The sequence below is a fragment of the Lissotriton vulgaris genome, chromosome 1_1 (assembly GCF_964263255.1).
Source record: "Lissotriton vulgaris chromosome 1_1, aLisVul1.2, whole genome shotgun sequence".
In the NCBI taxonomy this organism is placed as follows: domain Eukaryota; kingdom Metazoa; phylum Chordata; class Amphibia; order Caudata; family Salamandridae; genus Lissotriton; species Lissotriton vulgaris.
In genome coordinates this window covers 2005592409-2005736587 of record NC_141685.1, presented here as the reverse complement: position 1 = coordinate 2005736587, position 144179 = coordinate 2005592409, and positions in this window count along the sequence as shown.

Here is a 144179-nt window from a genome sequence, read left to right as displayed (position 1 = left end):
AGATAAATCAAACAAAAACTGAAACCGTAAGTTGGAATGAAAACTTCGTATCCCCCTTTACTAAAGATAAAATAAGATATCTGGGTATTGATCTGGTAAAGGAGATTGATAAAATTACCCAAATAAATTTACATAGGGTAGAGGTTGAAGTAAAAAAGTTACTGAAAGTCTGGAAAGCCCTGCCATTAACATTCCTGGGGAAATCAAACATTATAAAAATGGCAATTCTACCAAAATTCACCTTCATCTTCAACGCTATCCCTCTCGAGTTCAATAGAGATAAGATAAAAAAAATCCAGGGAGACTTATCCAGTTTCATATGGTCATCTAAAAAACCAAGAATTGCATGGCGTAAACTAAGAAGATCTAAAGAGCAGGGAGGAATAGCAAGCCCAGATTTATTAGAATACTGCAGGGCCTTCCAATTCAAAAGTAGTAGGGTGCTGTTGGGTCCATATGTAAACTACCCACTATTCTTACGTGTTTTAACAAGCAATACCAGCCATTTTCTATACAAATTTGGGCATCCAAAGTTCTTTAAAAAAATTAAACTAAAGGTCCTGAAATCTGCCGCTAGAGTATGGTATTGTATCAGATCTACATTGGATATCCCCTTCTACAGTGATAAGGCCCCGATCTGGGATTCTCAGACCACACCAGACTGTCTTAAGGATAGCTTAGCAACATCGCTAAGATCAGCAGGAATAACGGACTGGGGTCAACTCCTGTTTCAAAACAAACTGCTTGATTGGGATATTTTGTCTCGTTGCACAAACTATACTCTTTCGAAATTCAAATACTACCAATTATTGAGTTGGAGTAAGTCTCTTAAAGAAATTAGAAAAGGGAATACCACCCTGGAGATAAAGATGCAGACGGATAAACCATTTCGGAAAGAAACTTCTTTCTGGTACTGGGCCTTAATTTCGGCTGGAGAGGAAGAGTTTCGAATTCCAGAAGGTATCTGGGGAAAAGATCTGCCGACGCTGGATATAAGTAACATATGGCAAGTATCTATGAGCATTTGCTGGTCAATTGTAACTTCTGCTGCTCTTAAAAGAAACCATTTGCTCACTGTACACAGAGCCTACTGGACACCGAAAAGGTTATCCAAATTTAACGGGGCCACAGTGAAGAACTGCCCAAAGTGCAATTTACAGCTGGTTGATGATCTACACATGTTTTGGCGCTGTCCCAGCCTGGATGCCTTTTGGAAGGAAGTGGGTACTACCTTAGAGGGGGTATTCGGAAGACAACTCTCTGTAAGTATGGACCTAGTTATTTTTGGGATATCAAGAACAAATGTAGAAAGACCACTTACTAAAAATCAAGAAAATTTACTTTTTATCTTGATTCTTTTGGCAAGGAGGGAGATTTGTGTAAAATGGATAACTCCGGTTCCCCCTACTCATAATGAATGGTTGGCTTCAATCCTGAATGTGTTTAATTTAGATAAAAATAAGAAGCATGCCTCTAAAAAATATAGATTCTGGGATTTGTGGGAAGAATACCATAAGAGGTGAATTAATGTGTGTGGTTTATATAATATGTGTATGTAATAGGAAGCTAACATTCCTGGTTTCCCTAACACCTCCTCCGTCCACTGTCCACTGTCCAATGATTACGCTATCGCAACAATGATGAGAATGGCATGTAAGAGTAGCAATAATGGCTAGCTCAACCTACTACGTATAACCAGCCTTCTCACTATAAGTATGTGGACGTAAGGGGTTTCCTTCTCTTTTTCTAAGGGCGCCAAGAAGCTGAGAAAGGTCCCTGAAAACTCCTGACTTTTAACTGTTGCGTAATGAGGATTTAGAAAAAAAAAAAAAAAAAAAAAAAAAATAAAGTATCACGGAAAAAATTGCAATATTGTAGACCGAAGGTTACCTATTTAGGTTACCTTCTGTCTAAGGAGGGCCGTGCACTGACACCAGATCGTATTCAAGCAATTTTAAACACACCAGTACCTTTCATACAGAAAGATGTCTGTGCATTTATTGGTCTGACTTCGTTTTGTAGGCAATGGATATTGGGTTTTTCGCACATTGTTAAACCCCTGCTACCGCTTTTGACTAAAAGCACTCCGATTCCCCTTCCATGGACAGATGAATACCAAAATGCTTTTTGGCAGTTAAGACAAGCTCTTTGCTCTGCACCAGTGTTAGCCACACCAGATTACACAAAGGCTTTTACACTCTACACGAGAAAGATGGGTGTGCATTGTCAGTTTTAGTACAGACACACGGTGATAAGCAGCGCCCCTGTGCATATTTTTCTGCAGTTCTTGATCCTGTTGCTCGTGCATTGCCTGTGTGCTTCCGTTCAGTTGCGGCGACAGCTGGGTCCATAAGTCAGAGTGAAGGGATAGTTTTGTCACGCAGACTGTTGGTGCCCATGCAGTAGATGCCCTTTTGAATCAGACTAAGACACAACACTTAACTAGTGCTCGCCTGACAGGATATGAATTGACATTGTTAGCACCTCATATTACCTTGAAAAGGTGTGCGACACTCAATCCAGCTACTTTGTTGCCATATCCTGTGACTGAATCTCAATCAAAAGAGCCTCATGATTGTATATTCCTTACTGAGGAACAGACAAAGGGTTGCGTCGATTTGCAAGATACGCCCCTTTGAGATGTAGATGGGGAACTGTGGGTTGAGGGTCCTGTTTGAAGTTACCAGATGGCATGACCTCAGCTACATATGCAATCATGACACTTGAGACAGTAGTGGAAACAGCTCGCATACCACAGAAGTCGGCTCATGCAGCTGAACTAATAGCTTTGACACGAGCGTGTGAACTTAGCACTGACTTGTGTGTGAACATCTACACGGATAGCCGCTATGCTTTTGGAGTGGTTCATGATTTTGGCCTACTCTGGAAGGAAAGAGGCTTTCTTACATCCCACGGGATGCAGATAATGCACAGAGAATTAGTGAATAATCTCTTGACTGCACTTACATACCCAAAGAGAGTTGCTATTCAATCAGTGACACTTATAGAGCGCGCTACATACCCGTAGGGTCTCGAGGCGCTGGGGGGGGGGGTGTGCCGCTACTGCTCGAACAGCCAGGTCTTCAGCTTCTTCCTGAAGGAGAGGTGGTCTTGGGTCAGGCGCAGGTCGGGAGGGAGGGAGTTCCAGGTCTTGGCGGCCAGGTAGGAGAAGGACCTTCCTCCTGTAGTCGCTCTTCGGATGCGGGGGACGGCGGCGAGGGCGTGGTTGGCTGATCAGAGGTGGCGTTTGGGAGCGTAGAAGTTGATCCGGCTGTTGAGGTAGCTCGGGCCTTGGTCGTGTAGGGCTTTGTGTGCGTGGGTGAGGAGGCGGAAGGTGATTCTTTTGTTGACGGGGAGCCAGTGAAGGTCTCTCAGATGTTCGGTGATGTGGCTGGTTCGTGGGATGTCGAGGATGAGTCTGGCTGAGGCGTTCTGGATCCGCTGGAGTCTCTTCTGGAGCTTGGCGGTGGTACCGGCGTAGAGGGCGTTGCCGTAGTCCAGTCGGCTGGTGACGAGGGCCTGGGTGACGGTCTTCCTGGTCTCAGTGGGGATCCACCAGAAGATCTTCCGTAGCATGCGTAGGATGTTGAAGCACGCCGAGGAGACGTTGTTGACTTGCCTGGTCATGGAGAGGGAGGAGTCCAGGATGAAGCCCAGGTTGCGTGCATGGTCTGTCGGTTTGGGTGCGGTGCCCAGGGCGGGAGGCCACCAGGAGTCGTCCCAGGCGGAGGGTGAAGAGCCCAGGATGAGGACCTCCGTCTTGTATGAAGTGTATCGCACACAAGAAAATCATTGACAAAATAGGACAAGGCAATGCCCTTGCAGACCCCGTACCCCATGAGACTGTGATGCAGAAAAGCACTACATCCATGTACGTAGTGAAATTAGAAGCTGAGCGTTGGCATGATGCTAGAGAGGAAGTATTGGATATACAGAGATCTGCCTCTGTGAAAGAACTTGAGCAATGGTCTGAAGAAGGAATATTGGACGATGAGGGTTGTTGGTGCAACAAAGACATGGATAAATGAAAATTTCCTGCAGCCTATTTACAACCTATGGTTTAAATGGCACATGGGCTGGCACATGTTGGAGCTCTAGCAATACCTAAATTGCTTATGCAATTTTGGTAGCATCCTGAAATTGCCAGCACAGCTAAAAGAGTAGTACAGTCCTGTTTGATCTGTTGGCAGTATAATTCTAGAAAAGGGGCAGGGACTCCTACAGGAGGGTTTGCTACACCAACCGCACCTTTTGAAGTTTTGCAAATGGATTACATCTAACATGAAAACTGCCATAATCTGAAATATGTCCTAGTGGTGGTATGTGCCTTCAGTAAATGGATAGAGGCATACCCTACAAAGGATAATACTGCTCTCACCATAGCGAAGGTGCTTCTAAAGGAGTTTTTACCTAGATATGGTGTTTGTAAGCTTTTATGGAGTGACAACGTACCTCATTGTATTGGTATTGGGCAAGTTGTTGAGCATGTTCTGAAAGGATTAGGGATCAAGCAGAAATTCCATGCAGTCTTTCACCCGCAATCAGCAGGATTAGTGGAAAGATACAATGCTACTTTGAAATTGAAGTTGGCGAAAATACTGGCTTCCATGTCTTTGAAGTGGCCAGATGCATTACTCTTGGCATTGCTATCCATAAGATCGGTGCCACATTCACGGCCTGGCCCTACCCGTATGAAATTGTATTTGGAAGACCAATGAACATTTGGGGAGTTCCTAAGCCACGCTCCATACATGATGTTCCTTGTGTTCTGATGAATGATTATTTGGCACAGTTAACTGACAGTTTGATCTTTTTCATCAACAGGTTCGAGAAGCGCTTCCTGACAGATCTACAGGTGAGGCCCATGAACTCCATCCTGGCGACCATGTGATGGTCAAGGTCTTCGATTGGGGTCGAACAGCTTGGAGCCGAGGTGGTGAGGACCGGAGCACGTGCTCCTGGCAACATGGACAGCAGATCGAGTGACAAACAAGAAGAACTGGGTCCATGGCACACATTGCAAACGTGTGCTGCCTTCCTTAATGAAACCTGCTGTATTGACCGACCATCGAGAGAATCTGGAGACGGAGAAAGGTCAAACTATCTCACCTGACGAATCTGCGGAAGTCTTCCCGGACCACACGATTCCTGGAGCATCGCAATACAACTTGAGACCGAGGAAAGAATCTGCAGTGTTGAAAAAGACTGGTTGAGCTACCGCCCTGGGTTAGTGAAAAGGAACGCCAATGTGGCAAGGTGGGGATCAGTCCTGCGTAGTGTAGTGACACCCGTCTTGGTCCGTGGTGAAGAAATCAACGGCTGCCAAGGGATAAGAGCTCCAACGTTTGTTTCAACGCGTTTGTAGAAAGATCAATTATCGCTGTTGCTAAAATGCATAACAAAAGAATCATTTGTGCTGTAGGGTTTGTTGTTGCTCTGGTGGTATTGGCAATATTCACCTGGTTTGTTGAGAAAGTGGCTCCTGCTTGACAGCGTTTTATTGCCACTACTCCAGTTCCAGTGGAACATCACTACTTCGCGCTTCCCTATCATGAACAGAAGCATCGACAATCCTACCTAAATAGCACATTCATCCAGAGGTTGCATCATACACAGAATGCCACGATCACTACCAACTGTTGGGTGTGTGGGATGATACCTGCGCACCAAAAGAAAGGAAGAACACCTTTTATTCCTCTACCGTTTTCCCATAATGGTTCGTGTTAAGCTTGGTATGCACTTTTGTTTGCTTCTGGAAAGCCTTCAGTAGGTGGAATTAACTTTCATCTGAATAAAGTATGCTATCAAGATAAAGATGGTTATCCACAAGCTAAAGGGACTAAATGGGAAAGGGAAGAGTATCAATCTGATAATATTTCGACACCATATGTCTTCGCGAATATGAAAAACATTAAAAACATTAGACCTTTTGTAATTTCTGTGACAAGAGCTAAAGCAGATTTATGTATTAGTTGTGTTGGGAGAATTTCAGTAGGAAGGAGTGAGTGTACTTTTATTCTAACCATTGAAGGTGCTAATAACAGCAGTTTTACGTCTTCACATAATACCTATTTTGTGTGCGGTAATAAAGGATAATATCAATTACCTGTTGGGTGGTCTAGGGTATGTTACATATCATTTTTGTTACCACCTGTGTTCTTAGCCACTCCATCATATCACCGGGATTTAAAATTGTACGACATTTCCAAGAACAGATACAAACAAACAATAAGTACAGATGAGGTTGATCACATTGATACCACTTTGCAACAATATGTTGATTTCAATTTGGGTTTGTTCTTCTTTGTGGGTGCTGCATTGAATTGCAGAAAGATCAGGTGATTGACTCTTGTTGTGGAAGCTGTCACCAATCAAACAGCTATGGCACTTGGGAACATTACAGAGGAGCTGCAAGTTGTGAGGATTGTAGCACTCCAGAATCGCATGGTATTAGATGTGATTCTGGCTGATCGAGGTGGTGATCATTGGCAGCAGCTGTTGTGTCTTCATTCCGGATTACTTGCCTTCAGTATATGATGCAATCTCTAAACTGCATAAGATTGCTGCAGAAATTCACCCAGAGACAGGTACATGGACATTTTCGAACTGGATATGGACACTCTTTATTACTTGGGGCTGGAAGCTACTAACTATTCTATGTATACTACTGGTGATACTATTCACATGCTGTACGTATATACATTGTGGTCCTATGCTTTGCTCCATGTTCATCACTGCTTGCACACCTGCCAAAAGAAATATTACAGAAATGAAAGCACAACAAATGTTAAATAAAGAGATCACTGAGATTATGAGCATCAATGTACAGGATGCATATCTCGATTACCCCAGATAAACAAATGTCTTCAGCAAATACTAAAAGGGTTGTCTGTTGTAATTTGGCAGCGATTCGGTTAGCATTAGCGGAAGCCATCCTGCATTTAGAGACTCTCTTGTCCGTTTTGTGGAATCCATTTTGTATTTCTGTCAGCCATTTTGTTTGCCATGTGCTACCATGTGCTCCCCATGTGCTCTGTCCTACCTTTATGTTAATTGCTGTTAAAATCTGCCTAGAGACAAACTATATTTACCATCTTCCACCTTCGCACATGCTCAGTTGAGCTTGCAGCTGTCCATGCAGCTGCTGTTAGTCTGTATGTGTCAGGATGTGTTCACCAGAATTAGCCACTGTTAGCTCCACCCACTTGTTGACTGTGCATTTTCTGTATGACCTTATATGTACCTAAAACCAGCATTTTGTACTTGTACCGCCTTCATTTGAGCCCCTGTGTGGGTATAAAAAGACCAAGCTCCTTCCATTCAGTGTGCTACTTCATACAATACCGAAGGGTGTTGTGTGAATGTAGTTCCACCTTATGAGGTTTAATAAATCTTGTATTTTCTATTCCAGTTTCTGTGCCAACTTCGTCCTATTGGTCTGAGGACTCTGTGCAGAGAAGAGCAAATCTCTTGCACTGGTAGGCCTTACTGAGGCTCACTACCACATCCCGTGCTCTCTATGCCACTGGAATCAAGCTATCCTGGCTGACGGGAGGTGAAACTCCGAAACCGGTCCTAGGAAGCTTGTTTTCAGTCCAGGGAGGACCTGGCTTGACAGTTCAGGCTGGCCTGTTCCCATGAGGCACAGGGTCAAGACTGATTTGCATATGGCTGGGTACAAACTGGAATGGCATGGTGAGCAAAAAACTGAGGATTTAGGCCCAGATCTCTGTACTGGGTTGAATGTATGACATTGTTCTGCATTCTGTCCATTAACTGTTATTTTTGCATTTGTCACCACGAGTGGGACGGTTATGCCCAGACGTGGGTTCCGTGCGCTCCATGCCACTAGAATCAAGCTATCCTGGCTGATGAGGGGTGAAATCCTGAAACCGTTCCTAGGATGCATGTTTCCAGTCCAGGGAGGACCTGGCTTGGCAGTTCGGGTTGGACTGTTCCCATGAGGCACAGGGTCAAGACTGATTTGCATGTGGCTGGGTTCAAACTGGAATGGCATGGTGAGCAAAAAAACGATGGATTTAGGTCCAGATCTCTGTACTGGGGTGAATGTATGACATTGTTCTGCATTCTGTCCGTCAACTGTTGTTTTTGCATTGTCACCCCGAGTGGGACGGGTATGCCCAGACGTGGGTCCTGTGGTCTCCATGCCACTGGAATTAAGCTATCCTGGCTGAAGAAAGGTGAAACCCTGAAACCTATCCTAGGATGCTTGTTTCCATTCCAGGGAAGACCTGGCTTGGCAGTTCAGGCTGGCCTGTTTCCATGAGGCACAGGGTCAAGACTGATTTGCATATGGCCGGGTACAAACTGGAATGGCACGGTGAGCAGAAAAATGAAGGATTTAGGCCCAGATCGCTGTACTGGGGTGAATGTATGACATTGTTCTGCATTCTGTCCATCAACTGTTTTTTTTGCAATTGTCATCACGAGTGGGATGGGTATGCCTAGACGTTGTTCCTGTGCTCTCCGTGCCACTGGAATCAAGCTATCCTGGCTGAAGAGGGCTAAAAGCCCAAAACGGGTCCTACGATGCTTGTTTCCATCCCAGGGAGGACCTGGCTTGGCAGTTCGAGCTGGACTGTTCCCATGAGGCAGAGGTCAAGACTGACTTGCATATGGCTGGGTGCAAACTGGAATGAAATGGTGAGCAAAAAAACGATGGATTTAGGCCCATATCTCTGTAATGGGGTGAATGTATGACATTGTTCTGCATTCTGTCCATCAACTGTTATTTTTGCATTTGTCACCCCGAGTGGGACGGGTATGCCGAGATGTGGGTCCTGTGCTCTCCATGCCACTGGAATCAAGGTATCCTGGCTGAAGAGGGGTGAAACCCCAAAACCGGTCCTAGCATGCTTGCTTCCAGTCCAGGGAGGACCTGGCTTGGCAGTTTAGGCTGGACTGTTCCCATGAGGCATAGGGTCAGGACTGATTTGCATATGGCTGGGTTCAAACTGGAATGGTATGGTGAGCAAAAAAATGATAGATTTCGGGCCGGATCTCTGTACTAGGGTGAATGTATGACATTGTTCTGCATTCTGTCCATCAACTGTTGTTTTTGCATACAAATAAACAGCAATGATTCTGCAGTATGGAAGGGTCCACCGCTCCACGTCCAAGAACACTATGCCTTTAATTTTTCTTATCAAGTTTTGGGTGACAGATGCTTCTAGGGGGAAGTGTCTGGTGGCGAAAATTTGCTGGGTTTGTTCTGATATTATGGGAGTTATTGTTTGCTTGTTCTTACTGTATACCTCATACACAATCCATCACACTGACACCTGAGCTTTGACCAATATGCAACCAAAGTGATGAAGAGAGCTTCACCTCAACCTGTGCACTCTCTATGCGCTTGAAGCACTGCACTAATGTATCATCTGAGGCCATGGCAGCGCTTCTGGTTATGTCATGGAACACTAAATGTCTGTTGGGCTATATTAAGTGATCTGTGGTGCTGAGATAGGCCCACCGCTTCAACCCCTCATGTCTTAAGTTGCAGGAAACCACTTGCTGGGGAACTACTGCGCATTCTGGCCCAGGAGGGGCTTTATACAGGCTACCACGCTGGCTATGCCCAAGGTGCCCAGTGTTCCCCACGGTGGTCACACAGACTTAGCAGGATCCCCAGGGGAGATACCTAGCACTCACTGGGACACTGGAGGGGAGACTGTTGAATTTTCTTTGTCTCTATGCTCCACCTACAGCACAGGACCTGTTCCTAGGGGATCTCGCACATACACTGGCTAAACTTCCAAGCGGGCTAACATATGTAGGGGGTGATTTTAATGCAGTTGGACGCCCAGCTGCTGACTACACAAGTGTGATGACGAAGCATCGACACAGCGGTGCTTGGCACTTATTTGGTTGGCTCAGCGCAACGGGTCTATACTATACATGGAGGCTGCTGAACCCACGAGAACGGCAATACACACATACTTCAGCTACTCACCGCGCACAAGCTGACTTGACATCATCTTTATTTATTTTCTGTATATTCTTTTTATTTGATTTTCATTGCACACAAGCATTAGACAACTTCATTAATTATTAAAGTTGACATGAGAGTTTGTACATGCATTTTAGTACATTATCATTTCAGCTGTAGGCATCTTCATTGTTTATCACTGTACTGTTACACTTTATGTTCAGTTCGTATCCCAATAAAGGATCTAACTTCATTGTGGACATCATAGCAGTATTTATCACCTAACATTGGTACGAGTAGAGGCGTAACATTGCGCCGCAATGGGAGATGTAACCTAAAACTGCGGTGAGTTCAACTGGGATATACTGTAAAGGAGGATATACATATGTCTCTGAGTGTAGGTGAGCCTGGTAGTGAGTTTGGTGTCTAGCCACTTGGGCCACGTCTCTGGAGGGAATGCCTTAGCTGGGCATGAGGTCTAGTGTTTGGGTTTGTCCCATATCCATACCCCGCGGGCTAGATGCCACAAGGAGGTTGTCCTGTGTGCTGCATGAGTAAGATCCTTCTAGGGGGGTCAGAGAGGGGGTGGAGTTATCTGTGGAGATGGTGCAAGTGGCATAGCATGCTTGAAGGTGTGGAATAGTGTCACCCACTGCATGGAATTGGGATGTTTCCGAGCTCCTCTGACTTCATCAAGCCTTAGCGCATCCTTTTCTGTTGCTCCCCATTTAATAACTGCTCCCCTCCAAGCTGCCAGTGGTGGCCCCGCTGGGTTCCTCCAGTGCACTGCTATACTTTGTTTGTCTAGTAGGAGGACTAGGGACGCAAATCGCGTCTCTACTTTGTGGTTTTTCGGACACTTACATATACTTAACGCAATAGCCATCCATGTGGTCATGTCTGCAAGCCCTGTGACCTCGTGTAGTGTGGTGTGTATTGTTTTCCAGTAGGATTATAGCGTCAGACAGCTCCAGAACATATAATGAAAATTTGCCCTGGGTTCTTGGCACCTAGGGCATGCAAATTAGGTGTTCGGGTTGTAACGCTGGAGGGTTTCTTGTGTTAGGTATGCACGATGTAATATAAAGTATTGCATGTTTTTGAATCAGTGATTGCAGGATAAATTTTTGGGGAATTACAGTGCTTGTTTCCATTCGTTGTCATTGAGAGACCTCTGAAACTCTGCCTCCCATTCTTCTCGAAGGGGGCTCAGTGTGACCGTGCCAAGCGCTCGAATTGCTTTGTATAACCATGTCACTATGGGATGTCCGGGAGCCATCTGTAATAGCGCAGGGAGGACTGGGTGCGTGGATGGCTCTGTATCTATCATGAGCCAGGTGTGGTAGCAGTCTGCCACCAGTTGCCCATGTGTGAGAAACTGTCTCCTTGGGAGATCTGTGCCGGCCACAAATGCTGTGAATGAAAGCAACTGCCCGTTTGCAAACAGGGAGCTTGCTTCTGTGATTGAGTATTCTGTCCATATGTGCAGGATTCATGCTGTGTAATGGCTATGACCTCTGGGAAGGCCCACCAACGGTCAGTTGCGTGTGACATACGATGTGTATTTTTCATACAAGTGTACACTACTGTCATTTGTAACTGCCAATTTAGCGTAGGTTTAGCCCCCGGCATTAGCATACGTCAGATCACTGGGACAGCGATTGGCCCTGTGCTTGCGTGGGTCTCTCCCAGCGTGCATCCCGCTGTACATCACGACATCCATTGTAATTGAGCTCTAGTCCTCCCTGGTCCATTGGTAATTGTAATTTGGTCAGGGCTACCCTTCTATGACCCGACCCTATATGAGAGTGTGAAGGAGAGTGTCCAGTTCCTGGAAGAAGAAACGGGGAAACCACTGGGAGATTGGGGAAGTAATAGAGCAGTTGTGGGACTAGGATCATTTTGGGCACTGCAATTTTCCACTTGGGGGCTAAAGGGAGAGTTTTCCAGAAGTTGATCAAGGAGCGAATGCTTTGAGTACTTTTCGGTAGTTAGCCAAAAAAATGTACTGTGGGGTGTGGTACAGGAGCACCCCTAGGTAACACGTTGCTTGAGCCCTCCACGCTAAATCAATGCTCCCAGCTTGCACCAGTTGGGGAGGAAGATCGACTAATAATGGGAATATTGTGGACTTTGCCCAGTTACCTTTAAGGCCTGCTATGGCCTCAAAGTCTGCCAATGTGGAATAAATCGTGGTGAGGTCCGAGGTACTGTCTTGGACATAAATGAGCAAATTGTGCGGGTACAGTGATACACTATGCATAGGCCCCACTATTGGGATTCCCCACTGCTCGAACCTCCCTTCGAAGCCCGATTGCTAATAGCTTCATTGCTATGCAATTAGCAGCAGGAGAGTGGGCAGCCCTGCCTTGTACCTCTCAATATTGGGAAGGAGGGCGACACGTGGCGTCCCAAGTTTTACTCTGGAGGCCGGTCTAGTGTATATGAGTTTAGTGTAGGCCAATAAGCGGGTTCCCACTCCCATCCGCTGGAGAACCTTAAAGAGGTATGGCCACATTAATGTATCAAGGGCCTTCTTCAGTTCCAGGACAAGACACGCAGTACGGGGGAATCGACCCTGGACCTGATCCTGTACATGGAACAGCCGCCGGATGTTTTTGGAAGTGTTTCTCCCCGGTACAAACCCACATTGGTCCGGGTGTATTAACGTTGGGAGAATTGAGGAGTACCTGTCTGCTCAGATTTTGCCATAACTTTTATAGTCTGGAGGCAACAGGGCTATGGGTCGGTATGAGCCTAAGTGACAGGGGTCTTGGTCTGGCTTTAGGAATGAGACTATTACTGATTCGCGCATAGCTGGCCCTCCATCAGAGCTCCTTTATATAATTCTATCAATCGGGGAACTAACTGGGCTGAAGTGCGGAGGAACTCCAGTGGCAAGCACAGTGCCTTATGTATAGCCAGGTCTTGCATCGCTTGTGTCACTTCTGTTGCAGTGATGTACTCTCTAGGGTACTTTGGTCGGTTTGTGTTATACAGGGTAGAGGATGCGCATCCAGGAATCTGAGCAGTGTCTCTCGGGCTGCTGGGCTAGGAGCTTTATGCAGGACCGAGTAGTATTCCTGAAACGCCTGTGTTATGTCTGCTTGGGAGTGGGCTAAGGTCCTGCCATGGTACGCACTACAGTGATTGACTGCGGGGCAGTGTCTTGTTTCACTAGCCAAGCTAGCAATGCCCCAGCTCTGTTTGCCTCCTGTGTACCCTGGCTGCATGTTATCTAAAGTTATATCTGCGGAGGTCTGTGAGTACCTCAATATATATCCCTCTTTAGCCTCCGCTACTTGTGCCAGTGTGGCTTCATTTCTATCTGCCGCCTGTGTCGCTGAGGCCAATTTTTGTTCTTTTACCACTATACGCTGATCTAATGTTTTACACACTACAGAGATGTGTTGGATGCACCGGCCCCTTATTACTACTTTAAATGTGTCACACTCCACTGCCCTGGTTTTTCCAGTGTTAGCGTTTTCCCGAAAATAGTTTTGAATGTGTGCTGTTTGTGTCTGTTTAAATACTGGGTTTTCTAGAAATTAGCATAGCAGATGCCTGGTAGGAACTGGCGGAGTGGGTGGTCGCATGCTAGAGTAAGCATATGGGCGTCATGATCTCATAGGACTCGGCCCACGTACTCCGAGTCCTGAACCATAGGAATTATGGACAGGGAGCATAAGCAGAGATCTAGGCAGACTCTGAGATCATGGTGTATAGAATGAAATTAGTACAATCATGCATCAGGGTGTTTGGTACGCCATGTGTCTGCCAATATCCAGTGTTCTATTCATGTATTAAAGTGCTTTGTTTGTGTTATTGCTGGGAAGGATGGATGCGGTGGGCAGGATCGATCTAGGAGGATATTTTGTACCAGTTGTAGTCCACCCCTAGTATCCAAGGTGTCTGGGTGTATTGGACTAATGAGTGGGAGGGAGAGTCCCAGAATTTCCCCTGTTCTGTGTTCGGCACATAGATACTTCCCAGAAAGACTGATTGGCCATCTAGGAGCACCGGCAATAAAGCATAACGTCCCTCTGCATCTATTGTTCTGGACAGTTCCCGAATTTGTACGCAGTTGTAGTCCTCTTCTAGTATTCAAGGCGTCTGGGTGTATTGGGCTAGGAGAGTCCCAGAATTTCCCCCGTTCTGTGTTCGGCACATAGATACTTCCCGGGAAGACTGATTGGCCAACTAGGAGTCCCTGCATTAAAGCATAACACCCCTCCGCGTCTATTGTTCTGGACAGTTCCCAAAACAGAACTCCTGGACCATAACCATGTAAGTGTGCCCTGTACATAAGCGGATTACATTGAGGCACAAAACGTTACACACCAGCGCCTACGCAGCTTATCAAGTTCTTCTGCCACTAGGTGCGTTTCCTGCAGTAGTGCGATCTGTGCGTTTTGTCGCTTTATGTAGGAGTACACTGCATATCTCTTACATGTGTGCCCCGTACATTGAGTGTAAGAATAGTAATATCAACTTTATGCACCATAGGGTACAAGGGGGGTCTGAGATCGATTAGCCCGATGGCGCGTGGGACAGTGTTGCAGCATATGTATCTCTCTGAGCTTGAGTTTGTTGCCACATTTTAGTTTAAATGCCTCATCTACCTAGGAGCAGCTCTTCAGTGTATTGGTGGTTAACCAAGTAGGAGGCATATATGTTACAAACACTCTAATGTATTGTGGGGGTGTTGGGTTGTGTTGCTGAGGCGGCTCTGCAAAGGGGCACGTAAATGATTTTCATGTGCAGGGGAGCTAGTCAGTGGTCTATCGTGGGTTGTGTGTAGCATTGTAACTTGTGCGATATAACGACATTTTGGTATGGGCTAAACCCCTGTGAAGTTTGTGGTATCTGTGGCCAGTGAGCTATATCAACATGTCGGCTGTCTGTGGCGTGACCAGTGGTGGGGTTATCGAGCCCGCTTGCAATATTGTCTCTTTGCTGCGTTCTTTCTCTTCTGATGTGAAGATGTATGGGCCTTTGTCTGTATATGTTTCTGGTGAGGGTGGCCACAACTCCCTCGCTGGCTGTGAAGCTTTCTTTCACTCCATAATGATTTGCTCCAGGTCTGGAGACCCTGTGGACTGGGTGTAAGGTTCAGGGTTAGGGTGCTTGCCTTTCCTTTTGGGGCAGTGTCTTTTGCTTCGCTCTGTCAGAGGGCGCTTAGTGTACTGAAAGTCCAAGCTGTTTTTTGCAGTTATGGTCCGCCCAGTCCTGGGCTGCCTCTGGATCTGTGAAGAAGACAGTGGCTCCACCTTGCATTATTTTGAGGCGCACTGGAAATAGCAGTGAGTATTGGACTCCATCTTGCCAAAGTCATCGCTTTACCTCTAAAAACGAAGATCGCTGGCGTTGCACCGCTCTAAAGTGGTCCCGAAATAGCACTATTTGTTTATTCTCCACTTGGATGGGCCATGTTGCTTGGCCGCTCGGGGCACGGCATCCCTGTCTCTATAGTGCAGGAACTTCGCAAGCATCGGACAAGGTGGGGATCTTGGTGGAGGCCTACGAGCTGGCACTCTGTGGGTCCATTCTATGGAGAAGAACGCGGTGAGGTCTGTGTTTAGCGTGAACGACTTGGTCCAATTTTTCATGTATTCAATGGAGTTGGTTCCTTCAACGCCCTGCAGAAAGCCCAGGACTCGAACATTACATTGTTTCGATCACCCTTCCAGGTCATCTTTGTGTTCCTCCATAGTTCTCATCCGGCCTAGTAAAGTCTGCAATGTTTCTTGGTGTGTCTTGACTGATGGCTGCATAGTAGCTATTGTTTTCTCTCCGTCCTCTACCCTGTCTGCAAATTTATAGTGATCGTCTCGAAGCGGGCTAATGTCTGTAACTAGGGTGTCAAACCGCTCCTCAATTGACACTTTAGAGAGCTAAATAGCTTCTAGGATCTTGTCCAATTTCTCGGACATAGTCAGTTCAAGAAGATCCGCTGTGCCTTTCCGTGGGGCCTTAGTACTCGTGGGGTCATCTTGCGTTGCAGCTGGCACCATGGAGCTTGTGTGGGCGCGTGGTTTCCCCATTCTGTCCACAATTAGTTGCGTCTTGCAGCTGAAACGTCCATGCACCAGTTCGGAATGGGGGTTCGGTTGTTCGCCAGATAGATGGTCGGGGCCCACAGAGCCGATGGGTGAGGGGGTGTGTGCTCTTGTTTCTTTTTACTGTCCTGCTCTGTGATTTACGCAATCCAAGGGTATTCCTCGACACAGGAATTGCATGACTTGCTGCTTTGGGTTAGTCCCAGCATGCAGTGCTTTGGGGATGTGTACATTTCTTTTACTGATTCTCACTTTTTCAAACTGCCTCTGCATATAATTTAGGGGGGAGTGTGCTTCGTTGGATTGGTTGTTTCATTGGGTGCTCCCCCGCTCACCTACAGATGTCTTCTGTCTGCATGGCTGTCTCCACTGGCCGCCCTTCTTATGTCTCCGTTCCCGCCAACTTCCGGGTCCGCGATTACGTTGCTGCCTTCATTGGGTGCAGTGGCAGGAATCCGGCGGATACGTCCGTAGCTATTTGGTCCGATTTTCTTTTGTGGAGGCCGCCATGTTAGAGCCGAGTCTGCATCGACAGGGGCTCTGCAATCCACCAACCCGCGACACCCAGATGAGTGTAAGACCTGTGTGTGCTTCCACAGGTGTTCAGGTAGCCATAGGTTCCCTCATGGTATTTCCCGACTCTGTGAATCTGGCAGGATTCATGCCAATGTCAGAGCCTCAACTAGGCACGCCCGCCATCGTAGCCTGCTTGGCCACGCCCCAACTTGACATGATCTTTATGCCAGTGCTGATTGTCGGAACATCTCACAGGTGCAAATCTTAGCATGTGGGATTTCAGATCACTCCCCGATAAATCTAGTGATAAAGGCCAAGGCTCCTGATCGATGTCCGGTGTTGAGTCTTACGCATCAAATACACATACGCAGTGGAAGAAGAAATCACAACATGTTTTCAGATTAATGAAGGGTCAGCAAAGTCCTTGGGCACCCTGTGCGCATTCTGCAAGGTCACAGTCTGGAGTCATGCCAAAGCATTGGTGAGGCGTTGGGAACAGGCCACACACCACTGTGTCACACGGCTTGAAGCAGAAGCCCTCCGGCTGGAGACTAGACCTCCCCCTACACCCAGTGGAGATACTTACCACCGTCCAGAGTTGATCCAAGTAGAAATATGTACTGTGTACCTCGAGGCAGCAAAAGAAATCTGGCAAGCGACAACGGCCCTAGTAAATGGGTGGGATGTCAAAGACAGCAATCTCCTGTACTGGTTCGCATCACGGACACTGGCGAGTAGTGTCATCTCCAAAATCGTAGATAGTGAAGATAAAACCCATCAAACCTCTCCGACTATAACCAGACATTTGCCAGGTTCTATACGCAATTACACGTGGCAGTGCCACTACCCTCAGTTTAGGTGGCCTCTCCACTGCTGGCCGAAATATCCCTTCCACAACTTACGCCAGAGGAACAGGAAGAACTAGATGAGCCCGGCACACACTTAAAGAAATAACATGCCCATTGCAAAGATGACATCCGGGAAAACTGCTTGCTCGGGTAGTTACCCCACAGAATTTTATGGCAAATGCAAAGAAATAGTGGCTCTGTATCTATTCGAATTATACGCAGAGGCATTGGAAACTAGCTCCTTCCCCGACACCAAGCCACTATAGTGGTGATTCCTGAGACCCAACACCCCTCGGTTTCCTGCGCAGAGTATCTTAACATTACGCTTTTCAACGGAGAACTCAAAATCCTAGGTTACCTTTTGCCCATGTGATTGAAACAAGTCCTGCAGACCCTTGTCCACACATGCCACAGAGGAGTCCTCGCCATTGCCTGCGGAGGATAAATGTGGCCCTGACACGTCGACATTTGCTGTCCCCCCTACTAGCATTGCGTCTCATGGATTTTGAGAAAGCTTTTGATACTGTGGACTGGGGTTACCTCGCCCAGGTTATGAGAAGAGCAGGGATCAGATCCCAGTATCTAAAACTAGTCCGAATACTCTACTCCAACCCAATAGCGCGGGTCCAGGTAAATAGGGAGCTTTCTGACATTTTTTGCATAAGGAGGGGGACCATACAGGGCTGCCCCCGCTTTTTCTGTGTTGCTAGCAATCGGTCAGGTAGCTCGTCTTATCAGATGCGATGCTCAGATTCGCTGTTAGACATGGGACACGAACCATGAAAATCGAATAGCTCTTTACATGGACGATGTCTTCTAATACCTTTCTGATCCTGCACAGAGTGGCCCCCATTGCCTTCAAATTCTCCAGCTTTTGCTAAGGCTTGAATGTTAACCCAGTCAAGTCCATCATGGTGCCGTTGTAAACCACTCAGGACACTGTGAGTTGTCAAGCTACCATCCCTATACGGAGGCTGTTTCTGATATTTAAGTATATAAGTGGCAATCAATTTGGCCCTCACAGGGACCCTCAACATGACATCTTTGACCCGGGGATTCAAAACTGACCAAGAAAATGGCAATTCCTTCCCCTGAATGTCATGTGCAGTATAGCCCTCTACAAAATGATGGTCTTTCTGCATTTTGTATATCTTTTCCAAAATGTCCACACATGATACATCAATACTAGTTCTGGGAGATGGATTCCCTTGCCACACAGAAGTGGAGAAGTGTGGCTCACTGGTTAGAGGAGGCATACCCTGAATCTGAGGTCAGACCCGGGACCAGGGTTCGATTCCCAACGCAGCAGGGTCCTGAACCCAATTGTCCACGGACTCAATAATTCTCGCTTCGGTGCCCACTCTAAGCACGAGTTCACACTATGCAGCTCTGGGCAACAAGCTTGCTTAATCTCCACAACGGCCCCCTGCGGGATGCCTGGCTTTCACCTTGGGGATGCCCAGCACGGGTGATCTCACAGGGGAAAAAACCAGGATGGTTCCCAAGGCAAGCGCCGAGATGCCCAAGGGTAAAATCGAGCGCTATATAAGAACACACACATACATACATACATACATATATACACAGTTTTTATGGCAAAACAAAATACCCAAATTGGCCTTATATCGAATGTCAGCATGGTACGTTTGATTGGGGTCTTGGCAGTACAAACCTATACTTTTATTATTTAGTAACCCAGCTAATTGTTATAAATGACTGGTTGTTGGGGGCACAATAACAGCCGACATATAGGGTGGAACTCGCTCCTATGGGCTTTCCATCCTTGATGGCTATGGTATATGGGGCTGTGATCCCCATCACTACGCCGTAAGTGACATGTATGGTGTTCCTTGGGTGGATGGCGGTGCTGACTTACACGGGCTGGGCTTCTACATTGACACAACAACCCCCGCTGCGGCACAGTAGATGGCGGCTGACGCAATAGGTATTACCTTGCTGGGAGATGCATGGTGTGGATCACATATGCGCTCCTTCCAAGACCTTCAGGCAACATGAAAGCTGTTCCCAACCCAATTTCACATATACCTCCAATTGCACCACATTCTATTTACCCATATAAAACCGGGTACCACCCTACCGGAATTCAACCCCTTTGAGGGGAAGCTCATGCTGAGCACCATTAGGAGAGGGGGTATCTAACAGATCTACCAAACACTTTTTATTACTGCCCCAGACTTGTTTGGATTGCTCCAGGGGAGGTGGGACGAGTGGGTGGGTCAACTGGAAGACGCTGATTGGAGGGATGCCATGATCACTAAGTATGGGCGAATTTTGCGAATTCGCGATTCGCGAATTTGCATATTCACGAATTTGCAATCCGCAAAATTCGCGAACTTTCGCGAATTTGTGGATTTTTTCTTTTTTTTGTGTTCGCAAGGGTTTCTGCCAGTTTGCGAGGGTTTTGTACCAGTTCGCAAATGCGAACTTACTTCTCGGGTCGCAACGGTCGCGACCATGTTGTTTCTACGTCTGGTTCATCACAGCACCCTCTGTTTCACCACTGCCACCCTCTAGTTCACCCATGCCACCCTCTGGTACATCACTGCCACCCTCTGGTTCATCACTGTAGATTACGGGGGAAAAGCACACCTGCCCTGCTTCAACTGACATGAATTAATTTGGGGCTTATTAATGTGTCACTGAATTTGAGCTGGCACGTGCTTCCTTAGCTGTAAGTGCTTCCTGAATAATGATGAGCTTGAACTTTTGCACCTGCTAAGTGCTTTCAGTTTTGCAAAATTCGTTAGCACACCTGCCCTGCCTCAACTGACATGAATGAATTAGGGGTTGATTAATGTGTCACTGAATTTGAACTTCCAGTCTGGCACCTGCTTTCTTATCTGTAATTGCTTTCTGTTGCAGTGTAATTTTTTTTAACAGGACCTTTGTGGCATACTTGTAGCTATTCTCTGAGCCTGCTGTGAGGGTCAGAGCAGGGTCCAAGAATAGTTGAAAGTAGGCAACTGAACTCTGCAGGGGGCCCTCAGGAAGCACTACAGGGAATGGTTACTAATGATGAGCTTGAACCTTTGCACCTGCTGAGTGCTTTCAGTTTTGCAAAAATCGTTTTTCTGCAATTTCGTGGCATTCGCGTGGCGCAATTTTGCATGGGATCGAATTTGGAAGCCGCAAATTCGTGCGAATATGCGATTTTTATTTTGTGGCGTGTTAGTTCGCGTGGTTTTGTGCGTTTTTAGCGAGCCGCAACGGCGCGAAGTTACCCTAGCGGTTGTACATGGGCGCAGCCATCTTGACGTATTTCTGTTTCCGGGTGCTATGTGTAATCTCAAAAAGTGTGCGGCTCGCTAGTACAAGTTTGCGTGTGATCGCGAGGAAAATCTCGCGCGAACTTACCCATGCGGTCATGAACGGGCGTGACCATCTTGTTTTTCATTTATTGCTATGGTTCTGGGCATGCTTTCTGTATCCTCTTTCAATCTCTGCCATTTTTTAATCTATTTTACTTATTATCTATCCCTCTATTTTTTTAGCTCTATATCTTTGTGTTTTCTGCTACTTTTGGTTAATTTCAAACTACTTTTTTAAACTCTTTTCTTTTCTTCTTCCCTATTCTATTTCTTATTTCTTATTTACCTTCCTTTCTGCCCAGACCATGGTAAAGGGAGCTGGGAAGCAGCCCGAGAAGGCGAAGGGTCCCGGACCCCGTGCCCGGCTCCCGTGCGGGCGTTTGAGGGGGGAGCTAGTGATGCCACGGGAGATCTTTAGCGCGGAGGAGGTGGCCGCACTAGTGTTTTATGTCCAGCGCCGCCTCCCCAGGACCATCATGGCAGGCGGCAAGATCGCTAGCGGCTACGGGCTCCGGAAGCGGTGGGAGAAGGTGTGCCGGGCCATGTATCAACACTCTCGGGTCCGGCGCACCTACAACCAGGCCACCCACCGTTGGACGGATCTCCTGGACCAGGAACACGACTTGCTCGACCTGCTCGGCATCGAGATCCCCGGGCTTGGTGAGTAGTAGTAGTTATTTCATCACTACTCTGTTTTCTCCTGCTCTGTGTGTTATTATATTGCACATGTTTGTTTTTTACAAAGAGCAATAAGGCTGCCGATTACATTGTAGGGAAATTATATTTCAAAATCTTCTGTGCATTTCAGGTGCACTGCTCTCCTTCTCAGTAGCGTTGCTACTTATGCTTATTTGTTTACGATTTTGTGTTCATTTCATTGGCCTGAGAAATTATGTATGAGTGTAGTTTAAAGAACTGCGTAATGCTAGACACTAAGGGGCAGATTTGCAATTACCGGCGCATCCCTGCAAAGTAGCTGCCTGCCAGCCCTAGGCGAACCTTTTTAGTAGTTTGTTTAGTGAGTTACATAACTTTCCAAGTTGACGGTCCGCAAATCAAGCAATACTAATATCGTAGTAGACCACATGAGATAGGTCAATATATCCCATGGAATAGTCTATTTGCTATTTCTCCAAAATATTTTGTTATTGTTCTTTTGAAATGTTTGATTTGGTTGACAACAATCATCCATGTTTTCGGGTCTTTCTTTCTTTCATGTTGTACATCAGCTCCCCCTAGGGGCAAGAGGGCATTGGAGGAGGCTGCTGCTGCTGCTGAACAAGGCCAGGATCGGTCAGGCGAGGGCTCCTTTGGTGGCCCCGGAAAGTTTTAATTTTAATATAGAGTACCTATTTTTTCCTAGCGTTCCTCATTCGATTTTTTCTAAATCGTCTTTGATCTTCTTGTAGACTGTATCTAAATTCTTATCCTGCCTCTACTATGACTCCCTGTGGTATTACTAGATTATTCTTATTAGTCTGTCTGTGTAGCTAACTAAGATTGCACATTTGGCAAAAGGTGTTAAACGAAACTCCCATTCTAGTCAGCAATAGCTCTGTGCACTGAGTGCAGTCCTCTGGGATTGTCCATAATGTCTTTTCAAGTCTTCTAAATGTTTATGCTTTGACAATTACCAACAATAAAAAGGTGAATGACCACCAAGAAAGAATAAGATACTACTTTACTTTTGGTTTGGATAGGAGGACAATCCATACTACTAGTGTTGCAGGGACAAATCTGCACAAACAGAACTATAGACACTAAATAGTGCATTGTTTATCAATTATAATAGGCGCAGTTAGACTTTCCACATACCTCAGTGATATCAGACTTTGAAGAACCCCCAATCTCCTTACTGACTAGATAGTGTGGCAGAGTCATTTAGCTCCCGAATTCATCGATGATTGATCCCCAATGATGATTATCCAACTCAGGACAAGAGTACGGAGTCAGAGTCCAGAAGTGTCAGAGGCACGGACTCATGCTTGCAAATTGCAAAACCTTTTGCTCATTCACTCTTGACCAAAAACCACAGAGTCTATTTAAGTTTTAAAGCTTTATTAAAAGTAAAAATATTTATTAAAATCAAGCTTGTCATAAAACATAAACGGTTGATTAAAAATTGAAAAGTGCTTAGTGATTTCTTTCACACATTTATTGTGGGCGAGCAGAGCCCTCACCTGGTTTGAACTTTAATTTTTCTTTTTGGTGCTGAATCGTTGGTCACTCCGTCCTAGTGATGATGATTTGTTCTTAGAAGTGAAGCTTCTGTCTGTTATGAGAAAAATGGTGCGTGTTAAAAAGCAAGCATTCATCAGTTGTGCCAAAAACTGCAGCAAGACAACACCCTTCCCTGGAAAAAGGGAGATTTTTACTTTAGAGTAGACAGTCACAAATTATTAGATTGGTTTCTGTATTCACATTTATTCATTCCTAGACAAAATACTAGTGAGTGGTGTCTGTCTATGACATCTAACATTCTTAAATGTACTTTGTAGGTGGAACATCTGGTGCTGGGCCCAGCGCGGAGGTGGAGGAGGACACTTCTGGGGAGGAGGCGGTGCAAGTGCTGGACCAGACTGCTGTACGGGTTGCCACGGTAGTGGCGGGCAGTGGTAAGCTCTTATATTCCTTACTTATTGACATTGCAGACTGCATAGTCTGCTCTCTGCACGGGTGTAGTATATATGTTCTACAGTTAAGTTACTATACTGTTAAGCAGACTTTCAAATTTAGAACAAAGTTTTTATCAACCTGGTAGTAGCCTCCGTTAAAATTTACTTCAACTCAGCGGTGATTTTTTTTTCGAGAATCCAAATCAGATCTGAGATGAACTTGTTGGATGGGATGAACGAAAAGCGAAAGAAGGGTGTTAGTAAGTGTGGAAGGACGAGCAAGTTAAAAGTAATGATGACTGACAAAGAAGAATGATACATGTTTGATTGGTGCCCGAGGTGGCTGGGAAGGAATATGATGCATGGCTGGGTGAAGGATGAAGCAAGGATGGGTGGAAGGAGAACAGCCTGGGTGGGTGAAACAGAAACTGTATGCGTGCGCAATATATGCTTTGGTTGAAATTCAAATGCAAGTCAAGCACGGATGTATGGCTTGCGGTTTCCCAAATAAAATGAAAAGGTTGTTTTCCGGTGAGAAAACGTAAGGTTTGTGCAGATGAGAGACATGAAGAAGAATGATTGACATATAGCTTGAATGGATGGATGCCTGGATCATGGTACTATCTGACTCTTAGATAGCATATGTGTATCTAGAGAGAGTAGACGGTCACTGGATGAACTAAGTGTTACTTTGAAGAGCATGTAACACCGCACCCGCATGTCCGTCCCAGTGTAGGAAGGGCAAGGAAAGGAAGTTGTAATTTTGTCCGAATACTACCATGAATAGTAGCAGTAGTTTGTATTGCAAGCACAGCATATATCCGGCTATTACGATGGCCACTCACTACCTCTGTTAATAAGTTTAGTGGAACTCGGTCATTCATGTGTGAACGTATCACTGTTCACTCAAAAAAAAGCAAAGCACCTAAAGTCATCACATATGTAAGCCAATACATACCATGTGCAGTGATAGATAATCAGATTATTTCTCTTCTTCATTTTCCTTTTCTAGTTTTCATTGGCACTGTAGGGTGAAAGTTAAATTAATTAAGCAGTAGCCCTTGTAACAGAGTATTCTCAGTCCCACCCATAATAGAAAAGTAAGAGCAGCCCCACAGGCATGTACTAGACTGGTACAGTAACGCAAGTCTGTCTCACTCATCATGGTGGGCGTCTGTTTTTCTTGGGTGCAAGTTGACTGCGCTGGCATTATGCCGGCTTGCAGAAGTTAACATACCAATTTTGCTAAACAAGAGAGAAGAAGAAGAATATGACTGGTGTACTGTCATAGTCAACTCTAATGGAGTGAGTCCATAGTGCTCGTAGAATTGATTCCTTAAACTCCCACTAATGTTAGAGCAAGGATGAAGAAGTGGGAGGTTAGATAGATACTGGCCACAATAGTTATGTACTGCTCTTACAAGTTGCTAGTTCTACTGTGACACAACTATCTGCTGAATCATTTTGTGTTAATCTTAAAGAGCATTGGTTACAGACTATGTCTTTCTTTCTTCATATAGATGCTCCTTCCAAACCAACACGGAAGGAGCTGGCTAAAAGGGCCCGGCAACGGAGGCTGGAGGCCACTGTCGCCGAATATTGGCGGCTGGTGGCCCAGGAGGAGGAGGACACGCAGAGTATGTCGACAACATCCACGGCGACACCTGCATCCTCCTCCGCGCTCCCTGGGTCAGCCAGTCAGCGCAGCAGGTCTCCAGCGGTACGGAGCCGGGGTACCGCAGCCACACGCCACCGCCGAGCAGCAAAGAAATCAGCTGCCCCCCACAGCAGGTGCAAGGCACGCGTGCACCGCCTTTCACTTAGGGTGTCCTACCTCGAGCAGGAGCTCCTCAACACCAAAACTCTGCTCGAAACCCTCCGCAAGGAGCATGCCGACCTGGCCCGAAAAGTCAACAGCAGCCAGCAGTAGGAGGAGACTGTCCCTTGCCCCTTTTTGAAAGACTTCTGGGGGTGGGAATTGGGAGCTGGGTTTTCTACTTTTTTGGACTTAGTTTTCACCGACATTCGTTGGGGTTCGGGAGGGGGGCTGGGTTGGGTCTTGCGGGAGATTATTTATGTTAGGGATATATAAATATACTTTAAACTTTATCTTAGCATACGTGTTTTTTACTGCTTTTGAGGCTGGTGGGTGGGGGTTTAACAGTAAGCTTGTTTTTCTGAAACTTAAGTGGCATCTTGATTCAAGTGGTGTACTAATTGCCCAAATGTTTTCAAAACTAAGGGGCATATTATCAAGAAAGGTTGTTACATTATCGCCGCTTTTATCGGCAGGAAACTGCTGATAAAGCGGCGATAATGGGCTTGATAATATGCTCTATGTAATTCCAATCGATGCCCATGTTAGATGTCTTCACATCTAACATGGGCTTCAATTGGAATTCATAGAGCATATTATCAAGCACATTATCGCCGCTTTATCGGCAGTTTCCTGCCGATAAAAGCGGCGATAATGTAACAACCTTTCTTGATAATATGCCCCTAAGTGCCTCTCACAGAGTAAGTGAATTCAATAGTCCTAGGACCGTCAGTCTCTCGTCTCTCCTAATACTCCATTATACTACCTCCCCCCAAACGCTTATCTTACCTGTAATTTGTGTTTAGAAATAGGGCTAGGCACAGGGCTGGCTGCACGGGAAATGGCGATTAAGGTTGGCAATCCTGGGCGGATGAAATGTCATCATTGCGGTGGTACTTGTGGTGTTACGCAGTGGCAGTTGCAGCATCTGAAAAAAAGAAAATGAAACCTTGTTTGTCCTTACCGTAGCATTAGAACGGTACGATAGAGAATATAGCAGGTGACAGTACACTAGAACAGTGCCACAATGTGGCCTAACAAATGGTAAAGTATTGAAAGTATAACTAGTACTTGCGTTGAATTTCTTTGACATTGGCTACTACTACAAGAAATAGTACTGAAGGTGAAGGACATAGCAGCGTAATAATTTGCCACGTCTAGGAGGAGGATGTTCTTGGTGACCAATCAAGTTGATGGCGCACATGAAAATCTGCTTTCATTTGCCAATAGTGACTCAGTGTCAAGCTGAGTAAGAATATATCCTCGAATTCCTTCACCAGCCTGTTGCTATGACCTTATCCTCCCCAGCAAGTGTGTGGAATTATTGCTGTCATTTAGTCACACATCAATCAAAACCACACAGCCCGGGGGAAGAAGGTTAGGGTTTGGAAAATGGATAGGAATTGTTTTTTTTGGGAAAGTTTTGTTGAGAGAAGAAAAAAATAGCACAGCATGGACAAACAATAATTGAAGATAAACAAATCTTTGGGTACAAAGCCATCCATAAATCTTTTAAGTGGCATAAAGGAAGTGCATGCACTACTGCATGCATGGTTACTGAAAAGTAAGTAGTACTTTCGACAACCGTGAATGAAAGAATGCGACAGTACAGGGCTGCAGTAATAATTATGCGTTTTCACTTGCGTATCTCTGCACTCAGAGAAACACTTTGTACATTACATTAGGTTTGAAAAATAGCAGAAGTAAAACCTATACAATGGCTGTAGGGATGCATTTAGAAGCAGAGATCAAAGAAATGCAGTCACATTCATAGAAGTTCACAGCAATAACATTACTTAAAAGATAATTAGAAAAGAACGGATACTGTATCTGTATGTTGTTGTAGTTGTCCTGTTGAATTTGGTAAGTTGCATGCATCCAACCAATCCTCTTATGAGCAGGACTCCTCCATTCCATCTGACGCTCCGTCCATCAATATTGGTGACCAGAAGACACCCTGGATGCTGAATTGTGGCTCGCTAATGTGAAGCCTGACTTCATCCTTTTTTTCCCATTGCACAGGCTGAAACCGGGCCTGTAATTATTGATGGAAAAACATGAAGTGATATTAGAACACCACGGACAAATAAATATAAGGTATGTACGCTGTGTAGTGCAAAAAGTCACACTTCGAGTTTCCTAATAGACAGTACAATATTTTTTAAAGTGCGTACTCTGTCTGAGTCTCCTTTTGAAGGATAAATAAGTATGGGTGAATTTATTTAGCGTATCTTTCCCCTCAAGCTAGGTGTACTGTAAACTGTGTTTTAGAACAAAATTAGACCTTCCCAGCAGTGCTCCCAGACCCTTACTAAAGCCAGTCGCAAAAATGTAGAAGACCCCCAATCAGATCTCCAAAAACGAGGCCTAGTAGAAATTGGTGACAAAACAGACTTTGAAAGTAAAGTAGGCCCAAATCCCCCCTTACCCACCAGGGATTGTATTCAAACCACTTGCAAGCAAGCAAAAGTATCCATACCCAGCATGGCTCCAAGACTCGCAAACCCCCCCACAAACACCAGGAACCCCCACAAACAACCCCCCGAAAACGGTGGAGTGAGCGAAATCTTAGAAAATGCTAAAACTTTTTCCCCAGGGATTGTCTCCAAAACACTTTCTTTCGGGTATTTGACCTTCCCAGCAATGGCCCCAGAACTGTCAACCCGGGAGAAAACAAGTTTAACCCCCCCCCAACAAGCCAAAAGGCAAAACCCGGGAAAAGCCACACTTCAAAAACTTTGGGCCTACCTGGAATTCAGTCCAAATACGCTGTGCAGCTAGGCCCTAACTCCCCTTTTCCACCATGGATTTCCTGAAAAACAAATGCAATCAACATTAGACTGTGCCAGCAGTGCTCCCAGACCACAAAACCCACCCAAAAAAGCCCGGAACCACCCCAAACAGCACCTCAAAGACAAGAAAGTCAGCAAAAACGCAAAAAAGTGTTCACCTCCGATTTTGTCCAAACCACTTTTATCCGGTATTAGACATTCCCATCAATGGCCCCAGACCCGTCAACCCAGGCGGAAAGAAGTAGAAGACCCCCAAACAGCCAAAAAGCAAAACTACAAAAATGATGACAGACATTTTCAGGCAAATTTCCAAAATCACTCCAAGCGTGCTCTGCAGCTAGGCCATAACTCCCCTTTGCCACCATGAATTTGCTTCAAGCCTCTTGCAATCAAAAGTATCCATACCCAGCAGTGTTCCCAGACCACAAAACGCACCCACAAACACCCAGAACCCCCCCAAACAGCACCTCAAAGACGAGCAAGTCAGCAAATACGCAAATATAATTTCGCCTCCGATTTTGTGCAAACCACTTTTATCCAGTAATAGACATTCCCAGCAATAGCCCCAGACCCCTGCAAACACCTGCAAAAAAGCAGAACACCCCCAAACTGGCAAAACCCAAAAATGGACCTACTACCTGGAATTCAGTCCAAATACCCTGTGCAGCTAGGCCCTAACTCCCCTTTTCGACCATGGATTTCCTGAAAAACAAATGCAATCAACATTCGACTGTGCCAGCAGTGCTCCCAGACCCCCAAACCCACCCACAAACACCCAGAACCCCCCCAAACAGCACCTCAAAGACAAGCAAGTCAGCAAAAACGCAAACAAAATGTCACCTCCGATTTTGTCCAAACCACTTTTATCCGGTATTAGACATTCCCAGCAATGGCCCCAGACCCGTCAACCCAGGCGGAAAGAAGTAGAAGACCCCCAAACAGCCAAAAAGCAAAACTACAAAAATGAGGACTTCGAAATTTCCAGGCAAATTTCCAAAATCACTCCACGCGCGCTTTGCAGCTAGGCCTTAACTCCCCTTTGCCACCATGGATTTGCTTCAAACCTCTTGCAATCAAAATTATCCATACCCAGCAGTGCTCCCAGACCCCAAAACCCACCCAAAAACACCCGGAACCCCCCCAAACAGCACCTCAAAGACAAGCAAGTCAGCAAAAACGCAAAAAACATTTCACCTCCGATTTTGTCCAAACCACTTTTATCCAGTATTAGACATTCCCAGCAATGGCCCCAGACCCCTGCAGCCACCCGCAAAAAAGCAGAACACCCCCAAACTGGCAAAAAGCAAAAATGGGCCTACTACCTGGAATTCAGTCCAAATAGGCTGTGCAGCTAGGCCCTAACTCCCCTTTTCCACCATGGATTTCCTGAAAAACAAATGCAATCAACATTAGACTGTGCCAGCAGTGCTCCCAGACCCCAAAAACCCACCCACAAACACCAGGAACTCCCCCAAACAGCAGTTCAAAGACAAGCAAGTCAGCAAAAACGCAAAAAATATTTCACCTCCGATTTTGTCCAAACCACTTTTATCCGGTATTAGACATTCCCAGCAATGGCCCCAGACCCGTCAACCCAGGCGGAAAGAAGTAGAAGACCCCCAAACAGCCAAAAAGCAAAACTACAAAAATGAGGACTTCGAAATTTCCAGGCAAATTTCCAAAATCACTCCACGCGCGCTTTGCAGCTAGGCCTTAACTCCCCTTTGCCACCATGGATTTGCTTCAAACCTCTTGCAATCAAAATTATCCATACCCAGCAGTGCTCCCAGACCCCAAAACCCACCCAAAAACACCCGGAACCCCCCCAAACAGCACCTCAAAGACAAGCAAGTCAGCAAAAACGCAAACAAAATGTCACCTCCGATTTTGTCCAAACCACTTTTATCCGGTATTAGACATTCCCAGCAATGGCCCCAGACCCGTCAACCCAGGCGGAAAGAAGTAGAAGACCCCCAAACAGCCAAAAAGCAAAACTACAAAAATGAGGACTTCGAAATTTCCAGGCAAATTTCCAAAATCACTCCACGCGCGCTTTGCAGCTAGGCCTTAACTCCCCTTTGCCACCATGGATTTGCTTCAAACCTCTTGCAATCAAAATTATCCATACCCAGCAGTGCTCCCAGACCCCAAAACCCACCCAAAAACACCCGGAACCCCCCCAAACAGCACCTCAAAGACAAGCAAGTCAGCAAAAACGCAAAAAACATTTCACCTCCGATTTTGTCCAAACTACTTTTATCCAGTATTAGACATTCCCAGCAAAGGCCCCAGACCCCTGCAGCCACCCGCAAAAAAGCAGAACACCCCCAAACTGGCAAAAAGCAAAAATGGGCCTACTACCTGGAATTCAGTCCAAATAGGCTGTGCAGCTAGGCCCTAACTCCCCTTTTCCACCATGGATTTCCTGAAAAACAAATGCAATCAACATTAGACTGTGCCAGCAGTGCTCCCAGACCCCAAAAACCCACCCACAAACACCAGGAACTCTCCCAAACAGCAGTTCAAAGACAAGCAAGTCAGCAAAAACGCAAAAAATATTTCACCTCCGATTTTGTCCAAACCACTTTTATCCGGTATTAGACATTCCCAGGAATGAAGTAGTGTGGCTCACTGGCTAGAGGCGGCAGACCCGAGAGCAGAGGACGGCCCGGGACCAGGGTTCGATTCCCGGCGTGGCAGGTTTCGGGACCAGGGTCAGCGGACTCGATAATTCTCTCGCCTCGGTGCCCACTCTGATCAGCGATCACACTCGGCAACTCTGGGCATTAGCTTGCCTCATCTTCACTAACGGCCCCACCAGACCGCCGGGGATGCCTGGTCTCACCCTGGAGATACCCATTAAGGGACCATCTCTCAGGGAAGCCAGGAAGGGTTTCGCAGCGGTCGAAGCGCCTTGGGACCCTCCGGGTAAGTAGTGCGCTATATAAATGCCTATACATACATACATACATTACAGCAATGGCCCCAGACCCGTCAACTCACCGGCAAAGAAGTAGAACACCCCCACAAGTGCAGAGTCTTTCTTCATTGGGCGTAATCCAGCCATCTGCTTTGAGGGTAATAGGAGTCTGGAGGAGGAGGATAGAGGAGCATGTTCTTGTGAACTTGTGAACCTGAGGAATGCAGACTGCGGCACCTTCAAATCAATAAGCAAATACGTGAAGACAGTTCTGCTGATGGGCTTGTTTTTGTGATTAGGTGATTAAAGTTTTTTATATAGATTTTGCAAAACAAAGAAAGACAGACACACAGGAATAAAAGTGAATAAGGACGAAAAAGAAAGTTAGTGATTCATTGACTCATTTTCAGGGCTCGGTGTCAGGGAAGAAGAGCTCGTCCTCAAACTCTGCGAATTCAGGCGGGAGTAGGTCACCTAACAGAAAAGAACTTCCCTCATCTAAGTTGGTGTCCTCCTCGTCTTTTTCCTGCGTGCATTCTTGTATTTTGTAATCTGGTGGTATGAGGTGCTGATTCATCTTGATCATTGTTAACCTCTCAACATTTTTGGGCGAGAGGCGTGTCCTTTTGCAAGTTACAATGCCACAAGCAGCACTGAAAACACGTTCGGAAGACACGCTTGCGAGTGGGCAAGACAAGTAATTTATAGCCAGGTTGGTGATCTCTGGCCACAATTCTCTTTTCCCATTCCAATACACCAATGGGTGATCATGAACATAGACCTCTGTTGAGTCATTCAGATAGTTCTGCACCATCGACTCAAAGTTCTCCAGGGTTCCTCCACTTTGCTTACTTTTTGCTGGGACCTTTTGAGAAGCAAACCCAAGCTGAGTTAGCCAATCCTCTTCTTCACACAATGTTACTGTTGTGTCTGGTGCAGATGATACGGTTGCTGGTGTCTTTAACGGCTGAAAGGGAAAATCACTCACTTCTGCCACAGCCACAGATGCAGAAGTTGATTTTTTTGACTCCGGATGGCCTGCTGATGCTGATGTACTGCCTTTTCCTTCAATTTCCTGCCGTTCTCTTTCAAACCGAATGGCTGCCACAGCTAGCCAATGTTTGTACTTTGTAACATCTGCGTCATCAAAAGGAAAGAATACTCTGCCTGCCAATGCCTTTTTGTACCGTGGATCCAGAATAGTAGCACAAATGTAATGCTGTTCTGTGTGGATCTTTTGAAGACGTTCATCTCAAAGTAGGCGCTGTAATAACTTCTCCGCCAACTCAAATGCTTGTTCCTTTTTTTCCTCTTTTTGAAATGTAGAAGACACCACCTTCAGTTGGTTCTCTAGCATGCGCAACAATGGGATAGCTTTACCCATATTACAGTCCTCTCTGCTGACTGCACACGTGAAGACCTCAAAAGGACGAAGCATGTCTGTCAGGCTTTTGACTAGCTTCCATTGCTCCACCTGTATCCTCAGGTCCTTCATAGCTGTACCCTGTGTAAAGAAATACTGATCGACTACCGCATACTGCTCAAACAGACGCTCAAGCATGTAGAAGGTTGAGTTCCAACGTGTTACCACCTCCTGGATGAGTGCTTTCACTGGCAGTTTACGTTCATGTTGCAGGCACCTCAGCTCCTTCTGGGCCTTAAAAGAATGGTTGAAATGTGTGCACATTCTTCGGCAGGTGGTTAGTAACTCGCACACACTGGACTTTCTTCACTCAAGAATTTTTTAACAACCAGGTTTATATAGTGCGCCAAACACGGCACTCTGAAATAGTTACCCTTATCCATGGCTTAACTACATTGGCGCCATTATCCGTGGAAACATAACCAATCATGCATTTTCTTGGGGACAGCCATTGAAAGAACTTTGTGTTAAACTCATGCAAAATATTTTCTCCTGTATGACCTTTCTCCATGGCAGAATGAACTCGTAAAGGAAGGGGCCACATTCAGCCCCATAAAACCACTCGCACAGCTTCATGCCGCCCCTGGCGTGCATGCGTAGTCGAAGGTTATTTAACCATTTATCAGTAATAATCCATATTTTTGATATATAGTCTATCTGTTTACACCAACAATTTCATCACACATTTTTTGAACACACAGGCACCGATTATTTCGCCAATTTCCAATTTTTTAATATTCTAATTGTGCCGATCCGGGCTTCTTAAAAAGAATATGAATGATGCGTCGTTCATCACAAGCAGTCTTTATTTCAGTTTAAAAACCCAATGCATTTCGGGCCATTGCAGGCCCTTCTTCGGGGGTCACTGCAATTAATCATAACACAACAATATTAGCATTCATTATTTTTCAGTGTATACATATTTGCATTTCATATTAATCGGTACTGCACTTTTTTCACAAGATTGGTCACAGATTGCATAGAGTCCTTTATCCTGTATACCTCACATGTCATTTCTTTCATCTTAGCTGATTAACAACTCTCCTGACAACATTTCCCGTCATGATACTCCTACTTTCCTTTCCCTAACTATCCCGATCTCTTTATCTCCCTTGAAACTGTAGTTGTCACGACCCTTCAGTTTACGTGCAGAAATTCCCTCCCACGACAGAGTTTATTTTCAAAGATTACCGATGTTCTGAAAATATATGAAAGCGTGTTTTAAGCCTCCAACTGTGCATATCCCACATTTATCTCAACATTGCTCCTTTGCAAGTTTTAAAGAACCAAGCTACCATTTGTTTCCCCTGTTGGTAATCCTCGAGTCAAACAGCGTTTCCCACTCCCCGCTTCCCTCCGTACCTGCTGTGGTTATTTTTAAAGAACTGCAGTCCTCGCCATTTCTCACCAAACTGTTGATCCGTTACTTCCTTCAATACCCTCCCTAAATCGTATCTCCCACGCGTTCTCCCTCCCAATCAGCTACGTGTTACAAACCTCCCACACCTGCGTACGTGCCAATCTTTAAAACTGCGATTCCCAACATGCATTATCGGAAATTCGAAAGCGCGTGTAGTCTTTTGAATAAGATTTTCTGAACAGCTTTGCTGCAACGTTGCATTCCATGTTATGTTAGATAAGTGGGAGAGGAAGGGAGAGGAACAAGGAAATGTGAAGAAACAGGATAAACTAGGTGTGCATCCCTTTAACAAAAATTGGACATTCATACTATAACCCCACCCAGGGACTGCACCCGCTGGAAAAGAAGAGACAAAAGAAAAGATAATGTAAATGAATACTAACACACGGAAATCGATGGAAGACCCCAGTTCAAAACTTGCAAAGGAGCAATGTTGATATAAATGTGGGATATGCACAGTTGGAGGCTTAAAACACGCTTTCATATATTTTCAGAACATCGGTAATCTTTGAAAATAAACTCTGTCGTGGGAGGGAATTTCTGCACGTAAACTGAAGGGTTGTGACAACTACAGTTTCAAGGGAGATAAAGAGATCGGGATAGTTAGGGAAAGGAAAGTAGGAGTATCATGACAGGAAATGTTGTCAGGAGGGTTGTTAATCAGCTAAGATGAAAGAAATGACATGTGAGGTATACAGGATAAAGGACTCTATGCAATCTGTGACTAATCTTGTGAAAAAAGTGCAGTACCGATTAATATGAAATGCAAATATGTATACACTGAAAAATAATGAATGCTAATATTGTTGTGTTATGATTAATTGCAGTGACCCCCGAAGAAGGGCCTGCAATGGCCCGAAATGCATTGGGTTTTTAAACTGAAATAAAGACTGCTTGTGATGAACGACGCATCATTCATATTCTTTTTAAGAAGCCCGGATCGGCACAATTAGAATATTAAAAAATTGGAAATTGGCGAAATAATCGGTGCCTGTGTATTCAAAAAACGTGTGATGAAATTGTTGGTGTAAACAGATAGACTATATATCAAAAATATGGATTATTACTGATAAATGGTTAAATAACCTTCGACTACGCATGCACGCCAGGGGCGGCATGAAGCTGTGCGAGTGGTTTTATGGGGCTGAATGTGGCCCCATCCTTTACGAGTTCATTCTACCATAAGGCAATGGGGTAAGCCTGAAAACAACCAATCTGCACGCAAACCGAACAAAGGGAGAGGAACAAGGAAATGTGAAGAAACAGGATAAACTAGGTGTGCATCCCTTTAACAAAAATTGGACTTTCTCCATGGCAAACATGCCTAGTGTTGCATGTTTCCGAGCAGCTTTAAAAACGTTGTCCGGGTCAACACCTGCATTTATGTTTGCTTTAACCCCTGAAAAAGAGACCCGGTGTGCAGTGATGCACATGTAATCAACGGCTTGGCAACTGGTCCACATGTCTGTTGTCAGATGTATAGTGTGAACAGCACTCTTCTGCAAAGCTGCCCCAATCACCTCCAGCACATCTTCATGTAGTGCTGGAACCGCAACTCTGGCAAAATAGAACCGGCTAGGAACTTTCCATTTAGGGCAGAGCGTTGCCACTAATTCAAAAAAACCAACCCCTTCCACAAAAGAAAAAGGGAGAAGGTCCAGCGCTAGCATTTTAGCCAGCTTAGTGTTATACAGACGCTAAATTGGGTGGTTGCGTTCAAATGGCGCATCTGAAAACATCATGCTTCTAATGGTGGGCTGGACCATTTTATGGGATGATGATGACTTCTTCGACCCAGTTACGCTCGGTGATGATGAACTTTTTCGCATTGGTGTCTCACTCTCTCCCACACTCTTAGTGTGGCTCATATATCTTGCAGGGGGTGTGCTGCTGACAGGGGTACTGGGTGTAAGTGAAGAAATGTTTGACGCTTCTTCCTCCTCCTCATCATCAGATGAAACATCAACGGATAAAGTTTGTTGACTTGCAATTCGGGCTTCCTTGATCTCCTTTAGGTGCGCATGCCATTTGACAGTGTGCTGTCTCTCAAGATGACCTCTCTGGCCTCCGGTACCATAGTTGTTACCAAGCTTACCACGACTAACTCGAAGCTTACAAATGGTACAAATGGCTATGTTTTCCCTTGTGGGGCTTACACTAAAGAAGTCCCAAACTGCGGACTTCAAATGTATTTGGGGGGCGGAGGAGGCGAGACTGGGAATGCTAATGCCAGATGAAGTGGAGGATGTGTGTTGCCAAACTTTACTACGTTGTGCACTTGCAGCACCACTAATTGACGAAATGGAGGTCGAGGTGGGCGGAGGTCCCTTCTGGCAAGAAAATATGGAAGCGGTAGGTGTTTGTGTACTAGTTAACTGCATTGGTGGTGGTCCCATTGACACGTCGCCAACATCACGCTCAGCAGCATTTCGGGCTAGGGTAAAAATGTTTGTTTGCTGCATGCCCGCTGGGGCTGCAGTGACGTCTATGATGACTGCGTCGTTGTCATGAGAGTCTTCATCAGCAGGAGTATACGCCACTTCTTGTTCAGCGTCATCATCACACTCCATAACTACGAGACTTTCGGGGCCCTTCCTTTTACGCTTAGCTACCTTTGTCAGATCATGGTGTGCCTCACTCTCAGACGGCCGTGCTGGTTCCCAATTTTCATCCATATCATCAGAAGGAAGGGTGCTTGAAGAAGATGTAGACACCATCCTTGATCTTTTCCTTGCTAGGGATCTGGAAGACAATGAATGAGCAGGAGGAGTGGCTTCCTCAAATGATATCTAGGCTTGAATGTCGATTTCCTGATGTGCCCCTACTTCGGGAGGAACAACTATTATGGGCACTTGTGCCGCTCCATGCACCTCCGCTTGCGCATCTCCTTGCGCCGCCTCTCCTTCCACATGTACTTGGGCTTGTAATTGCACATGTGGTTGTTGTTGCGGCTGTGGTTGTTGAAAACTTGTCAGATGAGTTACAACAACCTTTGTTGATTGAGGAATGCTGCTACTTTCTTGCGATGAGCCAACATCACTGGTCGATGGTGATTGAACAACTATACTGGCTGCCTCTGCAGCACTCAAGGGCTTGAACTTAAGTTGGCGTGGTGGTGGTGGCACTGAGCCCAATGGAGCGTGGGTGCTGCTCCCAGCTTGGTCCCCAGCAGACCCCGCTGCTGCTGCAGGCGTACTTTTTTTCCCCAAAAAATGCAGCGGTCGGCACACGAGTCTCCTTGGTAAGTGGCGCCACTTGCTTCTTCTGCTCCTTACTGGCAACTTTCTTGCTAGAGGAGCTACAGGCAACTTTTTTTGGGGCTATCTTCTTCAGATGTCAGAACAGCAGGCCGCAGTTGCACAAGTGGCAGAATTGTCTGTGGCCACACGTGACGTTGTGCTGCACACACCGCAGTAAGGACTTGTTCCTGGCACTGATGAGGAACGATGAGACTGATGATTCGTCTTTCTGCACATAAAAGCAAACGAAGCCAGAGGAACATCATTTAAATAAATGTTGCATATGTAGCGCTTCAATTAGTTTGCACATAAGTATTTTTATTATACCCACCCCCCAAAATGGAAAGACCAATAAAATGCACCACTGACAGAGTACCCCTGGGCATAATGGATGAAAGCATGGCAGACTGGGTGCAGGCCTATGGCACAACAAAGCACACTGCCCGGCTTCAAAATGGCCCCTAGACCCCCACCACATGGCCTGGCCCTGCCTGTACCAGTCCTAAAAATAGCCCCCACCCACATGGACAGGCCCCATCAACACCCTAAAAAATTAAAAAACACACAAAAATCAACACAATCCAATGCCATCCATGCCCTCCATGATGTTTACATTAAAGAGACCCCACAGAAAGACTCAGTCCATGCACCACTGAGTACTCCTGGGCAGAAGGCCCCAACAACAGCCCAAAAATCGAAAAAAACACCACAATCCAATGCCATCCATGCCCTTCATGATGTTTACATTAAAGAGACCCCACAGAAAGACTCAGTCCATGCACCACTGAGTACCCCTGGGCAAAAGGCCCCAACACCACCCCCAAAAATCGAAAAACACACAAAAATCACCACAATCCAATGCCATCCATGCCCTCAATCATGTTCAAATTCAAGACACCACACAGAAAGACTAGGCCCATGCACCACAGAGTACCCCTGGGAATAATGGATGAAAACATAGCAGACTGGGTGCAGGCCTATGGCACAACAAAGCACACTGCCTGGCTTCAAAATGGCCCCTTGACTCCCACCACATAGCCAGGCCCTGCCTGTACCAGTCCTCAAAATGGCCCCCACCCACATGGACGGGCCCCATCACCACCCCCAAAAATCGAAAAACACACAAAAACACCCCAATCCAATGCCATCCATGCCCTCAATCATGTTCAAATTCAAGACACCCCACAGAAAGACTAGGCCCATGCACCACTGAGTACCCCTGGGCATAATGGATGAAAGCATGGCAGACTGGGTGGAGGCCTATGGCACAACAAAGCACATTGCCTGGCTTCAAAATGGCCCCTAGAACCCCCACCACATGGCCAGGCCCTGCCTGTACCAGTCCTCAAAATGGCCCCCACCCACATGGTCAGGCCCCATCAACACCCCAAAAAATCAAAAAACACACAAAAATCACCACAATCCAATGCCATCCATGCCCTCCATGATGTTTACATTAAAGAGACCCCACAGAAAGACTCAGTCCATGCACCACTGAGTAGCCCTGGGCAAAAGTCCCCAACAACAGCCCAAAAATCGAAAACACACAAAAATCACCACAATGCAATGCCATCCATGCCCTCCATGATATTTACATTAAAGAGACCCCACATAAAGACTAAGTCCATGCACCACTGAGTACCCCTGGGCAAAATGCCCCAACAACAGCCCAAAAATCGAAAATTCCAAAATTGTAGTTGCAGCAACTGTAATGCCCCAAACAAACTTACTTGTGAAATTTCTAATCCAAAAGTGATCCAAAGAAAGTCAAAAAGGCCTCAAATCCAAATATCCAGCAGCATCCACAAAAAGTAATCCTTTCAGGTCAAGATCCAAATCAAAGTGACCAGGACATGAACAAAGCACTGGGAGGAGCCTGCTGGACAGGAAGAGGAAGTTGGAGACTTTGGGGCATTTCCTTCCTCCCCGCCCCCTCCCAAAATGGACTCCTTGCAAAAAAAAGTGCAGGCAAATGTCAACCTGAGGAGTTATTCTGATAAAAATCATCATTTTCAGAAGGTTTATGCTGCTTTCTGGTGGATTTCTTGTGCAGAATTGCAAATTTTGCAATTTCGCGAGTGCAAGATTGTTGCTGCCCGCCGTATCTACGTGTTCGCAATTGTTTACTCCCGCGAGGCGTGATCACGGGCCTTTATGACGTACTCGCTTTGACAAACTCTCGCTGTGCAAGGTGGCAAGCCGCGATGACGTAACCGCGGTCGACAAACTCCCGCGGGATCCCGCAGCAAGATCCAAATTGGCGCAGCACACGCAAAACATGGAGAAAAACAACTCTGCAAACGCTGAATGACGGTAAGTGAACGCAGCGCGCCGCAATATTGTATCACCAAGCAAAAAAATCCGCTGAGTGCGAATTTGCGAATTTTCGGGAATTTCAAGAGAATTCGCGGATTGCAAATTTGCCGAAAATCCGCAAATTCCGCGAGCGGAACGGATTTTACGCCCATGCTTAATGATCATACCTAGGGTTATAGCAATTTCCTCAAGACTATGTCTGGTCCAAACATATTACTTGCATTGTGCACACATCTCACACCAAATCGATTACACAAATCGGGTCTCATGTGATGTGCCCAACGTGCTGGGTACTCCGATACTCCAGCATATTTCTATCACGTAGTTTGGGAATGTCCCAATATTCAAAGATATTGGGAGACAATAGTGGCTGAGCTTACAACAGTGTTGGCTTGGAAGGTGGACCTTTCTCCCAAGATGCTCTTGTTGAGGATACTAGAGGGATCCAGGTATACAAGGGCAGACAGAGCCCTGCTGTCTACAGCTACATGGTCGCCAAAAGGGACATAGCCTCTCACTGGAAATCGGCAACACCTCCGACCCCCAACCAATGGCGAAGAGGGGTAGATTGGTGTGCCAAGCAGGCAGAGCTGATATATGTGGCCAGAGTCTGCCCTGCTAAATACGATTTGATTTGGGGTAAACGGTGGGGGGAAGCGGACATCGATTTTACGTTCTAAAATGCTGAAGTCATACATGTTGGCTGATCCTGGTAAACCATGGTGATATTTGGATGACACTGCTATTTGCTTCTTACTCTATGACTGCTTATGATAGAGATGTGCAGACGTTTTACTGTGCATTTGTTTGTAACATGTAACTGTAAAACTAATACAATTGGTTATTAAAAAAATATCTTCACTGCACTTATGTCGCTGGGCCTAGAGCTCACTTGCAAAAAACACAGTTGATGGACAGAATGTAGAACAATGTCATACATTCACCCCAGTACAAGGATCTGGACCTAAATCCATCGTTCTTTTGCACTCCACACCACCCTGGGTTAGACACTGGCTATATGCAAATCAGCTCTGACCCTGTGCCTCATGGGAACAGTCCAGTCCGAACTACCAAGCCATGTCTTTCCCAGACCGGAATCAAGCATCCAAGGACCGGTTTCTGGCTATCAGCCTCATCAGCCTAGAGCTCACAGCAGGAATTGATGGTATACTTGGCTTTGACCCTGAACAAAGTTCTGCATTTTCGTTAGGTATGTGCTGTTCAAATTGAACCGTACAAATGAACAAGTCAGAAGTGATTGAAAATGTGTTCTTTGCTAACTGTGGGAACTTACTAATGTTGTAATGCTAAGATTGTCACACATGCTTGGGGAATACTGGTACACCACTTCATTTTCTATTTCAAGATCAACTATGTTTTCTCTGACAGCACAAACTCTTTCAAAAAAGATTTGAATGTAAGTTTTATTAAAATGTTTAAATTCTTGTAATATTTGCCAGAGTTTCTATGCCACATACAGATGTAACTGTAATAACCAAGAAAATGTCTCAGTGGTGTTTTGTTCCATTATTTTTAGTGGGAATTATATTGGTGCCAAACCTTATTTAGAAGGAGAGCCATGCAGTAAATGTCCAGAGGGAGATCAATGTTCAAACAAGCTATGCAGTTAAGTGAATGATTCGCTCTACGGAAGAAAGACATTCTAAGAAAATTGCATAAATGTTAAAATTGACCATATTTGTATTGAATCGTTTTGTATTGAGCTGATTGTGTAGAACCTGAAATCCTGGAGCAGAATGGGCTGGGGCTTGTACCTGTTCATTCACACTATCTCTTTCTCATTCAGTCACTCACTAAGTAATCAATCATCTGCAAGGACAGAGACGTTGGTGCGAATAGTGTTAGTCCGCATTTGGCTGCATCATTATTTTGTGATTTTTTAGGGTGGGGCATTAAGGTTGTATTTTGTGAGGTCTCCAATCCCGACTGTTACAACTTATCTTGGTTTTATATATAGTCTTCTGTGCACACTTTGGCTTTATTCACAGTGGCAGTAAAACATATCTATTATACACTTCAGTGTTTTTAATTCACAAAGTTGATATAAATAAAAGCAAACTTGCCCATGATATAAACAATCACAAACAGTAGGGGAATACATTTATTACGTGCCAACATCACAGATGGTGATCAGAACAACAATAGTGATCTTTAGAGTTATGCTAATTCTCTATTTACTGGAACATTTCTGTCTCCCTTGTCAACAAAGCTACAAACTACTCAACCCTCACCCCCGACTCAAGACTCCTTGTCACTAAATTGGTGTTGTTTAGCAGGAAAATGTTGCTACAGATGGCTTCAAAGGTTAAATGTGTAGTTATAATTCTTTTAGTCTCTTTTCTAGCATGCAAGCTCATTTCAGTGCACTTACGCCTTTTTTTTAGGTCAAGCCTAGCGTTGCAGCGCATGCGCTGTCACTTTTTAGGTCAAGCCTAGTGTTGCAGCGCATGCGCTGCCCGCTTTGCGAGGCATGCAATATTCAATATAGTGTGGAAGCTTCGTGGAAGCTCCGCCCACTCTCGCCCATCATTTTCATTGGCTTATGTCCTAAATGCTGCCTTCCAATTGGTTTTAAGCTTGTTAGTCCCTCCTCATGACAGCCATGTCCTCATTTGTATCCTTCCATGGCTATTGGCCCCTTTACTCTGAACACTATTTTCTTCCCTGTCTTACTCTGCCCCCTCCCACAGTCTGTGACTTCTCCCACCCAGCCTCCCACTCCCGTTCATGCCTTTTGGCCTGCCCACACTCCTCTTTCCAATGCAATAGGTCTCTCGTAAATACGAGGCCTATTGCTTTGCTTATGCTTGTTAATTGAGTCGAAACAGTCACAGTGAGATACTGCTCTCGCTGCATCACTGAACAGAGATACCTCATGCAGTTAGTCTGTCCCGCATCACTCCACATGATCGAGCTCCCTGGTTAAACAGTTACCAGCATTGTGATGGTCTCAACAACAGGGCATGCCTTCCAGTCTACATAGAAGAACAACTGATGATTTCCATCAGCTGCTGTACCTTCATGCCTAGTTATTCTGCCACAAGCGCAAGCGCCCCAAGGAAAGTCATTCCGCGGCATCACGACCGAAAGACATCCAATTGCTTACATGCTGCTGCTTGTTCAATTAAAAACACCATGGATATTTATTTCGAAAGAAATGCACTCTTTTGGATGACCCTATTCTACACATTTGCCTTACACTGAAATGTTTTCTCCCAATTCTAAAGAAAGGCTTGGTTCTCCCGCAATGTGCTCTACATCACTGAATTAAAATGCAGCCAGTCCAATAATTAGACATTTTCTCAGTGTAGTTATGTTTTTTTACCCCGAGTGTCTCTACATTCTTAGGAGGCAGGCAAAAGACCAAACTGAATAATCAATGCAAAATAAATGGGGCATCTGGGGCTAATTATTTGAAACACGGGCTGAAGCAGGGCAGGAAATGGTTCTCGATCCAAAGGTAAATAATAATAACACATTCCTAATTGTCAGATTTAATTCTGTGTCTTACTTAACTGTGGGCAATGAACACTGCTCGGCTAACGGTGGCTGCAGCGATTTGCTAACTACGCATTACATTGAAAACAAGGAAATCATGCAATAATTCAATCTCTGCCACGTAGCAGAGTTAGCTACTGCACCCACAACCCATTGATTAAACAACTTTACCTTTACATGCTAAAAAGCATATAACCAATTCACAAAAGTGAACACTGATAAATGCCAGGCAATGAGAGAGGTGATGATTTTGTGATCAATCCTAACCTAGGGGGAGGGCAAGAAGATCCCCTGAACACAAAGAGCATATCATGCTGAACGATTCGGTGATGGTCCCTTCCTCCTAGGACCAACCCATGCAAAGTTAGGAGCAAAAATGCAATGCCAACGAAAGGCCCAGCAAAGCATTAAGGGGCGAGATTCTAGAGTGCAGTGAATATTATATTATTAGCTCTCAGCCGAGCCCCAGAGTCTGCCTCTTGAGGAATGTTTTGATATTGTATACTATAATATTCACTGCACTCTAGAATATAATCCCATAATGCTTTGCAGGGCGTTTGGTTTGGATTGTATTTTTGCCTATAACTGTGCTTGGGGTGGTCCTAGGAGGATTGGACCACCACCGAATCGTTCAGCATGATGTGCTCTTTGTGTTCAATACATATGCTTGGTTCTCTCCCTAGGTAAGGGAGGACACCAAAATCATCACCTCTCTTACTGCTTGCTATATTTTTATTTTCACTTTTGTGAGATGTCTATATGTGTTGTTGCATGTGAAGATAGAGTTATTTCTTATTTTATCAAGGGTATGTGAGGTTTCAGTTTTATTACTTGGGATGAGACGGGAAGGAGTTATGGAGCGTAGATCACTGAGTTTTTGTTCAATTACATAGAATTCCGTGTAGTGGTTCTCTGCCAACTACGCCCACCCCTAGTCTTACTGCGGTGAAAAGGGAACCTCTGCCCTTTCAAATTTGTATTGCAGGTTTTGTATGGTGTAAGGTGCAAATAAGCTTGTTAGCTTTTTTAATAAATGTGACGAGTGTCATTATATTTCTCTGCACTTCCATCAGGTCTTTTACCATCAGCGCAAGGTGCAGAATACTAATGTTCAATGACACAACAACAGCCCAATGGATGAAGAGGGTTGGCTGAAAACACCTACATTTAAGTATTTGTATAGAGTTATCAACATCAAAAGGTCTTGGGTAATGCCTGACTTAAAAAGCAATGCAGAGGAAATTAATCTCCAAGCAAGGGAAATTTGGAATTGATTGACCTGCTGTCTTGTTATTTTATTTATTAAGTTTGCAGAGGGCGGCAGCTACCCAAAAAGGGTTTCCCGGCACTGAACCGATAAGTGCAGGTAATAGCTTATTTATACTGATAGTCAGAGCTTATTGGTTAAATAGTCAAGTCTTAAGGGATCTGCGGAAGCGTGTGTAGATGGTTTCTTTGCGGATGTCGGGGGAGAGAGTTCCCTAGCATTGGACCGAGGTAGGAAAAAGATCTCCCACCCATCCTGGAGAGTTTGACTCTGGGTACAGTGAAATTACCATGAGTTGTAGACCGTAGATGGCGAGTGGGAGTATAGGGACGGACAAGGGATGTAAGTACTATGGAGCTGTGCCCATTTTGATTTTAAACATATAGCTCAGAGTTTTGAATCTGATACGACTCTCAACCCTGAGCCAATGTAGTTCGCGGAGGTAGCCGGAGATGGGAGGGGCTTTGGGAATCCTGCACAGTAGTCTTGCGGTAGAGTTCTGAGCCAGATGCAGTCTCTGATAACTGACTTTTTAGAGCCCAGATAGAGGACATTACCGTAATCCAGCCGAGATGTTATAAGGGCATGGACCACTGATCTCTGGGTGTCGCCTGGCAGCATCCAGATTATTCTCCTAAGCAATTTCAAGCTAGTGAAACAGACGGCAGAGACCTTGACTGCCTGTTGGTGCATGGTTAGGGAATAATCAATAGTAACTGCCAGGTTACGGACTTGTCTGGAGGGCAGCGGGAGGGTGCCCATCTCGGCAGGCCAGTGTGACGGCCCCACAGGTCATTCTTTTTACCGAGAATCAGGACGTCCGTCTTTTCGCCATTCAGTTTGAGAAGGTTACAGTTCATCCATGTAGCAATTTTCTCTAAGCCTGACTGAAGGAGAGATGTCGATCCGGGGTCCATGCTCGAAAGGGAAAAGGTGATCTATGAGTCATCGGCGTAAGTAAATAGGGTTAGGCCGGCTGGTTCGGCAATGTGCGCTAAAGGCCTGATGTATAAATTAAAAAGCTGAGGACTAAGAATAGATCCTTGGGGTACCCCATAAGGTGAAGAGTGAAAATTTGAATTGGCCGTGGTAGAAGAGATTTGGAAGGTGCGGTTGGCTAGAAAAGAGGAGATCCAGTTCAATGCTGGGCCACAAATGCCTAGCGAGCTTAGTGTGTTGATGAGTATGGCATGGGAGATTGTGTTGAACACCGCGCTGAGGTCGAGCAGTATAAGCGCAGCTTTGTATCCTCTATCAAGGTGGTGCCTCAGCTTCTCTGTCACCCCCAACAGTGTGGTTTTAGTGGAAAATCTGGTTCTAAAGCCAGATTGAGAGGGGTGAAGGATATTGTTAGATTCGATGAATTGAGAGAGATGGGAATTAATGTGACTCTCAAGAATTTTGGAGAAGGCTCCATATGAAGAATGGAATCCTTGTTTTTATAAGGTTATTGGGCACCGATGCCAAGACAAGCCTAAACACCAAAAGCCAATACCACGTGTCCCTCCATATTCAACCAAATTCCAAGGCTGGTGAGGGAACCACATCACAGACATTCCAGACAGAAGATAACATATCTCGTACATGTAATAATAATAAGTCTAAAGCATATGTATACTTTTAAAAATACATTAATTCTTAAAACCGAGAAAAAGCATTGAAGAGGAATTACAATGTATCACAATCTAAATGAAAGGCAATTACTAGTAATTCATAAACAAAAAAATCTTCAAGCTACGGAGGAACACCCCACTGTCATAAAGCACCATAGACATGCAGATCTCTTTTAACACTATTTATCTCCATTTGTCAAGTCATTACTTTCACCATTCCATGAAGGAATACACGCAAGGTGCACAGAGGTGAACACCTATTGGCCCCTGTATAATTCAGTGAGATACCACTTGAACCCTCATTACAACTTCCTTGTAGAATTCCACTAGACACAATTATCATTGGCTTGGTGTTCCACCACTCAGTATTCCTGGGTGCAGGAACACCAGCCCTGATTTCACCAAATGGAGAAACAATGTCTGGTAAAATTGGTTTGAAAAGGGCAGCATTGCAGCCTTGACTCATTCTATAACCCTCCACCCAACTCTCAGCCATGGTCTCTGCCACAGCTTTGATGTGATTGCATTCTGGAAGTGGAAGAGCGCTATTTTATATAAGCACGCAAAATTTGTTTTGAGTGTACCTGGCCAAAAATGCAGCAAACCACTCTACAGGGTCTAATGCAAACATACAGTCAACATGGGATAGGAGAGGTTGCTGGTTAATGGATTGTTACTGTATTAAGATTTGGGACAATATGTATCAAGCAAAATTGCAATCGCAAATGCTGAAATTCGCAGAATTTCTGCGTTTGCGATCATAATTTTGCTTTGTGGTATGTATGAGGCAAATCTGTGTGCAAAATAAGGAATCGTAAAATTTGCAATTCCTTATTTTGCGATTGCATTTAAGGAATCGCAAATTTTGCGATTCCTTAAATGCATTGTAAGAAGCACCAAGAAAGTGCAATTTGGCCTTAAGGAATCGGAAATTACCACCAACTTAAAGTTGGTGGTAATTTGCGATTTCTTTGAAAAATGCACTTTTTTGCATTTTTCAAAGTGCAATGTGAAGCACATACATGCCCTTAGGGCATGTATATGCACCACATGTGCACCCATGCCTATTTCAGGGGTGCAACAGGGTGTCCTTTTGGCACCCTTGCACCCTTGAAATTGCATTCTCAATTTGCGATTCACTAATTGCTAATCGCAAATTGAGAATGTCTTTCCATTCATTCCTATAGGCCCATAGGAATGAATGGGGAGGTATTCCTTAATTGTGAATCGCAATTTGAGATTCGCAATTAAGGAATATGTAGGAGTCGCAAAATGTATTGCAAATCCTACATACATAGCATTATGCGATTCTCAAATAGCGATTCGAATGTTGCAGCAAACTCTGCCTTAGCTTACCAACAAGGATACTAAATTGCACCAATCAAAATTGCTTTGTGATCCAGTCCAAAATGTCTATGTGAGCCACAGTAAGTTTTGTTTGCATGCTTAACCTTGGTTCTGAACTCATCTGGGCACCCACAACAAAAGAATGACTGTACAGTATCCTCAAGCCTCCTTTTGGTAGCAACCTTCTTTAGCGCCCTGTACAGACCAATGCACGTACACTGACAACTTTCTTCTCCTATCCTGATTTCCTGGGCATGAGTTGATTTTGCAAGCACAAAGGTCCCTTTTAACTAGAAATCTCCAAAATACTCAAAGCCAGCTTGAGCGCACTGAGAAACGAGAAGATCAGACCTTAAAATAGAGTGAAGGCATCTTAACGGTGCCTGCACTCAATGATGTCTCTAACACAAACTTCCAACAAGCAAAGGCCAAAACTGTTCCACAGAATTTCATTTGAAATTGTGAAATGTGAAATCTAATGGCTCATAAAATGTAGTCCCATTTGCTGTTGTGTGCATTAGGCAATTCCAGATAAGATCTATATTGACCTCAAAGGGCGTGGTCTGGTCGCTGAGTAAGACGGCCGCCTAAGTTGTGAGCTCCGCCGGGAGAAGAGCCATTGATATGAAGGGCACGTTTACCTCCACTGTTCACCCTGCAGATTTGGTGAATTTGGCTACGTGACGACTTGCGGAGGCGCTATATGTGCAGCACGGGACTGAGCGACCCCGTAATGGCCCTTTCTGTTTTAGCGAAGTCCTGAGGTGAGAGTGACGTTGCCCGGCCTCCAACGCTTCAGGAATCCCCGGTCCTCGCATGTGCGTAGACCGGGATTCCTCTCATTATCTCCGTCGCCTTTCAGCGCGTCTGCCTGACGTGAATACGCTTACAGGAGAATTATGAGGAGAACAAGCACGTTTTGTGAAAGAGTGCTCCAATGTCGTAGTTAAGCCCCGTTCTTGCTCAAATGAGGAGAATACTACTGACGTCCTGTATTCGTTTATAAAAAAAGATGGCACAATATATAAACTAACTCCAACGCTCAAAAACAATTATATATATTGTTATGCCACAAGTTTTCTTTTTAAAATCCTGAATACTCTTAAGTCTAGTGCTGAAGGCAAAAACATGAAGATTTATATGCAGTAGTTTGAGGTTGGAGTCATGAGGAGAATGAGCATGTTTTGCGAAGAGGTGCTCCAACGTTACAATTAACCCCCAGCAGTCCTATAGAGAGGTTGTTGTTGCTCCAATGTGAGGAAAATAATACTGTCACCCTGCATTATCAACCAGGGGCAATATATATGAATTAATCTCAGCGCTAAACAACTTTAATTTTAACGCTTCTACATATTGTCAAGCTACATGTTTAAAGCTCTACCCCTGAATACTTTTAAGTGGAACACTGAAGTCAGCTTACATGGCTGTACATATACAGTAATGACTCTTTTGGATAATTACTGTCATTAAGATAGATTTGATAACTCTGTGCACAGAAGCATCATTTTAGAAAGATACTACAGAGGTCAAGATACATTTTTGTGCGCAGTTGTGGGGCTGATATTAATGTCAAACATTAAAAGCAACAGTAAACTTTCTATGCCACCTCTTTTTGCTGAGGTTTTTAAGCAATCAAGCAAGATGCCTGGCAAAGGATCTGGTCCTGCATCAAAAGAACCACCTCAGCATGCTACATTTTTTTCACAAGGTGATACACTGAATCATATATTACTGGAAATTTCTGCAGTCAGTAAACGTCTAGAAGGTATGGACACTAACATTTCCTCCTTAACAGCTGAAACCAAAGCCATTGGAGTAGATATGGTAGGTTTTCGCACAAAAACCGATGCTCTAGATTCGAGAATGACAATTGTAGAAAATCGTCTTGACGCAGTGCAAAATATAGACCAAGAACTGCTCTTTCTTTGCAGTAAGATGGTTGACTTGGAGGACCGTAGTAGGAGAGATAATATTCGTTTTTTGGGATTTCTGGAAAATATTGAAAATCAAAATGCTGGGTTGTTTCTTTGTGACGTTCTTCCAAGGTTAACTGGCATCACATTTGACCCTCCTTTAGAGATTCAAAGAGCCAACCACATAGGTCCTCCACGAGAAGATAGCGCAGCTTGACCAAGACCACTTATTGCTTGTTTTTTAAGACATGAGCAAATCAGACTTCTACTAACCACAGAGCGTTCGCATGGCTAATTTTCATGTACGGGTCACGTCATCCACATGGCTGTGGACTTCTCTAAAGAGACTAATGAAAGGCGTAAAGCATTCTTTGCTATTAGACCTCAGTTACGACAACTGCACATTAAATATGGTCTATTCGCACCAGCCCATTTTCGTATTATGAAAAATCGGGACTCTAGAGACTTTAATAATCCAGTAGATTTGCAGCAATTCCTAGATCAAATAATCTAATGTTAGCAATCCTCGCCAAAGTGGAAGAGATCTAGAAAGACCTACTCGTGCCCAAGATGATACATCTTCTGCGTTGCACGCTGTTTCTATTTTTGCACAAGATCACCATAGAGATAAGTCTCGTTCCCCTCTGAAACCTGCCGCCAAGACTGACAAATGTAATACAACAAATGTAGTCATTAAATATATATTCATATTATTGAATTTAAAAATGGAAAATACTGCATTACTTATATTTTTATTGGGAAAGTTGAATTGATTAGACATTGTCAATCTATGCGATATAAATGGAAATATTGTTCAAGTTTTGCGTAATAGAATGTTATATGTATTGGATTATACTGTTTCATTAGGATGTTCTATTTTGTCGTACTATAATATTTAATAGTATAAGCTTCAGCTTTTACTTTCTTATCTGTTCTATTTCGTATATTTATTATATTAGATAATTTGATTTTGAATTTGTGTGCATTTATATATCGCAACAAATATTCTCATACCTGATATATATTATATTTATTGAATTTTTGAGATGTAATATATATCAAGCCTAAAGGACCTACTCATCTTATTTTAAATATTTATTTACATTATGCGCTTTCCTATAGATTCAATATATTATGGTAATTTATGTTATGCTGTGATATGTATAGTCTCTGGGACTGGCAGTATTTGCTATCCCGTCGTTGGTCTCCTCTCCGCGGTGGAGCTCCCGGAGATATAGATCAGTGGTTCACAGTTTAGTATTATTGGTACTTACATTATTCTCTACTAATATCTAAACTATATTCACCTAATTTTTCATACTTTTACTGTTTCTACACATGTTTACTCTCACAACATATATTTTCTTTGTGTTTCTGATTATCCATATATCTGCTAAACCAGGCGTTTCTCTTCCTATTTTCTACTCTCCCCCATCCCTTCTAAATTTTTTTTTAAACTCATTGGCACCCCATAAATAAGTCCAGCACACCCAACACATGCCCTCTTTCTGTGATTACATGGAATGTTCATGGACTTACTCACTACATCTAAAGAAAGAAAAGTACTGTCATATCTATCATTAGTGGAGAAGTGTGGCTCAATGGTTAGAGCAGTTAGACCTTGATGCAGAGCTCCGGCCAGGGACCACTGTTCGATTCCCGCCTCGGCGGGTCTTGGGCTCATAAGTTCCTCCGACAGGATATTCTCGTCTCAGTGCCTATTCTAATCATGGTTCCCACGCTGCAACTCTGGGCAATAGCTTGCTTAGTCTCCACAACGGCCCCCACAGTGCCGGGGATGCCTGGTTTCACCATGGGGGTGCCCAGGAGTGGGCACTTCACACGGAAAACCAGGAAGGGTTCCCTTGTGGTATTCGTACAAGCGCCGGGAGACCCACTGCGGGTAGCTGTGCGCTATACAAGTACAAAGACATTTACATTTACATATCTTCAATCGAAGAGGACAGATGTGGCATTACTTCAAGAGACACATTTGGATACATTGGAGTCAGAGCATCTCTGTAGAGATTGGGTAGGCAAAGTAATTCACAGTTATATACAAAGAGATGTACATACAACCACAGGCCCCACACGCAAATGTGGAGTAGCAATTCTAATCCGTAAACCTCTCCAAGTCACAATATCAAAAACATGGACAGATCCTGAAGGTTGTTATGTATTTTACAAGCTACGTCTTGGAGATCCCTACATTTATGTTGGCTCTGTTTACGCTCCGACTGGAACAAAAAAAAAAATTTTTCTTCATCTAAACCGTTTGTTAGTTGAGATAGGTGCATCGCAATATCTCATAGGTGGCGACTGGGACATTGTAAGGGAACCAATCTTAGATAGAACAGGACCCCTAGCTAAAAATAATAATGCTGACAGGGTATTATTGGATGACATCTTAGCTGATCATAGATTAATTGATCACTAGCGTCTTTCACATCAGTTAGAAACTGAGTACACATTTTCATCTCCAACGCATGGCACTTTATCTCATTTAGGTTACTTTTTAGTATCACAAAGATTAGTCCAGTCCATTCAAGAATCTTGTATTTTAGAAGCAGCATTATCTGATGATTCCACAGTCTTCTTAGCTATCGAAGTTGGCATACCCAGACCAGGGCGTAAACGACACAAGTCTCCAAAGTGTAAACATCAATTACAAAAATAAATTCAAGACTATGTTTCTATGAATCAAGGTTCGGTAACTTCGAATAAAGTGATATGGGCTGCGACTAAAGCTACTATTAGAGGTCAATTGATGCACAGGTGGCATTAGCCAACAAACCAAATGCTGCACATCAACAAGAACTAGAGCACTACAAAACCGTAAATCTCTAGAGCAAGCTAGAATGGAACTAAATGGGCTTTTCACATCTAAGGCGGTGTTTGCCCTTCATAAATTGAAAACAAGACACTATGAACAAGGTGAAAAGGCAGGAAGATTATTAGCGGCACAACTAAGACAAAGAGAAGTAGCCATGGCTATCCCAGATATTAAATCATCTCACGGTCCAATTCTTACTAGGCCACAGAACATAGTGAATGAGTTGGCTTCCTTTTATACGTCCCTCTACACACCAGACACACAAGTAAACAGAGATAGACTTGATTCTTCCATACCTTTCCGATGATGGAAGGGCTTTTCTTGAGGGAGAAATTAGCAGGGATGAAATTGCGCAAGCAATATCTAAATTGCCATACCATAAAGCCCCTGGGGAAGATGGTTTCCTGGCTGAATTTTATCGTTGGGCTGGACATAATATAATTGATTCCCTATATGCTGCTTTTCAAGAAGCAGCATGATATAACTCCTTAAATCCTCTTTCTAACAAGGCAATAATAGCAGTACTCCTTAAACCTGGAAAGGACCCTTTACTTTCTACCAGTTACCGTCCCATTTCACTCTTGAATTGAGATATCAAAAAATTTGCTAGCATTCTGGCTTCTCGTCTTAAAAAGGTATTACCTTCCTTAATTCACTCAACTCAAGTAGGATTCGTTCCAATTTGTTCCTCTAGGAATCATTTACGTACACTGGCACATACCCTATGTTATGCTAAAAACCTTCCACAAGACGCATTAGCCGTATCATTAGATGCTGAAAAGTCCTTTCACCAGATAGAGTGGGATAATCTTTTCAAAGTGCTCAACATTTTGGACTTGGAAACCAGTTTATTCAGAAAGTACGACTCTTATATGATAATCCTTCCGCACAAGTTAATTGTGGAGGCTTCCCATCAGAATCATTTCCGAACCGAAGAGGAACACATCAGGGATGTCCTCTATCCCCACTTCTTTTCCTTTAGCAACGGAGCCTTTAGCAGCCACGATTTGTCAATCAGAAGCAGTTACAGGCATAACCCTCCCTATAGATGAATCAAACTTTATCTATACGCAGATGACATATTACTCACCTTAACCAACCTTCCTAATTCATTGCCATCTTTGCTTCAAATTTCTTCATTCTCAGGCTATAAAATAAATTGGGACAAGAGTGAAGCCTTACCTATTTCTGATGAAACCACTAAAGCAGCTTTACACAAACTCCTGTTTCATTGGCAACCCTCAAGTTTTAAATATTTGGGTATATTAGTGAATAAGGGTATGGAAGGTATGATTACAGATAACCTGAACCCACTGATTGTTCAAATGCAATGTGACTTTGATAAGGGAAACATTTTGAATCTTTCCATGTGGGGTAGAGTTCAAGCTGTTAAAATGGTTACAGTTCCTCATTTTCTATATACCTTAGGTATGCGTTTATGGGGCTCATCAAAACCTGGTTTGGCCGTGACAAAATTAAAGGCTCACCATTCTTCCGGAGGTATGAGTCTTCCATCCATTAAACATTATCAATTAGCATTGCAGATTTCTCAATTATCATATATGTTACCGGAAGTCTCTGATGTCCCGCAATGGGTCCATTTAGAACGCCATCTTTTATATTCAGGCTCTATATTTCTGCACTTTATGGCACTACAATTGCACGGCAAAAACCAACAAACCCAATCCTATCAACCATGTCCAAACCATGGCAAACAGCACACCGTTTATCAGCTTTAAACTCCCATATCCATGAAAAAGCACCCATATGGAATAAATCCAGTGTTCATATTATTAAGAGGGTATTATCGTGGCCATTATGGGAAGCAGCAGGTATTCAAGCATTAGATCACATTTTTTATAATGGTTACTTTGAAAGATTCACACAAATAAAAGAAGAATACGTTCTTCCATCACATCAATCCCTAAAATATGATCAGCTCAAGCACCTTTCAAATTTGCAGATAGTATCATACCTAAACACCTGGAGTAAACCTAAAGGAGTGATATCTGGTTTATATTGAGTTTTCACAGCACATCTTTTTTCTCAACCTCTAGCACAGACATTACAATTTAAATGGCAGTCCCGACCTTTCAATTTCTTACACTACTAATGCATGGGAGACAATAATGGAGAATCTAAACAAAGGAACTTGTGAAGCTAGACTTACATTTTGTTTATTTAAGATTCTTCATAGGGGCGTGGCTTGAGGTGTCAAGATGGCGGGCGCACTCTAAGAGTGCACCGGACCCCCTCCGTCATCCGCCTTGCATCAGCCCACTAACACCGGCCATCAGCGTCCTAAAGTCCCAGGGACAGCTCCTATATTTGATCTCCATCATCCTGCCCCGTCGCGGGGCCCGTCTGGTGCCTGCATTGTCCTAACTGGCCCTCTGCTCCTGGCGGCCTGCATGTTGTAAGATGGCAGCCCCCACGCTTCCTGATCCCAGGGCCTGACCTCCCGGTCAGGCCCTGGGATCAGTTGCCCCCTCCCCGCCCGGCTTACCTGCGCTACTCAACGGGCAGTGACGCTCACTGGAGGTGAGGGGCCGAGTGCTGCCTGGGATCCGAGGGGTGTCATCCCGCCCCTGTGCCCGTGGACTTGGCGGGTTGGCTCTGGGGGCATCGGCAGCCCTGTGGAGCGGAGCCTGGGGCCCCCGGCAGCGGAGGTCTTTGGAGAGGCTGCAGCTGATTGCGGCGCTTGCCGCGCAACTTCTGTACCCGGCGGCGGCCGAGAGAGCGAGTCCGGATCTCGCCGCCCGCGGACTACATCCAGACCTGGCAATCGGTGTGGGGCCATTGGAGCAGCTGCGGCGGCGCTTGGAGCCCGGGGAAGGCCTGCATCGCGACCTGGAGGAGGTGAGGAGGCGGGGGATAGCTTTCTATGCCTCCTCTCCCCCCCCGTACCCTTCGGCGGCTGTGTCAGGCCGCACGGGCCGTGGACCCTGATACTGGGTATGGCGAGGGCAGAGGAGCTGTATGTGGAGGTGCTGCCGGGTCGGCTGGGCCTCTGCCAATGCCCGGAGGAGCTCCACTGCTTGTGTGGGCCTGCTGCACCCCTGTAGGGGTCCCCTGTTGGGGCGCCCCTCCTCCACCTCTGGCCTGCCCTGAATGCTTGCGCCCTCCGCCATCTTAGGGGTGAGAGGTGGAGAGAAGCGCGGGAGGACCTGCAACGGCGGCGGAAGAACTGCCTATGACATTTTGAGAATCTGTTCATCTGGCGCTGGGGGAGTAGAGCTGCAGACAATAGACCCTGCCAGGGGGGGTGCTGCCTTCTTTCTTCCTCCGGGTGCCGGAGTGGGGGAGTGCCCGACTCTGAGGGCCCACCAGGTCTCCTGGCCTGCCCTGCACTGGCTGCATTTTGAGAGGCGCGCTGAGACTTGGAGGGGGCCGGTCGGCCACTGAGTCGAGTGGCGCACGTGGGTACCTGCCCCCCTCTTGCCTGGAGGACCCTGGTCTCGGGACCGTGGCCGGTTGGGGGGCCCTGAGGTCCTGGGCCTGCTGGGGTTGCTTCGAGGGCCGACGTCATCTTGACAGGAGGTATTTCCCTGAGACCGACAGCCTTCCTCTTTATGAAGAGCTGGGGAGGACCGGCCACCATACCGGGTGGCGGGCCGAGGCTGGGGCATTGCTGCCTGCCCCATCCCCCTCGGCTGAGCGCCTATGCCTGAATCTCCGGGGGCATGGGCAGGAACCGCGCTTCTCAGGCCCCTTGGCCCTCCACTCAAACTAAAATGGACCAATTCACTAGGCCTGATCATGACCCGGTAGCTGGGTCTGTGGCGGCGCCGGAGACGGGCGGAGGAGACCTCTCCACTATCCTGCAGGCGATCAGTGCATTGCAGGCGTCCATGGAGACCAAGATTGGGGAAGTGCGGGTTGATGTGGCACTGATACGACAAGACCTCCGTAACGCCACGGCCCGTATTACAGAAGCGGAGTCCCGTCTCTCCACGGCGGAGGACGACGTGGGCGCTCCTAAATCCCAGGTGACCCGTCTGCAGGCACAGACCACGGAGTTGCATCGCAGGGCCAAGGATGCAGAAAACAGGGCCTGGAGAAACAATCTGCACCTCCTAGGCTTTCCGGAGGGAGTGGAGAAGGAACGCACTGACACCTTCATCGAGGCATGGGTCCGGTCCTAAATCCCTAAAGAGAAACTCTCCCCCTGGTTCGCAGTGGAGCGAGCTCACCACCCCGTGGCTCCTAAACCCCCTCCTGGAGCTCCCGCTCGCCCCATTATCCTCTGGGTCTTTAACTTCTGAGACAGAGATGCAATCCTGGAAGCCTCCAGGGTGCACGGTCCAGTACATTTCCTAAATTCCAGGATCCTGGTCTTCCCGGATTACTCTAAGGAGGTGCAGTCACAACACCAGTCCTATGATGAGGTCAAGCAGAAACTCAGGGCCATGGGTCTTCTTTATGGACTCCTCTTCCCAGCTCGCCTGTAGGTGTTTTTCCAGGACAGAACCTAATTCTTTGACACCCCGCAGGCGGCATAGACCTGGCTTACGGAGGAACGGCCCCTCCAACCTGGAGTGGCCCCAGCACCTATCCCGAAGACGATGGCCCAACTTCGATAGGAGGCGCCCAAGGTGCAGCGGCGCCGAACTGGATCCAGATGACGTGGCACCCTCCAGGGGAGGAGCTCTCGGTTGCCGGAGGCACGGCCCCGGCGTTCCCCGAGTCAGGCCTTGAGTCAGAGGGCCTCCTCCCCTGCGATGGTGTCCTCCCTTATCAATTCAGCCCGCCGGACTGATTGAGCGCCGGACCTCTCCTCACTACCGTAACAAGAACGGAGGGAGACGTAATAAAGCTCACCATTGGGAGCTGTGATCCTGTTCAAATTCCTCTCGGCTGGTATGAGAGGCTAGGATTATTGAAGGTGCGCAAATCCCAGTGTCCTTTGCAGTGGCATTGAAAGGTATATGCCCTGAGGAAATTGCCTGATACAAACCAAGGCAATGAAACATGTCGGCTGTGAGTAGGTTGTGAATCGATTGGTGTTAGACCTGGCACCTTGGCGTGAGTTTCCCTTCCACTTTTTGCTGTTGTGCTTCAGATGTTTTGCTGTTTTTGCTGGTGTTCGCCGCTCAGGGCACTGCGCCACGGCCAATCCGTGCCGCAGTGCAAGTGCTCCCTATGAAAAGTATAACTGTGTTTGGTATCCCTGATTGGTTCATTGGATTTACTGTCAGTCCCCAGTAAAGTGCACCAGGAGTGCCAGGGCTTGTAAATGCCAATACTGCTAGTGGGCCTGCAGCGCTGGTTGCGCCACCCACAGAAGCAGCCTTAAAATGTGTCTAGGGTCTGCCATTGCAGAACCTGCGTGCAGTCTGGTACTGTCATGCTGGCTGGGCAAGTTGGAGTTCTGGACTTTTTGGTTCCGTCCAGAGGTGTCAGGGTACAACACCCAAAGACCCCGGAGTTCCACCTGCCTTGGTGCACAAATGAACAGAAACACGGGCTTCTCGATGGTGGCGTCAAAGACCAAAGGTTTATTACTGCAGGGACACAGAAGTCACAGAATCTACACACGGGCAGAAACTAGGAGCCTGTTCGATTTGTACAAAGTGGGTTGCTCCTTATATACTAAAAATTGTGCTCTAGGCAAATATTTCACATGTCGGTACATTCCCAAACCTTTGTGTCTCTAAACAATAAATATTTGGCGTTACACAGGAACCGTCGATACAATCTGATACCAAACATCTACGAAGAGGGGTTCCCACTAGTTCATCACAATCCCCTGTCAATATTGCTTTCAGGACCCGGACCGCCTCATCGTAAAGTTCGTTACCTCCCCCTAATAAAGATTCAGAAAGAAAGAAACAGAGCCAGGTGTGGAAGATAGAAAAGTGGGATAAGGGATGTTTGTGGGTCGTAAATGGGCAAGGCTACCGGCTTCGGCCGCCTAATCATGATCAGGTACAATGGACACGAAGACCAGTTTGGCAGGACTGGCCTCGGGCAGAGGAGGCAGCCTTTGTCGAGTCATGCAGCTACAGCGTGATCTGGTTTAGGGTGCACGTGTCATGTAAGAGGTGAATCTCCGGCTAAGGCTACGTGTCCTTAATCAAAGTGGAGTGAATGAAATGATCAGAGGCTATTGCATATGTGAGGGCAAGGAAACACAAAATGGCGGCCATGTTCTAAGATGGATGCCGTGGGTATATCAGAAATATGTCAATGGAAGGAGTGCTCTTGCTCGTAGCGTAGCGAAAACACTAGGATATACTAAATGGATCATTTGCGGTTCACTGTTACCAATATTAGGTATTTCCGACAAACTTGAAAACACGGGTTCAAGTCGTCACGGAACCGTCACGGAACCTCAGACCCTCCTTTTGCCCTTACATAGGCAATTACTCAGTCTATGTCAGAATCTAGTTCTATGCTCATCAGGTCAGTGACATGTTGTTGTATCATCATCCTTTCTCGTGTCTTTTCTCCAAACGCAGGTGGTTTTCTGAGACAAGTCGCAGCACAAAGACTACACAGAGCAGGACCACACTGTATGATCAGACAACATGAGAATATGAATACTAGGATGACACCAATGACCATTAGAACCTTCCATCCCCACGCTGAGATCAGAGTCCAAAACCACTCCATGAAGGACCAGTTTCCCTTGTCTACATGTATGGAGTCCGAAATCCTGTGCAACTTAGAGATCGCCTCATAGACTGTTGGAGCATTATTAGGAATAAAGACACAGCAGCTCGATTGGATCATTCTGCATACCCCACCTCGATCTGCAAGTATAACGTCTAGAACCATACGGTTCTGCAACGTCATGAGCCTATCTGCCTGAAGCTCAGCTGTCAGATTGCTAAGGGCACCAGCAGTTTCAGTAATAGTAGATTCAACTACCCGTGTTAGCTGACGTATGTTTCTACTATTGGCCATAGGTCCCCAGAACGGAAGGAAGCCTTTGAAGAAGTCTCCAGCTTCCTGACCAGCGGTATCTTCTTTGCTAAAGACACCTCTCGCTACTCTTGTTCTGTGGTAATCAGGTGAAGCAGTGTATGTCGGAGGCAATTATCGAGCAATATAACATGATCCTGAGAAGTCGGCAGGCAACCATGTATAAGCTCTGTCTCGACAAATGAAATAGGTACCCCTAGCAGTAAGAAAGGCAGGGGAAGAGTTAGCCGGAAACACATAAGTCTCTACGCACTCACTCCTCCCTAGCTGAGCTCTCGGATTTCTCCCATTACCTTGCAAACAGACCTGACCTCGGTGAGGTACGACCCAGATTGGAGTTGAGCTTTTACGCTTGCTTTCTCCTAAACTAAGGCGATACTCTGAAGTATTCCAACTTAAATATACTCGCAATTCGTCTCTAGGGTATGATGGAGTATTATTGACGTCCTTGACCATGTCAATAATTCCCTGGACTAAAGCTTTGTTAGCAGAGTTATATTTAGTGGAACGTGGTGGACGTGGAGGATAGGTTTCAAGGGCATAAGCAAAGATGGTTTGGAAGGCCTGAAATGATCCATTATAGCTGTAAGGCAAAACCAGATATGGAATACCTTTATCCATAGTGTGAGGTATCAAGCCACATACCCAGCAGTCTGTAGTGTTAACTACCAGTTGGTGTTGGTGCAAGAGCTGTACAAAAGTGTTGTTGGTGAATTCTGAGCGTCTGGCTTGCTCATGTTCCGGAAACGAGTGAAAAGAGTGTATAGAAGAGACAGTAGAAATAGCAGGATCAAGGGGAGGTACTGTAGAAACTGGCACAAAAATCAAATTTATGCTAAAGACGATTCCACCCACCAATGTTGCTAAAACAATCAAAAATGTAACGGCACATTGCATCAAGAAACATTTGCTGTGAAGAATTCTATTAAGTCTGTTTCTGCGAACGTAAATCACATTCTTTCGTTGCAGCGCAGGAAGCTCCATCTTCTACAATCCGCTCGCGACCACTGATGATGTGTACGTAGATGAAAATGCCTCTATCAGCCCTGGGAGTTCCCAGAACTAACAGAAAGATCGACCTTGTGTCAGACCCCTGCAAATTCAAACTAGGCACACAGCCACGACCCTACGGCTACCCAGACGGCAAGGCAATTTTAAAAAAACAATAAACAATAGCAAACTTCCTGGCTGAAGGCAAAAGTTCAATATATATAAATATATCAAAATCACAATATGCAGTTGCCTGCTTTATTAGTCCTTTTTATGGCTTCTAAGGTTGTATCTCTTCTTCGCTGGTACTGTCTGATCGGAAAATAGTGTATTACTAGCAGCTGTTGCAGAGTTTAAGTTCGCAGATAGCAAAGTTTCTTCTGATGCTGGAGACAAATGTTCAGTGTTCAAAGGAGTCTTTTCAGGAGGAGAGTCAAGTTTCAAAGTGTCAGTAATCAAATCGGCATCGCTGAAAGGGACAAATTTCGGAGTTGTTTCAGCTTCGGAGGCACCAATTCCCTTCTTCACCCAGTCGTCGTAGGGCAGCGGCAAAGGAACACGCTTTACATGAGAAGCGTGGATCCAGTGCTTGCGACCAGCAACACGTACAGCTGTCCTCGTCGCCAGCAGGACCTGGAAGGGGCCGATGTAGCGAGGCTGAAGATTCTTTGTCCTCGCGAAATTTCTGACCACCACGTGGTCGCCGGGTTTCAGCTGATGCCCTGGACTCTCCGGAGGTTTTGGCAAAGCATCGAAGACCTGTTGATGAATAAGACTCAATTTAGCAGTCAAGTCGTAAAGGTAGTCTATCAACATAGGATATTCAATGGAGCAAAAGTGTTTAGGCCTCGGCACACCCCAGATATTTGCCGGACGGCCAAACACAATCTCATAGGGAGAAAGCCCTATTCTAGAATGCACTGTTGCTCTCGTTGATAACAAGGCCAAAGGAAGTGCGTCTGGCCAGGCTAAACCTGTGGATGCTTGTATTTTGGCTATCTTAAGCTTCAGAGTGCCATTGTAACCCTCGACTAAACCAGCAGATTGGGGATGGTTTGCACTGTGGAATTTTTGTTTCACTCCTAGACCAGCACACACACTCTGCATAACTTTCCCTATAAACTCACTTCCGTTATCTGACCATACAATCCGTGGCATTCCAAACCTAGGGAAAAATTCCTTGAGAAGAATTTTGGCAGTTGATAGGGCAGTGTTGTCCTTTAGTGGGTATGCTTCTATCCACCTGGAAAAAGCACAAACTACCACCAGGACGTACTTTAAATTGTTGCAGCGTTCCATGTGAATGAAGTCTAACTGAATCACTTCAAAGGGGCAGGAAGGAGGAGCAAAATGACCAGCTGGAGTTGGAGTTCCCTTGCCAGGATTATGCATCAAGCACACCATACAATTTTTCACCACTCTCTCTGCACACTTACTGATTCCCTCATTCTTCCAAACCGGAGCTAACATCTTACATATTCCTTTAGAACTTATATGCGCCACTCCATGCGCCATCGTCACTACTGCAAGCACATATGCATCAGGCAACATCCAACGCTGCTGTTCTGTCAAATCAATCCAACATCCATTCGAGTCCAACTTGCCCGTACTTTCTCTCCATACACGTTTCTCTTCCTCAGTCGCTTCTTTCTGAATCTCTTTCACACTTTCCATAGTGTCCTCACACATTCCAGACTCAGCAATCCATCTTGCAGACGTAGCAACGTACATTCCACTCATCGTGTCTCTAGCTGTCTGCTTAGCAGTTTCATCAGCAAAGGCATTCCCACGACCAACATCATCCGTGATTGCTTTATGAGCACTGCACTTCACAATCGCAACTTCAGTCGGTAAGGTTAGAGATTCCAACAAGTCGTTAACTAGCTGACCATGTTGGATCTTAGTCCCATGGGACGTAATGAAACCTCTTTCTCTCCACAACCGGCCAAAACTATGGGCCACGCCAAATGCGTACTGACTATCTGTAAACACATTCACTCTCTTTCCCTTAGCTAAAACACACGCTCTCGTTAGAGCTATTAATTCTGCAGCTTGGGCAGAATTCTGACTCACTCTCGCAGTCTCCACAATCGTCTTCAAAGTCGTTACCGCGTAGGCAGCAGTCACATCACCATTCTCCAATTTAAAACATGACCCGTCCACATACAGCGTACCATCTGGGTCGGACAGGGGAGTATCTTTTAAATCGATACGTCCTTTTGTCTCTTCCTCCGTTTTGAAATAACAGTCATGTGGCTCAGAATCACTCGACTCTTGATCAGTCGGCAACAATGTTGCTGGATTCAATACATTGCATCTTTTGATCTGAATATGACTCGCTAGTAATGTCAGCTCGTAACCGGATAATCTCGCACTAGTAAGGTGTTGAGTCTTCGTTCGGTTCATGAGTGTATCCACTGCATGAGGAACCATGACCACTAGCATATTGTTCATCACCAAACCAGCAGATTGTCGAATGGAAGCTGCAGCTGCCGCTGTAGCCCTCAAACAACTAGGTAACGCTCTGGCTACCGGATCTAATGTTGATGAAAAATACGCACAAGGGCGTTGTTTATCACCAAATTTCTGTGTCAGAACACTCAACGCGCAACCTTCTCTTTCGTGAACGTAGAGCGTGAATGGCTTGCTGTAATCAGGTGTACCCAATACAGGAGCTGAACACAATGCTTTTCGCAATTCAGTAAAACTCTCTTGACATTCATCAGACCATGGCACCGGACTCGGAACATTTTTCCCAGTCAAAGCTACCAATGGTTTCGCTAAAAGAGAAAAATTTGGGATCCACTGCCTACAGTAAGAGGTAATACCTAGGAAGGCACGTACTTCTCTCTGTGTGCGTGGAACACTCATCTGCGTAATTGCTTTTATTCTTTCTGGGGTCAACTTCCTTCCCTCCTTTGACAAGAGATGACCTAGGTAGGTCACTTCTTGGCAGCAGTATTGCATCTTGGAAGGAGACACTTTATGATTCAAATTGGACAAATGATGCAATAACGAAATCGTAGCTGCTTTGCAAGTTTCCTTGTCATCGGCAGCCACTAGAAGATCGTCTACATACTGCACTAGAGCCGAACCTGGAGGAAGGACAAAGGAATCTAACTGACTTTTTAAAGCTTGACTATAAATGGATGGACTTTCACAATAGCCTTGTGGAGCGCGTTTAAATCTGAAACTGCGACCTCCTAAACAGAAGCCGAAAATATCCCTACTTTCTTCGGCTATCGGAATGCTAAAGAAAGCATTCTTTAGGTCTATAACTGAGAACCATGTAGCTGTAGCAGGAATCAATGTTAACAAGGCAGTAATGTCTGGCACTACCGGAAACTGCGGAATTACAATCTTATTAACTTCTCTAAGGTCTATGACAAACCTATAAACTGGAGGTTTTGTAGGGTCAGTTCGCTTCAGAATCGGTAATACAGGACTGTTACAGACATTTCCTCTAGTTTCTTCAACCACACCCTTCTTGATCAAGTCTTGTACAATCAATAAAAGTGCACGCTCACCTTCACTCGATATTTTATACTGGGGAATTCTTGGAAATTTCACATTTGCTTTCAAAGTTACTACATACGGTGGAATTTCTAGGAGACCTACATCATTAGGACCAGTCGCCCAAAGAGAATCAGGGAGTGAACGTAGCTCCGGCGGGAGTGCGTCCATTGACAAGTACATCGGAGAGGTGATATTTTTACCCAGTGTAAGCTGTACTCCTTCCGGAGAACAGTACAATGTCGCATATAGTCGTTTTAACAAATCTAAACCAAGCAGGTTTTCATTACAACCTGTCGTCAAAATCAGGGGTGCTTTCAATTGGCACGGTCCAACAGAAATAGACAAAGGACCAGATATCGGGTTGTACACAGGGGCGCCTGAAAAACCTACGGAAACATTTGTTGAGCCGGACAAAGGTGCGCCAGGGAGTTTCGCATGCATGATAGAACTTTTTGCGGCACCAGTATCCAACAGAAACGGTTCGACTACACCTGATGTTGCTACTGCGACATAAGGCCCACTCTGATCCACTGGAACTGATACTACTCCCTCTCTCTGTCCATGGCTGTCCTAGTACCCATTTTGTTGAAAACCCTCTTCTACTTCACAATAATCTTCAACAAGATATTGCTGAGATCTATTTTGCTGAACAGATTGTCCATTTCGTTGATCAAAGTGATTGGATGGACGATCATTAGTTTGTGGAGGCATAGCACCTCGTCCTCGTCCTCTAGAATTCTGCACAAAACCACCACGACCTCTCTGAGCTGCTGCTGCATTATTTTGCGCTAATATCGGACATTCATTTTTATAGTGACCCTCTTTCTTGCAGTACGCGCATTGATTCCATTGATATTGAGGTCTTGATGTACTATAATCTGTCCTTTGGTATGAGTTCTGCTGCGTATTAGTCTGGTTCGCGCGAGGCGGATACGCCTGCTGCAAAAGAACTTTAGTTTTTAAATCTTTCGTTTTCTTTTCTGATTTTTCCTTTTCCTCTTTATCTCTATTTTCATAGTACTGCGCAGTCGCAAGTATTTGCGCTGTCGTAGATACAGCCCACGCACTTTCTGAGTCTTTTAATTTATTGCATAATTCAGGTAACAAATTATGCACAAATTTATCGACAAACAGTCTTTGCCCTCCTTCTGTACTCATGTCCTGACCACTATGATCCACAAAAGTCTCTTCGAACCTCGTGAAGAAGTCCGAGACACTTTCGTCTTTCTTTTGCTTACATGCTGACAACTTGTCCCAATTAACACGCAATGCTGGCATCAGAGTCTTCATTAGATCAATTATTCTACCTGGCAGATTAGCGATCAAAGGTTCAGGTTTCGCACCACCTATTTGTTGACCTTCTGCTGCAGTGATAGCTGCCCAATCACCACCTAAAGCAGCCTGATGATCCTCTCTACGAATTTTAGCCCACACTGGTTGCGGAACTACGTTACCAAATAACATATCAATGTCGGCTAAGTTCATTATACAAGCCTCAACTGTCTGTGTTAATTCTTTGTAATATCCGGCTGGATTCTTACGCGGATCTGGCAAGGCCTGCTTCACTGCTAACACTTCTGCTCGCTTCCATGGAATGTGTATCCACACTCGTTGGAACTGCGCTGGAGCACCTGCAATACCAGCATTATCATCACGTGGCACTGCTTCGCGCCAGATTGGAGGAACTTCCCTCATAGGGTATTGGCGACTTAGCTTCATTTTACCTTTCTCTAAATCTCTCGGAGAACGAAGAGATGGATCATTCCTAAAACTTAAAATGAGTTCCATCGCTTGCTTTATTTTCTCACCCACTATCATTCCAGCAGCAAACTCCTTTTGAACCCTAATTAAATCTTCCAAATCTGATTCGACATCGTCTTCTTCTATCTCTTCACGTAACAACGAGCACATCTCATCAAAGACGTATCGCTGCGTTGGTTCTCCCCACTGCATAAATGTGTCTAACACATCTCTCGTACTATATCTTCTACCCTTCGAAATCCATCTGAGAGCCGTGGAGTCTAAAACTCCCCGTTCCTCAGTACTTGGAAGCTGACTCCGTCTTTGTACAGAGTCAGGAGTAGGAGTTTTAATCAAAGTTTTATATATAGGAGACAGCATATTAGTAACTGAATCAGTGATTCTTCGACGAACAGAAAGTGGTGTTAGTACACTCGCAGACATAGAAAATGCAGTGGAGGTAGGAATAGATGAGGAAGCAGTAGGAGTGTCGAGGAAAATAGCTTCTGGAGCAGTAGGTACAGAGGCAGGTATAAGAGTTGGCAGTGTAGGAAGAGGAGGAGCTGTAGGAACATTTACATTCATCACAGGAAGTACAGGAACTTGGTTCTGAGGGACAGGAGCAGGAGCACCAGGTTGTCCAGCAACCGGCAATTGAACATTCGGGACGAGCGGAGCCGTAGCACCTTGTGCATACGGTGGAGGTGACCGTAACAGATAAGATAGCAGAGGATCGTTTTCGGAGTCCTCCAGTATCTTAGCCATTTTCGATGGCAAGGCAGGATAGCACTTGTCAATCGCTAGGTTGTGCTCTCTAATGGCTACATCTATGGCCTTCTCACACTCGTTAGCTTGCAACTGTTTAGTCGCTTGCTCTAGAGTTAACCCTTCTTGTTCTTTCTGTTCTTTCTTCAACCTTCTCATTTCTCTCTGTTTGGATTCTTTCCGCCAATAACGGAAGGAATCAAACATTGCCGGCCGGGCTTTCTTCTTGAACAATTTCGCTTCTAAATTGTCGAGAATCTCTTGTTCAAAACTACCATGCAGTGGCCAACTAAGGACACCATCCTTCTTACAATAGCGGACCCATATCTCATTATACGTTATAGGACCCACGCCATACTTACAATATAAATCATATAGGGGAGTCCCAATCGGAGGAACCAGACAAGAGTCCTCCAATCGTGAGTCACTGTTGCAACTAAAACAAGACAACATTTTCCGACTTACCATTTTCAGTCCGGAACACAAAACAAACAAAACACGGAACAAATATGTGCACTTGAACCAAGAACTTAGGCCTACCAAAACGAACTGATGTATCGATACCCAAAACCAAACCAAATAGATTATCGTAACTAGAACAACCAATGATAATCTAACAAAACCAAACCAAACCAAGAACCGATCAAGGATTTTTAACAATCCTCACAAAGTAACCAGCTAGCTCTCACTAAATACTTAACTGAGTCACTGAAGACGTCACCAAGGAGAAACCCGTCACGTTTCGCCGTACTAAGGACTGCACCACTTCGGGTCCAAGACAGGGCGACGGTCAAGGCAACGGCCCACTGCAGCCGTCCTGAACGGGAAACCCTCGTGGAAGAGAACTTCGGGCCACTTTTGCGATATGCCGGGATCGATGAAGTGGGGCGCCTCCCTCAGGAATCTTCACACGAAGCTTCTCGAACTCTTCAGGCTTTTGGACCGGTACCGAATGACGTCGCCCCACGTTGGGCGCCAATTGGAGTTCTGGACTTTTTGGTTCCGTCCAGAGGTGTCAGGGTACAACACCCAAAGACCCCGGAGTTCCACCTGCCTTGGTGCACAAATGAACAGAAACACGGGCTTCTCGATGGTGGCGTCAAAGACCAAAGGTTTATTACTGCAGGGACACAGAAGTCACAGAATCTACACACGGGCAGAAACTAGGAGCCTGTTCGATTTGTACAAAGTGGGTTGCTCCTTATATACTAAAAATTGTGCTCTAGGCAAATATTTCACATGTCGGTACATTCCCAAACCTTTGTGTCTCTAAACAATAAATATTTGGCGTTACACAGGAACCGTCGATACAATCTGATACCAAACATCTACGAAGAGGGGTTCCCACTAGTTCATCACAATCCCCTGTCAATATTGCTTTCAGGACCCGGACCGCCTCATCGTAAAGTTCGTTACCTCCCCCTAATAAAGATTCAGAAAGAAAGAAACAGAGCCAGGTGTGGAAGATAGAAAAGTGGGATAAGGGATGTTTGTGGGTCGTAAATGGGCAAGGCTACCGGCTTCGGCCGCCTAATCATGATCAGGTACAATGGACACGAAGACCAGTTTGGCAGGACTGGCCTCGGGCAGAGGAGGCAGCCTTTGTCGAGTCATGCAGCTACAGCGTGATCTGGTTTAGGGTGCACGTGTCATGTAAGAGGTGAATCTCCGGCTAAGGCTACGTGTCCTTAATCAAAGTGGAGTGAATGAAATGATCAGAGGCTATTGCATATGTGAGGGCAAGGAAACACAAAATGGCGGCCATGTTCTAAGATGGATGCCGTGGGTATATCAGAAATATGTCAATGGAAGGAGTGCTCTTGCTCGTAGCGTAGCGAAAACACTAGGATATACTAAATGGATCATTTGCGGTTCACTGTTACCAATATTAGGTATTTCCGACAAACTTGAAAACACGGGTTCAAGTCGTCACGGAACCGTCACGGAACCTCAAAGTGCACACACTTGCCAGCCCTAAACCTTCCCTTAACTTCATATTAGTCACCCCTATGGTAGGCCCTAGGGCAGGGTGCATTGTAAGTGTAAGGTAGGACATGCCCTGATGTGTGTGGCATGTCCTAATAGTGAATTACAGCCAAATTCGTTTTTCACTATTGTAAGGCTACCTGCTCCCCTTAGGCCAGGATGGGCTGCTGGAATTATTACACTCTATAATCCCAGCAGGCTCAGGGAACATGGTAGAGAGTCATGTTTAGTATGCCTGAACTCAGAATAATAAAATACTTCTTTTAATAAAGTTTATTTTAATATCCTGGGTTTGCAAATGCTACTTTTAGAAAGTTAGCATTTGCTTGTCTAACCATTTCAGCCCGCCTCTGCTCTTGTGTGTATCTGACTGTCTGGGTGTGTGAGTGACAGGGCTGGGAGTTGACAGGTTGTGAATAGCAGGATGACACCTTAGTGGGTGGTGGGAGTTTCCCCTGAGTGATGCATCAGGCTGTGCTCTGCCTCCACAATGCTGGCTCCGCCCCCCTGGGGAGCGACTGATGACTCAGCCTGCACCTGGACCAGGAAGAACCGAAGCTTGTCAACAAAGTGCTCAAGCTGCCCCTGTCTTCACAATGCCGGCTCCGCCCCCCTGGGGAGCGGCTGATGTGCCTGCCCTCACACTGAATGCAGAAGCAGAAGTACCCCCAACAAGTGCTCAGAGGCTGAGAGCAGTTATGCAAAGGCCCCCCTGGCCTGTGAGAACAAAAGAAACTGTGTATAAAAGTAGGAGCCCTGCTCCTTGTAAATCAGAATCCTGTTTTACCACAAAGGACCTCTGCCCGCCTAGAAGGAGAAGAGACGCTGGGAGAACTGGCCTGCTGCTTGCCTTGCTGAGAAAGGAGAGGAAAAGACTTGATAAGAAAAGACTTTGCTGCTTTGTGCTTAAACATTCTCCAAGGGCTTGACTGAGCTTGCCCCCTGACCTGAGCCACAGGACCATCTGGCTCAACCTGCCCTCTGCTCGTCTGCCGGTAATTAACCGGGATATCTACTACTGCCGGAGCTGTGACCTTGGTGCCCCCCAGCCCCTCCCTGAGGCCGTGACCGACTGTGTCTCCTCGTCCCCGTCGAGGAAGAGCTCCGCTCCGTTGAGCCGCTCTCCCCCCGCTGAGGAGATCGCTGTGTTGACCGCCTGGGAAGGCTTGCTGCTGTGGTGCCCCCCAGCCCCTCCCTCAGGCCGTGACCGACTGTGTCCTCTCGTCCCCGCCGAGGAAGAGCTCCGCTCCGTTGAGCCGCTCCTCCCCCGCTGAGGGGATCGCTGTGTCGACCGCCTAGGAAGGCTCGCTGCGGTGCCTCACCCTCCCGCCAGAAAACCTGTACCGGACTACAACAGACCCAGGGGACAGACCCCCGCTGTCCGGACGCCTCGGGTTCCAGCCTCGCTCTGCTAGAGCCGCTGGGCACCTCGCATCTGCCAACAGAGGGAAAAGCCGCCACTGAGACTGCCCTCGGGCTCGTGGCCCGCAACGTTCCTTGACCCCCCTTTGTTGTCTGCCCACTGCCCTGTCCAAAAGTGCCCCCCGGCCTGAAGATCCGCTGCGGTGCGAGCCGCCCTTTCTCGCTGACTCGCACCGCTCTCTGTGCCTGCCTGCAGCTCCGCGCTGCGAGAGCGCTCCAGCCCCTCCCGCTGGAATCCTTTAGCTGTCGGGTCCCGCAGGCTGCAATCTAAGCCCCTGCCCGCGTGACTGGGGCTGCGCTGGGTTCTTGGGCCTTCCCTCCTCCTGGACAGCCCTGAGGTCGGTGTTCCCCCCCCCGAGTGGGTCCTGCAGACCAGGGGGGCCATCCGCTCCACAAGACCCGGCCGGGCCGATCGCGTCTCACGCGGGAAGCGTGAGACTTGGCAGGGAGTCGGGATTTCACCCGTCCAAGGCACCGCGAAGTGCGGCAGAGTGCATAGCAGGACCCCATAGGTCCTAAAGGGGTGGAAAAGTGCACCATCTGGGCAGAAACGGACAAGGAAGTAAGAGAACACTGTGAATACCACTTGAAGTAAGCACAGAACATTTGAACTACAACTAAAAGAGAGCTTGCCTATTTACAACCTGTGGGCATACAGAAACGTTATTTGATCTTGTGATAAGTCTGTTCTAAAGAGTATATATAATTTTTACATAAAGGAGCGTATTTTTATATACTCCCAGCCTGGTGTCCATTTGTGGGGGGATTAGTGTACTTACTGTGTGTGTGATTACAAATGCTTAACTAAACAACGCCTGGAGAATAGCCTTGTCTGCTCACGCCACGCACCTAGAGGGTGAGTAAGGGTCATTCTAAAGGGGTCATCCTTCGCCCTGACTTAGAGGAGAGTGTCCCTGCTTGTCACAAGTGCATACTTGCGCCAAACCAGAGACCCCCAATTCTAACATTGGACGCAGCGGTGAGGATTTGCGAATTTGCATTTGTAGTTTACATACAGTGAATTACTGATCACCACATAGTGAGAGCAGATCTATAACGCAGCCACAGGTTTCCAGTTTTTAATTTTGTTGAGACATCTGCCATTACTGAAGCCATGCCTGGCTCACTCCCTGCAGCGAGAGCGCTCTCTACCTTCTCTGGAGCAGAGGACATAGATTGGAGGGAGGAAGCCTTGAGGGGCTTAACCAATGAACAGCTGAAAGATCTCTGCATGAAATGCAGAATTGCCAAAAGTGGATTGAACAACAAGACCCAACTCGTGACGGCTTTGAGAGCCTGGAGGGAGTCAAGAGATCCCCAGACCCCAGCGGAGATCATTCCACCAGATGGCGCTGTGGAGCCCCCCAGAGGCCTGTCACCAGAGGAGCTGGCAGACAGGGCCGCAGCAAGGGCGCATGCAATGGAGATGGCAAAATTGGCTGGGCAAATGGAAATGGACAAGCAAAGATTGGCCATGGAGGCACAGCAACGCCAGCTGGACCATGACCTAAGAGTGAAGGAGTTGGAGCTGAGAGGTTCTGGAACGACTCCTTCTGGTGGCAGCACAACGCCGGTGAAGGTAGAGTCCAGGGTGTACATCCCCAAAGATGTAGTTAAGGAGTTCTTTAAGGGGGATGACGTAGGACAGTGGTTTAGGGCATATGAGGTAGCCATGTCCTCCCACCGGGTCCCTGACAAGGATTGGGGGGCGGGGTTGTGGGGGCGGTTCCTTAGCGAAAGGCGGGACACCCTGCTAGATTTGCCCACTGAAGAACAGCAGTCCTATCCCCGCATGAAAGAGGCCTTAATGACCAGGTATGGGCTTACCCCTGAAATGTACAGACAGAAGTTCAGGGACAGTGTAAAGCGTACTGGGAGTACATATGTGGAGTATGTGACTGGTTTTTGCAGAGCACTGGATGGTTGGGTGACGGGTAGCAAAGTGAATGATTTTCAAGGTCTCTTTGATTTAATTGCATGGGAGCACTTGTCTGATCACTGTTTTCCTGAGTTACGCCAGCACCTGATTGATAGCAAGCTGTCCAACCCGAGGAAGCTTGCTGAGGAGGCGGACCGCTGGCTCAGCACCAGGGTCCACAAGGGTCCAGTGGGAGACTCCGCCAAGGGTGGGCAGGGTCCCCAGCAGAAGAGTGGGGGGACAGGGGTAAACAAAGAGGGTTCCAGCGAGGCCCCCAAAGTAATCCCCAAGGGAACCAGCAGCGAGGTTCCCAGCCGCCCCCACCCCCTAAGCAGAATGGGGCCCCGACAGGTAGGCCTGTTCCAAAGGGGCCCTTCAATTGTTACAAATGTGGTGACCCAGGTCACATTTCCACTGACCCCAAGTGTCGCCTATTTGGTAAACCAGCACCCACTGGTGCTCCACCCCGACAAGTGACTAGTGTTCACTTGGGAGAAGAAGTAGCAGTCCCTGAGGGTGGAGATCCTGTTCAGATGACCCTAGTCTCGCTAGGAGACAGTGAGATGGTCCCTGAGAACTACCTGCCCTCTAACACTAAAAAATATGGGCAGGTGGTGACCATCAATGGTAAGAAAGCTGAGGCTCTTAGAGACACAGGAGCCAGTGTGACTGCAGTGAGGCAGCACCTGGAGTCTCAAGAGCAGGTTGTACTCCATGCCTACTGTAGGGTTATCAACGCTGATAATTCAGAGAGTCAGTGTCCGATGGCTCAAGTTCCCTTCGAGTGGGGGGGGGTCTCTGGTACTATGCAGGTCTGTGTGAGGAAAGCCATGCCTGTGGACTGTTTGCTAGGGAATGACTTGGAAGACTCCCCTTGGGAAAAGGTGGAGAAGACGACTCACCTGAGGATGGTGGGTCTGCCTGACTGGGCGTGCGTGACCACCCGGTCAATGGCAGCCAGTAGGGGTGCTCAAGAGATCCTGGGGCCTGAAGGAGAGGCCCAGGAACCGGCCTTAGAGGGAAGGCGCAGGGGGCGCGGGAAACCGGCCCCTGTTGTTCCCACGGTCCAGGAGGAAGCAGACCCTGAGGGGGATGCCCTGGAGCCTACTGGGGAACAGATTGCTGAACTGGGGGACCTGCCTGAGCTGACCCATTGGCAGCAAGAAGGAGGCCCCTCCAGGGAGGAATTCTGCAGGGAGCAGAAAGAATGCCCTTCTCTCGTGGGTATGCGGCAGCAGGCTGCAGACCAGGCCAATGGTGTTCAGGCCAAAACACATTATGTGTACTGGCAGAACGACCTCCTGTATTCAGAGCCTAAGGCTGCTGAACCTGGGTCAGCCCGTGTGCTGGTGGTACCCCAGAAGTTCAGAGCCTTCCTACTGGGGCTGGCTCACGATGTGCCCTTAGCAGGACATTTGGGGATGGACAAGACCTATGACAGGCTTGTCACCCACTTTTACTGGCCCCAAATGCACAAGAGCTCAGATGCTCATTGTAGGACCTGTCCAACTTGCCAGGCAAGTGGGAAGAGCGGAGGGAAGAACAAGGCTCCCCTCCAACCCTTCCCTGTGGTCGGTACGCCATTCCAGCGAGTGGGTATTGACATTGTTGGGCCTCTGGACCCCAAGACAGCCATGGGCAACAGGTTCATCCTGGTCTTGGTGGATCATGCCACCCGGTACCCTGAAGCCATCCCTCTGAGGACAGTGACGGCCCCCGTGGTGGGGCGTGCACTGATGGGAATTTTCTCACGAGTAGGATTCCCTCTAGAGGTGGTGAGCGACAGGGGGACCAACTTCATATCCAAGTATATGAAGTCCCTTTGGCAAGAGTGCGGTGTAACCTACAAGTTCACCACACCTTACCATCCCCAAGGAAACGGGTTGGTTGAGAGATTCAACCGAACCCTGAAGGGCATGATCATGGGCCTGGAAGGTCCAATGAGGCGTAAGTGGGACGTCCTCTTGCCATGCCTGCTCTTCGCATACCGCGAGGTGCCACAGAAGTCCCTAGGGTTCAGCCCCTTTGAACTGCTGTATGGTCACCCCGTGAGAGGACCCCTGAGTTTGGTAAAGGAAGGCTGGGAGCAATCTCCCAGGAAACCTCCCCAGAATGTATATAGCTACATGCTGGCCTTCAGAAACCAAACCAGGCGCTTCAGACAACTTGCTGAGGCAAATCTGGAAGCCAGCCAGGAGGAGATGAAGCGGTGGTACGACCAGAATGCCACTCTGGTAGAGCTTCAGCCTGGACAAGAGGTGTATGTCTTGGCCCCAGTGGAACCCTGTGCACTTCAGGATAAGTGGACAGGACCATTTGAGGTTGTGGAGCGCAAGAGCCCAGTGACATACTTGGTGGACATGAAGACGCCCAGGAACCCTTTAAGGGTCCTACATGTCAACCGCCTCAAGCCCCACTTGAAAAGGTCCGAAGTGGGCATGTTGTTGGCCACTGATGATGGAATGGAAGAGGAGTCTGAGCCCTTTCCTGACCTCTTAGTGGCCTGTGAGAAAGATGGGTCAGTGGATGGAGTTAACCTCTCACCCACCCTGACCCCTGAGCAACAGGAAGACTGCCGCCAATTGCTGGGGCAGTTTCCAGATCTGTTCTCCCTGGTTCCTGGTGTCACAGATTGGTGCGTCCATGATGTGGACACAGGAGACAGCTTACCTGTGAAGCATAAGGCTTACAGAGTGGCTGACAGGGTCAGGGCCTGCATCAAGGAGGAGGTCTCCAAGATGCTTGCCCTTAGGGTGGTTGAGTCTTCCAGCAGTCCTTGGTCCAGCCCCGTGGTCTTGGTCCCAAAGGCTGCTGCGCCGGGAGCCACACCTGAACTCCGGTTCTGTGTGGACTACAGAGGACTCAATTCAGTCACCAAGACTGACGCGCACCCTATCCCCAGAGCTGATGAGCTCATTGATCGGCTAGGGGCTGTCCGGTTCCTCAGCATGTTTGATTTAACGTCTGGGTACTGGCAGATCGCCTTGACCGATGGGGCAAAGGAGAGGTCAGCATTCTCTACACCAGATGGGCATTTCCAGTTCCGGGTTATGCCATTTGGAATGAAGAATGCCCCTGCCACCTTTCAGAGGTTGGTCAACCAGGTGTTGGCTGGGCTGGATGAGTTCAGCGCCGCCTACCTGGATGACATCGCAGTGTTCAGTGGTACCTGGCCAGAACACCTGCGACACCTCTGGGAAGTGTTGACGGCCCTGCGCAAGGCAGGCCTCACAATCAAGGCAAGCAAGTGCCAGATTGGGCAGGGTTCAGTGGTGAACTTGGGACACCAAGTGGGGAGTGGCAAGGTGGCACCCTTACAACCCAAAATTGAGACCATCCTGGCTTGGGAACCCCCCAAGACCCAGACTGCAGTGAGAGCTTTCCTGGGGCTCACTGGGTATTACAGGAGGTTTGTCAAGGGCTATGGCACTATTGTGACCCCCTTGACAGAGCTGACTTCCAAGAAGCAGCCCAGGAATGTGATTTGGACTGACACCTGTCAGAAGGCTTTTGACACCCTGAAGACTGCCATGTGCACGGCAGCCGTGCTCCTGGCTCCTGATTTCTCCAAGGAATTCATCGTGCAAACAGACGCTTCAGAGCATGGTGTAGGGGCTGTTCTTTCACAGATGACTGAGGAGGGCTGGGACCAACCTGTAGCCTTCATCAGTAGGAGGTTACTTCCACGGGAAAGTAGGTGGAGTGCAATAGAGCGAGAAGCATTTGCTGTGGTCTGGGCGCTGAAGAAGCTAAGACCCTACTTGTTTGGGTCTCACTTCCGGGTTCAGACGGACCACAGGCCCCTCAGATGGTTGATGCAGATGAGGGGTGAGAACCCAAAACTGTTGAGGTGGGCCATCTCCCTACAGGGAATGGACTTTACGGTGGAACACCGCCCTGGCACAGATCACGCCAATGCTGATGGTCTGTTCAGATTTTTCCGCCTTAGTGATGTGGAACTCCCTGGGGAAGGGTAGTTCCCCCCACATTTCAGCTGGAGGGGACACGTGTTAGACCTGGCACCTTGGCGTGAGTTTCCCTTCCACTTTTTGCTGTTGTGCCTCAGATGTTTTGCTGTTTTTGCTGGTGTTCGCCGCTCAGGGCACTGCGCCACGGCCAATCCGTGCCGCAGTGCAAGTGCTCCCTATGAAAAGTATAACTGTGTTTGGTATCCCTGATTGGTTCATTGGATTTACTGTCAGTCCCCAGTAAAGTGCACCAGGAGTGCCAGGGCTTGTAAATGCCAATACTGCTAGTGGGCCTGCAGCGCTGGTTGCGCCACCCACAGAAGCAGCCTTAAAATGTGTCTAGGGTCTGCCATTGCAGAACCTGCGTGCAGTCTGGTACTGTCATGCTGGCTGGGCAAGTGCACACACTTGCCAGCCCTAAACCTTCCCTTAACTTCATATTAGTCACCCCTATGGTAGGCCCTAGGGCAGGGTGCATTGTAAGTGTAAGGTAGGACATGCCCTGATGTGTGTGGCATGTCCTAATAGTGAATTACAGCCAAATTCGTTTTTCACTATTGTAAGGCTACCTGCTCCCCTTAGGCCAGGATGGGCTGCTGGAATTATTACACTCTATAATCCCAGCAGGCTCAGGGAACATGGTAGAGAGTCATGTTTAGTATGCCTGAACTCAGAATAATAAAATACTTCTTTTAATAAAGTTTATTTTAATATCCTGGGTTTGCAAATGCTACTTTTAGAAAGTTAGCATTTGCTTGTCTAACCATTTCAGCCCGCCTCTGCTCCTGTGTGTATCTGACTGTCTGGGTGTGTGAGTGACAGGGCTGGGAGTTGACAGGTTGTGAATAGCAGGATGACACCTTAGTGGGTGGTGGGAGTTTCCCCTGAGTGATGCATCAGGCTGTGCTCTGCCTCCACAATGCTGGCTCCGCCCCCCTGGGGAGCACTGATGACTCAGCCTGCACCTGGACCAGGAAGGACCGAAGCTTGTCAACAAAGTGCTCAAGCTGCCCCTGTCTTCACAATGCCGGCTCCGCCCCCCTGGGGAGCGGCTGATGTGCCTGCCCTCACACTGAATGCAGAAGCAGAAGTACCCCCAACAAGTGCTCAGAGGCTGAGAGCAGTTATGCAAAGGCCCCCCTGGCCTGTGAGAACAAAAGAAACTGTGTATAAAAGTAGGAGCCCTGCTCCTTGTAAATCAGAATCCTGTTTTACCACGAAGGACCTCTGCCCGCCTAGAAGGAGAAGAGACGCTGGGAGAACTGGCCTTCTGCTTGCCTTGCTGAGAAAGGAGAGGAAAAGACTTGATAAGAAAAGACTTTGCTGCTTTGTGCTTAAACATTCTCCAAGGGCTTGACTGAGCTTGCCCCCTGACCTGAGCCACAGGACCATCTGGCTCAACCTGCCCTCTGCTCGTCTGCCGGTAATTAACCGGGATATCTACTACTGCCGGAGCTGTGACCTTGGTGCCCCCCAGCCCCTCCCTGAGGCCGTGACCGACTGTGTCTCCTCGTCCCCGTCGAGGAAGAGCTCCGCTCCGTTGAGCCGCTCTCCCCCCGCTGAGGAGATCGCTGTGTTGACCGCCTGGGAAGGCTCGCTGCTGTGGTGCCCCCCAGCCCCTCCCTCAGGCCGTGACCGACTGTGTCCTCTCGTCCCCGCCGAGGAAGAGCTCCGCTCCGTTGAGCCGCTCTTCCCCCGCTGAGGGGATCGCTGTGTCGACCGCCTAGGAAGGCTCGCTGCGGTGCCTCACCCTCCCGCCAGAAATCCTGTACCGGACTACAACAGACCCAGGGGACAGACCCCCGCTGTCCGGACGCCTCGGGTGCCAGCCTCGCTCTGCTAGAGCCGCTGGGCACCTCGCATCTGCCAACAGAGGGAAAAGCCGCCACTGAGACTGCCCTCGGGCTCGTGGCCCGCAACGTTCCTTGACCCCCCTTTGTTGTCTGCCCACTGCCCTGTCCAAAAGTGCCCCCCGGCCTGAAGATCCGCTGCGGTGCGAGCCGCCCTTTCTCGCTGACTCGCACCGCTCTCTGTGCCTGCCTGCAGCTCCGCGCTGCGAGAGCGCTCCAGCCCCTCCCGCTGGAATCCTTTAGCTGTCGGGTCCCGCAGGCTGCAATCTAAGCCCCTGCCCGCGTGACTGGGGCTGCGCTGGGTTCTTGGGCCTTCCCTCCTCCTGGACAGCCCTGAGGTCGGTGTTCCCCCCCGAGTGGGTCCTGCAGACCAGGGGGGCCATCCGCTCCACAAGACCCGGCCGGGCCGATCGCGTCTCACGCGGGAAGCGTGAGACTTGGCAGGGAGTCGGGATTTCACCCGTCCAAGGCACCGCGAAGTGCGGCAGAGTGCATAGCAGGACCCCGTAGGTCCTAAAGGGGTGGAAAAGTGCACCATCTGGGCAGAAACGGACAAGGAAGTAAGAGAACACTGTGAATACCACTTGAAGTAAGCACAGAACATTTGAACTACAACTAAAAGAGAGCTTGCCTATTTACAACCTGTGGGCATACAGAAACGTTATTTGATCTTGTGATAAGTCTGTTCTAAAGAGTATATATAATTTTTACATAAAGGAGCGTATTTTTATATACTCACAGCCTGGTGTCCATTTGTGGGGGGATTAGTGTACTTACTGTGTGTGTGATTACAAATGCTTAACTAAACAACGCCTGGAGAATAGCCTTGTCTGCTCACGCCACGCACCTAGAGGGTGAGTAAGGGTCATTCTAAAGGGGTCATCCTTCGCCCTGACTTAGAGGAGAGGGTCCCTGCTTGTCACAAGTGCATACTTGCGCCAACCAGAGACCCCCAATTCTAACAATTGGTAGTATTCACAACCTCCTTTTTTAATTCTATATATGTTTTGTATGCAACAAATAGGAACAAAATTAAAGGAACTAGTCCTAGTTGCAGAATAAAACATGTGTTATGTGTTAAATGTTGTACGTTGAGTCACATATAATTTTTGTTCACTGCATCACGCACGATCTTTTCTTTCGGTTTAGGACACGTTTCCTTTATAGCTTGATGGTACCAATGATGATAACAGGGCCATCCTGGTGAGTACCAGCCAGGGGTCCCATTGGTGTTGCGCCCGTGAGGTGCCATCTCGCTTTCTCACCTTTTTTCTATGTTACACTAGGTGAATGTGGGCTTTGTAAATGTTTGTTAAGTCTATCAGAGTTGGGCTATTTTAGTAGTGGCAGCAGACTGAGGCATCCCCTACCCCAAATTCATTGCAAGAGGGGAGGTATGTTGTAATTTTGGTGCAACTTGTGATGCCGTAGATCTTTTGACAATATTGTTTCTGCCTTGAGCACTAGGACATCATTATTGTTGTGACTTAATGAGTGGAGGGCGTCCTAGTTCTTGTGTTTCCCTCTGTGCTCCTTCTTCTAATCCTTAATATGCTTCCCCCCTGATGTGCTGCCAATTTCCCCCTTTTTTATCTTTTCTTTAGTTTTACTTCATATGCCTCCATGTACATTTATCCCCGATGAATGGCCTGTCATGTTCTATCCTGAGGAATAGCTTTTCTCCATGTCAACTGTGTGTGCTGTCATGCTTTTCCTGATGTATATTGATCTGCAACCAATGAACATCTTTGTTGTTATAAACTCAATAAAATTGATTTATCAAAAAGAAAATTCTTCATGATTGCCATTGGTCTCCTGCAAGATTAAAGAAATCTGGTTTAATTTCCCATGCCAATTGCTGGAGATGTGATAACACCAATTGTGACTCAAATACGAATGTCTGACATAATATCAACGTCGAAAATATCAACGTCAAAAATATCTGAGGGGGAATATCGATGTCAAGAATATCAAAGTCCTATCTACATTAAGGAAAGTTCAAAAATATCGGAAAAAAAATATCGTAAAAAATATTGTTGTAAAAATACAGTTTTTTTAATGTTTCAAAATAATATAATATTTTATAAATAATACATATAATTAAAATAAACAGTTACAAATATGTTTAAAATGATTAGTGATACATATGTGGGTCGATTCCGATTTGGGAAAAAGCGCTCCGATTAGCTGAACGGAGCGTTGTTCTCGTACGAATCGTACACCTTCAACATCCCCTTACGAACAAGCAAGTACGATCTGAACCCAAAGCGCCACTCCGTACCACTCGTACCAAACACCATACAACTAGAAAGTACATACGGGTTGTCTCTGGGTGACGCTGTATGCTACGTAAGTACGTAAATAGGCAGCAATTTCCGGACCAGGAAGTACGATCCGTGTTGACGACACTCCGTACGGCCCTTTTGCTACGAGAGCTGTAAACAGCCGTAAGACCAGAGTCTGGCCCGAACTGCACCCCGGTACGTGACATACACGACATGAACCCCCTCGAGTGTGTCATCCCAGCCCTGTACGCCTACGACCTCGTATATAGAAACCGACGACGGCGCAGACGGTGAGTACAACGTACCGTAACAACGGAAGTATACCTGTACGGTCCGCCACACGCTAGAGCATATCATCATTGCTACAGTGATACGTGCCGCACATACGCCATTAACGTTGGGGTACGGTGCGCCACACGCTAGCGCATATCACCATAGCAAAAGTGATATGTGGCGCACACACGTCAGAAATGTCGGGGTACGGTCAGCCACACGCTAGCGCATATCGCAATAGTGATACGTGCCGCACACATGTCTGAAATGTCAGGGTACAGTACTCCGCACGCTAGCGCATATCACTAGTGCAACAGTGATACGTGCCGCACACACGTCCGAAATGTCGGGTAAGTCGCGTCACATCTGAGTAGTGGGTGGTGAAGACCCCCAGCAGTGCCTAGCAGTGCCCAACGGTATAGGGGGTGGGTGCAGAGGACTCCTAGCAGTGCCCAGCAATGCCATACAGTATAGGAGGTGGGTGCAGAGGACTCCCAGCAGTGCCCAACAGTATCGGGGGTGGGTGCAGAGGACTCCCAGTAGTGCCCAGCAATGCCATACTGTATAGGGGGTGGGTGCAGAGGACTCCCAGCAGTGCCCAGCAGTGCCCAACAGTATAGGGGGTGGGTGCAGAGGACTTCCAGCAGTGCCCAACAGTATAGGGGTGGGTGCAGAGGACTCCCAGTAGTGCCCAGCAGTGCCCAACAGTATAGGGGGTGGGTGCAGAGGACTCCCAGCAGTGCCCAACAGTATAGGGGGTGGGTGCACAGAACTCCCAGCAGTGCCCAGAAGTGCCCAACAGTATTGGGGGAGGGTGTAGAGGACTCCCAGCAGTGCCCAGCAGTATAGGGGGTAGGTGCATAGGACTCCCAGCAGTGCCCAACATTATAGGGGGTGGGTGCAGAGGACTCCCAGAAGTGCCCAACAGTATAGGGGTGGGTGCAGAGGACTCCCAGTAGTGCCCAGCAGTGCCCAACAGTATAGGGGGTGGGTGCAGAGGACTTCCAGTAGTGCCCAGCAGTGCCCAACAGTATAGGGGGTGGGTGCAGAGGACACCCAGCAGTGCCCAACATTATAGGGGGTGGGTGCAGAGGACTCCCAGCAGTGCCCAACAGTATAGGGGTGGGTGCGGAGGACTCCCAGTAGTGCCCAGCAGTGCCCAACAGTATAGGGGTGGGTGCAGAGGACTCCCTGCAGTGCCCAACAGTATAGGGGGTGGTTGCAGAGGACTCCCAGCAGTGCCCAGCAGTACCCAACAGTATAGGGGGTGGGTGCAGAGGCCTCCCAGCAGTGCCCAACAGTATAGGCGTGGGTGCAGAGGACTCCCAGCAGTGCCCAACAGTATAGGGGGTGGGTGCAGAGGACTCCCAGCAGTGCCAACAGTATAGGGGTGGGTGCAGAGGACTCCCAGTAGTGCCCAGCAGTGCGCAACAGTATAGGGGGTGGGTGCAAAGGACTCCCAGCAGTGGCCAGCAGTGCCCAGCAGTGCCCAACAGTATAGGGGTGGGTGCAGAGGACTCCCAGCAGTGCCCAACAGTATGGGGGGTGGGTGAAGAGGACTCGCAGCAGTGCCCAACAGTGCCCAACAGTATAGGGGGTGGGTGCAGAGGACGCCCAGCAGTGCCCAACAGTATAGGGGGTGGGTGCAAAGGACTCCCAGCAGTGCCCAACAGTGCCCAACAGTATAGGGGGTGGGTGCAGAGGACTCCCAGCAGTGCCCAACAGTATAGGGGGTGGGTGCAGAGGACTCCCAGCAGTGCCCAACATTATAGGGGGTGGGTGCAGAGGTCTCGCAGCAGTGCCCAACAGTATGAGGCTGGGTGCAGATGACTCCCAGTAGTGCCCAGCAGTGCCCAACAGTTAAGGGGTGGGTGCACAGGACACCCAGCAGTGCCCAGCAGTGCCCAACAGTATAAGGGGTGGGTGCAGAGAACTCCCAGCACTGCCCAACAGTATAGGTGGTGGGTGCAGAGGACTCCATGCAGTGCCCAACATTATAGGGGTGGGTGCAGAGGACCCCCAGTAGTACCCAGCAGTGCCCAACAGTATAGGGGATGGGTGCAGAGGACTCCCAGTAGTGCCCAGCAGTGCCCAACAGTATAGGGGGTGGGTGCAGAGGACTCCTGGCAGTGCCCAGCAGTGCCCAACAGTATAGCGGGTGGGTGCAGGGGACTTCCAGCAGTGCCACACAGTACAGTGGGTGGTTGCAGAGTGCTCCCATATGTGCCCAACAGTGCCCAGCAGTAACGGGGGGTGGGTGCAGAGGACTCCCAGGAGTGCCCAACAATTTAGGGGGTGGGTGCAGAGGAGTCCCATCAGTGCCCAACACTATAGGGGTGCAGAGGAGTCCCAGCAGTGCCCAACAGTATAGGGGGTGGGTGCAGAGGACTCCCAGTAGTGCCCAGCAGTGCCTAACAATATAGGGGATGGGTGCAGAAGACTCCCAGCAGTGCCCAGCAGTGCCCAACAGTATAGGGGGTGGGTGCAGAGGACTCCCAGCAGTGCCCAACAGTATAGGGATGGTTGCAGAGGACTCCCAGTAGTGCCCAGCAGTGCCCAAAATAATAGGGGTGGGTGCAGAGGACTCCCAGCAGTGCCCAGCAGTGCCCAACAGTATAGGGGGTGGGTGCACAGGACTCCCAGCAGTGCCGAACAGTATAGGGGGTGGGTGCAGAGAAAACCCAGCAGTGCCCAACAGTATAGGTGGTGGGTGCAGAGGACTCAGAGCAGTGCACAGCAGTGCCCAACAGTATAGGGGGTAGGTGCAGAGGACTCCCAGCAGTCCCCAACAGTATAGGGGGTGGGTGCGTAGGAATCCCAGTAGTGCCCAGCAGTGCCCAACAGTATAGGGGGTGGGTGCAGAGGGCTCCTAGTAGTGCCCAGCAGTGCCCAACAGCATAGGAGTGGGTGCAGAGGACTCCCAGTAGTGCCCAACAGTATAGGGGGTGGGTGCAGAGGACTCCCAGCAGTGACCACCAGTATAGGGGTGGGTGCAGTGGACTCCCAGTAGTGCCCAGCAGTGCCCAACAGTATAGGGGCTGGGTGCAGAGGACTCCAAGTAGTTCCCATCAGTGCCCAACAGTATAGGGGTGGGTGCAGAGGACTCCCAGAAGTGCCCAACAGTATAGGGGGTGGGTGCAGAGGACTCCCAGCAGTGCCCAGCAGTGCCCAACAGTATAGGGGGTGGTTGCAGAGGACTCCCAGCAGTGCCCAACAGTATAGGGGGTCGGTGCAGAGGACTCCCAGCAGTGCCCAACAGTATAGGGGGAGGGTGCAGAGGACTCCCAGCAGTGCCCAACAGTATAGGGGGTGGATGCAGAGGACTCCCAGTAGTGTCCAGCAGTGCCCAACAGTATAGGCGGTGGTTGCAGAGGACTCCCAGCAGTGCCCAACAGTGCCCAACAGTATAGGGGGTGGGTGCAGAGGACTCCCAGCAGTGCCCAACAGTATAGGGGGTGGGTGCAGAGGACTCCCAGCAGTGCGCAACAGTATAGGGGGTGGGTGCAGAGGACTTCCAGCAGTGCCCAACAGTATAGGGGGTGGGTGCAGAGGACTCCCAGCAGTGCCCAGCAGTGCCCAACAGTATAGGGGGTGGGTGCACACGACTGCCAGCATTGCCCAACAGTATAGGGGTGGGTGCAGAGGACTCCCAGCAGTGCCCAACAGTATATGGGTTGGGTGCAGAGGACTCCCAGCAGTGCCAACAGTATAGGGGGTGGGTGCAGAGGACTCCCAGTAGTACCCAGCAGTGCACAACAGTATAGGGGGTGGGTGCAGAGGACTCCCAGCAGTGCCCAACAGTATGGGGGGTGGGTGCAGAGGACTCCCAGCAGTTCCCAGCACTGCCTAACAGCATAGGGAGTGGGTGCAGAGGACTCCCAGCAGTGCCCAACAGTGCCCAACAGTATAGGGGGTGCAGAGGACGCCCAGCGGTGCCCAACAGTATAGCTGGTGAGTGCAGAGGACTCCCAGCAGTGCCCAACAGTATAGGGGGTGGGTGCAGAGGACTCCCAGTAGTGCCCAGCAGTGCCCAACAGTATAGGGTGTGGGTGTAGAGGACTCCCAGTATTGCCCAGCAGTGCCCAACAGTATAGGGGTTGTTGAACAGGACTCCCAGCAGTGCCCAACAGTATAAGGGGTGGGTGCAGAGGACTCCCAGCAGTGCCCAACAGTATAGGGGGTGGGTGGAGAGGTCTCCCAGCAGTGCCCAACAGAATAGGGGTGGGGGCAGAGGACTCCCAGTAGTGCCCCGCAGTGCCCAACAGTATAGGTGGTGGGTGTAGAGGACTTCCAGCAGTGCCCAACAGTATAGCGGGTGGGTGCAGAGGACTCCCAGCAGTGCCCGACAGTATAGTGGGTAGGTGCAGAGGACTCCTGGTAGTGCCCAGCAGTGCCCAACAGTATAGGGGTGGGTGCAGAGGACTCCCAGCAGTGCCTAACAGTATAGGGGGTGGTTGCAGAGGACTCCCAGCTGTGCCTAACAGTATAGGGGGTGGTTGCCGAGGACTCCCAGTAGTGCCCAGCAGTGCCCAACAGTATAGGGGGTGGGTGCAGAGGACTCCCAGCAGTGCCCAGCCATTCCCAACAGTATAGAGGGTGGGTGCAGAGGACTCCCAGCAGTGCCCAACAATTTGGGGGTGGGTGCAGAGGAGTCCCAGCAGTGCCCAACACTATAGGAGTGCAGAGGACTCTCAGCAGTGCCCAACAGTATAGGGGTGGGTCCAGAGGACTCCCAGTAGTGCCCAGCAGTGCCCAACAGTATAGTGGGTGGGTGCAGAGGACTCCCAGCAGTGCCTAACAGTATAGGGGGTGGTTGCAGAGGACTCCCAGCTGTGCCTAACAGTATAGGGGGTGGTTGCCGAGGACTCCCAGTAGTGCCCAGCAGTGCCCAACAGTATAGGGGGTGGGTGCAGAGGACTCCCAGCAGTGCCCAGCCATTCCCAACAGTATAGAGGGTGGGTGCAGAGGACTCTGAGTAGTGCCCAGCAGTGCCCAACAGTATAAGGGGTTGGTGCGGAGGACTCCAAGTAGTGCCCAGCAGTGCCCAACAGTATAGGGGGTGGGTTCAGAGGACTCCCAGCAGTGCCCAAGAGTATAGGGGTTGAGTGCAGAGGACTCCCAGCAGTGCCCAACAGTGTAGAGGGTGGATGCAGAGGACTCCCAGTAGTGACCATTAGTGCCCTACAGTATATGGGGTGGGTGCAGAGGACTCCAAGTAGTGCCCAACAGTGCCCAAGTATAGGGGGTGGTTGCAGAGGACTCCCAGCAGTGCCCAACAGTATGGGGGTGGGTGCAGAGGACTCCCAGTAGTGATCAGCAGTGCCCAACAGTATAGGGGGTGGGTGCAGTGGACTCCCAGCAGTGCCCAACAGTGCCCAACAGTACAGGGGGTGGGTGCAGAGGACTCCCAGCAGTGCCCAACAGTATAGGGGGTGGGTGCAGAGGACTCCTAGCAGTGCCCAGCAGTGCCCAACAGTATAGCGGGTGGGTGCAGAGGACTCCCAGCAGTGCCCAACAGTATAGGGGGTGGGTGCAGAGGACTCCCAGCAGTGCCAACAGTATAGGGGTGGGTGCAGAGGACTCCCAGTAGTGCCCAGCAGTGCACAACAGTATAGGGGGTGGGTGCAGAGGACTCCCAGCAGTGCCCAGCAGTGCCCAACAGTATAGGGGTGGGTGCAGAGGACTCCCAGCAGTGCCCAACAGTATGGGGGTGGGTGAAGAGGACTCCCAGCAGTGCCCAGCACTGCCTAACAGTATAGGGGGTGGGTGCAGAGGACTCACAGCAGTGCCCAACAGTGCCCAACAGTATAGGGGGTGGGTGCAGAGGATGCCCAGCAGTGCCCAACAGTATAGGGGATGGGTGCAGAGGACTCCCAGCAGTGCCCAACAGTGCCCAACAGTATAGGGGGTGGGTGCAGAGGACTCCCAGCAGTGCCCAACAGTACAGGGGGTGGGTGCAGAGGACTCCCAGCAGTGCCCAACATTATAGGGGGTGGGTGCAGAGGTCTCCTAGCAGTGCCCAACAGTATGGGGCTGGGTGCAGAGGACTCCCAGTAGTGCCCAGCAGTGCCCAACAGTTAAGGGGTGGGTGCACAGGACTCCCAGCAGTGCCCAGCAGTGCCCAACAGTATAGGGGGTGGGTGCAGAGGACTCCCAGCAGTGCCCAACATTATAGGGGGTGGGTGCAGAGGTCTCCCAGCAGTGCCCAACAGTATAGGGGTGGGTGCAGAGGACTCCCAGTAGTACCCAGCAGTGCCCAACAGTATAGGGGGTGGGTGCAGAGGACTCCCAGTAGTGCCCAACAGTATAGAGGGTGGGTGCAGAGGACTCCCAGCAGTGCCCAACAGTATAGCGGGTGGGTGCAGAGGACTCCCAGCAGTGCCACACAGTATAGTGGGTTGTTGCAGAGTGCTCCCAGTAGTGCCCAACAGTGCCCAGCAGTATAGGGGGTGGGTGCAGAGGACTCCCAGGAGTGCCCAACAATTTAGGGGGTGGGTGCAGAGGAGTCCCAGCAGTGCCCAACACTATAGGGGTGCAGAGGGCTCCCAGCAGTGCCCAACAGTATAGGGGGTGGGTGTAGAGGAGTCCCAGCAGTGCCCAACAGTATAGGGGGTGGGTGCAGAGGACTCCCAGTAGTGCCCAGCTGTGCCTAACAGTATAGGGGATGGGTGCAGAAAACTTCCAGCAGTGCCCAGCAGTGCCCAACAGTATAGGGGGTGGGTGCAGAGGACTCCCAGCAGTGCCCAACAGTATAGGGGTGGTTGCAGAGGACACTCAGTAGTGCCCAGCAGTGCCCAACAGTATAGGGGGTGGGTGCAGAGGACTCCCAGCAGTTCCCAGCAGTGCCCAACAGTATAGGGGGTGGTTGCACAGGACTCCCAGCAGTGCCCAACAGTATAGGGGGTGGGTGCAGAGGACTCCCAGCAGTCCCCAACAGTATAGGGGGTGGGTGCGTAGGAATCCCAGTAGTGCCCAGCAGTGCCCAACAGTATCGGGGGTGGGTGCAGAGGGCTCCTAGTAGTGCCCAGCAGTGCCCAACAGCATAGGGGTGGGTGCAGAGGACTCCCAGAAGTGCCCAACAATATAGGGGGTGGGTGCAGAGGACTCCCACCAGTGACCACCAGTATAGGGGTGGGTGCAGTGGACTCCCAGTAGTGCCCAGCAGTGCCCAACAGTTATGGGGATGGGTGCAGAGGACTCCAAGTAGTGCCCATCAGTGTCCAACAGTATAGGGGGTGGTTGCAGAGGACTCCCAGCAGTGCCCAACAGCATAGGGGGTCGGTGCAGAGGACTCCCGGCAGCGCCCAACAGTATAGGGGGAGGGTGCAGAGGACTCCCCGCAGTGCCCAACAGTATAGGGGGTGGATGCAGAGGACTCCCAGTAGTGCCCAGCAGTGCCCAACAGTATAGGGGGTGGGTGCAGAGGACTTCCAGCAGTGCCCAACAGTATAGGGGGTGTATGCAGAGGACTCCCAGCAGTGCCCAGGAGTGCCCAACAGTATAGGGGGTGGGTGCACATGACTGCCAGCAGTGCCAACAGTATAGGGGGTGAGTGCAGAGGACTCCCAGTAGTGCCCAGCAGTGCGCAACAGTATAGGGGGTGGGTGCAGAGGACTTCCAGCAGTGCCCAACAGTATAGGGGGTGTATGCAGAGGACTCCCAGCAGTGCCCAACAGTGCCCAACAGTGCCCAACAGTATAGGGGGTGGGTGCAGAGGACTCCCAGCAGTGCCCAGCAGTGCGCAACAGTATAGGGGGTGGGCGCAGAGGACTTCCAGCAGTGCCCAACAGTATAGGGGGTGTATGCAGAGGACTCCCAGCAGTGCCCAGTAGTGCCCAACAGTATAGGGGGTGGGTGCACATGATCACCTGTAAACTGCTTGTGCTGTTTTCCGTGTCGCTGGCAGAGGGTGCGCCTCTCCGAGGGATCCTGCTCTCATCGTTTGACTCCTGACCCCTGGGGGCTTTCCTGACCTCGCCGGACCCGCTTCGCGGGTCCCGCAGCGCCTGGACACCTGGGGCTGCTGACTGTGGAGTGTTTGCGGCGGAGGAGCGGGCAGGCAGAGGAGCCGGCGGGGCTGCGAGCACAGGCAGGGACTCCAGTATCCAGGAGCCCCTGCGCGCCCATTCCCCACACCTGGGCTGCTCTCCCCGCTGGCCACGCCCCCCGCTTCGGTGCTAGAAAACCGGGTTGTGCCCATTGACCCGTGGATCACCTGTAAACTGCTTGTGCTGTTTTCCGTGTCGCTGGCAGAGGGTGCGCCTCTCCGAGGGATCCTGCTCTCATCGTTTGACTCCTGACCCCTGGGGGCTTTCCTGACCTCGCCGGACCCGCTTTGCGGGTCCCCCAGCGCCTGGACACCTGGGGCTGCTGACTGTGGAGTGTTTGCGGCGGAGGAGCGGGCAGGCAGAGGAGCCGGCGGGGCTGCGAGCACAGGCAGGGACTCCAGTATCCAGGAGCCCCTGCGCGCCCATTCCCCACACCTGGGCTGCTCTCCCCGCTGGCCACGCCCCCCGCTTCGGTGCTAGAAAACCGGGTTGTGCCCATTGACCCGTGGATCACCTGTAAACTGCTTGTGCTGTTTTCCGTGTCGCTGGCAGAGGGTGCGCCTCTCCGAGGGATCCTGCTCTCATCGTTTGACTCCTGACCCCTGGGGGCTTTCCTGACCTCGCCGGACCCGCTTCGCGGGTCCCGCAGCGCCTGGACACCTGGGGCTGCTGACTGTGGAGTGTTTGCGGCGGAGGAGCGGGCAGGCAGAGGAGCCGGCGGGGCTGCGAGCACAGGCAGGGACTCCAGTATCCAGGAGCCCCTGCGCGCCCATTCCCCACACCTGGGCTGCTCTCCCCGCTGGCCACGCCCCCCGCTTCGGTGCTAGAAAACCGGGTTGTGCCCATTGACCCGTGGATCACCTGTAAACTGCTTGTGCTGTTTTCCGTGTCGCTGGCAGAGGGTGCGCCTCTCCGAGGGATCCTGCTCTCATCGTTTGACTCCTGACCCCTGGGGGCTTTCCTGACCTCCCCGGACCCGCTTTGCGGGTCCCCCAGCGCCTGGACGCCTGGGGCTGCTGACTGTGGAGTGTTTGCGGCGGAGGAGCGGGCAGGCAGAGGAGCCGGCGGGGCTGCGAGCACAGGCAGGGACTCCAGTATCCAGGAGCCCCTGCGCGCCCATTCCCCACACCTGGGCTGCTCTCCCCGCTGGCCACGCCCCCCGCTTCGGTGCTAGAAAACCGGGTTGTGCCCATTGACCCGTGGATCACCTGTAAACTGCTTGTGCTGTTTTCCGTGTCGCTGGCAGAGGGTGCGCCTCTCCGAGGGATCCTGCTCTCATCGTTTGACTCCTGACCCCTGGGGGCTTTCCTGACCTCGCCGGACCCGCTTCGCGGGTCCCGCAGCGCCTGGACACCTGGGGCTGCTGACTGTGGAGTGTTTGCGGCGGAGGAGCGGGCAGGCAGAGGAGCCGGCGGGGCTGCGAGCACAGGCAGGGACTCCAGTATCCAGGAGCCCCTGCGCGCCCATTCCCCACACCTGGGCTGCTCTCCCCGCTGGCCACGCCCCCCGCTTTGGTGCTAGAAAACCGGGTTGTGCCCATTGACCTGTGGATCACCTGTAAACTGCTTGTGCTGTTTTCCGTGTCGCTGGCAGAGGGTGCGCCTCTCCGAGGGATCCTGCTCTCATCGTTTGACTCCTGACCCCTGGGGGCTTTCCTGACCTCGCCGGACCCGCTTCGCGGGTCCCGCAGCGCCTGGACACCTGGGGCTGCTGACTGTGGAGTGTTTGCGGCGGAGGAGCGGGCAGGCAGAGGAGCCGGCGGGGCTGCGAGCACAGGCAGGGACTCCAGTATCCAGGAGCCCCTGCGCGCCCATTCCCCACACCTGGGCGGCTCTCCCCGCTGGCCACACCCCCCTGTCCACCAACCAACGATAGCCGCTACCAGCGTATAAAATAGACCATAGTTCCCGCTGCGCGGGAGCGCGCGGGAGGGCGCCGGGAGAAGCCCGGGACAAGGGCGGGACCGTTTGAGGCCGTTCGAGAACTGAGCGGACTGGACTGGGCCAGCCCTCTAAGTCCCTACATACGCGCTCCATTGTTATCACCAGATACCATGTCATCCCGGGAGTACAAGGAGAGGGCTGCAAAATCCAAACTAAAAAACGGAACCCTTGACGATTTCATTACCAAAACCCATTCCGCTATAGACAAATGAGATTGCCAAAATGCAACGTCGAGTTTCATCTGAATTGGACGCTGCAAGGAGGCTGTCACAGGAGATAGCTGCGGCCAAAAAATCCTCCTTAGGTGCCTTTGCCTTTGCTAAAACCCCTGACCGCTCTATCGCCCAACCACTGAAATTGATTGAAACAACTGCAGACATCCACCAGTCAATTGTTCCTACTACACTCACACCAAAGGAGACCTTACCATCACCTTTAGTATCCCCTAACCCTTCAAAAATACCTATGTCTGGGGTAATAGAGGAAACGAATGAGTGTAAGAAAGATGCGCCGGTGTTGGGTTCAAAAACTATATCTATAGTGAAGGCTGGGGGAATTCCTGAAAACAAACAGCAAGGGTCATACACCAAAAGGAAGCGTGGTAACCAAACATCATACGCTAGGAAAAAAGTAAAGGTTGCAAAATCCCAATTATCCACCAAGTTGCCATCTCCGCCTCCAGCGATTATTACACAACCTTCTGACTTTATTTCAGAGGTTGATGTGGATGCACTGGAGATAATCCAGGATAGGGATAAATTGACAATAGTGAAGGAGAATAATGAAACACCACTTTGTGTTATAAATGGGGAAGACGTTGAATTTTTGACTGTAGTGTGGGAAACGCTAAAAAAGCTTTTAAACCCCTTTGAGGACAGATTATCACAGATAGGATCCCAACTTTCCAATATGGAAAAGAACCTCTCGCATTCAGGGAAAAAACACCCCGGTAAGGAAGATAAAGATCTAATGATCGGTGTCGAGAAACTCATAAAAAGTCTATTGAATCCCCTGATAGAGAAAACCCAAATAATAAATTTAAAACTAGATCAATTGGAGTTCTTAACATCTAAGAATACCGCTCTATTGGAAAGCCTGGTAGGAAATAAAAAACAACCAGCTACCACTGTTGGTAAGACTAATAGTGATAACACCAGTTTAGGGAAAAAGGGCTCTAAGCCTAACCTGATATCTCAACCCCTATCTAGCAGTATTACTGCCTGTACCACCCCTTGTTCAGTTCCAACACCCCTAATAAAAACCAAGCAGGGGAACACACTGGGCCAAAAGTCAAGTAACTTGCTGGTGGTAACTACACCGGTTACTACATCTGCGCCCGCCCAGATTAATAACAAAGTGAAAGAAACTCCGTCGAGCAAACCTCAGGCCCCTAGTAAAACCCCATTACAAGGTAGACAGATCTATGTAAATATACCCCCGGAGTCTGCCCCTTACATGGCAATCCTGACAGGTGTACCATTAATCCCAGAGAATAAATACGAGAAAAACGAGGACCTCCTAAATAAAACAAAATTCTGGCTAAATACAAATAGGCCATTAACTGAGGATACTACTACAAAAATCCTAAGTGTACGGAGGGTTCCCTGGGTTGGACCAAGTAAAAAAGACCTGGAGGGCGACTGCATTTTGATAAACTTTAGAGATAACTGGGTCAAGGATATCATTTGCAGTAAGGCCAGGTTTGGGAGGATTGGGGACATTCAGTGTGTGGGTCTTGAATATTTTTATCCTAACCTCTATCAGTCTATCCCTGATCAAAATCCCTTCCATCAAGGACATGGCACAAATGGTAGATATCAAACGGGTTGGACACATAACCTGAACATGAATCAAGGCCCGCATCATCATTATACCCCTTGGCATGAGACAGTTCACTTCATGGGGCCGCCAAGTATGGGCAACTTTACACAAGTCCCTTATAACCCACGAAGACCAAGGTTCAGGGGCACAGACTATCCTGGTTGGTTCCCAAATAATAAATACAACAACAATATCCCACTGAGGAATCGCTTTGATCCTTTAATGAATTTAGATGAGGTAGACGGACTACCACCCAGGATCAAAGGCACTGCATATTCCATATTAAGTGGGGGAACGAAAGAAGACCAAGGAATATGCATCAATGATGGTGACCTAGTGCAGGTAACTCTTGAGGGTGACAACGCGAATGCAGGACATCCACAGATGGGGACTGCTGCTATGCCAATGGTTAACACAGTCAAGGGCCATGAGCAGAATAGGTTACCATTGCTCGACCCAAATACCACTGTCGTAAGAGATGTTTTGGGAAGTAATCATGGAATACAAGGGTCTTCATCATCATCATCACTAATATCGCTATTGTCTTGGAATATTTCCGGAATAATAAACAAACTAGAAGATGAGATATGGTTAGATTTTGTGGAAGCTCATGGAATTCTGTGTTTACAAGAGACATGGTCTAGGAACACCTGTGACATCGAGGGCTTTCATTCATTTGCTGTCTCAGCTGTCCCATCTACTTCGGGGAGGGCAAAAGGTGGAATAATGACAGCATTGTCAACAAAATTACAGGACCTCAAAACCTCGACACTGGTAGAGACAAATTGGTATCAAGTGTTGTTAGTGGAACATCTTTTCCCTGAAGCAGTGTTACTAATTAATTGGTACTATAACATCTTTAATGGATATGATACCTCAATAATCCAAGATTTGGAGCATGCTTTGGTTAAAGTCCGCAGTAGGCACCCTTCTTCGCCGCTCATCTGGGTTGGTGACTTTAATTGTACACTTTGCAACCATGGAGGATCGAATGTATGTGGTCTGGAGGATTTGAATGCCCAGCCTCTAAACCATTTTAGGCATACACCACAGGGGGATGCCTTGAATAACATTATCATAACCAATGACTTGTGTGTAGTAGACCCCTGGTCTCCCCCAGACACTCAGCATATACCAACTTTTCAGGGCTTGAGGGGAGAAATGAGTACAATTGATTTTGTTGTGGTATCAAGTACCTTTCTTAAGTATGTGGAAAAGTTGGAGGTGGCGGCAAATCCCACCAGTGATCATAACCCCTTAATACTATCATTTTGGGTTCCAACAAAAGAACTACCAAGGATCTGGGAACAACCCATCAAGTATAACAAAAATCAGGGTGTTACTCTGAAATGGGGGAAGATAAATGTGCCCAAGCTGGAGGATGATATTGTTGTAAATTCTAAAACTGAAATAGAATCATGTTTAGCAGGATCTGACCCACATAAGGTTATAGAAAGTTTTGAGAAGTTGTGTTGCCATGTAGGGCAGTGCTTAAAAAAGCCTAAAGGGAAGGGAGGCCAAAAGCCATTTAGATGGTTCGATTCCGTGTGTTCTGCCACACATCGATCATTGAAACTAGCTCTGTGTCAAAAGCCAAGAAATAAAGAGCTTGTAAGGATCAGTAGAAAGGCTTATAGAGATGCTATCACAAAAAGAAAGCAGGATCTGAAAGACATGGCCTGGGATGATCTTGAAAAGGCAGCAGAACTGAAAGACAGTAGACTCTTTTGGGAGGTTATTAATCGTCCCCTTTTCAAGAGTAATAACAATGAAGCGATAGTTATACAGGTTACCGCTGAACAATGGGTCCAACATTTTAGTAAGATTTTTAATCCTAATTCTCATGCAATAATACCATGCAATGAGGGGACAGGGGACGTGGTGCTGTCAACTCCCTCGGCTTTGACCCTCAGCTCTTCAATTACATTGACTGAGATTGAGGAAGCCCTAGGGAAAGGAGCATCATTAAAAGCCCCAGGCCCAGATGCTGTTCCTCTGGATCTTTTTAAGTCTAATGTTAGTCTGTGGGCACCCATTTTATTGAATGTTTTTAAAGCGGTAGTGGTTGGCCGTATCCCCGGCACATGGAAGGAGGCAACTGTAGTGCCAATCTTTAAGAAAGGTAATAGATCCGATCCACGTTGTTACCGCCCGATTTCTTTAATAGATGCCTCATGTAAAATTCTAGGCAGAGTAATCTTGGCGAGATTGGAAAGTTGGGCAGATTCTGTTGGATTGATAGTCGATTCTCAATATGTCTTTAGGCGTGGAAAGGGGACAAACGAGCAGTGCCTTAATTTGGCACTGATCTTGGGCAAGTACATGAAGGCCAAAAAATCTCCTATACACTTGGCCTTCATGGACTTGACAAGTGCTTTCGATACTGTTTGCAGGAACAAGTTGTGGAGGATGATGAGTGACATGGGCTTTGAGGAACCTCTAGTGACCTTGCTCCGTAGGTTACATGAAGCAACAAATGTGTCCATCAGATTTGGCTCTGGAGGGGAAATAACGAAATCAATACCTTCTACTGAAGGAGTGCGTCAAGGATGTATCCTGGCGCCTTTCCTCTTCTTGGTTTATACAAATGGATTAGAACAGTACCTATTAAATCAGGGCTGTGATTTCCCAAAAATTAATGGTAAAAGCATCCCTATGCTTTCGTATGCGGACGATACTGTCCTAATGACATTGACAGGAAACAGCATGCAAGTATGTTTAGATGCATTCAATAAATTCATGCTTGATTTAGATCTAAAGGTAAATTTTGAAAAATCCTTTGTGATGTCTTGTGGCCCAAAGGGGTCGTCTATTAGGAAGTTCGTGGTAAACAACCGCATAATTGGGAAGGTGGATAATTTCAACTATCTTGGTAATCTGTTTGATAGTAAACTAAGTTGGACACCGGTAATGAAGGTCCGAGCCCAGAATATGACAAGGGCGATAGAGGGTATTTTCCGCTTCTGTAGCAAATTGGGGCAAAAGCATATCATGCATCTCAGAACCCTTTATACCTCAAAATGCTTATCTGTAGCTACTTACGGGGCAGGGGTGTGGGGGACTGAAACGCCTGCCGCAATACAGGTGGTTGAAAATAACTTTATAAAAAGGGTCTTGTCAGTTCCAAAAAGTACTTCAAACACTTTCTGCCATAATGAAATTGGTATGGTTAGCGTTTCCGACACAATCCGCATGTCCCCTTTGCTGTTATGGGGTAAAATCTGGCAATCTGAAGACCTGCAACTAACCAAAGAAATTATTACTGATTGCATGGCTTTAGAAAACTCAAAATAGATCCCTTGGTTGTCCTATGTCTGTAATATGTTGAACAAAATTGAACTTGGTTCTTATTTTTACAACCCTGGGAAAATCGAGGGGAATTATAAGGTGGACATAAAGGCAAAGTATCTGAAGACAGTGAACCAGCCTTCCATGGATAATGTAATTGATATTAGTATCACTCATGCCTGTAAACCCCAACCTCAGTTCTATTTAACATTTACCCTTAATGTGCAATGGCGATTCCTCTTAACAAGGTTTAGACTGGAGATTCTCCATTTTTTACTTGCCTTTCCGAAACAAGGGGGCTGGTGTGAGAGACTGCCCCCTTGTCCTTGTAACAACAGGGATAGGCAAAGTACCTTACATCTGGTCCTTTTTTGCTCTTTGTATAAAGAGCCAAGACTCCGGTTTATCAAACCAATCCTGAAGGGGAGGCAACCTTGCACTTATAAGGAAGGGTATGAATATTTGTTATCACTATCCTCTGTGGAAATCTGCTGTGCAATGTTAAATTTCATCAGAATCTCACTAAAGATTAGGAAGAATTTGGGGGGTGGGTGCAGAGGAGTCCCAGCAGTGCCCAACACTATAGGGGTGCAGAGAACTCCCAGCAGTGCTCAACAGTATAGGGGTGGGTCCAGAGGACTCCCAGTAGTGCCCAGCAGTGCCCAACAGTTTAGGGGGTGGGTGCAGAGGAATCCCAGCAGTGCCCAGCCATGCCCAACAGTATAGGGGGTGTGTGCAGAGGACTCCGAGTAGTGCCCAGCAGTGCCCAACAGTATAGGGGGTGGGTGTAGAGGAGTCCCAGCAGTGCCCAACAGTATAGGGGGTGGGTGCAGAGGACTCCCAGTAGTGCCCAGCTGTGCCTAACAGTATAGGGGATGGGTGCAGAAGACTTCCAGCAGAGCCCAGCAGTGCCCAACAGTATAGGGGGTGGGTGCAGAGGACTCCCAGCAGTGCCCAACAGTATAGGGGTGGGTGCAGAGGACACTCAGTAGTGCCCAGCAGTGCCCAAAAGTATAGGGGGTGGGTGCAGAGGACTCCCAGCAGTGCCCAGCAGTGCCCAACAGTATAGGGGGTGGTTGCACAGGACTCCCAGCAGTCCCCAACAGTATAGGGGGTGGGTGCGTAGGAATCCCAGTAGTGCCCAGCAGTGCCCAACAGTATCGGGGGTGGGTGCAGAGGGCTCCTAGTAGTGCCCAGCAGTGCCCAACAGCATAGGGGTGGGTGCAGAGGACCCCCAGAAGTGCCCAACAGTATAGGGGGTGGGTGAGGAGGACTCCCAGCAGTGACCACCAGTATAGGGGTGGGTGCAGTGGACTCCCAGTAGTGCCCAGCAGTGCCCAACAGTTATGGGGATGGGTGCAGAGGACTCCAAGTAGTGCCCATCAGTGTCCAACATTATAGGGGGTGGTTGCAGAGGACTCCCAGCAGTGCCCAACAGCATAGGGGGTCGGTGCAGAGGACTCCCAGCAGTGCCCAACAGTATAGGGGGAGGGTACAGAGGACTCCCCGCAGTGCCCAACAGTATAGGGGGTGGATGCAGAGGACTCCCAGTAGTGCCCAGCAGTGCCCAACAGTATAGGGGGTGGTTGCAGAGGACTCCAAGCAGTGCCCAACAGTGCCCAACAGTATAGGGGGTGGGTGCAGAGGACTCCCAGCAGTGCCCAGCAGTGAGCAACAGTATAGGGGGTGGGTGCAGAGGACTTCCAGCAGTGCCCAACAGTATAGGGGGTGTATGCAGAGGACTCCCAGCAGTGCCCAGCAGTGCCTAACAGTATAGGGGGTGGGTGCACATGACTGCCAGCAGTGCCAACAGTATAGGGGGTAAGTGCAGAGGACTCCCAGTAGTGCCCAGCAGTGCACAACAGTATAGGGGGTGGGTGCAGAGGACTCCCAGCAGTGGCCAGCTGTGGCCAGCAGTGCCCAACAGTATAGGGGTGAGTGCAGAGGACTCCCAGCAGTGCCCAACAGTATGGGGGTGGGTGCAGAGGACTCCCAGCAGTTCCCAGCACTGCCTAACAGTATAGGGAGTGGGTGCAGAGGACTCCCAGCAGTGCCCAACAGTGCCCAACAGTATAGGGGGTGCAGAGGATGCCCAGCGGTGCTCAACAGTATAGCGGGTGGGTGCAGAGGACTCCCAGCAGTGCCCAACAGTATAGGGGGTGGGTGCAGAGGAATCCCAGTAGTGTCCAGCAGTGCCCAACAGTATAGGGTGTGGGTGTAGAGGACTCCCAGTATTGCCCAGCAGTGCCCAACAGTATAGCGGGTGGTTGAACAGGACTCCCAGCAGTGCCCAACAGTATAATGGGTGGGTGCAGAGGACTCCCAGCAGTGCCCAACAGTATAGGGGGTGGGTGCAGAGGTCTCCCAGCAGTGCCCAACAGAATAAGGGTGGGTGCAGAGGACTCCCAGTAGTGCCCAGCAGTGCCCAACAGTATAGGTGGTGGGTGTAGAGGACTTCCAGCAGTGCCCAGCAGTGCCCAACAGTATAGCAGGTGGGTGCAGAGGACTCCCAGAAGTGCCCAGCAGTATAGTGGGTAGGTGCAGAGGACTCCTGGTAGTGCCCAGCAGTGCCCAACAGTATAGGGGGTGGGTGCAGAGGACTCCCAGCAGTGCCCAACAATTTGGGGGGTGGGTGCAGAGGAGTCCCAGCAGTGCCCAACAGTATAGGGGTGCAGAGAACTCCCAGCAGTGCTCAACAGTATAGGGGTGGGTCCAGAGGACTCCCAGTAGTGCCTAGCAGTGCCCAACAGTTTAGGGGGTGGGTGCAGAGGAATCCCAGCAGTGCCCAGCCATGCCCAACAGTATAGGGGGTGTGTGCAGAGGACTCCGAGTAGTGCCCAGCAGTGCCCAACAGTATAGGGGGTGGGTGTAGAGGAGTCCCAGCAGTGCCCAACAGTATAGGGGGTGGGTGCAGAGGACTCCCAGTAGTGCCCAGCTGTGCCTAACAGTATAGGGGATGGGTGCAGAAGACTTCCAGCAGAGCCCAGCAGTGCCCAACAGTATAGGGGGTGGGTGCAGAGGACTCCCAGCAGTGCCCAACAGTATAGGGGTGGTTGCAGAGGACACTCAGTAGTGCCCAGCAGTGCCCAAAAGTATAGGGGGTGGGTGCAGAGGACTCCCAGCAGTGCCCAGCAGTGCCCAACAGTATAGGGGGTGGTTGCACAGGACTCCCAGCAGTCCCCAACAGTATAGGGGGTGGGTGCGTAGGAATCCCAGTAGTGCCCAGCAGTGCCCAACAGTATCGGGGGTGGGTGCAGAGGGCTCCTAGTAGTGCCCAGCAGTGCCCAACAGGATAGGGGTGGGTGCAGAGGACCCCCAGAAGTGCCCAACAGTATAGGGGGTGGGTGAGGAGGACTCCCAGCAGTGACCACCAGTATAGGGGTGGGTGCAGTGGACTCCCAGTAGTGCCCAGCAGTGCCCAACAGTCATGGGGATGGGTGCAGAGGACTCCAAGTAGTGCCCATCAGTGTCCAACATTATAGGGGGTGGTTGCAGAGGACTCCCAGCAGTGCCCAACAGCATAGGGGGTCGGTGCAGAGGACTCCCAGCAGTGCCCAACAGTATAGGGGGAGGGTACAGAGGACTCCCCGCAGTGCCCAACAGTATAGGGGGTGGTTGCAGAGGACTCCAAGCAGTGCCCAACAGTGCCCAACAGTATAGGGGGTGGGTGCAGAGGACTCCCAGCAGTGCCCAGCAGTGAGCAACAGTATGGGGGGTGGGTGCAGAGGACTTCCAGCAGTGCCCAACAGTATAGGGGGTGTATGCAGAGGACTCCCAGCAGTGCCCAGCAGTGCCTAACAGTATAGGGGGTGGGTGCACATGACTGCCAGCAGTGCCAACAGTATAGGGGGTAAGTGCAGAGGACTCCCAGTAGTGCCCGGCAGTGCACAACAGTATAGGGGGTGGGTGCAGAGGACTCCCAGCAGTGGCCAGCTGTGGCCAGCAGTGCCCAACAGTATAGGGGTGAGTGCAGAGGACTCCCAGCAGTGCCCAACAGTATGGGGGTGGGTGCAGAGGACTCCCAGCAGTTCCCAGCACTGCCTAACAGTATAGGGAGTGGGTGCAGAGGACTCCCAGCAGTGCCCAACAGTGCCCAACAGTATAGGGGGTGCAGAGGATGCCCAGCGGTGCTCAACAGTATAGCGGGTGGGTGCAGAGGACTCCCAGCAGTGCCCAACAGTATAGGGGGTGGGTGCAGAGGAATCCCAGTAGTGCCCAGCAGTGCCCAACAGTATAGGGTGTGGGTGTAGAGGACTCCCAGTATTGCCCAGCAGTGCCCAACAGTATAGCGGGTGGTTGAACAGGACTCCCAGCAGTGCCCAACAGTATAATGGGTGGGTGCAGAGGACTCCCAGCAGTGCCCAACAGTATAGGGGGTGGGTGCAGAGGTCTCCCAGCAGTGCCCAACAGAATAGGGGTGGGTGCAGAGGACTCCCAGTAGTGCCCAGCAGTGCCCAACAGTATAGGTGGTGGGTGTAGAGGACTTCCAGCAGTGCCCAGCAGTGCCTAACAGTATAGCGGGTGGGTGCAGAGGACTCCCAGAAGTGCCCGGCAGTATAGTGGGTAGGTGCAGAGGACTCCTGGTAGTGCCCAGCAGTGCCCAACAGTATAGGGGGTGGGTGCAGAGGACTCCCAGCAGTGCCCAACAATTTGGGGGGTGGGTGCAGAGGAGTCCCAGCAGTGCCCAACACTATAGGGGTGCAGAGAACTCCCAGCAGTGCCCAACAGTATATGGGGGGGGCCAGAGGACTCCCAGTAGTGCCCAGCAGTGCCCAACAGTTTAGGGGGTGGGTGCAGAGGAATCACAGCAGTGCCTAGCCATGCCCAACAGTATAGGGGGTGTGTGCAGAGGACTCCAAGTAGCGCCCAGCAGTGCCCAACAGTATAGGGGGTGGGTGCAGAGGACTCCAAGTAGTGTCCAGCAGTGCCCAACAGTATAGGGGGTGGGTTCAGAGGACTCCCAGCAGTGCCCAACAGTATAGGGGTTGAGTGCAGAGGACTCCCAGCAGTGCCAAACAGTATACAGGGTGGATGCAGAGGACTCCCAGTAGTGCCCTTAAGTGCCCTACAGTATATGGGGTGGGTGCTGAGGACTCCAAGTAGTGCCCAGCAGTGCCCAAGTAGAGGGGGTGGTTGCAGAGGACTCCCAGCAGTGCCCGACAGCATAGGGGTGGGTGCAGAGGACTCCCAGCAGTGCCCAACAGTATAGGGGTGGGTGCAGATGACTCCCAGCAGTGCCCAAAAGTATAGAAGGTAGGTGCAGAGGACTCCCAGTAGTGCCCAGCAGTGCCCAACAGTATGGGGGCGGGGTGCAGAGGACTCCCAGTAGTGCTCAGCAGTGCCCAAGAGTATAGGGGGTGGGTGCAGAGGACTCCCAGCAGTGCCCAACAGTATAGGGGTTGGGTGCAGAGGACTTCCAGGGGTTCCCAACAATTTAGGGGGTGGGTGCAGAGGAGTCCCAGCAGTGCCCAACGCTATAGGGGTGCAGAGGGCTCCCAGCAGTGCCCAACAGTATAGGGGTGGGTGCAGATGACTCCCAGCAGTGCCCAAAAGTATAGAAGGTAGGTGCAGAGGACTCCCAGTAGTGCCCAGCAGTGCCCAAAAATATGGGGGCGGGGTGCAGAGGACTCCCAGTAGTGCTCAGCAGTGCCCAAGAGTATAGGGGGTGGGTGCAGAGGACTCCCAGCAGTGCCCAACAGTATAGGGGTTGGGTGCAGAGGACTTCCAGGGGTTCCCAACAATTTAGGGGGTGGGTGCAGAGGAGTCCCAGCAGTGCCCAACACTATAGGGGTGCAGAGGGCTCCCAGCAGTGCCCAACAGTATAGGGGGTGGGTGCAGAGGAGTCCCAGCAGTGCCCAACAGTATAGGGGGTGGGTGCAGAGGACTCCCAGTAGTGCCCAGCAGTGCCTAACAGTATAGGGGATGGGTGCAGAAGACTCCCAGCAGTGCCCAGCAGTGCCTAACAGTATAGGGGGTGGGTGCAGAGGACTCACAGCAGTGCCCAACAGTATAGGGGTGGTTGCAGAGGACTCCCAGTAGTGCCCAGCAGTGCCCAACAGTATAGGGGATGGGTGCAGAAGACTCCCAGCAGTGCCCAACAGTATAGGGGGTGGGTGCAGAGGACTCCCAGCAGTGCCCAACAGTATAGGGGTGGTTGCAGAGGACTCCCAGTAGTGCCCAGCAGTGCCCAACAGTATAGGGGGTGGGTGCAAAGGACTCCCAGCAGTGCCCAGCAGTGCCCAACAGTGTAGGGGGTGGGTGCACAGGACTCCCAGCAGTGCCCAACAGTATAGGGGTTGGGTGCAGAGAAATCCCAGCAGTGCCCAACAGTATAGGTGGTGGGTGCAGAGGACTCCGAGCAGTGCACAGCAGTGCCCAACAGTATAGGGGGTGGGTGCAGAGGACTCCCAGCAGTCCCCAACAGTATAGGGGGTGGGTGCGTAGGAATCCCAGTAGTGCCCAGCAGTGCCCAACAGTATCGGGGGTGGGTGCAGCGGGCTCCTAGTAGTGCCCAGCAGTGCCTGACAGCATAGGGGTGGGTGCAGAGGACTCCCAGAAGTGCCCAACAGTATAGGGGGTAGGTGCAGAGGACTCCCAGCAGTGACCACCAGTATAGGGGTGGGTGCAGTGGACTCCCAGTAGTGCCCAGCAGTGCCCAACAGTATAGGGGGTGGGTGCAGCGGACTCCAAGTAGTGCCCATCAGTGCCCAACAGTATAGGGGGTGGTTGCAGAGGACTCCCAGCAGTGCCCAACAGTATAGGGGGTCGGTGCAGAGGACTCCCAGCAGTGCCCAACAGTATAGGGGGAGGGTGCAGAGGACTCCCAGCAGTGCCCAACAGTATAGGGGGTGGATGCAGAGGACTCCCAGTAGTGCCCAGCAGTGCCCAACAGTATAGGGGGTGGTTGCAGAGGACTCCCAGCAGTGCCCAACAGTGCCCAACAGTGTAGGGGGTGGGTGCAGAGGACTCCCAGCAGTGCCCAACAGTATAGGGGGTGGGTGCAGAGGACTCCCAGCAGTGCCCACCAGTGCGCAACAGTATAGGGGGTGGGTGCAGAGGACTTCCAGCAGTGCCCAACAGTATAGGGGGTGGGTGCAGAGGACTCCCAGTAGTGCCCAGCAGTGCACAACAGTATAGGGGGTGGGTGCAGAGGACTCCCAGCAGTGACCAGCAGTGGCCAGCAGTGCCCAACAGTATAGGGGTGGGTGCAGAGGACTCCCAGCAGTGCCCAACAGTATGGGGGTTGGGTGCAGAGGACTCCCAGCAGTTCCCAGCACTGCCTAAAAGCATAGGGAGTGGGTGCAGAGGACCCCCAGCAGTGCCCAACAGTGCCCAACAGTATAGGGGGTGCAGAGGATGCCCAGCGGTCCCCAACATTATAGCGGGTGGGTGCAGAGGACTCCCAGCAGTGCCCAACAGTATAGGGGGTGGGTGCAGAGGACTCCCAATAGTGCCCAGCAGTGCCCAACAGTATAGGGTGTGGGTGTAGAGGACTCACAGTATTGCCCAGCAGTGCCCAACAGTATAGGGGGTGGTTGAACAGGACTCCCAGCAGTGCCCAACAGTATAAGGGGTGGGTGCAGAGGACTCCCAGCAGTGCCCAACAGTTTAGGGGGTGGGTGCAGAGGTCTCCCAGCAGTGCCCAACAGAATAGGGGTGGGTGCAGAGGACTTCCAGTAGTGCCCAGCAGTGCCCAACAGTATAGGTGGTGGGTGTAGAGGACTTCCAGCAGTGCCCAGCAGTGCCCAACAGTATAGCGGGTGGGTGCAGAGGACTCCCAGCAGTGCCAGACAGAATAGTGGGTAGGTGCAGAGGACTCCTGGTAGTGCCCAGCAATGCCTAACAGTATAGGGGGTGGGTGCAGAGGACTCCCAGCAGTGCCCAACAATTTGGGGGGTGGGTGCAGAGGTGCCCCAGCTGTGCCCAACACTATAGGGGTGCAGAGTACTCCCAGCAGTGCCCAACAGTATAGGGGTGGGTCCAGAGGACTCCCAGTAGTGCCCAGCATTGCCCAACAGTATAGGGGGTGGGTGCAGAGGACTCCCAGCAGTGCCTAACAGTATAGGGGGTGGTTGCAGAGGACTCCCAGCTGTGCCCAAAAGTATAGGAGGTAGGTGCAGAGGACTCCCAGTAGTGCCCAGCAGTGCCCAACAGTATGGGGGGTGGGTGCAGAGGGCTCCCAGTAGTGCTCAGCAGTGCCCAACAGTATAGGGGGTGGTGCAGAGGACTCCCAGCAGTGCCCAACAGTGCCCAACAGTATAGGGGGTGGGTGCAGAGGACTCCCAGCAGTGCCCAACAGTATAGGGGGTGGGTGCAGAGGACTCCTAGCAGTGCCCAACAGTATAGTGGGTGGGTGCAGAGGACTCCCAGCAGTGCCCAACAGTATAGGGGGTGGGTGCAGAGGACTCCCAGCAGTGCCAACAGTATAGGGGGTGGGTGCAGAGGACACCCAGTAGTGCCCAGCAGTGCACAACAGTATAGGGGGTGGGTGCAGAGGACTCCCAGCAGTGCCCAGCAGTGCCCAGCAGTGCCCAACAGTATAGGGGTGGGTGCAGAGGACTCCCAGCAGTGCCCAACAGTATGGGGGGTGGGTGAAGAGTACTCCCAGCAGTGCCCAGCACTGCCTAACAGTATAGGGGGTGGGTTCAGAGGACTCACAGCAGTACCCAACAGTATAGGGGGTGGGTGCAGAGGACGCCCAGCAGTGCCCAACAGTATAAGGGGTGGGTGCAGAGGACTCCCAGCAGTGCCCAACAGTGCCCAACAGTATAGGGTGTGGGTGCAGAGGACTCCCAGCAGTGCCCAACAGTATAGGGGTGGGTGCAGAGGACTCCCAGCAGTGCCCAACATTATAGGGGGTGGGTGCAGAGGTCTCCCAGCAGTGCCCAACAGTATGGGGCTGGGTGCAGAGGACTCCCAGTAGTGCCCAGCAGTGCCCAACAGTTAAGGGGTGGGTGCACAGGACTCCCAGCAGTGCCCAGAATTGCCCAACTGTATAGGGGGTGGATGCAGAGGACTCCCAGCACTGCCCAACAGTATAGGGGGTGGGTGCAGAGGACTCCCAGCAGTGCCCAGCATTATAGGGGGTGGGTGCAGAGGTCTCCCAGCAGTGCCCAACAGTATAGGGGTGGGTGCAGAGGACTCCCAGTAGTACCCAGCAGTGCCCAACAGTATAGGGGGTGGGTGACGAGGACTCCCAGTAGTGCCCAGCAGTGCCCAACAGTATAGGGGGTGGGTGCAGAGGACTCCCAGCAGTGCCCAGCAGTGCCCAACAGTATAGCGGGTGGGTGCAGAGGACTCCCAGCAGTGCCGCACAGTATAGTGGGTGGTTGCAGAGTGCTCCCAGTAGTGCCCAACAGTGCCCAGCAGTATAGGGGGTGGGTGCAGAGGACTCCCAGGAGTGCCCAACAATTTAGGGGGTGGGTGCAGAGGAGTCCCAGCAGTGCCCAACACTATAGGGGTGCAGAGGGCTCCCAGCAGTGCCCAACAGTATAGGGGGTGGGTGCAGAGGAGTCCCAGCAGTGCCCAACAGTATAGGGGGTGGGTGCAGAGGACTCCCAGCAGTGCCCAACGGTATAGGGGTGGTTGCAGAGGACTCCCAGTAGTGCCCACCAGTATAGGGGTGGGTGCAGAGAATTCCCAGCAGTGCCCAACAGTATAGGGGTGGGTCCAGAGGACTCCCAGTAGTGCCCAGCAGTGCCCAACAGTTTAGGGGGTGGGTGCAGAGGAATCACAGCAGTGCCTAGCCATGCCCAACAGTATAGGGGGTGTGTGCAGAGGACTCCAAGTAGCGCCCAGCAGTGCCCAACAGTATAGGGGGTGGGTGCAGAGGACTCCAAGTAGTGTCCAGCAGTGCCCAACAGTATAGGGGGTGGGTTCAGAGGACTCCCAGCAGTGCCCAACAGTATAGGGGTTGAGTGCAGAGGACTCCCAGCAGTGCCAAACAGTATACAGGGTGGATGCAGAGGACTCCCAGTAGTGCCCTTAAGTGCCCTACAGTATATGGGGTGGGTGCTGAGGACTCCAAGTAGTGCCCAGCAGTGCCCAAGTAGAGGGGGTGGTTGCAGAGGACTCCCAGCAGTGCCCGACAGCATAGGGGTGGGTGCAGAGGACTCCCAGCAGTGCCCAACAGTATAGGGGTGGGTGCAGATGACTCCCAGCAGTGCCCAAAAGTATAGAAGGTAGGTGCAGAGGACTCCCAGTAGTGCCCAGCAGTGCCCAACAGTATGGGGGCGGGGTGCAGAGGACTCCCAGTAGTGCTCAGCAGTGCCCAAGAGTATAGGGGGTGGGTGCAGAGGACTCCCAGCAGTGCCCAACAGTATAGGGGTTGGGTGCAGAGGACTTCCAGGGGTTCCCAACAATTTAGGGGGTGGGTGCAGAGGAGTCCCAGCAGTGCCCAACACTATAGGGGTGCAGAGGGCTCCCAGCAGTGCCCAACAGTATAGGGGTGGGTGCAGATGACTCCCAGCAGTGCCCAAAAGTATAGAAGGTAGGTGCAGAGGACTCCCAGTAGTGCCCAGCAGTGCCCAACAATATGGGGGCGGGGTGCAGAGGACTCCCAGTAGTGCTCAGCAGTGCCCAAGAGTATAGTGGGTGGGTGCAGAGGACTCCCAGCAGTGCCCAACAGTATAGGGGTTGGGTGCAGAGGACTTCCAGGGGTTCCCAACAATTTAGGGGGTGGGTGCAGAGGAGTCCCAGCAGTGCCCAACACTATAGGGGTGCAGAGGGCTCCCAGCAGTGCCCAACAGTATAGGGGGTGGGTGCAGAGGAGTCCCAGCAGTGCCCAACAGTATAGGGGGTGGGTGCAGAGGACTCCCAGTAGTGCCCAGCAGTGCCTAACAGTATAGGGGATGGGTGCAGAAGACTCCCAGCAGTGCCCAGCAGTGCCTAACAGTATAGGGGGTGGGTGCAGAGGACTCACAGCAGTGCCCAACAGTATAGGGGTGGTTGCAGAGGACTCCCAGTAGTGCCCAGCAGTGCCCAACAGTATAGGGGATGGGTGCAGAAGACTCCCAGCAGTGCCCAACAGTATAGGGGGTGGGTGCAGAGGACTCCCAGCAGTGCCCAACAGTATAGGGGTGGTTGCAGAGGACTCCCAGTAGTGCCCAGCAGTGCCCAACAGTATAGGGGGTGGGTGCAAAGGACTCCCAGCAGTGCCCAGCAGTGCCCAACAGTGTAGGGGGTGGGTGCACAGGACTCCCAGCAGTGCCCAACAGTATAGGGGTTGGGTGCAGAGAAATCCCAGCAGTGCCCAACAGTATAGGTGGTGGGTGCAGAGGACTCCGAGCAGTGCCCAACAGTATAGGGGGTGGGTGCAGAGGACTCCCAGCAGTCCCCAACAGTATAGGGGGTGGGTGCGTAGGAATCCCAGTAGTGCCCAGCAGTGCCCAACAGTATCGGGGGTGGGTGCAGCGGGCTCCTAGTAGTGCCCAGCAGTGCCTGACAGCATAGGGGTGGGTGCAGAGGACTCCCAGAAGTGCCCAACAGTATAGGGGGTAGGTGCAGAGGACTCCCAGCAGTGACCACCAGTATAGGGGTGGGTACAGTGGACTCCCAGTAGTGCCCAGCAGTGCCCAACAGTATAGGGGGTGGGTGCAGCGGACTCCAAGTAGTGCCCATCAGTGCCCAACAGTATAGGGGGTGGTTGCAGAGGACTCCCAGCAGTGCCCAACAGTATAGGGGGTCGGTGCAGAGGACTCCCAGCAGTGCCCAACAGTATAGGGGGAGGGTGCAGAGGACTCCCAGCAGTGCCCAACAGTATAGGGGGTGGATGCAGAGGACTCCCAGTAGTGCCCAGCAGTGCCCAACAGTATAGGGGGTGGTTGCAGAGGACCCCCAGCAGTGCCCAACAGTGCCCAACAGTGTAGGGGGTGGGTGCAGAGGACTCCCAGCAGTGCCCAACAGTATAGGGGGTGGGTGCAGAGGACTCCCAGCAGTGCCCACCAGTGCGCAACAGTATAGGGGGTGGGTGCAGAGGACTTCCAGCAGTGCCCAACAGTATAGGGGGTGGGTGCAGAGGACTCCCAGTAGTGCCCAGCAGTGCACAACAGTATAGGGGGTGGGTGCAGAGGACTCCCAGCAGTGACCAGCAGTGGCCAGCAGTGCCCAACAGTATAGGGGTGGGTGCAGAGGACTCCCAGCAGTGCCCAACAGTATGGGGGTTGGGTGCAGAGGACTCCCAGCAGTTCCCAGCACTGCCTAAAAGCATAGGGAGTGGGTGCAGAGGACCCCCAGCAGTGCCCAACAGTGCCCAACAGTATAGGGGGTGCAGAGGATGCCCAGCGGTCCCCAACATTATAGCGGGTGGGTGCAGAGGACTCCCAGCAGTGCCCAACAGTATAGGGGGTGGGTGCAGAGGACTCCCAATAGTGCCCAGCAGTGCCCAACAGTATAGGGTGTGGGTGTAGAGGACTCACAGTATTGCCCAGCAGTGCCCAACAGTATAGGGGGTGGTTGAACAGGACTCCCAGCAGTGCCCAACAGTATAAGGGGTGGGTGCAGAGGACTCCCAGCAGTGCCCAACAGTTTAGGGGGTGGGTGCAGAGGTCTCCCAGCAGTGCCCAACAGAATAGGGGTGGGTGCAGAGGACTTCCAGTAGTGCCCAGCAGTGCCCAACAGTATAGGTGGTGGGTGTAGAGGACTTCCAGCAGTGCCCAGCAGTGCCCAACAGTATAGCGGGTGGGTGAAGAGGACTCCCAGCAGTGCCCGACAGAATAGTGGGTAGGTGCAGAGGACTCCTGGTAGTGCCCAGCAATGCCTAACAGTATAGGGGGTGGGTGCAGAGGACTCCCAGCAGTGCCCAACAATTTGGGGGGTGGGTGCAGAGGTGCCCCAGCTGTGCCCAACACTATAGGGGTGCAGAGTACTCCCAGCAGTGCCCAACAGTATAGGGGTGGGTCCAGAGGACTCCCAGTAGTGCCCAGCATTGCCCAACAGTATAGGGGGTGGGTGCAGAGGACTCCCAGCAGTGCCTAACAGTATAGGGGGTGGTTGCAGAGGACTCCCAGCTGTGCCCAAAAGTATAGGAGGTAGGTGCAGAGGACTCCCAGTAGTGCCCAGCAGTGCCCAACAGTATGGGGGGTGGGTGCAGAGGGCTCCCAGTAGTGCTCAGCAGTGCCCAACAGTATAGGGGGTGGTGCAGAGGACTCCCAGCAGTGCCCAACAGTGCCCAACAGTATAGGGGGTGGGTGCAGAGGACTCCCAGCAGTGCCCAACAGTATAGGGGGTGGGTGCAGAGGACTCCTAGCAGTGCCCAACAGTATAGTGGGTGGGTGCAGAGGACTCCCAGCAGTGCCCAACAGTATAGGGGGTGGGTGCAGAGGACTCCCAGCAGTGCCAACAGTATAGGGGGTGGGTGCAGAGGACACCCAGTAGTGCCCAGCAGTGCACAACAGTATAGGGGGTGGGTGCAGAGGACTCCCAGCAGTGCCCAGCAGTGCCCAGCAGTGCCCAGCAGTGCCCAACAGTATAGGGGTGGGTGCAGAGGACTCCCAGCAGTGCCCAACAGTATGGGGGGTGGGTGAAGAGTACTCCCAGCAGTGCCCAGCACTGCCTAACAGTATAGGGGGTGGGTTCAGAGGACTCACAGCAGTACCCAACAGTATAGGGGGTGGGTGCAGAGGACGCCCAGCAGTGCCCAACAGTATAAGGGGTGGGTGCAGAGGACTCCCAGCAGTGCCCAACAGTGCCCAACAGTATAGGGTGTGGGTGCAGAGGACTCCCAGCAGTGCCCAACAGTATAGGGGTGGGTCCAGAGGACTCCCAGTAGTGCCCAGCATTGCCCAACAGTATAGGGGGTGGGTGCAGAGGACTCCCAGCAGTGCCTAACAGTATAGGGGGTGGTTGCAGAGGACTCCCAGCTGTGCCCAAAAGTATAGGAGGTAGGTGCAGAGGACTCCCAGTAGTGCCCAGCAGTGCCCAACAGTATGGGGGGTGGGTGCAGAGGGCTCCCAGTAGTGCTCAGCAGTGCCCAACAGTATAGGGGGTGGTGCAGAGGACCCCCAGCAGTGCCCAACAGTGCCCAACAGTATAGGGGGTGGGTGCAGAGGACTCCCAGCAGTGCCCAACAGTATAGGGGGTGGGTGCAGAGGACTCCTAGCAGTGCCCAACAGTATAGTGGGTGGGTGCAGAGGACTCCCAGCAGTGCCCAACAGTATAGGGGGTGGGTGCAGAGGACTCCCAGCAGTGCCAACAGTATAGGGGGTGGGTGCAGAGGACACCCAGTAGTGTCCAGCAGTGCACAACAGTATTCGGGGTGGGTGCAGAGGACTCCCAGCAGTGCCCAGCAGTGCCCAGCAGTGCCCAACAGTATAGGGGTGGGTGCAGAGGACTCCCAGCAGTGCCCAACAGTATGGGGGGTGGGTGAAGAGTACTCCCAGCAGTGCCCAGCACTGCCTAACAGTATAGGGGGTGGGTTCAGAGGACTCACAGCAGTACCCAACAGTATAGGGGGTGGGTGCAGAGGACGCCCAGCAGTGCCCAACAGTATAAGGGGTGGGTGCAGAGGACTCCCAGCAGTGCCCAACAGTATAGGGTGTGGGTGCAGAGGACTCCCAGCAGTGCCCAACAGTATAGGGGTGGGTGCAGAGGACTCCCAGCAGTGCCCAACATTATAGGGGGTGGGTGCAGAGGTCTCCCAGCAGTGCCCAACAGTATGGGGCTGGGTGCAGAGGACTCCCAGTAGTGCCCAGCAGTGCCCAACAGTTAAGGGGTGGGTGCACAGGACTCCCAGCAGTGCCCAGAAGTGCCCAACTGTATAGGGGGTGGATGCAGAGGACTCCCAGCACTGCCCAACAGTATAGGGGGTGGGTGCAGAGGACTCCCAGCAGTGCCCAGCATTATAGGGGGTGGGTGCAGAGGTCTCCCAGCAGTGCCCAACAGTATAGGGGTGGGTGCAGAGGACTCCCAGTAGTACCCAGCAGTGCCCAACAGTATAGGGGGTGGGTGACGAGGACTCCCAGTAGTGCCCAGCAGTGCCCAACAGTATAGGGGGTGGGTGCAGAGGACTCCCAGCAGTGCCCAGCAGTGCCCAACAGTATAGCGGGTGGGTGCAGAGGACTCCCAGCAGTGCCGCACAGTATAGTGGGTGGTTGCAGAGTGCTCCCAGTAGTGCCCAACAGTGCCCAGCAGTATAGGGGGTGGGTGCAGAGGACTCCCAGGAGTGCCCAACAATTTAGGGGGTGGGTGCAGAGGAGTCCCAGCAGTGCCCAACACTATAGGGGTGCAGAGGGCTCCCAGCAGTGCCCAACAGTATAGGGGGTGGGTGCAGAGGAGTCCCAGCAGTGCCCAACAGTATAGGGGGTGGGTGCAGAGGACTCCCAGCAGTGCCCAACGGTATAGGGGTGGTTGCAGAGGACTCCCAGTAGTGCCCACCAGTATAGGGGTGGGTGCAGAGAACTCCCAGCAGTGCCCAACAGTATAGGGGTGGGTCCAGAGGACTCCCAGTAGTGCCCAGCAGTGCCCAACAGTTTAGGGGGTGGGTGCAGAGGAATCACAGCAGTGCCTAGCCATGCCCAACAGTATAGGGGGTGTGTGCAGAGGACTCCAAGTAGCGCCCAGCAGTGCCCAACAGTATAGGGGGTGGGTGCAGAGGACTCCAAGTAGTGTCCAGCAGTGCCCAACAGTATAGGGGGTGGGTTCAGAGGACTCCCAGCAGTGCCCAACAGTATAGGGGTTGAGTGCAGAGGACTCCCAGCAGTGCCAAACAGTATACAGGGTGGATGTAGAGGACTCCCAGTAGTGCCCTTAAGTGCCCTACAGTATATGGGGTGGGTGCTGAGGACTCCAAGTAGTGCCCAGCAGTGCCCAAGTAGAGGGGGTGGTTGCAGAGGACTCCCAGCAGTGCCCGACAGCATAGGGGTGGGTGCAGAGGACTCCCAGCAGTGCCCAACAGTATAGGGGTGGGTGCAGATGACTCCCAGCAGTGCCCAAAAGTATAGAAGGTAGGTGCAGAGGACTCCCAGTAGTGCCCAGCAGTGCCCAACAGTATGGGGGCGGGGTGCAGAGGACTCCCAGTAGTGCTCAGCAGTGCCCAAGAGTATAGGGGGTGGGTGCAGAGGACTCCCAGCAGTGCCCAACAGTATAGGGGTTGGGTGCAGAGGACTTCCAGGGGTTCCCAACAATTTAGGGGGTGGGTGCAGAGGAGTCCCAGCAGTGCCCAACACTATAGGGGTGCAGAGGGCTCCCAGCAGTGCCCAACAGTATAGGGGTGGGTGCAGATGACTCCCAGCAGTGCCCAAAAGTATAGAAGGTAGGTGCAGAGGACTCCCAGTAGTGCCCAGCAGTGCCCAACAATATGGGGGCGGGGTGCAGAGGACTCCCAGTAGTGCTCAGCAGTGCCCAAGAGTATAGGGGGTGGGTGCAGAGGACTCCCAGCAGTGCCCAACAGTATAGGGGTTGGGTGCAGAGGACTTCCAGGGGTTCCCAACAATTTAGGGGGTGGGTGCAGAGGAGTCCCAGCAGTGCCCAACACTATAGGGGTGCAGAGGGCTCCCAGCAGTGCCCAACAGTATAGGGGGTGGGTGCAGAGGAGTCCCAGCAGTGCCCAACAGTATAGGGGGTGGGTGCAGAGGACTCCCAGTAGTGCCCAGCAGTGCCTAACAGTATAGGGGATGGGTGCAGAAGACTCCCAGCAGTGCCCAGCAGTGCCTAACAGTATAGGGGGTGGGTGCAGAGGACTCACAGCAGTGCCCAACAGTATAGGGGTGGTTGCAGAGGACTCCCAGTAGTGCCCAGCAGTGCCCAACAGTATAGGGGATGGGTGCAGAAGACTCCCAGCAGTGCCCAACAGTATAGGGGGTGGGTGCAGAGGACTCCCAGCAGTGCCCAACAGTATAGGGGTGGTTGCAGAGGACTCCCAGTAGTGCCCAGCAGTGCCCAACAGTATAGGGGGTGGGTGCAAAGGACTCCCAGCAGTGCCCAGCAGTGCCCAACAGTGTAGGGGGTGGGTGCACAGGACTCCCAGCAGTGCCCAACAGTATAGGGGTTGGGTGCAGAGAAATCCCAGCAGTGCCCAACAGTATAGGTGGTGGGTGCAGAGGACTCCGAGCAGTGCACAGCAGTGCCCAACAGTATAGGGGGTGGGTGCAGAGGACTCCCAGCAGTCCCCAACAGTATAGGGGGTGGGTGCGTAGGAATCCCAGTAGTGCCCAGCAGTGCCCAACAGTATCGGGGGTGGGTGCAGCGGGCTCCTAGTAGTGCCCAGCAGTGCCTGACAGCATAGGGGTGGGTGCAGAGGACTCCCAGAAGTGCCCAACAGTATAGGGGGTAGGTGCAGAGGACTCCCAGCAGTGACCACCAGTATAGGGGTGGGTGCAGTGGACTCCCAGTAGTGCCCAGCAGTGCCCAACAGTATAGGGGGTGGGTGCAGCGGACTCCAAGTAGTGCCCATCAGTGCCCAACAGTATAGGGGGTGGTTGCAGAGGACTCCCAGCAGTGCCCAACAGTATAGGGGGTCGGTGCAGAGGACTCCCAGCAGTGCCCAACAGTATAGGGGGAGGGTGCAGAGGACTCCCAGCAGTGCCCAACAGTATAGGGGGTGGATGCAGAGGACTCCCAGTAGTGCCCAGCAGTGCCCAACAGTATAGGGGGTGGTTGCAGAGGACTCCCAGCAGTGCCCAACAGTGCCCAACAGTGTAGGGGGTGGGTGCAGAGGACTCCCAGCAGTGCCCAACAGTATAGGGGGTGGGTGCAGAGGACTCCCAGCAGTGCCCACCAGTGCGCAACAGTATAGGGGGTGGGTGCAGAGGACTTCCAGCAGTGCCCAACAGTATAGGGGGTGGGTGCAGAGGACTCCCAGTAGTGCCCAGCAGTGCACAACAGTATAGGGGGTGGGTGCAGAGGACTCCCAGCAGTGACCAGCAGTGGCCAGCAGTGCCCAACAGTATAGGGGTGGGTGCAGAGGACTCCCAGCAGTGCCCAACAGTATGGGGGTTGGGTGCAGAGGACTCCCAGCAGTTCCCAGCACTGCCTAAAAGCATAGGGAGTGGGTGCAGAGGACCCCCAGCAGTGCCCAACAGTGCCCAACAGTATAGGGGGTGCAGAGGATGCCCAGCGGTCCCCAACATTATAGCGGGTGGGTGCAGAGGACTCCCAGCAGTGCCCAACAGTATAGGGGGTGGGTGCAGAGGACTCCCAATAGTGCCCAGCAGTGCCCAACAGTATAGGGTGTGGGTGTAGAGGACTCACAGTATTGCCCAGCAGTGCCCAACAGTATAGGGGGTGGTTGAACAGGACTCCCAGCAGTGCCCAACAGTATAAGGGGTGGGTGCAGAGGACTCCCAGCAGTGCCCAACAGTTTAGGGGGTGGGTGCAGAGGTCTCCCAGCAGTGCCCAACAGAATAGGGGTGGGTGCAGAGGACTTCCAGTAGTGCCCAGCAGTGCCCAACAGTATAGGTGGTGGGTGTAGAGGACTTCCAGCAGTGCCCAGCAGTGCCCAACAGTATAGCGGGTGGGTGCAGAGGACTCCCAGCAGTGCCCGACAGAATAGTGGGTAGGTGCAGAGGACTCCTGGTAGTGCCCAGCAATGCCTAACAGTATAGGGGGTGGGTGCAGAGGACTCCCAGCAGTGCCCAACAATTTGGGGGGTGGGTGCAGAGGTGCCCCAGCTGTGCCCAACACTATAGGGGTGCAGAGTACTCCCAGCAGTGCCCAACAGTATAGGGGTGGGTCCAGAGGACTCCCAGTAGTGCCCAGCATTGCCCAACAGTATAGGGGGTGAGTGCAGAGGACTCCCAGCAGTGCCTAACAGTATAGGGGGTGGTTGCAGAGGACTCCCAGCTGTGCCCAAAAGTATAGGAGGTAGGTGCAGAGGACTCCCAGTAGTGCCCAGCAGTGCCCAACAGTATGGGGGGTGGGTGCAGAGGGCTCCCAGTAGTGCTCAGCAGTGCCCAACAGTATAGGGGGTGGTGCAGAGGACTCCCAGCAGTGCCCAACAGTGCCCAACAGTATAGGGGGTGGGTGCAGAGGACTCCCAGCAGTGCCCAACAGTATAGGGGGTGGGTGCAGAGGACTCCTAGCAGTGCCCAACAGTATAGTGGGTGGGTGCAGAGGACTCCCAGCAGTGCCCAACAGTATAGGGGGTGGGTGCAGAGGACTCCCAGCAGTGCCAACAGTATAGGGGGTGGGTGCAGAGGACACCCAGTAGTGCCCAGCAGTGCACAACAGTATAGGGGGTGGGTGCAGAGGACTCCCAGCAGTGCCCAGCAGTGCCCAGCAGTGCCCAACAGTATAGGGGTGGGTGCAGAGGACTCCCAGCAGTGCCCAACAGTATGGGGGGTGGGTGAAGAGTACTCCCAGCAGTGCCCAGCACTGCCTAACAGTATAGGGGGTGGGTTCAGAGGACTCACAGCAGTACCCAACAGTATAGGGGGTGGGTGCAGAGGACGCCCAGCAGTGCCCAACAGTATAAGGGGTGGGTGCAGAGGACTCCCAGCAGTGCCCAACAGTGCCCAACAGTATAGGGTGTGGGTGCAGAGGACTCCCAGCAGTGCCCAACAGTATAGGGGTGGGTGCAGAGGACTCCCAGCAGTGCCCAACATTATAGGGGGTGGGTGCAGAGGTCTCCCAGCAGTGCCCAACAGTATGGGGCTGGGTGCAGAGGACTCCCAGTAGTGCCCAGCAGTGCCCAACAGTTAAGGGGTGGGTGCACAGGACTCCCAGCAGTGCCCAGAAGTGCCCAACTGTATAGGGGGTGGATGCAGAGGACTCCCAGCACTGCCCAACAGTATAGGGGGTGGGTGCAGAGGACTCCCAGCAGTGCCCAGCATTATAGGGGGTGGGTGCAGAGGTCTCCCAGCAGTGCCCAACAGTATAGGGGTGGGTGCAGAGGACTCCCAGTAGTACCCAGCAGTGCCCAACAGTATAGGGGGTGGGTGACGAGGACTCCCAGTAGTGCCCAGCAGTGCCCAACAGTATAGGGGGTGGGTGCAGAGGACTCCCAGCAGTGCCCAGCAGTGCCCAACAGTATAGCGGGTGGGTGCAGAGGACTCCCAGCAGTGCCGCACAGTATAGTGGGTGGTTGCAGAGTGCTCCCAGTAGTGCCCAACAGTGCCCAGCAGTATAGGGGGTGGGTGCAGAGGACTCCCAGGAGTGCCCAACAATTTAGGGGGTGGGTGCAGAGTAGTCCCAGCAGTGCCCAACACTATAGGGGTGCAGAGGGCTCCCAGCAGTGCCCAACAGTATAGGGGGTGGGTGCAGAGGAGTCCCAGCAGTGCCCAACAGTATAGGGGGTGGGTGCAGAGGACTCCCAGCAGTGCCCAACGGTATAGGGGTGGTTGCAGAGGACTCCCAGTAGTGCCCACCAGTATAGGGGTGGGTGCAGTGGACTCCCAGTAGTGCCCAGCAGTGCCCAACAGTATAGGGGGTGGGTGCAGAGGACTCCCAGCAGTCCCCAACAGTATAGGGGGTGGGTGCGTAGGAATCCCAATAGTGCCCAGCAGTGCCCAACAGTATCGGGGGTGGGTGCAGAGGAGTCCCAGTAGTGCCCAACACTAAGGGGTGCAGAGGGCTCCCAGCAGTGCCCAACAGTATAGGGGGTGGGTGCAGAGGAGTCCCAGCAGTGCCCAACAGTATAGGGGGTGGGTGCAGAGGACTCCCAGCAGTGCCCAATGGTATAGGGGTGGTTGAAGAGGACTCCCAGCAGTGCCCAGCAGTGCCCGACAGTATAGGGGGTGGGTGCACAGGACTCCCAGCAGTGCCCAACAGTATAGGGGGTGGGTGCAGAGGAATCCCAGCAGTGCCCAACAGTATAGGTGGTGGGTGCAGAGGACTCCGAGCAGTGCACAGCAGTGCCCAACCGTATAGGGGGTGGGTGCAGAGGACTCCCAGCAGTCCCCAACAGTATAGGGGGTGGGTGCGTAGGAATCCCAGTAGTGCCCAGCAGTGCCCAACAGTATCGGGGGTGGGTGCAGAGGGCTCCTAGTAGTTCCCAGCAGTGCCCAACAGCATAGGGGTGGGTGCAGAGGACTCCCAGAAGTGCCCAACAGTATAGGGGGTGGGTGCAGAGGACTCCCAGCAGTGACCACCAGTATAGGGGTGGGTGCAGTGGACTCCCAGTAGTGCCCAGCAGTGCCCAACAGTATAGGGGGTGGGTGCAGAGGACTCCAAGTAGTGCCCATCAGTGCCCAACAGTATAGGGGTTGGTTGCAGAGGACTCCCAGCAGTGCCCACTAGTATAGGGGGTCGGTGCAGAGGACTCCCAGCAGTGCCCAACAGTATAGGGGGAGGGTGCAGAGGACTCCCAGCAGTGCCCAACAGTATAGGGGGTGGATGCAGAGGACTCCCAGTAGTGCCCAGCAGTGCTCAACAGTATATGGGGTGGTTGCAGAGGACTCCCAGCAGTGCCCAGCAGTGCCCAACAGTATAGGGGGTGGGTGAAGAGGACTCCCAGCAGTGCCCAGCAGTGCGCAACAGTATAGGGGGTGGGTGCAGAGGACTTCCAGCAGTGCCCAACAGTATAGGGGGTGTATGCAGAGGACTCCCAGTAGTGCCCAGCAGTGCCCAACAGTATAGGTGGTGGGTGTAGAGGACTTCCAGCAGTGCCCAGCAGTGCCCAACAGTATAGCGGGTGGATGCAGAGGACTCCCAGAAGTGCCTAACAGCATAGTGGGTAGGTGCAGAGGACTCCTGGTAGTGCCCAGCAGTGCCCAACAGTATAGGGGGTGGGTGCAGAGGACTCCCAGCAGTGCCCAACAATTTGGGGGGTGGGTGCAGAGGAGTCCCAGCGTGCCCAACACTATAGGGGTGCAGAGGACTCCCAGCAGTGCCCAACAGTATAGGGGTGGGCCCAGAGGACTCCCAGTAGTGCCCAGCAGTGCACAACAGTAAAGGGGGTGGGTGCAGAGGACTCCCAGCAGTGCCCAGCCATGCCAAACAGTATAGGGGGTGGGTGCAGAGGACTCCGAGTAGTGCCCAGCAGTGCCCAACAGTATAGGGGGTGGGTGCAGAGGACTCCAAGTAGTGCCCTGCAGTGCCCAACAGTATAGGGGGTGGGTTCAGAGGACTCCCAGCAGTGCCCAACAGTATAGGGGTTGAGTGCAGAGGACTCCCAGCAGTGCCCAACAGTATAGAGGGTGGATGCAGAGGACTCCCAGTAGTGCCCATTAGTGCCCTACAGTATATGGGGTGGGTGCAGAGGACTCCAAGTAGTGCCCAGCAGTGCCCAGCAGTATAGGGGTGGGTGCGGTTGACTCCCAGCAGTGCCCAAAAGTATAGAAGGTAGGTGCAGAGGACTCCCAGTAGTGCCCAGCAATGCCCAACAGTATGGGGGCTGGGTGCAGAGGACTCCCAGTAGTGCTCAGCAGTGCCCAAGAGTATAGGGGGTGGGTGCAGAGGACTCCCAGCAGTGCCCAACAGTGCCCAACAGTATAGGGGGTGGGTGCAGAGGACTCCCAGCAGTGCCCAACAGAATAGGGGGTGGGTACAGAGGACTCCTAGCAGTGCCCAGCAGTGCCCAACAGTATAGTGGGTGGGTGCAGAGGACTCCCAGCAGTGCCCAACAGTATAGAGGGTGGGTGCAGAGGACTCCCAGTAGTGCCCAGCAGTGCCCAACAGTATAGGGTTTGGGTGCACACGACTCCTAAGAGTGCCCAACAGTATAGGGGGTGGGTGTAGAGGACTCCCCGCAGTGCCCAACAGTATATAGGGGGTGGGTGCAGAGGACCCCCAGTAGTGCCCAGCAGTGCTCAACAGTATAGGTGGTGGGTGCAGAGGACTCCCAGCAGTGCCCAGCAGTGCCCAACAGTATAGGGGGTGAGTGAAGAGGACTCCCAGCAGTGCCCAACAGTATAGGGGTGGGTGCAGAGGACACCCAGTAGTACCCAGCAGTGGCCAACAGTATAGGGGGTGGGTGCAGAGGACTTCCTGGAGTGCCCAGCAGTGCCCAACAGTATAGGGGGGGGGTGCAGAGGACTCCCAGCAGTGCTCAACAGTGCCCAACAGTATAGGGGGTGGGTGCAGAGGACTCCCAGCAGTGCCCAACAGTATAGGGGGTGGGTACAGATGACTCCTAGCAGTGCCCAACAGTATAGGGGGTGGGTGCAGAGGACTCCCAGTAGTGCCCAGCAGTGCCCAAAAGTATAGGGGGTGGGTGCACACGACTGCTGGCAGTGCCCAACAGTATAGGGGGTGGGTGCAGAGGACTCCCTGCAGTGCCCAACAGTATAGAGGGTGGGTGCAGAGGACTCCCAGTAGTGCCCAGCAGTGCCCAACAGTATAGGGTTTGGGTGCACACGACTCCTAAGAGTGCCCAACAGTATAGGGGGTGGGTGTAGAGGACTCCCCGCAGTGCCCAACAGTATAGGGGGTGGGTGCAGAGGACCCCCAGTAGTGCCCAGCAGTGCTCAACAGTATAGGTGGTGGGTGCAGAGGACTCCCAGCAGTGCCCAGCAGTGCCCAACAGTATAGGGGGTGAGTGAAGAGGACTCCCAGCAGTGCCCAACAGTATAGGGGTGGGTGCAGAGGACACCCAGTAGTACCCAGCAGTGGCCAACAGTATAGGGGGTGGGTGCAGAGGACTTCCTGGAGTGCCCAGCAGTGCCCAACAGTATAGGGGGGGTGCAGAGGACTCCCAGCAGTGCTCAACAGTGCCCAACAGTATAGGGGGTGGGTGCAGAGGACTCCCTGCAGTGCCCAACGGTATGGGGGGTGGGTGCAGAGGACTCCCAGTAGTGCCCAGCAGTGCACAACAGTATAGGGGGAGGGTGCAGAGGACTCCCAGCAGTGCCCAACAGTATAGGGGTGGGTGCAGAGGACTTCCAGCAGTGCCCAACAGTATAGGGGGTGGGTGCAGAGGACTCCCAGCAGTGCCCAACATTATAGGGGATGGGTGCAGAGGACTCCCAGCAGTGCCCAACATTATAGGGGATGGGTGCAGAGGACTCCCAGTCGTGCCCAGCAGTGCCCAACAGTATAGGGGGTTGTTAGACCCGGCCTCGTAGCGTGGTCCTTCCTGACCCGTAGCACCCCCTCCCGAGCTTTACACCACCACAGACCCCTGAGTCCCCCCGCCTAGCCAACCCTTCCCTCCATGTTAACCATGACCATCCCCGGACTTCCCAGCCCGTGCCTCCATCTTCCCGGCCAGTAGGCCCTGTGTGCCCACTCTCCGGCACCTAAGATGGCCGCCCGGGCCAGCGCAGCCTAGGCCGAGAGGCGCCACTTTGGCTGGAGGACAGAGAGCTCCACTTGAGTGAGAGAGGGAGGAGCAGTATCCTTCACACCTCCGACCTCTCCTCGAAAAGTGGGTTTCGATCGCGCCTCCGGCCACCCGGAGGGCTGGCTCCACGCCTGCTGTGTGTCTGGGACTCCTCCCGAACCCGACCTGAATGGATCAAAGGGCCACGTGGCAGGAAACCCCAACAATCGGCCCCCAGGTGCCAAGACCCCTGCAGACCAGAACTCCGGAGATCAAAGAGGAGCAGTCCTATAACTGGGGATGCTCCGGGACTATCGAGAGATCCGATTCTGGAACGACGAGAGCCCTGCTGACGTGGTCGCAGCTCGCTTGGCAGAGAAGGACTTTTGCTGGAACCACATGAGCCCTGCTGAGTGACTCGCGGCTCCCTTGCAACCTTGAAACCTCGGAGCCCTGCTGAGTGACTCGCGGCTCCCTTGCAACCTTGAAACCCCTGAGCCCTGCTGAGTGACTCGCGGCTCCCTTGCAATCTTGGAACACCTGAGCCCTGCTGAGTCACTCGCAGCTCCCCGAAAGATCGTAAGCCTCCGACATCGTGCTTGAGCCCTGCTGAGTGACTCGCGGCTCCCCTACAACCTTGGAACACCTGAGCCCTGCTGAGTGACTCGCGGCTCCCTGACTCTCCTGGTCCGGCTGGACCCCAAAGATCACCTCGTATCCCCCGGCTCGAGGATTGGGAGTAGTGCGCCGGAGACGCACCAAGATTGACACTGATCCTATAAGACTGTCCCGCTACCCATACCCTGTCCGAGACTCTTTGAGCCCTTGCTCTACTTTGTAACTACCTGCCTTTACCGATCATAAAGATCCCTTGAAATCACGAGATCGAATATGCTACTTACCAGTATGCATCTGTTCTTGGCATGTAGGGCTGCTGACATTCATATCTGTGCATAAATCGCCACCTAGTGTTGGGTCCGGATGATTGCACATTGTTGTCCTGTAAGAGTCTTCGAAGTATCACAAGATAGGTGGCTCCTCCTCTGGACTACAGTGCGCATGGGCATCGACTCCATCCTCAGATTGTTTTTCGCCATTGTGGCAAAGATGGAGTGTAACACTGTAAGTGATGACCATGCTAAGAGTAATTCTGAGTGCTGCAGCTGCTACAGGCGCCGGGGAGGGCGATATGAATGTCAGCAGCCCTACATGCCAAGAACAGATGCATACTGGTAAGTAGCATATTCGGTTCGAGGCATGTGGGCTGCTGAATTCATATCTGTGCATAGAATATATAGCGGTCCCTCCATTAGCGGCGGCCGCCTGTGCCAGCTGCAGCAGTTTGAAAAAGTGTTTTTAGAACAGCCTGCCCTACAGCTGCCTGCTGTTTGGAGTGCAAATCTACGCAGTAGTGTTTTGTAAATGTGTGTGTGGTAGACCATGTGGCTGCTCTACATATGTCTTCTAAAGGAATATTGCCAAGGAAAGCCATGGAGGCCCCCAACTTTCGTGTGGAGTGGGCTCTTGGGGGAACCGTTAATGTGCGCTTGGCCTTTTGATAGCAAATCTGAATGCACTTAACGATCCACCTGGCTATACCTGCTTTGGAAATGGGGTTGCCTTTGTGTTGTGGCGAAAAGGCAACAAACAATTGTTTTGTTTTCCTAAAATCTTTTGTCCTATCTATGTAGTACATTAGAGCTCTTTTGACGTCTAGTGTCTGGAGCATTCTCTCTGCCACTGACTCAGGATTCTGGAAGAACACTGGCAGTTCTATAGTTTGATTGATATGGAACTGTGAAACCACTTTAGGCAGAAACTTAGGGTTAGTGCGGAGTACCACCCTGTTGGAGTGAATCTGTATGAATGGCTCCTGGATAGTTAGTGCCTGAAGTTCACTAACTCGTCGTAGCGATGTGATTGCTATTAGGAAAGCCACTTTCCACGTCGAGAATTGAATCTCGCATGAGTGGAGAGGCTCAAAAGGTGGACCCATCAGCCTGGTGAGGACCACGTTTAGGTTCCATACAGGCGCTGGTGGGTGTCTGGGAGGAATAACTCGTTTGAGTCCTTCCAGAAAGGCTTTGATGGCAGGCACTCTGAAAAGCGAGAGATGCTGCCTGTTCTAGAGATAAGCTGCTATTGTGGACAAATGTATACGAATGGAAGCATAGGCCAGATTGCATTTGTATAGGTGTAACAGATAACAAATGATGTTGTAAGTAGATGCATCTAGCGGGTTGATGTTGTGTTCGGCAAATAAATGACAAACCGCTTCCATTTTGCCGCATAACATGCTCAAGTGGTGGGCTTCCTTGCCTCCCTTATGATATCCATACAGTCCGGAGGCAAGTTGAGGTAGCCAAATTCTAAGACCTCAGGAGCCAGATCGCGAGGTTGAGCTGTTGCGGATCTGGATGCTGAATGTCACCATGGCTCTGCGTCAAAAGCCTGGGTGTGAGGTGCAGCCTTTGATGCGGTACCACGGAGAGTTCTAGAAACGTGGTGTACCATGGTTGGCGTGCCCACGTTGGAGCGACCAGGATGAGAGTCATTGAGTGTTGCTTCAGCTTGCCTGCCACCAGCGGTATTAGAGGTGCTGGGGGAAAAAGCGTACGCAAATATGCCTGACCAGTTCATCCATATCGCATTGCCCTGCGACTGTGGGTGTGGGAACCTGGCGGCAAAGCTTTGGCATTTGGCGTTTTCCTTTGTGGTGAACAGTTCTATCTCAGGATGACCCCACTGCTGGAAGTGCGGCTGGAGTACTGATGGATGTATCTCCCACTTGTGCATTTGGTGGCTGTACCCGCTGAGCAGGTCCGCCATCTGATTGTCCTTGCCCGGGAGGTGTTCCGCCATGAGGAAGATGTTCCTCTGAATGGCCCACTTCCACATGCTCTGAGCCAGATGACACAACTGTGGAGAGTGTGTACCTCCCTGCTTCTGTATGTAGTACATGGCTGTCATGTTGTCCGTCCGGATCAACACAACCTTGTTGCACAGATGTACTTTGAATGCTTTCATCGCCATGAAGATAGCCATCAGTTCCAGAAGGTTGATGTGCATCTTCCTTTGCTGTGCTGTCCATAGTCCCTGCACTGTGTAGTGGAGTACATGAGCTCCCCATCCCTGGAGAGATGCGTCCGTTGTCAGAATAATCTGTGACACAGGCTCCTGGAACGGTCGGCCCCTGCAAAGGTTTTGTGGATTCCACCAATGCAGAGAGTTGTAGGCGCGACCGGTCACCAACACTAGGTCTTTCAATTGTCCGTGAGCCTGATTCCACTGACGTGCTAAGCACTCCTAAAGCGGACGCATATTTAGTCTCGCGTGCGGGACTATGAAGATACAGGAGGCCATCATGCCTATCAACTGCATGAATTGTTGTATCAGCAATTGCATGCTGTTGATTCTCACTGAATTTGGCTGTGCTTTGGCTGCCAGACTATCTATTGTCGCGCCCAGATACTGCCAGACGTGGGCGGGCTGAAGGTGGGACTTTGGATAATTCAGTGAGAACCCCAGATCGTGAAGAAGGTGAATGGTGTGGGACATGTGGTCGGCACACTGCTGGGCCGACTTCGCCTGGATAAGCCAGTCGTCCAGATAAGGGTAGACATGAACGTTCTGTCTCCGTTGGTGTGCAGCCACTGTCGCCAGGCACTTGGGAAACAGCCTGGGCACCGTAGTGACTCCGAAAGGGGGGACCTTGAACTGATAATGCTGATTCTGAATGGTGAACCTGAGGTATTTTCTGTGTGACGGGTGTAGCGGTATATGGAAATACGCATCCTTCAGATCTAATGTTGTGAGGAAATCTCCCTGACTGAGTAACGGCAGAACCTGCTGTAATGTGAGCATGTGAAAGTGTTTTGATAGAATGTACTGGTTTAGGGGTCTGAAGTCCAGTATGGGTCTGAGGGACCTGTCCTTTTTTGGGATCAAGAAGTACAGCGAGTACACCCCTGTACCTTTTTCTTCCACAGGCACGAGCTCTATGGCTCCTTTTTGCAGCATGACGACTACCTCCTGCTGCAATAATTGCAAATGCTCTGTGGACATAGGACGGTGTATTGGGGGTATGTTGGGTGGAGTGGATGTTAACTCCAGACAATAACCGTACTGGATAAGTTGCCTCACCCACCTGTCTGTGGTGATGGATTTCCAGACCGGCAGGACCTGTTGCAGTCTCCCCCCGACCGGAGTGGAATAGTCGGGGGGCAGTGACAAGACATCACTGTTTGTCAGTTGCGGAGGATCGGGAGCTGTTGTTACCACGACCCCTGTCTTTGGTGCTGTTTCCACGATAGCCACCCCTACTCTGTTTGGTGTAGGTGGGTTGCGTGCCTCCTTTACTGTATGGTGTCTGCTGGGAGAGCTGGCCTCTGGAAGTTCCTCTATTGTTGGAGCGATGAAAGGAACCACCCCTGAACTGCTGCGACTGTAGAGCCCCCATAGACTTTGCAGTCTCAGTGTCCTTTTTGATTTTTTCCAAGGTGGTGTCTACCTCCGGGCCAAATAAGTGATCAGGGTTAGCAGGCTGATTAAGTATGGTGGTTTGTATCTCTGGCTTGAATCCAGAGATTCTCAGCCAGGCATGTCGTCGTAACATCAAACTTGTATTAATTGCCCTGGCCGTGGTGTCTGCCGCGTCCAGCGCACACTTGATAGATGCATTTGATATAAGTTTGCCTTCTTGTATTAGCATCTCTGCCGCCTCCTTATACTCATCTGGCAAGTGTTGTAATAGGGTTTCAAGTGTATCATAATGAGCACTGTCATATCTGGCTGAGTGCCTGTGTGTTGGAGATGCGCCAGATATTGGCCGCTTGAACTGCCATCCTTTTCCCTGATGCTTCTAGCACTTTAGATTCCTTGTCAGGGGGAGGAGCATCACCCGTTGTTTGCGAGTTCGCCCTCTTCCGGGCATTGGAAACAACCAGAGAGTCCAACGGCATCTGCCCCTTGATATACGTAAGGTCACCAGGTGCCGGTTTGTATTTCTTCTCAATTCTGGGGTTTATCACCCTTGCCCTTGTGGTCTCCTTAAAAATGTCCCCAGCATGTTTTAGGACACCCTTTAGCATTGGCAGAGTCTTGACAGTTCTCTCTGAGGTTGAGAAGGTGTCAAACAAAAAATCCTCTTCTACAGGGTCGGCATGGAGCTGTACATCATGATTATTCTCTGCCCTTTCAATAAGTGCATTAAACGTAGCCGTGTCTTCAGTAGGCGAGGTTTTAACAACATAAACCTGACTGTCTGGGGCAGTTTGTGGATCTACTGGGTCAGCAGCGTCTGTCCAGGGTTCAGCGTCATCTTCAGGATCAGTGTCTATAGGATAGCTGTACTCCTCATTGTCACCCTCCCCTGCCTCCACATCTGAGTATGTGGGAGAGCTAGGGGCAGTGTCTTGTCCATGTGGTGTTATAGGTTCATAGAGAAGAGGTGACGTAGCAGAATCCCTCTTTTTCTTTAATGGAATTCTATATGATTCCATAGGCTGTTCAGGGGTGATCTTTCGTTTGAAAATAGAAAGTCTACCCGTCTCGGTGTCGATGAATTGCCTCGACAGATCTTCAGGCGGAGGCTGTCGATGCTTGGTGGCCACCTCCTCAGTTGTAGTTTTTGGCCCCACGGACACCTTCTTTGTCGCTTCGACAGCCGTCCTCGGGGCAAAGGCCTTAGGCACCACTTTCGGCGGCAGTGTGAACTGGATGGGTTCGGATGATTTTGAAGGTTTACTGACTGACTTCGGGGGTGGAGTAGCCTTTGGTCCGACAGTAGTAGCCTTCTCTTTAATGCGCTTCAGCGAGTCCGACACCTGCTTCGAAAAGGGGGCGGATGGCTGTGTTGACTCGACGGGTTCCTTCGAGCCATCACCGGGTGTGGACTCGAAGCCTGTACTGCTTCGAGCTTTGTCGGGTCGACGCTTAGGATCAAGAACCTTCTGAGTTCCGTGTCCCTTGTCTATGTCAACGGCCTTCGGCGCCGACTTTTTCGGGTCGACGTCCTTGACCAGTTTCTTCGGTGCCCCGGTCTTCGGCTCGACACCCTTTAGCGACCTCACCGGGTCGATAACACTCTTCTGCTTTGTCAGTGCCGATGGTTCAGAGGTCTTCGAACCGACCAAAGCGATACGCACTTTTGGTTTCGATTTAGCGTCCAGCGCTTTCGGTTGTGTAGACACCTATGCTTTCGGTTTCGATTTCCATCGGTCAACTGATGGCTCATTAGAAATGTCCGTAGCCGGGCCTTGAGGTGAGGCTGTAGAACCAAGTGTACGATCTTGGGTAAGGCCATGTGGTGATCCTTCAACCTGAGCCTTATCGAGTGTTTTAGTTACGGCCCCGTACCAACAGTTGGGCCTAGCTCCTCGCTCGAGCTATCTTCCATGGCCGCGAAGGCCTCATCGTCGTCTCCTACCTCGTCGACGATGTCTTCAGTATCGACCATTTCTACATCTGCGTCGTAACTGGAGTCGATCTCCGAAGCTGGATTAGACAGGTTCTCCTGATCTTCCTGCTCGACTCCCTCATCTTCCTCGGCATCGAAGATGTTCACTGGGTCAGGGGCCGTCTTCTAGGCCTCCTTACACGCAGCGCGTTGAAGGCGAATCGTCTTCTTGGAGCGGAACCGAGAACAAGCAATACAGCTGGCTTCATCGTGATCCGGAGACAGGCACTTGTTCCACACCGGGTGGATGTCGATGTGAGGATACTTGGAGTTGCAAACGGGGCATCTTTTGAACGGGCTCCGTTCCATGATGGTTCGTCGATAAGGCCTCTGGCGTCGACCGGGCCTTAGTGTCGAAAAGCCACGCGGCTCTTCTTGATGTCCGGCTCGGGACAGAGCAGGAACAAGTACTGGTACCGATCGCGAGACAATACCGACGATAACTAAAGGCCTTTTGGCCAAAGAGAAAGTTTATTATTGATTCCGAACTTGAGTTGACAAATAGACATCCGAACCCAATGGCGGAAAAAGAATCTGAGGATGGAGTCGATGCCCATGCGTACTGTAGTCCAGGGGAGGAGCCACCTATCTCGTGATAATTCGAAGACTCTTCTAGGACAACAATGTGCAATCATCCGGACCCAACACTAGGCGGCGATCTATGCACAGATATGAATTCAGCGGCCCACATGCCTCGAACAAAGAAACGTTCTTAAGAAGCTACGGTGTGGTGTCCCTTTGTCGTGTGGTGCTTGTGCAGTGTGTACGATCATAGTTTCGAGACTCTCCTCCTGAGAAGTCTCCCGCCAGAGCTCGTCTGAGTAACTAGGGGGGTGGATCCTAGGGTGATCAGGTACACTTCCTGCCCTCCCCTGAGGTCACCTTCTAACATTGGTGGCAAGCGACGGGATACGAGCCGCAACCTAGAGATCGTACAGTACACGACTAACGCACTACTGAGCAAAGACGACAGAAGGAACCAACGTGAGTATCGTTGAAGTTGACGCAAGTACGGCATTCCATGTAGAACAACTGGAGGACTACACGCACAAAGAACTAAAGGAATTCTGCAAAGAACTGGGAATCGCTACCACTGGCCTCAACACAAAGGAAGACATACAGAAAGCATTGAAAGCTTGGGTGGCCCTTAACTTTCTCACCCATAATCATTTGATAAATTGATGGAGTCTGACAATCCAGCAGTTCCACTCTATCTCCCATAATTAGGGGGCCAATGTATTGCAAAGCGGCAGAAAAATAATAAAAAAGAAAGTAAGGGACATTCCATCCGCCACATTCATTGCTAAGAATCATTTTCTTAGCAGCTTTCCTATGGCGTTTATAACCCCATAGAAATCGGAAAATAGTTCTCTCTAAATTTCTAAAGGAAAGCAGTTGAAAATCTAGTGGTATTGTGCGAAACAAATATAAAACTTTTGGTAAAATCAACATTTTTAAAATGTTAAGTCTACCAAAGAGAGATAAGTGTAAATGATCCAGGCGCTGCAATGAAGTATTAATTTGGGTTACTATAGGGTTCAGGTTGCGTTCTGGTATCTTTTCTTTGGATAGAGAGATTTTGATTCCTAAGTATGTGACTTCTGAAGTGATAGAGAGGTTTGCAGGTGGGTTTTCTCCTGAACAAAGAATTTGAGTTTTTTCCAGATTGAGTTTATAGCCAGAAAATAATCCAAACTGTTTAGCTATCTCATCAATAATAGGTAAAGCTGTTTGAACGTCCGTAGTAGTAATCACAATATCATCGGCGTAGGCAAGGACTCGATAATTAATATTAGCTAAGTGTATGGGTTTAATATTAGATTCTAAAAAAAAACGATTAATTAGAGGGTCAATATAAAAAGCAAAAAGTAGGGGAGAACAGGGGCATCCCTGACTGGTACCCCTAGTAATTAATAAAGGTGAAGATAATTGCCCATTAATACGGATATACGCTCTAGGGGAAATATACAAAGTTTTTAAAGCTTTTATGATACCTTGTCCTAGTCCCTTCCTGAACAGGATTTCCCAAAGGTAGCCCCAAGCAACCCGGTCAAAAGCTTTCTCAGCATCTAGAAATACGAGTCCAATATTAGACCGAGTTGCTTGATTATGGGTGAGAAAGTTAAGGGCAGCTTTTTGAGAATGGTAGAACCCAGTTATCATAAGAAAACTAAGTAGAAGACGCTGAAGTCAGCTTTTGGAGTCTGGCAAAAAATCCGAAAACATATAAAATTAATGAAACTAAACTTTTACACTCCCCTTACATCAAAGGATCTATTTCCAGAAATTTTCTATGATTTAACCATGTATAGATGGCAGCAGAAAGGAATAAGGCATTTGGGTGATTTATTTTATAATGGTCAAATGGTTTCATTTCAGGATCTAATGATCAATTTTTCTGTGGGAAGAAATGATTTTTTTTAAATATCTTCAACTTCGTAGCTTTCTGCAGAATCATCCTTTAATTCCTCCAGTTAAAACTCCATTGTTAGAGCTTTTGCAAAAAAAAACCCGTATAGGAGCTATTTATTTAAGTTTAATGCAGGAATATGGGGATGACTTAGGTCAATGCCAGTTGAAATGGGCTAACAGTTTAGGTATACCAGATGTTGATATTTTATTGTCGATTAAAATGGCTGCAGAGTGTCTTATAACCGGGATGATGAAATCCCAACATTTTATGTGCATCCATAATCTTTATTACACTCCAAGTAAAATTGTTAAGTGGAGCACGACGGCAGGTACGACTTGCAGTCGGTGTGGGTTATATGCAGCCGATGAATTACATATGTTTTTCTTTTGCTCTAAACTTTCATTGCTGTACCAATATATTGAAACCTTTTTATCTATTATTTTGAAATGTGAGATTAAGATAACTCCCGAATTATTATTACTTGGTATAGATCATACTGTTACTAGGTCCAGACCAATTTCTTACTTTCTTTTTCTTAGTATGGCTGCAGTCAGATCTTGTATTACTAAGGAATGGATTAGCCCGGATCCCCCCACGTTTTTTATGTGGCAGGAAAAATTATTATTTATGTACAACATAGAATCTGCTATATATAAGTTGAAGGGGGTTAAAAAAGAATCCTGGGGGAAAAAATTTGGGCACCAATTGCCGAGTGGATTTAACATAACTTGCTTTATTGTTTGACCTATTCTTCTTTCTTTCGTGTATTTTGTCAAAAACTGTTACATATTTTTTTGAACATATTGTGTTATTTCGTCTATTATGTTTTGCTGTATTTCCTTGCAATAAAACAATAAAACTTTAAAAAAAAAAAAAAAAAGCTTGGGTGGAGTCCGGAGCCCCCCGCACAGAAGGAGCGGCGATGCAGCCAGACAGACCGGGACTCCCCCAGACAGAAAGCAGCAGCAGCCTGGTACAAAGTTTCGTACCAGACGGGGGTCTATCCCCGGAAGCACTCGCAGACCGAGAAAAAAGCCGCCACCACGAGCTCGAGAGGGCAAGACTAAAGATCGAAGGCGAAATAAATTTGGCAGAGAAGAAACTTGCGGTCGAGCAATTGAAAGTTCAAGGGGCATTAGAGGAGAAGAAACTCCAGCGGGAGCATGAAGGAAGGAGACCTCGGCTGGAACACGAGCGAAGCTTGAAGGAGCTCGAGCTCAAGACGAGGAACGAAGAGAACCGGACCCCGGGGAACAGAGAGACCATCCCCCAGGCAGAGCCGAAGGTCCACATCCCCAAGGATGTGGTCAAAGAGTATTACAAAAATTACGACATCCAGCAATGGTTCAAAGCTCACGAAGTTGCCATGACCTCCCACCGAGTCCCACAGAAAGATTGGGGGGCCGGATTGTGGGGTCGATTCCTGAGCGAGGGGAGAGACACCCTGCTCGATCTACCGTCCTCCGTGCAGTCGTCCTACAGCCACATGAAGGAGGCCCTCCTGACGAGATACGGCCTCACCCCAGAAATGTACCGCCAGCGGTTCCGGGACTGCAAAAAGATTCCTGGCACCACCTGGGTAGAGTACGTAAACTTTTTTAGCCGAGCATTCGATGGATGGGTCAAGGGCAGCAAAGTGACCACCATGGAAGAACTAACCGACCTCATGCTGTGGGAACATTTGTCCACAAACTGTTTTGTGGAACGACAGCAAGCTCGCAGATCCGAGGAAGCTGGCCGTCGAGGCGGATCGCTGGGTAAACACCCGGGTCTCCCGAGGCCCCATTGGGAACTACCCCCGCACCAGTCAAGGACCACCCCGCCAGAGAGGAGGGGGAAACCAAGGAGGACATAGGGATGCTCAGTCTGGTCCCCAGCGTAGCCCCCCGAGAACCAACCAGCCAAATTTCCCTGCACCTCCACCCGCTACTGCCGGTCTCCCGGGTAGACAGCACCGAGTGACCATCACATGTTATAGATGTCAGAAGCCTGGTCACTTTGCCAGTGATCCCCAGTGTCCCATGGCCCCACGTATCCCTACCCCCACTCCCCCGGCTAGGCAGTTAGCAAATGTAGCTCTAGGGGAGGAGTTTGAGGACACCGAGGAATGGGAACCTGCTGCCATGGCCCTAGTATCCCTGGGAGATAGAGAGATGGTCCCGGGAACGCCCTGCCTCCAAACACCAAGAAGTACCGACAGTCAGTAATAGTGAATGGCCACCGAGTAGAGGCCCTCCGTGACACCGGAGCCAGCATCACAGGTGTCCTTAGCCATTTAGTGCGAGAAGACCAGATCCTCACCAATGTCCTGTGCCCCGTGATTTCAGCAGATAACTCTGAGAGCTTGTGTAAGGTAGCCCCGATACCATTTGAGTGCGAAGGAGTAGCAGGAAAATTAAAAGTAGCAGTACGGACCTCCCAACCTGTGGACTGCCCTCCTGGGGAACGACCTGGAAAGTTCCCCCTGGAAGCAGGTCGAGCGCCGAACCCACCTCGGGATGATGGGTCTTCCCGAGTGGGTGTGCGCCACCACCCGATCTATGGCAGCCCAACTGCCCCCCGACAGGGAAGTCGAGGACGAAACCACCAGCCTTCCCCCTGTGGATAGCAGCAGGGCCGATCCGGCCGAGAACTCCGACCTCTCCTCACGAGGAGAGGATGTTGCTATCGACGAATCCATACACCCAGACCCCGCACAGATCACCGAGCTGAGTGATCTGCCCGAGTTGGCGCAGTGGCATCACGAGGGGGACCCCTCTCGAGAGGAGTTCTGCCGGGAGCAAGCCACTTGCCCTTCCCTGGTCGGACCCCGGCGACAGGCCGCGGCCCAAGCTGCGGGCGACCAGACTGGGACTCATTCCGTGTACTGGGAGAATGGCCTCCTGTACAGTGAACAGAAGTCTGCTGAGCAAGGGTCGGCCCGAGTGCTGGTGGTACCGCTAAGCTTCCGAGACTTCCTCCTGGGCCTGGCCCACGATGTACCCCTGGCGGGACACTTGGGCCAGGACAAGACCTATGACCGCCTAGTTACACATTTCTATTGGCCCAAGATGCGAGCGAATGTAGATGCCCACTGCAAGTCCTGTCTCACGTGCCAGGCTAGTGGAAAAAGTGGAGGCACATGCAAGGCTCCCCTCCAACCCTTCCCAGTCGTCAGTACCCCCTTTGAGCGGGTCGGGATCGACATAATAGGGCCCCTGGACCCTAGAACCTCCCAAGGTCACCGATTCATCTTAGTCCTGGTGTATCACGCCACCCGGTACCCCGAGGCCATTCCCCTCCGCACCGTCACGGCCCCCGTGGTGGGCCGGGCGCTGATGGGGATTTTCTCCCGAGTAGGTTTTCCCCGCGAGGTCGTGAGTGACTGCAGCACAAACTTCATCTCGAAATACATGATGTCCCTGTGGCAAGTCAACAATGTGGAGTGTCCTACAAATTCACCACCACGTATCATCCCCAAGGAAATGGCCTAGTGGAACGGTATAACCGGACACTGAAGGGTATGATCATGGGCCTAGAAGAGCCCCTCCGGCGCAAATGGGACGTCCTCCTTCCCTGCCTCTTGTTCGGATACCGGTAAGTCCCCCATAAGTCCCTGGGGTTCAGCCCATTTGAGCTTCTGTACGGGCACCCCGTCCGGGGGAACTCACCAGCCTGGTGAAGGTGGGATGGGAAACGACCCCCCGGGAACCTCCTCCCGATGTGTTCCGCTACATTCTCACCCTCCGAAATCAGACACGGAAATTCCGAGCGCTGGCTGAAGCCAACCTCGAAGCAAGTCAGGAGGAAATGAAGCGCTGGTACGACCAGAATGCCACTCTGGTCGAGTTTCAACCGGGCCAGCAGGTCTGGGTGATGTCCCCGGTGAAACCCTGCGCCCTCCAGGACAAATGGACCGGGCCCTTTAAGGTCGTGGAGAGGAAAAGCCAAGTGACCTACTTGGTGGACGTCCAGTCCCCTCGGAACCCCCTTCGGGTCCTCCACGAGGACCGCCTCAAGCCTCACTTCGTGAGGACGGAGTTGAGCTTGCTCTTGGTCACCGACGACAGAGCAGAAGAGGAAACGGAGTCTCTTCCTGATCTCCTGTGTGCCATAGAGAAAAATGGCTCCGTAGACGGAGTGAGACTCTCTCCCTCCCTCACTCCGCAGCAGCGTGAGGACTGCCGCCAGCTCTTGGGGCAGTTCTCGGATTTGTTCTCCTTAGTCCCCAGAATCACTGACTGGTGTGTCCACGACGTGGACACCGGAGACAGCCCGCCGATGCGACACCGAGCCTACTGAGTGCCTGACCGAGTCCGGTCCTGCATCCAGGCCGAAGTCTCGAAAATGCTCACCCTAGGAGTGGTCGAGCCCTCCAACAGTCCCTGGGCCAGCCCAGTGGTGCTGGTCCCGAAAGCCACGGCCCCTGGGGCTGTCCCCGAACTTCGGTTCTGCATGGACTACCGGGGGCTCAACGCAGTCACCCGAGCATACGCCCACCCCATTCCCCGCGCAGACGAGCTCATCGACCGCCTGGGGTCTGCTCGCTACCTGAGTACCTTCGACCTGACCTGCGGCTACTGGCAAATTGCGCTCACAGAGGGAGCCAAGGAGCAGTCCGCTTTCTCCACCCCGGATGGGCACTATCGCTTCCGAGTGATGCCATTCGGGATGAAAAACGCCCCGGCCACCTTTCAGAGACTGGTGAACGGAGTCCTGGCCGGGTTGGAAGAGTTCAGCGCGTATATCTGGACGATATTGCAGTGTTCAGTTTAGAATGGAGTGAGCACCTCCGGCACCTTCGGAGGGTGTTGCTAGCCCTGTGCCAGGCCGGCTTGGCGGTGAAAGCCAGCAAGTGCCAGATTGGGCAGGGGTCAGTGACCTACCTAGGCCATCAGGTCGGAAGCGGGCAGGTTGCCCCTCTCCAACCGAAGATCGATGCCATCCTGGCCTGGGAACCACCCACCACCCAAACCGAGGTCCGAGCCTTCCTGGGCCTCACGGGCTACTACCGGAGGTTCATAAACAATTACGGCAGCATAGTGGGTCCCCTCACAGAATTGGCATCCAAAAGGCCGCCCAAGTGCGTGCACTGGACCCCCTCCTGCCAAAAGGCGTTCAATGCCTTGAAGACCGCCATGTGTACTGCCCCCGTACTCCAAGCCCCGGACAACTCCAAGGAGTTAGTGGTCCAGACCGACGCCTCCGAGCATGGCATCGGGGCCGTACTGTCCCAGCTCAATGCGGAAGGTATAGATCAGCCCGTGGCCTTCATCAACAGAAGGTTACTGCCCCGAGAACAGAGATGGAGCACCATCGAACGAGAAGCGTTCGCAGTAGTCTGGGCCCTCAAGAAACTCCGACCCTACCTATTCGGAACCCACTTCCGAGTGCAGACAGATCATCAACCCTTACGGTGGCTCATGCAGATGAGAGGGGAGAACCCCAAACTGCTGCGATGGTCAATCTTCCTCCAGGGGATGGACTTCACAGTAGAGCACCGCCCTGGTACCAGCTGGGGGGGACGCGTGTTGGACCCGGCCTCGTGGCGTGGTCCTCCCTGATCCATGCAGCTCCCCATGACCCTGATCCACCCGACCCTTCCCGCCATGACCTACATCCCCGACACTGGGCTCCCCGTCCTCGCCCCCATTTTCCTGGTAACCGAGGCCGAGGCCCATGTCCCTGCACCTAAGATGGCCGCCCCGGCCCCAGCCCGATCTCGGCCTTCGGCGCCATACCCAGCCAGGGGGTTGAGCGCTCCCTGTGAGTGAGAGAGGGAGGAGTCGCTAGGTCACACCTTCCACCTCCCCTCGAGAGATGAGTTTCAATCACCCATCCGGCCTCCCTGAGGGCTGGCTCCAGGCCTGCTGAGTGTCTGGGATCCTCCAGACTCAACTTGAAAGGATGAAAGGAGCCGCCGAGGCAGAACCCCCCAACAACCAGCCTCCAGGTGCTAAGATCTCAACCTGCGAGAACTCCGGACATCAAAGGAAGGAGTCCTATATCAAGGGTGGCTCTGGGACGATCAAGTCAGTTGTATCCTGGACTACACGAGCCCTGCTGACGCGGTCGCGGCTCCTTTGCAATCGAAGAGACTACCGAGCCCTGCTGACTTTGTCGCGGCTCTCCTGCAATCTGAAGAACTATCTGAGCCGTGCTGACGCTGTCGCGGCTCCTTTGCAACCGAAGAGATCACCGAGCCCTGCTGACGCTGTCGCGGCTCCCCTGCAACCTTGAGAACCCTTGAGCCCTGCTGATCTGATCGCGGCTCCTCAAGACCGTAAGAACTGCAATATCCTTACTCGATCCCTGCTGATTCGATCGCGGCTCAGAGACTATCCTGGTCCGGCTGGACCTAAGATCGCCCCGTATCTCCCAGGTTGAGGATTGAGAGCTGTGCGCTGGATACTTTGAACCTTGAGACTGTCCCGCTACCCTACCCCTATCGAGACTCTTTGAGCCCTTGCTCGCCTGTGTATAAGAAACTGCGGATCATAAAGATCCATCTTTACGTGAAGATATTAAGAATACGTTCTCTTTTTTTTAATTTATTTTTTTTAAACATTTTATTGAGACTGTCGAGGTAATCCACATTAATACAAAACAAATATACACCATGTACATAGGGATGGCAGGTAACACAGTCAACATAATAAGTTGTACATGCAAGAGTCCAGTAGGATCGCGCAGTAGAACAGTAAGGATGTAGCAGTATAAACATTTTCTGATAAGGCAACAGGTATGTATAGAAACTAAAACTAATAGCACGAAAATTAAAGGGAAGATAAAAGAAACAGAAATCATATTAGTTATCTTGCGCGACCAACACATCAACTCAGCTAGTGTGACGATAAGCATTACTAATGACAACAACCACATTATAGTGAAAGCGAACGACGTCTTGTACCTCCCTTCAAGGATATGTGCAATGATCAAGAGCATACACATGTGTTCGACGACAAAGTTCCGTGGGGTGGAGCCAGCCTTGTACAACAGCCTGTAGCCACAGGAAAAAACGGCCCCAGTGCTAGGAAAGGTGAGGAGACCCCAACCCACAAGTACCCGGCCGTAACCCAGAAGGGGAAGAAGCGCGCTGCAACGAAATCCACACCAGGGCGGGAACAAAGAAGGGAGGCCCCATGATTTAACCCACCCTGGTCGGGTTGTTGGGATGTAGGGATTGAGAGGGCGTTTCCCTTGCCTTCCCCGTAAGATATTGGCGATATGGGCCCCAAATGTCCACAGGGCGGGAAGAGGCAGGGAGCTGCTCCGAATATTCCACACTGTTCACATTACAGAACGCCACACTCCCAAGCCACGATTTGACAGTGGGAGCGCGTCGCGAGCACCAAAGCAGCGCAACTTCTCTCTTGGCCAACAGGAAGCAAATGGATGCCAATTTGCGAGTTTTGCAAGGGAAATTGGACATGTAACCCAGCAGGGCAATCTCCGGCGTGACAGACAATGACTGATCCAGTATTTCACCCAGAGTTTTGTGTACCTCAACCCAGTAGGTGTGCAGTCTCGGGCAGGTCCAGGAAAGGTGTGCAAAATCAGCTTGAGGGACGTTACATTTGGGGCAGGTGTGGGGTCTGTTGGGGTCAATTCTGTGGGCAAGCGCCGGCGTGTGGTACAGCCTTCAAAGGAATTTAAAGTGTATGAGTTTGTGTCTGCTATTCATGGAGACCTCCCTGGTCATGACACAACACGCCTCCCACTGATCGTCTGAGATCTGTGTGCCCATATCAAGTTCCCATGCGGTGCGGACCGCTTCATCGGACGAGGGAAGTGAGGACAAGCACAATTTGTAGAGTTTGGACACCACGTGAGCCCCCAATGTGTTCTGTATGATGTGTATAAGAGCCGAATTATCATCAGGGGGAAGAGGGAATGTGGGAAATGTAGCTCTCAACAGCGCCCGCACTCTTGTAAGCACGAATGTATCCATGAAGGTCCGATCAGTGAAGCGGGGGTCTTCAGTTATAAAGAAAGCGTGGCCATTGGGGAACAGGTCGTCAATCGTGTGCAGTTGGAATTTCGATAGCGATCTGCGTATCACCATTTCGCCCATTATAGGGAGCCAGTGGGAGTTGGGCAATGGGAGGGCATAAGAGTACAACATGTCAACGTGCAGCAAGCGCCTGATTTTGTCCCAAGCCCAAGTCGTTGTGGTGAGTGGGAGTATGTCATGGGGTTCGCGGGGGAGGCGTCAGGATGATACCAAGGGTGAGCATAGGAGCACTGGGCGACCAGGTAGTAAAGGTAGAAATCTGGGACTCCAAAACCACCTCTCTCGTAAGGTAGAGTCAGCGTGCGCCAGGCTAGTCGTGGGCGCTTCCCCCACACACCAATCTCAGCAGGGCAGTGCGTAATTGTGTAAGAAAACCTTGATAAGGGGGATCGGTATATTATTGAAGAGGTACAAAAACCGGGGGAGAACCACCATTTTGACAATGGCGATGCGCCCAGCCATTGATAAAGGGAGACGGAGCCACTTGTCAGTGTTATCCTCCAGGAAGTCGAGAGCTTGTCCGTAGTTCAAGCGGATAATGGATACGGTGTCGAGATGTGCATGAATCCCCAGATATTTGACAGATTCTTCACACCACTCCAGTGGGAGGGAGCAGGGCCACCGCGCGGTGGCGGGGGTAAGAGGAAACAATTGCGATTTGTGCCAATTGACCCTGAGGCCCGAGTACTCGCCAAAGCGTGCAATCTCAAAAAGCAGGGGTTGTAGATTGGTCTATGGGGTGCGGACATATAAAACCATGTCGTCCGCATAGATTGAGACCAATAGAGGGCCGGTGCGGAATAGGAGCCCTCTGTGAAGATGTTTTTCCTGTAAGTGCCGCACCAGGGAGTCCATTGCCAAAATCAAAAGTAAGGGAGATAAGGGGCATCCCTGGCGGGTACCCCTGGAGAGAGTGAATCTGTCGGTGATGGTGCCATTTAGGCGAATGCGGGCCGTGGGGGCAGTGTACAACAGCTCCACAGTCGCGACAAACATTGCGGGCATGCCCATCCTTCGCATCACGTCCAAAAAAAAGGGCCATTCTAGAGTGTCAAAAGCCTTTTCAGTGTCTAAAAAGACCGTGGCAGCAAGGGTGGCGGGGTCGATTCTGTGTAGAACCGAGAATATCGTGCGAAGGTTCAGTGATGTTGACCTCTGAGGGACAAAGCCCGACTGCGCCGGCGAGATAATGGTGTTAACCAGCAGCGCAAGCCGCATCGCCAGCACCTTGGCCAGAATCTTATAGTCCAGGTTCAGGAGTGAAAGCGGGCGGTAGGAACTGCAGACCGTGGGGTCGCGTCCTGATTTGGGCAACAAAACTATGACCGCTTCGCGGAGCGTAGGAGGGAGAATACCAGACTCCAGGGCTTCGGCGTATACTTCCACAAGTATGGGCACTAGTTCTTCCTTATATGCCTGGTAAAAATCGTCCGTGAAGCCATCCAGGCCGGGCGCCGAGGACCCCTTTAGGGAGTCAATCGCCTCCGCAATCAATTCCGGAGTGATGGGGTGGGCCAAAAAATCCTGCATGTATTTCTCCAAGAATACCATAGCAATTTCGTTAATGTACGGCCCTGGATCGCGACACTCCGCCGTAAGGGCAGACTTGTAAAGATGCCGATAGTAGGTCAAAAAGGTGTTGCAAATGGCGGGGGTGGAAAAATGATGGCCGCCCTGCGCATCTGCAATTTCAGTGATATATGCCGCTTGCCGGGGAGGGCGTAGTAGCTGGGCCAGCAATCTGCCTGGCCTAGCTCCCTTACCATACTGGCGCGCCGTATGGTATTTGCCCAAATACTTCATTTCTTTGTCTGCCGCGTCCCTGAACTCTAGTAGCAGTTCCAGGCGGTGTGCCTCGCGGCCCGGGGAAGGGTCAGTAAGGATTACAGTCTCAACGGCCAACAATTCTTTTTCTAGGCGGGACAGGTTGGCACGGATGTCAAGCAGTGCCCCAACATGTTTGGTGATGCACACCCCCGTATGGTAGCCTTAAATCCCTCCCACAATGTAGCCCAGGTGGTCACAGATCCAGTATTAAGTTCGAAGTAGTCCTCAATCGCAGAACGAACCCCCTCCGTGAAGGCCGAGTCTGCTAACGCCCTCCCAGGGAATCTCCACTGCCATTCGTTTCCACCCAACCTAGGGACTGCGAGGGACAGGACCACAGGTGAATGGTCAGAGAGAGTGCGGGGAAGAGTGCGAAGATCAGTGACCCAGCCCGCTAAGCCCGGAGAAAGTAGCCAGTAATCAATTCTGGTGCTCGTGTTGTGATAGCTTGAATGGTGAGTGAAAGCAGGGGTGCCAGAGTGCAGCTTGGCCTCTATGTCTAGAAGTGAGAAATGAGAGCAAATGGCCACCACTGCTGCGCGGGCGAGAGGTTTGTGATCTGGGGAGGGGGACGTGCTATCCCTACAAGTGTTCATCAGTAAGTTGAAATCGCCCCCTAGCGCCAGCATTTCTATGTCGGAGTGCAGTAGTGAGAGATACAGGTCCTCAAAACAGGCCGGGGAATCAATATTGGGACCGTAGACCACCACAAAAGCAATCTTATGGCCAAACAACATTCCAGAGATCATCGCATACCTGCCCTCACCATCAATTTTACTATGTGTGAAGACAAAGGGGATCCGTTTATGTATTAGAATTGCCACTCCGCGCGCATATCTACTGTAGCATGAAAACACTCTGTGAGCACCCCAACCACTTGCAAAGGAGGCCGTGTCAGCCCGAACCATGTGAGTCTCCTGTAGAAAAAGCACATCAGTTTTATGTCTTTCAGCATATTGCATAACCTGTTTCCGTTTACGGGTGGAATTCAGCCCACGGACATTCCATGTCATCAGTGTCAGACCAGAAGGACCAATCTGCAAATCTATCCAGGCCATAACATCAGAGCAAGGACTGTAAGCAAGAAGTGGTCATTCCACAAGCCGATACCATGTGTCGCGCAACCAGACAACAACAAAAAAAAAGAGAGCCACAAAAAATACGCACAACCCCTCCCCCACCCACCACCCAGCCTCCCAGCACCCCAAGAGAGGCAGAACCCAACTAGTTCCTGAACAACAGTGCAGAATGACAATAGCCAATGTTACGAAGCATCTGGACATATCTGCAAATTTAAGCGTAACAAGCCCCAGAAAAAAGAGCAAAACAAGCAGGCATACGCCATGGGGGGAAGCAACGCTATCCCCCATGGCGTATGCCTTGGAGAGTTTGGACACCACGTGAGCCCCCAATGTGTTCTGTATGATGTGTGTAAGAGCCGAATTATCATCAGGGGGAAGAGGGAATGTGGGAAATGTAGCTCTCAACAGCGCCCGCACTCTTGTAAGCACGAATGTATCCATAAAGGTCCGATCAGTGAAGCGGGGGTCTTCAGTTATAACGAAAGCGTGGCCATTGGGGAACAGGTCGCCAATCGTGTGCAGTTGGAATTTCGATAGCGATCTGCGTATCACCATTTTGCCCATTATAGGGAGCCAGTGGGAGTTGGGCAATGGGAGGGCAGAAGAGTACAACATGTCAACGTGCAGCAAGCGCCTGATTTTGTCCCAAGCCCAAGTCGTTGTGGTGAGTGGGAGTATGTCATGGGGTTCGCGGGGGAGGCCCTTGGGAAGAATCATCGCAAGGACCACCGGGAGCGCCGCGTCAGCCTCAGGTTTCAAATGTGGAATTCTGGCGTCAGGATGATACCAAGGGTGAGCATAGGAGCAGTGGGCGACCAGGTAGTAAAGGTAGAAATCTGGGACTCCAAAACCACCTCTCTCGTAAGGTAGAGTCAGCGTGCACCAGGCTAGTCGTGGGCGCTTTCCCCCACACACCAATCTCAGCAGGGTAGTGCGTAATTGTGTAAAAAAACCTTGATAAGGGGGATCAGTATATTATTGAAGAGGTACAAAAACCGGGGGAGAACCACCATTTTGACAATGGCGATGCGCCCATACGGTGTCGAGATGTGCATGAATCCCCAGATATTTGACAGATTCTTCACACCACTCCAGTGGGAGGGAGCAGGGCCACCGCGCGGTGGCGGGGGTAAGAGGAAACAATTGCGATTTGTGCCAATTGACCCTGAGGCCCGAGTACTGGCCAAAGCGTGCAATGTCAGATAGCAGGGGTTGTAGATTGGTCTCCGGGGTGCGGACATATAAAACCATGTCGTCCACATAGATTGAGACCAATAGAGGGCCGGTGCGGAATAGGAGCCCTCTGTGAAGATGTTTTTCCTGTAAGTGCCGCACCAGGGGGTCCATTGCCAAAATAAAAAGTAAGGGAGATAAGGGGCATCCCTGGCGGGTACCCCTGGAGAGAGTGAATCTGTCGGTGATGGTGCCATTTAGGCGAATGCGGGCCGTGGGGGCAGTGTACAACAGCTCCACAGTCGCGACAAACGTTGCGGGCATGCCCATCCTTCGCATCACGTCCAAAAAAAAGGGCCATTCTAGAGTGTCAAAAGCCTTTTCAGTGTCTAAAAAGACCGTGGCAGCCAGGGTGGCGGGGTCGATTCTGTGGCTTTTCTTCTCTTCCCGTTCTCCCTGTAATCGTAGGTGTTCAAGGGCTATCTTCTTTTCCGCTAGTTTCAGTTCCCCATCTAAGCGGAGTCTAGCCAGTTCCAACTCGTGGAGCCGGCTCCTTTCTCGTTCTCGGGCATCCTCGTGAGAGAGGCCCGTGTTCCTCTCTTCCTCGGGGGTTGCAAGGTTCTCAGTGATTGTAATGTTTTTGTTTTGGGGAGGCGACGCTCCAGTCTCCACCCAAGTCTGCAGGGCCTGCTTGAGATCGTCTTTGGTGCTTAGTCCGGTGGTAGCGATACCCAAGTCTATGCAGAATTGCTTCAACTTCTTGTGACTGTAATCTTCCAGCCGTTCCATCTGGAATTTCGCGGTTGTTCCGGTTTCTTTCATCGTCATGGTCGCTGTGTGTTTTTTCGTTTGTAGTGGGGCGAGTTACTCTCCGTACGATTTGCGTCGGCTCGAATCACGCCGCTGGCCACCAATGTTAGAGGGGAAACCTGAGGGTCGGCCGAGCACGGGGTAGAGGCCTCCTGGCGAGGGTCCTCTCCTCAGATCGTACGGACGAGCAACCACCCCCCTACAGATGGACGTCTCACAAAGATAGGTTCTTAACACTTTTATCAGTATTCTTTGGCAGGTTATTGTAACATTACAGAAGGAACAGGATGCTGGGATCCCTCTTAGTCTTAGTCTCTGTGGGAAGGGGGTAGCGGGACAGTCTTGGTACCGGTCTGGTACAGGGACGCCTGACGCACAGCTCTCAATCCTCGAGCTGGAGGGTTCTCTGGTATGGGCCACGGCAGCGCCAGCAGGACTCCAAGATGGTTCACGTAGATGAGCCGCGGCAGCGCCAGCAGGACTTCCAAGGAAAGTTCACGAAGATGAGCCGCGGCAGCGCCAGCAGGACTTCCAAGGAAAGTTCACGAAGATGAGCCGCGGCAGCGCCAGCAGGACTCCAAGGATGGTTCACGAAGATGAGCCGCGGCAGCGCCAGCAGGACTCCAAGGAAGGTTCACGAAGATGAGCTGCGGCAGCGCCAGCAGGACTCCAAGGAAGGTTCACGAAGATGAGCCGCGGCAGCGCCAGCAGGACTCCAAGGAAGGTCCACGGAGATGAGCCGCGGCAGCGCCAGCAGGACTCCAAGGATGGTTGCAAGAAGATGAGTTTGTCTCGGTGTCTCTCGACTCCAGTATACAACAGCCTTCTTGCTCTGGAGCTGCCCCAGTTATAGGATCGGTGCCCTTTGATGTCCGGACCCTCGCACTTGGAGGTCGGAGGGTCCGGGATGTGCGAGTCCAGACACCCAGCAGAGGGTGAAGCCAGCGCCTAGGGAGGCTGGGGGCAATCGAAACCAGGCGGATGGGGGGGCCATCGAAACTCCTTCCCCCATTGACTCGTCAAGTGGTCTCTTTACCCCCTGGTTGGATTGTGGTGCCTCGATGTCGGGGCTTTGCTGGGCCTGAGGCTGGGGTCGGGCCGAGGCCACGAGGCCTGGTCGTGGAGGGTCCAAGATGGCGGCTGGGCCGGGGACGATGGTCCGGGGAAGGGGTCCGGGCCAGCCGAGTGGGTTGAGGAGATGAGGTCGAGTTCCGTCGGGGAAGAGCTGGGGGCAGCCCGGAGGGCGGAACTCGTGGAAGGTGGAAGGTGCCGCTCTTGGCCGGGGAACAGGGGTCGAGGTAGTCCGGGACCCGCCATGCGGGAGGAGTGGGGCCACGTCACGAGGCCAGGTCCAACACTAGTGTAGTAGCAAAATGTGCGGCAGGCAAGAGATTAGGCCCCAGACCAAAGATGCCAGGTCAGTGCTGCGTGAGCTAGATACAAGCAGCACAATGGAGCGCTTCTAGGCCTTCCCCGTGTGCAGGTCTTCGTCACCTCAATCGTGGTTGAGCACGGAGGAAGCACGGTGTAACTCAGTGGGGCTGTGCAGGGAGTGTAGCACGGTCTCACGGCGGGGCCGCTGTGCAGCGCCGGGGATCACCCTCAGTCCTCCCAGCAGCCGCGTAACCCACCCCCCCCGCAAGGCCCAGCAGCCACCACCCCGGATCCGCGCGGGCCCGTAATCCAGGCCCGGCTCCCCCACACACCCAGGCCGAAGGCCCCAGCCGCGGTCGGGGACCAGGAACCTGGGAAACGGGGATCACGCAGCAGCGGCGACGTCCACGCTAGCCCAGCGGGGAGGAAAACGGAGAGGAAGGGAGCCGCGACCGCCAACGGCCGAGCGGCACTCACCCGGCGCTCCAGCGCAGAAGGAGGATGGCGCCGAGGTCCGGAGGCCTCAGATCCCCTCCGCCGTATTCACCGCGTCCGGCTGCTCCCGCGGCTCCGAAATGGCACCCCGGTAGCCCACGATCATCTGAAGGCAGGTCCTGGCGTCCGGTATAACCAGGGGATTCAAATTACATCTCTGTTTGCCGTTTTCGGGCGCCCGCTTGGAGGAGCTTCACTGCGGAGCAGCCATTTCGCTCGCCGCCGTGGCCACGCCCACCAAATACGTTCTCTTAATCCTACGGTGTGGTGTCCCTTTGTGAAGTGGTGCTAGCGCAGTGTGTATGATTCTAGATTTAGGATCCTCCCCCTGAGGGTCTCCCGCCAGTGCTCGGCTGTGTTCCTAGGAGAGGTGGGTCACAGGGTGGTCAGGTGCCAAGTCTGTCCTCCCCTGGGATCGCCCCTCTACCACCCAGCAATGCCCAACAGTATAGGGGGTGGGTGCAGAGGACTCCCAGTAGTGCCCAACAGTATAGGGGGTGGGTGCAGAGGACTCCCAGCAGTGCCCAGCAGTGCCCAACAGTATTGGGGGTGGGTGCACACGACTCCCAGCAGTGCCCAACAGCATAGGGGGTGGGTGCAGAGGACTCGAAGCAGTGCCAACAGTATAGGGGGTGGGTGCAGAAGACTCCCAGCAGTGCCCAGCAGTACCCAACAGTATAGGGGTGGGTGCACAGGACTCCCATCAGTGCCCAGCAGTGCCCAACAGTATAAGGGGTGGGCGCAGAGGACTCCCAGCAGTGCCCAGTAGTATAGGGGGTGGGTGCAGAGGACTCCGAGCAGTGCACAGCAGTGCCCAACAGTATAGGGGGTGGGTGCGGAGGACTCCCAGCAGTGCCCAACAGTATAGGGCGTGGGTGCAGAGGAATCCCTGTAGTGCCCACCAGTGCCCAACAGTATAGGGGGTGGTTGCAGAGGACTCCAAGTAGTGCCCAGCAGTGCCCAACAGTATAGGGGGTGGGTGCAGAGGACTCCCAGCAGTGCCCAACAGTATAGGGGGTGGGTGCAGAGGACTCCCAGCAGTGCCTAACAGTATAGGGGTGGGTGCAGAGGACTCCCAGTAGTACCCAGCAGTGCCCAACAGTATAGGGGTGGGTGCAGAAGACTCCCAGCAGTGCCCAGCAGTGCCCAGCAGTGTCCAACAGTATAGGGGGGTGCAGAGGACTCCCAGCAGTGCCCAACAGTATAGGGGGTGGGTGCAGAGGACTCCCAGTAGTGCCCAGCAGTGCCCAGCAGTATAGGGGGTGGGTGCAGAGGACTCCCAGCAGTGCACAACAGTATAGGGGGTGGGTACAGAGGACTCAGAGTAGTGCACAGCAGTGCCTAACAGTATACGGGGTGGGTGCAGAGGACTCCCAGCAGTGCCCAACAGTATAGGGCGTGGGTGCAGAGGAATCCCAGTAGTGCCCAGCAGTGCCCAACAGTATAGGGGGTGGGTGCAGAGGACTCCAAGTAGTGCCCAGCAGTGCCCTACAGTATAGGGGTGGGTGCAGAGGACTCCCAGCAGTGCCGAACAGTATAGGGGGTGGGTACAGAGGACTCCCAGCAGTGCCCAATAGTATAGGGGTGGGTTCAGAGGACTCCCAGTAGTGCCCAGCAGTGCCCAACAGTATAGGGGGTGGGTGGAGAGGGCTCCCAGCAGTGCCCAGCAGTGCTCAGCAGTGCCCAACAGTATAGGGGGTGGGTGCAGAGGACCCCAGCAGTGCCCAACAGTATAGGGGGTGGGTGCAGAGGACTCCCAGTAGTGCCCAGCAGTACCCAACAGTATAGGGGTGGGTGCAGAGGACTCCCAGTAGTGCCCAGCAGTGCCCAACAGTATAGGGGGTGGATGCAGAGGACTCCCAGCAGTGCCCAACGGTGCCCAACAGTATAGGGGGTGGGTGCAGAGGACTCCCAGCAGTGCCCAACAGTATAGGGGGTGGGTGCAGAGGAC